The sequence below is a fragment of the Plecotus auritus genome (genome assembly GCF_963455305.1).
Source record: "Plecotus auritus genome assembly, chromosome: 3".
NCBI classification, from domain to species: Eukaryota; Metazoa; Chordata; class Mammalia; order Chiroptera; family Vespertilionidae; genus Plecotus; species Plecotus auritus.
Genome location: NC_137772.1, coordinates 194934921 through 195079099, shown reverse-complemented (window position 1 = coordinate 195079099; position 144179 = coordinate 194934921). Strand labels below are relative to the sequence as shown.

At 40.3% G+C, this 144179-nt stretch overlaps 1 protein-coding gene across 1 annotated transcript; it reads left to right on the top strand.

The window, feature by feature from the left end:
- The first annotated feature begins 40563 nt into the window (after nucleotides 1–40563).
- On the top strand, nucleotides 40564–91184 carry ETNK1 (ethanolamine kinase 1). Its single transcript, XM_080661442.1, has 8 exons — nucleotides 40564–40993; nucleotides 49211–49470; nucleotides 64247–64387; nucleotides 66322–66464; nucleotides 76005–76088; nucleotides 78320–78480; nucleotides 87609–87682; nucleotides 88010–91184. The coding sequence occupies exons 1-8, from the start codon at nucleotides 40838–40840 to the stop codon at nucleotides 88080–88082; spliced, it is 1092 nt and encodes a 363-aa protein (XP_080517568.1). The 5' UTR covers nucleotides 40564–40837; the 3' UTR covers nucleotides 88083–91184.
- Nucleotides 91185–144179: the final 52995 nt, after the last annotated feature.

The window sequence follows — 144179 nt, the reverse complement described above, 5'->3', positions numbered from 1 at the left end:
ATCTTAAACATTCTCATCACCAGAAAAAGAATTGTAATTATGTATCTTGATGGATATTAACTAGACTTATAGTGGTGATCATTTCACAATATATCAAATGTCAAATCATTATGTTGTACACCTACCATAAGCAGAGAACCTAGCTACCCCTTGCCAGACTTGTGATATTCAGGTAAAAACAATAACAACGGAAATTTGTTATCTTGCAGTTCCTGCCACTAGAGGTCCAAGATCAAGGTGTCAGCAGGGCTTACTCCTTCTGATGCTCTAGGGAGAATCTGTTCCTTGCCCTTTGCTACTTCTGTAGGCAATCTGCATTCCTTGGCTTATGGCCCCCTTCCAGCAATGGCATCACTTTGACCTCTACTTCCATGTCACATCTCTCTCACTCTGATCCTCCTGCCTCCTGCTTGTGATTACTTTGGACCCACCCAGATAACTCAGGATAAATTTATCCATTTCATTCACTCAGGACAAATTCACCCAGGATAATTCACCTCAAAAATCTAAACCAAACCACATCTGCAAAATCTCTAGGTAAGGTAACAGGTTCCAGAGATTATAATGTGGATGTCTTTGGGAAACTATTATTCAGCCTACCACAGGAAGTAACCCCAGAAGGAGACTGGCGATTTCCAGGTAGTGTAAACATGTGGAAAAGCCTAAAAGAGACCTAAAGGAGTGGAGTTATCGAACTTCATAGCTCTGTGTCATGGCTATGAAATAATATATAAATAACAATGTAATAGTGTTTACTCCATCTCATTAGATAGGACAATGTAATACATGTAAAGTTCTAAGAACAATGTGTTCATTCTGTGCTCACACATAATGTTAGCCAGGGTGATGATGAGTAAAGGAGGGAGACATTCAGAAGAGAGACTAAAATAATAAGCCCCTTTGAGGTCTTGTTGAATTAACCTGAGAGGAATCCATGGAAGAATTAAGCAGAAATGTGGCATGATTATATGTGTATTTTAGTTGACTGTCCTTGCTGATTGAAAAAAAAAATTGTGAGAAAACTAGAGGTAATAAATAGGGCTGGGACAAGGTTGAAGTGAATGAAGCACATGGTTTGTATGCACAATTTGAGAAGGCACCAAAAGACTCAATAAAATAAGTGATATGTTAATGTGATATTTTTAAAAATAAAAATTAATGCAAAAATTCATGATGAATAACTTATGAAACTTTTTTTAAAAATATATATTTTATTGATTTTTTTACAGAGAGGAAGGGAGAAGGATAGACAGTTAGAAACATCGATGAGAGAGAAACATCGATCAGCTGCCTCTTGTACACCCCCTACTGGGGATGTGCCCGCAACCAAGGCACATGCCCTTGACCAGAATCGAACCTGGGACCCTTCAGTCCGCAGGCCGACGCTCCATCCACTGAGCCAAACCGGTCAGGGCAACTTATGAAACTTTTAAATAAAGGCAGGGTTATTAGGGAGATCATTGAAAGGGTGTTACAATAATCTAGGTGAGAGAGGATGACAGCCTGAAGCAGAGGAGTAGCACTGGATATAAAGGCAGTTGGATGGATTAAGGCAAACTATGAATGGAGCTATGTTGAAGGGTTGGTGACATCTTTTTCTAAGAGAGTATACTCAAGGGGAGGCAAAAGTTTAGGTAGGGGAGATGGTAGGGTGTGTCAAGGAGAATATTAAGTTCTGTTTTGGACATATTGTACTAAGAAGCCTGTGATATATCCAGTTTGAGATTTCAGTAGGCAATTGAAATATCTATAATAATAAAAGCGTAATATGCTAATTAGACCGACAGCCAAATGACCTTCTGGACATCCTTCCGGATGAAGCTGCTGCGGCAGGGGCCAAGGCAGAGGCGGTTAGGGGCAATCAGGCAGCAGGTGAGCAGCTAGGGGCGATCAGGCAGGCAGGCAGAGTGGTTAGGGGTGATCAGGTAGGCAGGCGAGTGGTTAGGAGCCAGTGGTCCTGGATTGGGAGAGGGATGTCTGACTGCTAGTTTAGGTGAGATCCCTCAGGGATCCCCACAGGATCGGGCCTAAACCAGCAGTCGGACATCTCCCAAGGGGTCCCGGATTACGAGAGGGCACAGGCTAGGCTGAGGAATTCCCCCCCCATGCACGAATTTTATGCACCAGGCCTCTAGTATGACTATAATGAAGCAAAAATTGTTACCCCCGTTTTTCTGCTCCCTCACCTTTAAGTTTTTTCACTATTGTTTCCCTGCGAGACAAGTTCTTTAGGAGCAAACAAAAGGATTTTGAAGGACTTAATTTCTTGGGATATAGGAGTGAAAAGCTGGGAGCTCATTTTTGAAAGAGAGATAACCAGGGAGTATCAGGCATGTGTTAGAGCAACTGATGGATCTTTGCCTGGACCATTTTCAGATTATTACATTTTTACTCTCTCTGTTCCTTTATGGTTCATGTCATCAGTTGTATCAGGTTGTAACCTTTGTTGGTGTTGTCACTTATTGACAACATGGTCATTTCCTCTTTCTCATCAAAGACTTTAACCCCTGGATTAGCCACACACATCCTGTTATTACCTGGAACTCTTTTACTCTAAAATCTAAAATGCAAACATACCATTCTAGGACTTTAACCTTCCTTCCAGCTCTTCCCTCTGTCACTCCTATTATCAGTTCGTTGAGATCATCAAGATTCAATAACCCTTGACCTCCTGGCCTAGGTGTCTTTCAGCCCCTTCCCACCTTCACTTCTATTTCTCTCCAGGTTATACTGCAGGAGTGCAATAATTCAGTCACTTTTGCACCAATATCCTAAATTCCCCTACTTTCTTCTTATATCATCTGATAGACTCTAACTCTCCATGCTTTTTGTCCATTTTCTGGTGGTTTGCTGGCAATCTTTGGCATTCCATGGCTTGTAGAAGGATCACCTCAATCTTCATGTTCACCTTCACATGGTGTTCTCTGAGTGTACATGTCAGTATCCAAATGTACCTTTTTTATAAGGACACCAGTCACATTGGATTAGAGGCCCACCCTACTCCAGTATGACCAGGTAAATCTTCAACAACCCTATTCCCAAATAATGTCACATTCTGAGGTACTGGGGGCCAGCACTTAAACATATATGAATTTTGGAGGGAAACACAGTTCCACTCATAAATTACATGTTTAGTGAAAATTACTGTTTCCATTTCTTAATAACATTGATGATAGAAGTATAACTTGTGTGACATGTTTGCCACTATGTAATCCACCATGGGACCACAGGGACAGCACTGACTATGGAAAATCTGAAAGACACAGGAAGTTGAAGAAGCATTGGTGTCTACTTCAAAAGTGAACACATTTTTAAAAAATATATTTCTTTATTGACTTCAGAGAGGAACGGAGAGGGAGCAAGAGATAGAAACATCAATGATAAGAGAGAATCACTGATCAGCTGCCTCCTGCATGCCCCTTACTGGGGATCATGCTCGTAACCCGGGCATGTGCCCTTGGCCGGAATCGAACTTGGGACCCTTCAGTCTACAGGCTGATGCTTTATCCACTGAGCCAAACCAGCTAGGGTGTGAATACATTTTAAAAAGACTATGCCCGCCGAAACCGGTTTGGCTCAATGGATAGAGCGTCAGCCTGCGCACTGAAAGGTCCCAGGTTTGATTCCGGTCAAGGGCATGTACCTTGGTTGCGGGCACGTCCCCAGTAGGGGGTGTGCAGGAGGCAGCTGATCGATGTTTCTCTCTCATCGATGTTTCTAACTCTCTATCCCTCTCACTTCCTCTCTGTAAATAATCAATAAAATATATTTTAAAAAAAAAAAGACTATGCCCAAAGATAAAAATTCACCATATGCAGGTGAAGAAAGCCCATGCATATCTCTTTGTGATTCATTAGATCAAATGACTGTTTCAATTAATTTTTTATTTTTTATTTAACGTTTTCTTGTATACTTATGAAAAGTGGAGCAACAGCTGTTGGTGTGTTGGGATGAAGACCAAATATATGTTCCTTATTATAAATCAGAGAGATTATTTCTCACACTCCTCACAACTTACTTGCTTTTGTTGATTGTACTATGCAAGAAGTCACATAGGCCTGTGTATAGAAAATCTTGGATTTATCCCTCTTTTTTAAACCTAATCCAGTTATTTATTATCTTCTAAAAATAGCTTTTAAATAGTCTTTTATTACTATTCTCTTAGCTTCCACCTCTATAATGTTTTATTTCTTAGGAAAAATGGCTGAATGTTAATATTTATTAAATCTGCCTTATATGTACATGGTTGGTTGCAATATTGTCCTTGGTATTCCTCTATATGTCCTCATTACTTCGTTTTTAAAAAGTTAGAGATGTTTGCTTAATGTGACTAAAATAAAATGTTTGATTATAGAGAGTGTGATAATAGCTCCTCCTGAGACATAAAGCCACAGTTAATTATACAGTAGTTCTAATATTGACATATGGTTTTAGTTTATATGGAAACGTACTGTTTAGGGCTATCTCCATAGTTTCATTCATTACCATATCAAAAGGGTATATCTTCAGAGTGTGTGTCCTTGAGAACCCTCCTTGTTGCTTGGTAGACCAATAACAGTCCTAAGATTCCTATTCCGTTGTCCCTGACAGTTACTAAGCTAAAAAGAACCAAAGAGTTGTAGGGGAAGAATTCATGTGTGCTGATCAAATGACAGTTTTAGTCTCATGTTCGCTAACCACACTCTCATGTTCGATATAAAACACCACACTAAGCCTCTGAAGAGTGCAGAGAGAGCTTGAAGGCAGTCACTGCTCGCAAATAAGTTCCATTTTAGTTTATATACTTAAAATGTAACAAGAGTGTGAAAATGAATGGTCAATATGATAGGAATTCAGAAGCAGAAAAATATCTCTGTGAAATAGGAATCTTTGGTAAGAATTCAAGGTGAAAATGGGACCTGAGGTGGAAAAATCAAGGGTGATAACTATTCAGATAAGGAAACAAGGTGGGAAATAAGGGTTACAATGAGGAGGTCTACAGTCATAGAGCTGATAAGATGAATTTGAACACCTCTTGCTTTGTTCACTACAACTGGCTCTATTTTATTTCCCTTTAATTTTTAAAAAGTGTATTTTATTAATTTCAGAGAGGAAGGGAGAGGGAGAGAGAATAGAAACATTAATGATGAGAGAGAATCATCGATCGGCTGCCTCCTGCTTGCCCCCTACTGGGGATCGAGCTGCAACCCAGGCATGTGCCCTGACCAGGACTCGAACCCTGACCTCCTGGTTCTTAGGTTGATGCTCAACCACTGAGCCATGCTGGCCAAACCAAGCAACAGTATTTTATTAGTATACATAGGTAATTTTCCTAAGAAAGAAGAGGTATGGGGTAAAAAACTGACTTAGAGCTAAATTCCCAGATCATTTCTATGCAGTGGAAGGTAAAGGAGGGGAAGACACAACATGAAGTAAAAATTCAGTATTGTTCAGAGGAAAAATATAAAACCAGTTAACACTTCGTTGAAAAGTATATATATATATTACCCCATGCTGGTGTGGCTCAGTGGTTGAGCATCGACCCATGGACCAGGAGGTCAGGGTTCGAGTCCTGGTCAGGGCACATGCCCAGGTTGCAGCTCGATCCCCAGTGGGGGGCAAGCAGGAGGCAGCCGATCGATGATTCTCTCTCATCATTAATGTTTCTGTCTCTCTCTCCCTCTCCCTTCCTCTCTGACCAATAAAAAAACATATTAAAATATATATATATATATATATATATATATATATATATATATATATATATATATATGTAACTCTTATTTCTGCACTACTTGTTCATCATGAGTTAGAGCTACCAGTGCAGATAATTAACATGGCAGGTGAATCCTTGCTAAGCAACTCAGAAACAGTGGGACACGGGTATATATCGGGCCCTTGTCTGAAACCCTCTTGTTTACCATACTTAATTCAAATTAGGCTAAGGCCATATCCTAAGATCTCCTTCCTGAAGTGGGTTTCCCTGTCTTAATCACTAGGGCAGGAGTTGGGGTAGGGTAAAAGGTTCTTTCTGAGTCTTTTGTTTCTTAATAAATAGCTTAAAATCAATATCCCAAAAAGCAGCTCTAGGGTGGCTGAATTTTGGTCTGTTCAGTCCCGCTTTTGAAGCTAAGTTGATAGATTGCTTCATGTTTCACTGATTCAATCATTCAGTCCTGAGTATAAGTCAGTTCAGTTTAATTGCTGAGTTTTATGTCAGGCGGCAGTGGTGCGGATGGGCTCCCAAAGTGGGACCTCTGTTGTGTAAGTAAGCAATCGGGAATTTAATACAAAGTATGTCTATGAAGACAGAAAAAAAAATTTAATGAGAGCAAATTACAAACCAGTTTCTGAGTCTATAAGGCTGTCAGGAAAGAAGATATCTAGATGTAAGGCTCAAAGTTCACTTTGCTGGAATGAAGGCAGGCAGTGACTATCTGATAGGTCCTCCTGGTCTGCAGTTTGAATGTCTCTGGTGATGTCATCAGGTGCTCAGATAAATTCTTCATAGTTTATATAGCATCAATCACTGAAATTGTTTAAGCTGTTGTAACAGTTTCTCAAGGTTATGTCATGTCTTTTTGCTGCAGTTTGCAATCATAAGGCTCAAAAAAGTTTTAGTATTCAATAGTTCCAAGTCAAAGGATGGGAGAAAAATGAGACATTAGTTCAAAGGCTTGCTTATAGCCAAATATTTTAAAAAACTAGAAAAATTCAGGATCCAGTCCAGTTTATAGGAGAAAAATAACTTTAAAGACAATTAACTGAATTAGAATCTAATATTCACAACTATGTATTATAGATTCTATGGAAATACAATTTCTCCCTCTAAAATCACCTCCATTTTTCTCAAAGATAGTCAAACTTAGACTATTTACTACATAAGTCTGATTTCAATAAATTTTGCTAAATTATTTCCATAAATACAACAAGAATAGTAATTAATCATATAGGATCTTTTAAATTTGCTTTGCTGGAATTTCATAAGGAATCCCCAAATTGAACTTTAATTAGACTCTCAGGCTAAGAAACCATCAGACTCTTCCTGCAATACCCATAGATTTGGGTGAATTCCTCAAGGTTGAGGTCCATTAAATTGTCTTGAGCTTCTTTTTTGCCACCCCCCAGGAAAGCAACTTTTGTTCCATACCTGGAAAGACTACCGTGAACCATGTAAGTAAGGTGATGCCACAGGGCATCCAAGGGAGGCCTCAACCCAATAATGGGGTCCAGGTCTTGTCACTGCACAAGAAAGAATTCATGGTTGAGCCAGAAAGATTCAGTGAAGCACAGTGAATTTATTAAAGTGAAGGTAAGCACTCAAGAAGGGAGTGCTGGGTAGAAGGGAGGGGATAGGGTAGACCTTGGATTCTGTTGCTGGTGGGATGACTGCTGATGCAGCTAACCCTTGTCCATCCTCTCTGGATATGTTCTTGGTTAATTTCTTCCTTTTCCCTGTCCCCAGACCTCCCACCCCAATGAGGTCTGTTTTTCTGTTCCATGCATTCATACCTCTGGACCTATTTTGTTCATCAGTTTATTTTGTTCTTTAGATTCCACTTATAAGTGAGATCATGTGATATTCATATTTGTCTTTTTCTAACTGGCTCATTTCGCTTAGCATAATAATTCCAGGTCCATCCATGCTGTCTCAAAGGGAAAGAGATCCTTCTTTTTTTTTTTTTTTTTTTTTTTTTAGCTGCATAGTATTCCATTGTGTAAATGTACCACAGCTTTTTATCCCTTCATCCACTGATGGGCACTAGGGCTGTTTCCAGATCTTAGCTATTGTAAATAATGCTGCTGTGAACATAGGGGTGCATATATTCTTCCTCATTGGTGTTTCAGGATTGTTAGGATATATTCCCAGGAGTGGGATTGCTGGGTCAAACAGCAAATCCATTTTTAATATTTTTGAGGAACTTCTATACTGTTTTCCACAGTGTCTGCAACAGCCTGCATTGCCACCAACAGTGTCCTAGGGTTTCCTTTTTTTCACAACCTTGCCAGCACTTATTATTTGTTGATTTATTGATGGTAGCCATTCTGGCAGGTGTGAGGTGATACCTCATTGTCGTTTTAATTTACATCTCTCTGATGATTAGTGACTTTGAGCATTTTTTCATGTGTCTCTTGGCCATCTGTATGTCCACTTTAGAGAAGTGTCTATTCAGGTCCTTTGCCCATTTTTTAATTGGATTGCTTGTCTTCCTGGTGTTGAGGTATATTTTTGTGTGGGGTAAAGCTGTGTACAATTGTGTTGGGGGAAATGAATCACTGCCATCACCTATCCTCTCACTCCATGGACCCAAGATTTCTATTTCCCATGTAATTGAAGCATATCAAATAGACCTAATTAGTTTTAAATTTCTCTTTTATAAAGAGAGAGAGAACAAATTGAAGCATTCTAAAGGTTCATTAGAATAACCCAAAGCCATTTCTAGATTAAGAGAAAGTATTTTTTTAAATTTAAACCCTGGGAAGGTTGTCAAACATACTTGACCAAAAAATAATGTCGTTATGAAACAATATTAAATTATTAATTTACCCAAAGTGACAATAAAAGGTGGCAAACATAAATATAGGCTATCAAAACTTTAGTTCTTAAGGTTGAGAAGATGGTTTTCTTAAGTAATCAAGAACTGATTAACACAATAAAACTATTTTAATAAAACATAGAATTTTTGTTTTCTAGGTAGAACATTTTTCCTAATATCAGAAATAGAACAATAAAAACAATAAATACAGGAAAACCCTTGTTCATTTAACAGAGTGAAAAAGAACCAAATTTTGCCCCGCTGGCATAGCTCAGTGGTTGAGCATCAACTTATGAACCAGGAGGTCATGGTTCAATTCCTGGTCAGGGCACATGCCCGAGTGTGTGGGAGGCATGCAGGGGGCAGCTGATCAATGATTCTCTCTCATCATTGATGTTTCTATCTCTCTTTCCCTCTCCCTTCCTCTCTGAAATCAATAAAAATATTTTTAAAAGAAATTTTAAAAAACTAAATTTTAATTATTAGCTTTTGATATTTAAATTTATTTTATTCCAGTATTATTCAGCTTAACCATATAAACTTTACTTAAGATTTCTCTTCACAAGCATTTTACAACTTTCTTAGTCCCTTTTACTTTACCTCTTCTTATTTAGAAATAACCAAGTTAAGACAAAACTATTTTCCTTTAATTTCCTTTAAATATATCTCCCATATCTTATACCTTCTATTACCAAAAACATACAGTTTCTTTCCAACTTAATTAGAATTCTTAACCCTTAGAAACCTCAATTTTTAATGACAACTAAAAAGTAAGTAATTAGCATTATTTAGGTTGGCAAATTTATGAAAACATTTCATAAATTGCATAATAAATAGGCTCTTTTATTGGTAGATCTATTTATAACTGTTTAATAAAGTACAAGACATTTTCATTAACAGATCCAAATTCATCTTCCTCTATACTAAGCCAAAAGTAGATGAACTTAAGACTTATCTAGCAATCAATGTTTCAGTATTTCATGTTATTTCAAAATATCTAGATACCCCATTTTTATCATTTAACTTAACTAAGTAAAACTCTAAAATTTTAAGTTACCAACGGACTTTAGAAAACTATTTAGGTATATATGACATAGAGTATAATTATATAAGCCATTTTCTTGACAAATTATATAACAGAGATAACAGGAACTTATTTTTTAAAGCCAGGTAAAACAAAATACCATATTCAATATTAGTAACTCTAAAAGACATGTTTAATCAAACCAAACCTAAATCAGGTTTAATGTCAAATATTTCCCCAGATCATATGGTTCTGAAAAACATTTGGGATAGTTTCTTTTCTTTTTTAATATATTTTTATTGATTTTTTACAGAGAGGAAGGGAGCGCGATAGAGAGTTAGAAACATCAATTAGAGAGAAACATTGATCAGCTGCCTCCTGCACACTCCCCACTGCGGATGTGCCTGCAACCAAGGTACATGCCCCCAACTGGAACCAGTCCACAGGTTGACAGTCTATTCACTGAGCCAAACCGGTTAGGGCTCTTTTCTTAATTTATATAAGTATTTAATTCCTTTATGCTAACAAAATATTACAACCTAGTTATACCATCCTGAGGCAGAAAACACACCACGTATAAACACAAACACAGATATCACAAACAGATCATACACATAAACAGAATTACTAATAACTGTTAAGAAGACACATTTGCCTTTTACAATTTTTAAGGAGGCTTAAGAAGTGGGAAGGGAGGAATCAAGCATGGGCGACTTGAGCTGCTTATGTTTGTGAAGTGCGTTTTTTTCCTTCAATTACCTCAGTCTCATTTACATTTCTCATTACTCAGCAGGAAGACCCATGGAGACTTTCAAAATATTCCTTTCAGACTTAGAACAATCAGCTTCCTGATCAGTTGTTAAATCCTTTAAAAACTGTTCAAGTATACCAGTTATTATAAAATATTTTATCTCAATAACCTTTAAAAATTTTCTACCTTTTTTTGGGAAATCTCATGATTTTCCCTTTTTAAAAAGTTCTCTTGTTAATTGACCCAATTAGCATCTGTAAAACCCAGAAAGCTAAAGGCAAACTCAAAAGTCTTAAGACTAGCTATATTCTGTGTATTTGTTTTTTCCTAGGATTGGGCCTAAACGGGCAGTCGGACATCCCTCTCACAATCCAGGACTGCTGGCTCCCAACTGCTCGCCTGCCTGCCTTTCTGATTGCCCCTAACCGTTTCTGCCTGCCAGCCTGATCACCCCGTAACCACTCCCTGCCAGCCTGATTGATGCCTAACTGCTCTCCTGCCAGCCTGTTTGCCCCTAACTGCCCTCCCCTGCAGGCTTGATCGCCCCAACTGCCCTCCCTTGCAGGCCTGGTCCCTCCCAACTGCCCTCCTCCACTGGCCATCTTGTGGTGGCCATCTTGTGTCCACATGGGGGCAGCCATCTTGTGTGTTGGAGTGATGGTCAATCTGCATATTACTCTTTTATTAGATAGAATAGAGGCCTGATGCACAGGTGGGGGCCAGCTGGTTTGCCCTGAAGGGTGTCCCGGATCAGGGTGGGGTTCCCTTGGGGCATGGGGTGGCCTGGGCAAGGGGCCTGTTGTGGTTTGCAGGCCGGCCACGCCCCCTGGCGAACCAAGCGGAGGCCCTAGTATTTTGAGATTTATTTATCTTCTATAATTGAAACTTTGTAGCCTTGAGCGGAGGCCTGGGCCTGCAAGGGCAGGCAGAAAGCTTGGCTTCCTCCATTGCCAGGGAAACCCAAGCCTCCTGCTCACTCCATGGCCACAGCCATCTTGGCTGGGGTTAATTTGCATACTTGCTCCTGATTGGCTGGTGGGCATGGCTTGTGTGTAGTGGAGTGATGGTTAATTTGCATATTGCTCTTTTATTAGATGGGATATGATTTCAGAGAGGAAGGGAAAGAGAGATAGAAACATCAATGATGATAGAGAATCATTTTTTGACTGCCTCCTGCATGCCCCAGACTGGGGACTGAGCCTGCAACGCAGGCATGTGCCTTGACCAAGAATGGAACGGTGACCTCCTGGTTGACGCTCAAACACTGAGACATGCCGGGCTCCTTTTTCTTCTTCATTGCCAGGCGATTGTTCTTCCAGTGCTCTAATTTTTTTTACAATATCTGCAAATATCTGAAGGTAAGTAGAAAGGGGTCTGAGTGGATTTTGGTTTTTGTTTTAATTTCTGTCTTCCATCTTATTAAAGGTGACTTAATGGCTAGTTATTATTCCAATGTAAGTTCTCTAAAAATTTTAAATTTAGAAGTTTTTTTCCATTGTAAACATCCCCCCATCTGGCCAGTGACAGTAGGACTGATAGAGGAAGGGCATGGAATAGGAATAAGACATTTGTTTAATGAGTATATAGTTTAATGAATATTCACCTTACTAACTATAGATAAGAGATTTTGTTACAGAACCTGGGAAACTGGAGGATGCGCTGCAAGAAGAAAAACAGGGCTGCAAAAAGATAAGATGCCTTGGAGCACGACTGGGTCCATTACTCAGAAAAGAAAATACATGTTGAGAGCAGACCAAGGACAGGACACACTTTGACTTCTCTACTGTACCTGACCCCCTCTGGGGGTTTGCCTCAGGAACGCTGACCATTCTCCCATCCCAGGAACAGGCTGAGCTGTTTTTAACCTCATAGAAAATTAACTATCCTGTTATCAGACTTCAAGATCCTGGAAAGAGTCACATGAACCACGAACCCTGAAGTCCTTATCCTGCCCCCTTCACCCTTGCATGTAGACTGTCTTCCTTATCCCTGTATAATCAGCTGGCTAGTAGGGGATGGTAGAGTAGAATTTACAGGATGACCTGCTGCTCTCTCCATACTGCTGGCATTATTGGAGTAAAGGCTCACATATGATTCAACCTTGTCTCTGCTTAATTTGGCTCAAATAGGGGCAGGTGGTCTTGGACCCATTTATTGTCCAGTTTCAGGATTTCAACCAGTAAGCCTTTTATAGCTTAACCAAGGAAGCAAAAAGGCTTCCACGAAGGGTGCAAAAGATTAGTTGTTGTTTTTTTGTTTGTTTTTAAATATGTTTTTATTGATTTCAGAGAGGAAAGGAGAGGGAGAGAGAGAAATATCAATGATGAGAGAGAATCATCGATAGGCTGCCTCCTGCACGCCCCACACTGGGAATCGAGTTCACAACCCAGGCATGTGCCCTGACTGAGAATCGAACCATGACCTCCTGGTTCATAGGTCGATGCTCAGCCACTGAGCCACACTGGCCAGACAAAAGATTAGTTGTTAATGTTTTATTTTTAAATATATTTTCATTATTGATTTCAGAGAGGAAGGGAGAGGGAGAGGGAGATAGAAACATCAATGAGGAGAGATAATCATTGATAGGCTGTCTCCTGCACACCCCACACTGGGGATCCAGCCTGCAACCCAGGCATGTGCCCTGACTGGGAATTGAATTGTGACCTCCTGGTTCATAGGTCAATAATCAACCACTTAGCCATGCCAGCCAGGCTAGTTGTAAATATTTTAGCAGCCTTCATTGATCCAAAACAGAGAATTCACAGTCCTTCATTACACAGGCAGTCAGAATAGTGGCGTGCATATGGTGTCTCTGGCCTCCCACAAAATGTGAGATGCCTCCATCCACAAGCCTGCTAGTTTGTGGCACCAGGCAGGTGCTACTGGAATGGGATGTTTCCAGCACTAACAACAAAAGTTTAGATGACAAGCTCCCCTGAGAGCTAGCCCAGCTGGACAGAGACACTTGGAACCCCACTATATTAGACTGGCCACCAGGTATACCTGGTAAATGCACCTTCCAGATGGTGGAGACAGAGAAAATATTTCCATTGGTCACAAGCCAAGCTTTTAGGACATAGAACAAGACAGAAGGAAAAACCTCATTCAGTTTATATATAAAGACTCATGGCAACATTTGTCTGGACAGACTTTGGTCTAAAGAGAACCATTTAACTCCCCAACCTGTGAGGCTGGCTCTAACAACAGGCTTAGTGTGTATGGTATTTTCTTTTTAATTCAAAACCACATAAAAGACATAGACATAAAAGAATAAAATAATCATCTCTGGGGGAGAAGGGTCAATAAAAATAAAATAAAAACCCAAGAGTTGCTAGGCCCACGAAACTAGCTTCACAGATATTTTTTCCTGCTAATCTAAATTTGGAAGAAAGTAAGAGCCCCACCACTTCCAATTTCCACCAGACCTTGCAGACCAGAGATCATAGAGGCTGACAGGGTAAAATACTTACCACTTATCCTGGCTGTCCATAATCTCTACTGCAGCAGTCCAGGGAGGTAGCAGTGTCCCAGCCAGTAATTCTCCTGGCTGGCTCGCCAAACTGTGGGGGCTAAAAAAAAGATTAATACTTTCCTCCCATCCCAACCTGCCTGGCTCAGTGGTTGAGCATCTACCTATGAACCAGGAGGTCACAATTTGATTCCCATTCAGGGCACATAACCAGGTTTTGGGCTCCATTCCCAGTGAGGGGCATGCAGGAGGCAGCCAACCAATGATTCTCTCTCATCATTGATGTTTCTATCTCCTTCTCCCTCCCTCTCTGAAATCAATAAAAAAATTTTTAAAATTATATGTACACTGAGTGGCCAGATTATTATGACTCGGGATGCATAATAATCTGGCCACTCAGTATAGATCCTATATCAGTGGTCGGCAAACTCATTAGTCAACAGAGCCAAATATCAACAGTACAACGATTGAAATTTCTTTTGAGAAGCAAATTTTTTAAACTTAAACTTCTTCTAACGCCACTTCTTCAAAATAGACTTGCCCAGGCCGTGGTATTTTGTGGAAGAGCCACATTCAAGGGGCCAAAGAGCCGCATGTGGCTTGCAAGCCGCAGTTTGCTGACCACAGTCCTATATAAAAGGCTAATATGCAAATTGTCCCCTCCACCAGGAGTTCGACCAGCAGGCAGGCCAGGCAACTGCCCATGTCCCCTCCCCCTGGCCAGGCTGGCCGGACCCCACCCATGCATGAATTCATGCACCGGGCCTCTAATATATATATATATATATATACATACACACACACACACACACACACACATACACACACACACACTGAGTGGCCATATTATTATGATCTCTGAACGCATAATAATCTGGCCACTCAGTGTATAAATATCTATATATATAAACGCCTAAGCAACTGGCCAACCAGCTGACCAGCTGGTAAGTATGATTCACACTGACCACCAGGGGGTGTCCTCCCATGTCCGGTGGAGCAGGCAGGCCCGGGCTGGCTCCAAAAGACTAGCTTTAGGAGGAAAACCATAACAGAAAAACGCTGCTTAACTGGAAACATCAGCGATATTTTCACTCTCTCCCCTCTCCCCCATCTCCCCAGGGTGAGGGGAGCTGCTGTCCCAGAACCAACCAGCACCAGGGGGCCGTGAACACAATGTCCTCACCATCAGCCAGGAGGCAGATGCTCAAAGCAGGAGCTGCCAAGCGACAGCAACTTTGCAGAGTGCCCTCTCGCACTCTGGGATCCCTTGGGGGATGTCGGATTACCAGTTTTGGCCCGATCCCCACATGCCAGGCCAAGGGACACCACCTGCCTTAGGGACCCCGCTCACTCCGCAGATGCCCTTCGGGCCGGCACTGCCCTCAGATTATGTGATACTTGTTTTTCTCTGACATTTCACTTAGCATGATACTCTCCAGGCCCCTCCATGCTGTCTCAAAGGGTAAGAGATTCTTCTTTTTTACTGCTGCATAGTATTCCATGGTATAAATGTACCATGCAATTTTTTATCCTCTTATCTACTGATGAGCACTTGGGCTATTTCCAGATCTTAGCTATTTTAAATTGTGCTGCTACAAACATAGGGGTGCATACATTCTTTCTGATTGGTGTTTTGGGTTTCTTGGATATACTCCTAGAAGTGGGATCACTGAGTCAAATGGCAGTTCCATATTTAATTTTTTGAGGAAACTCCATATAGTTTTTTATAATGGTTGCACCAGTCTGCATTCCCACCAGCAGTGTACTAGGGTTCCCAATTCTCCACATCCTCACTAGCACTTGTCATTTTTTGATTTGTTGATGGTAGCCATTCTGACAGGTGTGAGGTGATACCTCATTGTCGTTTTAATTTGCATCTCTCTGATGATCAGTGACTTTGAGCATTTTTTCATGTCTCTTGGCCATCTGTATGTCCATTTTGGAGAAGTGTCTATTTAGGTCCTTTGTCCATTTTTTGATTGGATTGTTTGTCTTCCTTCTAAGCTGTATGAGTTCCTTATATATTTTGGATATTAACCCTTTATCAGATATATCATTGCCAAATATGTTCTCTGGTTATAGGAAATATTAATCATGCTCTGTTAACCATAATTGCCTTGTGCTGGTTAAAAAAGGACATTCTAACCTGGCTGGGAGTTGTGCACCCCCAGGACCTGGGAGTCAACCTTGGAATGTGGGCCATTCTCATTCAAGAGCTACCTATTATCATGGAAAGATTGTTGTCCAAACAATGGAGTCCTACTCCAGGCCCCATTGCCTACTTCCATGCCTGTAATCCCTACTTCCCCATGTAATCTTTTCCAATCTTATATAAGCAGCTGGTTTATGGGGGACTGCAGAGCAGATTTTTATGGATGACCTGCTGCTTTCCCATACTGCCAGGATTATTAGAATAAACACTCATGATTCAACCCAGTCTCTGCTGAATTGGCTCAAGTAGTGGCAGGCAGCTTGAACCAATTGGTTGTCCAGTTTCAAAATCTCATGGGACTTCTTCCACCTAGTTATAATTCTACTGACTTTTAATTGAATTATTAAGTAGTTAACAGAAAACAGGATATTATAGGAAGTATCTAGTGAGGTGCAAAGAGAAGCAATTAATCTTTTCTCATTTAATCAAAGAGAGCAGCAGGGCTCTAGTCATATCAATTATGTTTAGAAATGGGAATTTAAAAAAAAAAATCAAAAACAAGGAAGCAATTTAAAGTTTGTTTAGGCCCTTATTTCTGTTTTCTTTCCTCTTGACATATTTCCTATTAACAACTACATCAGTGTTCTGGCCCCTTCAGGATAACTAAGACATATGTAAATCAAACTTCTGTAACTCAGGAAGGGTTTGGCAGGATCCTAGGACATAGTTCTAGGGGAAAAAAGAATTTTTCTCCTATTTTTCTAAGTTCTTTTGGCTGCTTTAATAGTCAATAGTTTAAATTGACATGAAATGGATTATCAGGAGAAAATGATCAAATTTAATACATATATATGGGCTTTCCACAAGAATACTAGAGGCCCCATGCACGAATTTGTGCATAGAAGGGGTCCGGCCGGCCTACCCTGATCAGGCCGATCAGGCCAGGCCAGCCGGGGGGAGAGGCCGTGGGTGGTTGGACAGCTGGCCCTGCCCCCTGGTTGAACTCCTGGTCAAGGGGACAATTTGCATATTAACCTTTTATTCTATAGGATGAGACCCAAGACTTATATGTCACCTTGAACTAAGGAAAAGTGGGTTCTATAATTAGGGGTTTCAAGAGGCAGTAAGGCAATTCACATGGATATGACAAGGCATATGTCTGGTAACCAAATGTTTTCAGGGCCACTTTTAACCATGGGACACAGAGAGAACTTTGATCAAACTGGCCTTGCTGGGTTCCTCCCTATCACACAGTAGTGTGGATGAAAAAGGGCCACATGCTAACCTGACAAGGTCAGGGAAGGGCCTGCAAGGCGGCCTTGCAAACTCAGAGACCTAAAGTAACCACAAAGAATGGTCTGAAATTAAACTTAAAATATATGTATATTTGATTTCAGAGAGGGAGGGAGAGGGAGAGGGAGAGAGATAGAAACATCAATGATGAGAAAGAATCATTGATCGGCTGTCTCCTGCACGCCCCACACTGGAGACAGAGCCCACAATCCAGACATGTGCCTGACTGGAAGTGAACCAGGTTCATAGGTCAACGCTCAACCACTGAGCCATGTCAGCCAGGCTGAAATTAGACATCCTATCTAATAAAAGAGTAATATGCAAATTAACCATCACTCCACTACATCAACAAGCCACGCCCACAAGCCACACCACCAGCCAATCAGGAGCGAATATGCAAATAAACCCAACCAAGATGGCTATGGCCACAGAGAGCAGGAGGGAGGCTTGGGTTTCCCCAGCAATGGAGGAAGCCAAGCTTTCCGCCTGCCCTTGCCGGCCTAGGCCTCCACTCAAGGCTACAAAGTTTCAATGATAGAAGATACATAAACCCAAACAGAAATGGCGGCAGCCACGGAGCTGGAAAGAGCAGGAGGCTAGGGTTGCCCCCAGCAATGGAGGAAGCCAAGCTTTCCGCACACCCTGGCCGGCCCAGGCCTCGCTTAAGGCTACAAAGTTTCAATTATAGAAGATACATAAATCCCCCCAAAAATGGCTGCCACCACGGAGCAAGCAGAAGGCTTGGCTCCGCTCCAGGCTACAAAGTTTCAATTGTAGAAGATAAATAAACCCCAGATACCAGGGCCTCCGCTTGGGTCGCCAGGGCTTGGGTCACCAGGGTGCGTGGCCGGCCTGCAAACCACCACAGGCCCCTCGCCCAGGCAGCCCCATGCCCCAAGGGAACCCCCACCCTGATCCAGGACACCCTTCAGGGCAAACCAGCTGGCCTCCACCCGTGCACCAGGCCTCTATCCCAGCCGTGGGCAAACTACAACCCGCGGGCCAGATCCGGCTGTTCTATCCGGTTCTCTTGCTCTCCCCTCCGCTCCTTTTTACTTTGAATTTATATTAGTTCACACAAACACTCCATCCATGCTTTTGTTCCGGCCCTCCGGTCCAGTTTAAGAACCCATTGTGGCCCTCGAGTCAAAAAGTTTGCCCACCCCTGCTCTATCCTATCTAATAAAAGAGTAATATGCAGATTGACCATCACTCCAACACACAAGATGGCTGCCCCCATGTGGTCAAAGATCCTGCCCCCATGTGGACACAAGATGGCCACCACAAGATGGCCAGCAAGGGAGGGCAGTGGGGGGGGGACCAGGCCTGCAAGGGAGGGCAGTTGGGGGCGATCAAGCCTGCAGGGGAGGGCAGGTAGGGGTGACCAAGCCGGCAGAGGAGGGAAGTTGGGGGCAACCAGGCCTGCAGGGAAAGGCAGTTGGGAGGGACCCAGGCCTGCAGGGGAGAGCAGTTGGGGGGGACCAGGCCTGCAGGGGAGGGCAGTTAGGGGTGACCAGGCCTGCAGAGGAGGACAGTTGGGGGGGACCCAGGCCTGCAGGGGAGGGCAATTAGGGGAAAACAGGCTGGCAGGGGATCAGTTAGGCATCAATCAGGCTGGCAGGGAGTGGTTAGGGCAGGGAGTGGTTAGGGTTACATAAAAGGGTACGGTCTTTTTTTTTTTAATTTCAATAGTTTTATTCATTTCAAACATTTTAACAAGAAGAATGTAAACACTAATTATTATAATTTGAAACTTCAAAAAATGGAGGAATCATAGCACAATAACATACCTTATATTGAAGATGGCAAAGGCAAAATAAAATTGCCTAACAAAGGAAAGGTACAAAAGCCTTTCAAATTAAACTTAAATATAATAAAATAATTTAAAACTGAAACAAATAGAAAAGAACAAAATGTGTAAACAGTAAATTAAACATTTTCTTTAGTGCAACTTCCAAATTATGCCCGGGACGTAGATGTAGATGGCAATGTAGACTGGGTTGAAAGGTTTTTGGTCTTTAAAACATCAACTTCAGTGGGAACAGTGTTGTTGGTCTCCTTTTTAGCTAATGCTCTGATACTGTGCTCTCCAGGGGCGTGTCTCCCTACATCACCACGATAACGTGTCTACGCATTCCCAGGGTGATGTCGGGGGACGCGTCCACGGGCATTACAAGGAGCCTCTGGAAGATTGAGTGGTTGTTCCTTGTACTGAATGGGCGGATATAAATCCGCCCACTCAGAAGAAGGAGCTGCGGTCATGTTTCCCGATGTTGCCATGTTAACACTGCTGCTGGTGAAGGAGCGGAGGGGAGAGCAAGAGAACCCTCCGCTCTTTCGGCTCTGCAGGCCGGATAGACCAGGCAAACGGGCTGGATCCGGCCCTCGGGCCTTAGTTTGCCCATGGCTGGGTTAGGGAGTGATTAGGCTGGCAGGCAGAAGCGGTTAGGGCAATCAGGAAGGCAGGCAGGGGAGCAGTTGGGAGCCAGCAGTCCTGGATTGTGAGAGGGATGTCCCTCGAGGGGTCCCAGATTGTAGAGGGTGCAGGCTGGGCTGAGGGACACACACCCCCGTGCACGAATTTCGTGCACCAGGCCTCTAGTTTTAAATAAAAAGCAGTCTATGGTGGGTAGTCACGTCCTAGGCTGGTATCTTCCCTGACAAGGTCAATCTTTACCTTAACTAAGCCTATTGTCTTTTTGCATTTACTATAACATACCTTTGGAATGTCAGGATAACTTGTAACTTCCCTTTTTCTGGATCCCTCAGGGCACAACTACTGCACCAGGGTGCCAGGGAGGAGACCCCAAATTCCTTCATTGTTACTCTTGTTAATTGTAGACTGTTAACTATCCTGTACCCACATAAGTAAAAGAAGCATGTATCTATCATTTACTTTTTATCCAATCCCAGAGGTTCCCCCCCTCCTCCTCACCTTTGCTTTCTCCCACCCCCTAATCTATCAGCGATGGATTTCATGTAATCCACTTAAGTCTCCTGTGATTGTAATTTATAAAGGTGAAAAACTGCTGTTTTCTGAAGCATTATCTCAATACATTGAGAATCTGCTTCCCAGCAATTGTTGACAGTTCATTCAAATAAACTCACAAAAATTCTTTACAGGTTTAAACGTTTCTTATGTTAACACTAGTTCATAATAAACTACTAGAGTCCCAGCACACAATTAAATCATGCATGTATAGGGTCCCCTAGGCCTAAACTGTCATCAGGGCCATGTTTGCCGCCCTGTGAAGCGTTGCATGCTCCATGGACGCTGCTGGTGGCCTGTGACACTCCTCAGATGCTCCTGGCGCCCTGCGACACTCCAGAAGTCCCGCCCACTGCAGCCTCCGCAGGACCCAGAAGTCCCGCCCGCTGCGGCCACCGTGGGACCCATCAATGCACCTCTTGGTGAGTCTGGTAGTTGGTCGTGATGCCGTCACAGGATCACAACCACAGGCCTTTCTTTTATGATATAGACTAGACGCCCGATGCACAAAATTCGTGCAAGAGTAGGCCTTCCTTCCCCCGGCTGCCAGCACTGGCTTCCCTCTGGCACTCAGGGCCCAGGCTTCCCTCTGGAATGATGTCCAGTCCAATTAGCATGGTATGCTTTTATTATTATAGATAATTTGCTATGACGATAGCTTGCTTTCTGGAGAAGTTTCTTTATCTAAATTCTTTTAGGCTGTTAGAGAGAAGATCAAAGATTTTTTCCTGGGTCTTTCATTTCTTTGAAATAACCAGCTTAAAATAATATCCCAAAAAGCATATTTTTGGGTGGCAAACTCTGCTCCCACCCTCAGTTCCAATAGAAGTTTTCATTTTTATAGTGTGGGGCAGAAAAAATAATTTTCCTCCCACCTTTGTAAATTCCTTGGCTGGAGTAATAATCAAATTAACATGAGAGAGATTAATAGGAGGAAACAACCAAATTTATTACATATATATGTGGGGGGTTATAAGAATGAGCACTGGGGATACAGTGGATCTTTGAGGCTTATATCCTATTCTGGACTAAGGAGAAGGAGTCAGGGGTTTAGGATTTCAAAGGGAAAGAGACAAATCACAGGTAGGTGAGAAACAGCAAACATGGTAAACAAATTCTTGCTGAGTCACACATTAACAATGGGACACAGAGGAGTCCAACAAACAGGCCTGTTTGGATTTGCACTTAACTCACATATGCTAAGTTGAATAGCTAAGGAGAATAGCTTCCTTACTTTCAGCAGGTTTCTCTATTCCATTAAGCAGGCAAAGAAGGATAAGCAAAGATTCTTTCGGAGTCTTTTGTTTCTTAAATATAACCTGCTTTAAAAAAGCTATATCCCATTAAGCTTCTTTTGAGGTGGCAAACTGTGGTCTCCCTCAGTAGGAAAATCCTAGCCCTTCTGTTTGGGAGACCTTTCTACTAACACTTCTGTTTATATTACAACTGACAAAATGGGGTAGGGAGAAAAGGAAAGCAGTTGAGAAAAGTGGAAGAGGAAATTGATTGTGGTGTGCAAATAAGAGAATCCCAAAAATGTGGGCTTATAGAAAATTGAAAATGACAGAAAAGAGATGTGCGAAATATTACAGGGTATATGAATGGGAATTTATTAACAATTTTAGAGGAAAGCCAAGTAAATTATTATAATTTAAAAAATATTTGGTTATGTTTATTAATATTTTCTTTTTTTAAGAGAGAGAAGAAATGAGAGAGAGAGAGAGAGAGAGAGAGATATCTACTTGTTACTCCGCTTATTTATGCATTCATTGGTTGCTTCTTGTATGTGACATGACTGGAAATTGAATCATCAACCTTGGCATATGGGGACACAAGCTCTAACAAACTGAGCTACCCAGCCAGGGCCTATTTTGGTTATTTGAACTGTACTTCTTTGAGGGTCTACCCATATGTCAACAAATATTTTTCTATATTGGTAAACATTATTTAAAAACATCTTTTTGATGACACATAATATTCTAGCAAGTGAATATATTATAGCTAACATATTATTCTTCTATAATTGAATTTCTGTTATTTCCATTTTTCTACTATTTAAAAACCACTGTGATAAATATATCTGTCTCATAACTTTTTAGTTAAAAATATTTCATGGAAGGAAATGGGGCCAGCAGGATGGCCGTGAATGAGAGAGTGTGAGTAAGTGAGGAAGCGAAAGGGGAGTACATGGATGTGTCAGGGGTGTGTGTGTGTGAGTGAGTGACAGTTAGATTCCACAGGACTTTTAGGGGCAGCCTCTGCTATTGCTGCAATCTCTCCCAGGGTGGCCACAGAGGCTGCACCATCTTGAAGGGGAGAGCTGCTGTGACTGGGAACCCAGCCTCACCTCCACCCAGGGTGCCCTTGGACGCTACCCTAGACTCTACAGCCACTCTGGCCAGGGACCTGCTGCCCCGGCTGTGGACCCACGAACACCAAGACTCCAGCCTCCCCGACCACAGGTTCCTGTGGGTTCTGGAGCACTCTCCCCTCCCTCTGACCAGACACTTTAGCCCCAGGCACTGTGACAGTGTGAACAGCCAAATCTTATGCAGCAACCCTGAGAGCCAAGCCTTACACAGCAATCGGGATGCCACGACTGTGCTAGCCACCACCAAGCCCAACGCAGCAACCCCAGGCACAACTGCTCGTGAGCAGCCAAGCCCTATGCAGCAACACTGGGTGCCTCACGCAGGAACCCCAAGCGCCGTGACTGCTGAATCACTGCCAAGTCCAACACATCAACCCCCGGGACTTGTGAGCATGCAACCCGCCGCCATGCCCACCACTGCAGTCACAGTGAGACTCATTGCCTAGACCAGCTATGGGCAAACTACGGCCCGTGGGCCGGATCCGGCCCATTCGGCTGTTCTATCCGGCCCGCGGAGCCGAAAGAGCGGAGGGTTCTCTTGCTCTCCCCTCCGCTCCTTCACCAGCAGCAGTGTTAACATGGCAACGTCGGGAAACACGACCGCAGCTCCTTCTTCTGAGTGGGCGGATTTATATCCGCCCATTCAGTACAAGGAACAACCTCTCAATCTTCCAGAGGCTCCTTGTAATGCCCGCGGACGAATCCCCCGGCATCACCCTGGGAATGCGTAGACACGTTATCGTGGTGATGAAGGGAGACATGCCCCTGGAGAGCACAGTATCAGAGCCTTTCTGAGGTAAGATTAAGAGCTCTACTCAAACACAATTTTTTCCTGTTCCCACATTCTGTACATCACAATGACTTGTTAATAAAACAACAAAGACTTTCAGCTTTTAGGGCTTGTATCCACTGCAGTTTTTTTTCCCACTGCAGACGTGCGCAGCAGGGAAGAAGACACACAGAGGACATGTCACACTAGCCATGCTGTGGCTGCATTTTTTTGCTGATACGGATGCGGTATCAGTAACGCTACCGTGGCCACTAACCGCATTTACTGTTTACACATTTTGTTCTTTTCTATTTGTTTTAGTTTTAAATTATTTTATTATATTTAAGTTTAATTTGAAAGGCTTTTGTATCTTTGCTTTGTTAGGCAATTTTATTTTGCCTTTGCCATCTTCAATATAAGGTATGTTATTGTGCTATGATTCCTCCATTTTTTGAAGTTTCAAATTATAATAATTAGTGTTTACATTCTTCTTGTTAAAATGTTTGAAATGAATAAAACTATTGAAATAAAAAAAAAAGACCGTACCCTTTTATGTAATGATGTTTACTTTGAATTTATATTAGTTCACACAAACACTCCATCCATGCTTTTGTTCTGGCCCTCCGGTCCAGTTTAAGAACCCATTGTGGCCCTCGAGTCAAAAAGTTTGCCCACCCCTGGCCTAGATCCTTCAGTAAGAGCAAAAATGGGGAGACAAAGAAACAACCCCCAAAGGAAAGAAAAGGAGGAATTCCCAGAAAAGGAACTAAATGAAATGAAGGCATGCAATTTGTCAGAAAAAGAATTGAGACTAAGGGTCATACAATTCATAAACCAAATGGATGAGAAAATCAACTTATGTAAGAATCAAGAGGAAATAGTGATATAGCTACAATAAAAAACACTATGGAAGTTTTCAACAGTAGACTAGAAGAAGTGGAGGATTGAATTAGTGAATTAGAAGACCGGGCAGCAAAACACATCCAATTTGAATTGCTATTGGAGAAAAAAATTAAAAGGCAGGAGGAGAGCCTAAGGGAGCTTAGGGACAACATGAAATGAAGCAACATACATATAATAAGGGTGTCAGAATGACAAGAAGAAGAGCAAGGGTTAGAAAACCCACTTGAAGAAATGTCAGAAAACTTGCCTGATTTGGGGAAGAAGAAAGTCACACAAGCACAGAGAGTCCCAAACAAGATGAACCAAAAAAGACCCACACCAAGACACATGGTAATTATGATGGCAAGTATTAATGACAAAAGAGAGAATCTTAAAGGCTGCGAAAGAGAGACAGAGAGTTACCTACAAGGGATCTCCCATTAGATTATCAAATGATTTCTCAATAGAAACACATCCGGCTAGAAAGAAATGGAAGGAAGTTTACAAAGTGATCTAGGGCAGGGGATCGAGTCCAAGAATACTCTATCCAGCAAGGCTATCATTCAAAATTGAAGGAGAAATCAGGAGCTTCACAGACCAAAAAAGCCTAAGGGAATTTATTACTACCAAGACAGCAATGCAAGAAATGCTAAAGGTACAAATATCACATGATCTCACTTATTTGTGGAATATAATGAACAACATAAACTGATGAACAAAAATAGAACCAGAGTCACAGAAGCATCGAACAGACTGTCCAATATATGAGGGAAGGTGGAGGATGAGGGGGTAAGTGATCAACCAAAGGACTTGTATGCATGCATATGAGCATAACCAATGGACACAGACAATAGGGGAGTGAGGGCATGTGCTGGGGGATGGGGGCGGCTGGGGAGAGGTCAATGAGGGAAAAAGGAGACTTATATAATCCTTTAAACAATAAAAAATTTTAAAAATAGAATATTTCATTAGGATATTGTACAGAAGTAGAATTATAGGATGAAAGTTTAAATGTTTTATACTGTCAAATTGGTTTTTGTTTGAATGTATCAACATATACATAGTCTCATCAGAAATATATAAGAACTATAGAAGCCCAGTGTGCAAAAACCACTGGGTTTTTATTATATAGACTAGTGACCCAGTGCACGAAATTCATGCACATTAAAAGGGGATTAATTAGAGGAAATAATTTAATATTGCTATTTGCCCTTTCTCTATAATAGAAGTGTCAGAGATGAAAGAAAATTAGTAAAATGTATATGAAAACATTCCTCCTGTCAGAGTCTGGGGTGCACCACAGGACCCAGAGTCAAGTCCCTGCCCACCCACATGCACCTCAAAATCGCATGAGACCCAGACCCGGCCAGCTCCCCACCCCCACTGGGCTAGATCCAGACCCCGCCAGTCCCATCCTTGTCAAGCCCTGCCAGGCAGGGGATGTAGCCTCAGGTCCCCTGGCCCGGCACCAGGACAGGGGGTGTGGCCTGAGGTCCCCCAGCCCAGAATGGGGCAGGGGACGTGCCTTGAGGTCCCCCATCAAGCCTCTCTGTTGGGGGCCATGGCCTGAGGTCCCCCGTCAAGCCCTGCCAGGTGGGAGGGCGCAGCCTCAGGTCCCCTGGCCCGGCCCTGGAGGGTGACACAGCCTCAGGTCCCCCATCAAACCCCACCGGCAGGGGGGTGCAGCCTCAGGTCCCCCATCAAGCCCCGCTGGGCAGGGGGCTTGGCCTGAGTTCCCCCAACCCAGCACTGGGGGTGTACCTTGAGGTGCCCCGTCAAGCCCCACTGGGTGGGGAGCTCGGCCTGAGGTCCCCTGTCAAGCCCCATCAGGCAGGGGGACGCAGCCTCAGGTCCCCTGGCCAGTTGCTGGGGCGGACGGTGCGGCCTGAGGTCCCCCAGACTGGTGCCGGGGTGGGTAGCATGGTCTGAAGTCCCTTGTCAAGCCCCACCTGGTGGGGGGTGCGGCCTGAGGTCCTCCGGCCTGGCACTGGGATGGGGGAGCAGCCTGAGGTCCCCTAGCCCAGCACCAGGATGGGAAGCGCACCTTGAGGTCTGCCAGCTCCCGGGCGGCCAGGGAGTGGGGACTTGCTGGCTCCCAGATGGCTGGGGAGTGGGGACTTGCCGGCTCCCGGCAGGAGCGGGGATGTGCCGGCTTTGGGTGGCCCAGGAGCTGGGACGTGCCGGCTCCCGGGCAGCCAGGGAGCGGGAACTTGCTGGCTCCCCGGTGGCTGGGAGTGAAGCTAGGGGCCTATTCTTGCACGAATATCGTGCAACATGCCTCTCGGTATTCTCATAAGAAAATAGTGACTATCACCTTAAATTACTTTGCATTTACCTCTTAAAGAAATCTTTGATAATTACCCTTTATGATTTTTCCATTCTCTACCTCTTCCTCCTTTCTTTTTTTCCTTCCTGTGGGAACCCCTTTCACGTCCCGCGTGGTTCAGGGTTCCTGTTCAGGGTTCGGGTTCTGGAGAAGGCCGCACACAAATGAAAAGAGACTCGGAAAAGTATTAATTTGGAATATTGGGGGCCAGGCGGGAGCCCAACTCTAGTGGAAGGACTACCCTTTGCTCTGGCCTTGCAATCCCTTTTATTGAGACTATGGGATACGCCCATAACCTTTAGGCAGGAAATTCCAATAACAGAAATTTACATAGGAGAAACAGAGGTGGAGGCTGCTTCAGCTAACAATGTTTCAACTAAATAGTGAGTGATTAAAACAATTAAGGTTGTTGACCAGCCTTCCCAGTTTCCTGTCCACATCCTTCCATCAGTGGTAGAATGATTGGTTTCCGGCATCTCCCCCGTTTCTTTCCTTAAAAAAAATCTTACATCTGTAGACCAGAAATAAACACATAAGAACAAAAATGTTTGAGTCCCAATTTCAATGTCCAACAGTTCTGAGTTCCAGTTTCAATGTCCAACAGTTCTTTATATGTACATGTCAGCAATGACATCTGGATGGTGAACAAATGGTGGTAAGGCAGGTCTGACCCTCTCTGGTTTGGTCCTGGGCAACCTGCTGCGTCGCACAGCTGCTGACTGCTAGCATGGCAAGGTGTCGTCAGCGTCTTCCATCTCTAGACTGTTTCTCCTCTTTGTCTTCATGGCTGGAGGATTACTGTCAATTCCTCTCTGTTGCAGGAATCCACATGGTCTTGGAGTTGTTTTCTGAAAATATACAAACATACTCTCGACCAAAAGTTAATAAAGGAATCTTTTCTATAAATTTTACTTGGGATCCTTTTTATTTTTTGCCCAGATGATTTTCCTTTGGCCTATTTTGATACCATGTATGTTTTTCATTGGTGTCTTGCTGTTAGCATTACAAATGAAAATTAAAATTTTTTTAAGTAAAAATTTTCTAGATGTAATTTACTTAAAGAATATTTTTCCTTACATGCTATTTTTCCACTACACTATCCCCCCTTTTTTTGATTAATGGAGGCTTTTGGAAATTTTTTTTTTATATAAATTTTGGTTAATACTTTAGGAACAGCCTCTTGTACAATTAAATTTTCTGTCAAATTTAATACTTTAACAACAATTTTAGTTTACTCTGTAAAAATTAATGGAAAGAATTATTTGCATCCTTGAGAAAGCCCTGAGCACTCCTAGATTTAGGTTAGATTTAGATATAGGGCAGTCACCATTAGCCACTTCTCTGTTGCTTGGGTCTCAATATGAGCTGGGCCAAGTCTCTTGTTTGTAGCTGGATCTCAGTCTGAGCTGGGCTCTGTTACCTGGGTCCCGATCTGAGCTGGGCATGGGAAGCGCGAAGCAGCCATGGGGGCAGGAGACATCCCTCAGAAGGGGCGAGGATTCAAGCCCCTGCAAGGCTGGGGGGGTGAGGGACTGTGCCCCACCTCTGTTGATCCCCAAGTTCTCTCCTGATGGCCCCCTGCGACTGTGCCTGTCTTAGGTTGCCCCTCCCTTGAGGAGTCTTACCCGTCATTGACTAACCAGCCATCCTCCGGGGCCAAGCAGGGTGATGTGAGGTTCAGTTCTGTCTCCTTGGTAGCCTATGCCCCCATGGCCTCCATGCCCAGCGCTTGCCTTGGGATCCTCTCGCCTACTGGCGGGGTCCCAGCACTGATCACATATCTTGGGGAACCCAGGTTTCTTCTCCAGAGAGGGCCCAGCTCATGCCATTGTGCGAGAGACAGATCCATGGTGCCAGCCACCATGAGGCTTCAACTTTAGCATGAACTGAAAACTCAAGCAACAGCTGTGGGAGGGTCCCTCTTGGCAAAAAGGGCAAGAGAGGCCAATATAGAATGCTCAAGTGCCTTCCCAGGGAGGCCTTAATTCCTTTCTGGAAGGGATTAAATCCTTTCATGTCCTTTTTTAAATTGCTGCCTAACATGCAAAGAATTAGTTTGTAAGTTTGTTTGGGATAATTGTTCAATATGCTGTTGTAAAATATCAAAAATTATAATGACATTGTAGAATAATATCATGTAAGGATATTCTTTGCTCTAGGCCATGGCAATTCAATTTCAAACTGGCTGTCAATTTTTCTTTGTATAGACAAGGTCTTAGTTACAATTTTTGCACCTCTCCCAGGAGCAAGTAGTGATAGTCCCCTACTTTAAAGGCCAAAACCTTTATAACATCTAAAAGTAAAATATATTTATTAATTTTTATTTGATAAAGCTTTCCATGTGATTTCAAGTATCAATCGGTTAAATTTCAAAAATATTTCCTTTGAGAAGAGAGAACAAATTTCCTGTATTACTCCGGGCCCTTGGAGCTTTCCAAGAATCATCTCTGTTAAGGCCTTGAAATTTTAACATGGAAAAAATGATCAAATATATATATGCCCATATATGATTTAAATTACCACAACTATATAATTTCTCCCAATTTAATTTGCACTTTGTACTTTTAAAGCTGGCAAGTCAAACATTTAGCAGTTCCTAGATTAATAACAACATCCTGCTTACTTCGGGGGAAGTTTCAGCAACAGATCTGGCCGAATTTCTTTTCATGCTTAAAAGATAGACAGATCTTAAATTTTTTCTTTCTTTTTCGCTTTCCAAAATTATAACTAGCACCCAATTTGGCCAAGATTTGCATTTCCCTGCGAATTCTTTTGTAATTTTTAAACGAAACCTTGAGTAATCTCATTGCGGGAAAGCGGATAGCCCTGCCCTCTCCTGCCACCTTTGAATTTCTCCGCACCAGAGGCGGTTTCAGCAGTGGAGTTTCATTTCTTATTACAGATTTTAAATTCCAGATACCAATTAAGATTTTAATTTGAATAAGAAACCACATTATTTTATAACCTAATTCTTCCCCATTAGCCTGGCTGAAAAAGACGTTCCCACCCTACTTACAGATCGCGACTCTGCAGTTAGTCCGTGGGCTTTGCGTGCGGTGAACCTCCCTCACCTTTTTCTAGGTGAATTTTTTCCTTTCCTTCGCTCTTAGGCGAAAAATATCATCTCCTCCAGAAGTCCTGAGTTCAGGCGCCAGATGTGGGAACCCCTTTCACGTCTCGCGTGGTTTAGGGTTCCTGTTCAGGGTTCGGGTTCTGGAGAAGGCCGCACACAAATGAAAAGAGACTCGGAAAAGTATTAATTTGGAATATTGGGGGCCAGGCGGGAGCCCAACTCTAGTGGAAGGACTACCCTTTGCTCTGGCCTTGCAATCCCTTTTATTGAGACTATGGGATACGCCCATAACCTTTAGGCAGGAAATTCCAATAACAGAAATTTACATAGGAGAAACAGAGGTGGAGGCTGCTTCAGCTAACAATGTTTCAACTAAATAGTGAGTGATTAAAACAATTAAGGTTGTTGACCAGCCTTCCCAGTTTCCTGTCCACATCCTTCCATCAGTGGTAGAATGATTGGTTTCCGGCACTTCCCTCTCATTTTTTGGCAAGTCTGTTTTATATTTATTTGAGAATATATTTTAAAAGAACGAAAACAGCCTGGCTGGTGCAGATCAGTGGTTGAGCATTGACCTATGAATCAGGAGGTCACAATTCCATTCCCGGTCAGGGCATATTCCCAGGTTGTGGTATTTATCCTCAATGTGGGGCGTGCAGGAGGCAGCCAATCAATGATTCTCTCTCATCGTTGTTTCTCTCTCTCCCTCTCCCTTCCTCTTTGAAATCAATAAAAAAATGTATATAAAAATAAAATAAATGAAAAACTCTCTACCTGATGTTAACCTTGAGCACTTATTGCAATGGGAAGGGAAATAATTCACTCATAAAATCTCCCTCTCCCCTTTCATTAATATTATTTGTGTCTTGAAGCAAAATCCTATATAATAAAAGGGTAATATGCAAATTGACCCTAATGGCGGAATGACCAGAACAACCGCTCAACCAGTCACTATGAGGCACACTGTCCACCTCTTGGTCCTTCCCCCCTGGCCAGCTGGCTCCAATCGCCTCATGGTGAATGGGGAGCCAGGGGTGGGTGGCGGGGGACACAGGTGGCGCCAGGCCAAGGCCCCCACCCCACAGTCACCCCACACACAGTCAATGATCAGAAGATACCTGCAACCAGACTTGTAAAAATGAAAAATAACCATATTAATACCAATGTCTTTAGTTAAAATCTAAAAGATATATCTTCACGTACAAGAATCTGAACAAAAAATATTAAAAATTTGAGCCCAACTGGCATGGCTCAGTGGTTGAGCTTCAACCAAGGTTCAATTCCTGGTCAGGGCACATGCCCAGGTTGTGGATTCCATCCTCAGTGTGGGGTGTGCGGGAGGCAGCCCATCAAAGATTCTTTCTCATCATTGATGTTTCTAACTCTCTCTCCCTCTTCCTTCCTCTCTGAAATCAACAAAAAATATATTTTTAAAAATATTAAATTTGCTTTTTAATTTATCACTGCGTCACTATGTTTATTTCTTTGAATATTTCCATGCACATTTTCATTTGTATCAAGTTGAAAGTTCCCTTGTTATGAGTCACAAAACAAAGTTCAAGGTTTTACAAACCTAACTGTGGAACGTTTGAAACTGGAATCATTAAACACAAAGGAAAAACTTGAGAGAATATCTCAGTGAACAGAAAGACAACTCACAAGCAGTCTAGTACCCTAGCAGTATAAAAAGCATGAGGGGTTTTCCATTTCCCAAAACTATTATCAGTAATTTGGTTATTTCAGAATCATCATGCACTTTATATTTGCAATACAGGTAGTTAATGAGTTACTTGAAGAAGTTAAACACTCAGTGTAGAATTACAAGCCTTAGGTCATATTCCACCATGTAGCTCACTATCACGTTACTGGGAAATTAAGCTCTTTTAGAACTGTTCATTGGCTTCAGAGTAATAAATTCATCACAGACTGAAGTAAACAGTGATTTTTAAAGAGCCAACGCAATTTAGATGTTTTTCATAATTTTAACAGCTATGTTAGTGTCAGTAATTTTGTGAACAATAAATTCAATTATCAGCTCTGTTAGGTAAATCTCTGGTAACCTTATGAAAAAGGGTCTCAGTAACCTAACTCATTCAGTACTTCATGTTCAGGAACATAATGACTTCTCCAAAATGTGCTAGTTATCAAAAATGTCAACTTTTCAATGATGAGAAATATATAGGACTTAGTTAATTCATTAAGTCAACCACTTTTTAAATAACTACAATGTGTCAGGCATTGTGCTATGTAGGGGATACAAAAAATCTAGTTCTTATCCTTAAAGAACATCCAGTTAGGGAAAAAGAAACATAAACAGAGAATTATAACATAAAATGATACTCGTAACTCTACTAAAGGTGATACTATTCATACTGGTCTTTTTCCTTCCTTTTTATTTACATGAAATTGAAATTATATAAAATTAATCATATAAAACAGTGTCATTTAGTACACACAATGTCATGCAACCACCACCTCTATCTAGTTCTAAAATATTTTTATTCCCCCCGCCCCCAGCTTTATTGAGATACTAGAGGCCTGATACACAAAATTCATGCAAGAGTAGGCCTTCCTTCTCCCAGCTGCTGGCACCGGCTTCCCTCTGGCACCTGAGACCTGGGCTTCCCTCGCAGCCCCGGCTTCGTCTGGAAGGACATCCAGTCTAATTAGCACATTACACTTTTATTATTATAGATAATTGACATATAGCATTGTGTAGCTTAAGTAATACAATATAATGATTTGAGGTACGGATAGGTTATGCAAGGAGGTTAGTTAACACATATAAGGTTGGTTAACACATTATCACCTAACATAGTTTCTTGTGTGTGTGTGTGTGTGTGTGTGTGTGCTTGTGAACTTCTAAGATTTACTCTCAGCAACTCTCACATTTACAGTACAGTATAGTTGACTATAGTCACCATTTTGTACATTAGATCTGCATAACTTACTCGGACCTGGAAAGTTGTACAACCTTTAACCACCTTCACTTAGTCTACACCCGCTCCCTGCAATGACCAAGCTGTTGTTTCTATGAATTTGTTTTTTTGAGATTCCACATCTAAATAAGATCATACAGTATTAGCCTTTCTCTGACTTATTTCACATAGCATAATGCCCTCCAGGTACATCTGTGCTGTCACAAAAGGCATGATTTTTTTCTTTGCTTTGTTATGACTGAATAATGTATATACCAAATTTTCTTTACCCATGCAACTTCAATGGACACTTAGGTTGTTTCTGTTTTGGTTATTGTAAATAATGCTGCAGTGAACATGGGGGTGAAGTTATCTCTCCTATTTCTTCGAGACAGTGATTTCATTTTTTTCTCAGATATATACACAGAAGTGAGATTACTGGATCATTTGGTAGCTTTATTTTGAATTTTTAGAAAACTTCATACTGTTTTCCATAATGGTTGTATTACTTTATACTCCCACCAACAGTGTACAGTGTTCCCTTTTCTCCACATTCTTATCGGCACTTGTTATCTCATCTTTTTAATTACAACCATACTAACAGGTGAGAGGTAATATGTCATTGTGGTTTTATTTTGAATTTCTCTGATGATTAGTGATGCTGAATACCTTTTCTTGCACCTGTTGGCATTACTGTGTCTTCTTTGGGAAATATTTTTTTCCAGGCTCTTTGCCCATTTTAAACCAAATTATTTGACTTTTTTTTCCCCACAGTTGAATTGTGTAAGTTCCTTGCATATTTTGGATATTAATCCCTACTCAGATATACGATTCACAAATATTTTCTTCCATTCTGTAACTTGCCTTTTATTTTGTTGATCTGGACTGGTCTTGAAATCTGAGTAGGAGTTTTATTCAGGCACAAACTGAAGAAGGGACATACGTCAGGTGTTCTACTGTTTTGATTATAAATTATTAATCACAGGTCACAAGTACTATTTCTAGCATGATAAAATTGAGACAAATACTGTGTTAGATTTGGTACACTATTTGTTACTAATGTTAGTAGTGAAAGGGTTAGCTAGCTAGCTTAATCAGGCAGGTTTAGGTTAGGAATAAAAAGGGGTCTATAGGAGAGGAATACATAATGGAGACTTGAAGACACCAGGGTGTTTATCTTACTTGTACAGAGAATAAATAAATGCCACAGGAAAATAGGAATATATCTGGCCTGTGCAGTTAAGACAGCCATAAACCAAGGACAGGGTTATCTCTGGCCTGAGCAATTAAAGTGACCATAAGCTAGGCCAAACGTAGCCCTGACCTGAGTAGCTGGGAGGCCATAAGATAAGGCCTTCTCTGCCAACACAACTGGGAGAGCTATAAGATAAATCAACAGTGACTCCAACCATCAAGTGGGAGAGAAAATGGGGAACACCACATGGGCTTTGAGCTTTGAAAATTAATTCTATGTAGCAAAATGACCAATAAGAGGAGGTCAGGTTCACACAAAGAAATGCAGCCTATTTAATGCTTCAAGACAAAAAAGCAGATGTCACCCTTCTCAGGGGCCCCTCTGTCCATCCGGGAGGGAGTCTTAGGCTTAGAACTTAGAATTAGGTTTTAGAGGTAGTCTGTTTGCAATAAAGTTTCTGTACTTTTCACTTATCACCTTTTGTCCGTGGCTTCATTCTTTGAAACAATCGAGACAACCTGGGAATTCAGGACATTCCAGTTCAATTTTTGAGTTTCAGTATCAGATGAGTCACGTATACTGCATATTATTTTCTTCTGAAGTACCTTATGGGTTCTTAAAATCTTTAAGGGCTTTAAAAATGTTTCAAAGCCCTTTTGCCGGAAAATATACATAAACTAGAGGCCTGGTGCATGACATTCGTGCACTGGGGGGGTCCCTCAGCCCGGCCTGCACCCTCTCACAGTCCGGGACCCCTCAGGGGACTTAGGCCCACTCCCTGCCTAACCTGGCAGTCTTTAACGCTGCCCAGTGGTGAAAGAGACTCCCACCACTGCTGCTGTGCTCGCCAGCCATGAGCCCAGCTTCTGGCTGAGTGGCGCTCCCCGTGTGGGACCACCATACTCCTTTGTTGAGCGTCTGCCCCCTGCTGGTCAGTGCACATCATAGTGACTGGTTGTTCTGCCATTCGGTCAATTTGCATATTAGGGTTTTATTATATAGGATAGTTTAATAAGTAGTCTCCCTCCCATACAGTATAAACATAACACTTATATTTTTCTAAATTACTTCAACACTTCCATCAAATCCCCCTGACTCATTTCTTAATGACATTCCAGTCAGACTCGAGAGTTTTCCAGTCATATTCAGTTATTGAAAATTCAGCCTAGTTGGACTCACGTCGACTCAATAGAGTGCCCTCTTCCTCAGTGGCCTAAGGGATTTGAAATGGGGAGGAAAGCTCTGAACTTTTACTCTTTTTTAGACATCTTGCCAGATAAGTATGGTAAGGTCTTTTTAAGTACAACTCTAATGCTATATGGACTATGGACTCTATTGTTTGTTTACAGGAAGCCAGTGAACATATTAACATTTTTCTTATCTATCATTATCAGCTAAGGCTCTCAGGGATGTACATTTCATGTGGACTCAGAATCAACATTTTACAACTTGAAGCATGTGGTTGACTTTTTATAACTTTACAACACTGTTTATCAAGTGTTGTGATAAGAAATATTTATTGATAACCTACTCGGTGTCAGACACTGTGTTATATGGGTCAAGCCATAGCACACACACAAAAAAATAGATTTCATTTGGATATATTTTTAAAATGTATAAACATGGTCCTAGATAATCCAAATATACATTTTCTTTTTATTGATGCAAAATCTAAATTGCTTATATTTTGTAAGTACAGTGTATTTTAAGGTCACCATTATGATTGATAGTTTAGGTTGATTTAAACTGACCAGAACTATTGATAGAAAATGTATATTGAGTAGGAACTATGTGCCACTGTGTTGTGATTTACATGATTTATTTAATCTAGGTAATAATCTGATGAGTTAGTTTGTAACATTATTTGCATTTTACAATGAAAAATCTGAGTGTGAGTAGTCATTAAACTTGCCTGATTTTACCTACCTGCTAAGTAAGTAAGGCTTGAGTTCTGATTCAAAAGCCAGTTTATCTAGTCCAGCTGTCTGATTGGAGCCATGATATTATCTAGAAACCACCCCTTATTATATCTGCAAGTTATTTCTCCTTTCTGCATGTCAGTTTCCTCATCTGTAAAATGGAAATAACCACTGTATCTTTCTTATAAGTTTTGTGAGAAGAATTAATTTAAAAGAAATAAAGCACTTAGAATAGTCTGGCACAGAGTACACATTATTAAAAATCTTAACTATTGCAAGTCTATAACCCCTTATCAGAAACTGATAAAGTTTTATGTATTTTGGAATTCAAAATTTTTCAGATGCTAGAAAGATAAATGAGAGCCTATACCAAATTTTATCTTACATTTTCATCAGAGTCTGGAACCCTCTCTATAAGCAAAGAAATGAATGTATCTGATTTAAACATGAATTGAAAACGAAGTGGGATGTGAGGACCATAAGTAGTTTGATTTCAGTTCAGGTCTGAATTTTTTTTCTTTATTTTTATTATTGACACTATTATAGATGTTCCCATTCTGCCCTCCCTCCCTGCAGCCCCACTATGCGCTCCTCCACCTTGTGCCCTCTTCCCTCTGCCATCACCGCTCTGTTGTCTGCATCCATGGGTTATGCATATATGCTCTTTGGCTAATCCCTTCACCTTCTTTCATCCAGTCTCCCCCTCCCAACTGCTCTCTGACAGCTGTCTGACCGTTTCATGTATTTATTCCTCTGCTTCTGTTTTGTTTGTTCAGGCCTGAAATTGTTACCCAGTTCGCTTGTGGCAAATGTCAAAAAGAACTTTTGGTTGTTAAAGTCGTTGACTACAGAATTTTGGTAAAGGGTCTATTATTAATGACTAAGTTATAATACCTATTCCATATTGGACAGAATCATCTTTACTTAGGCTCTAGAATTTCAAATGAGATTCAAAGGAACATTTCCCAAGTAAATTACCCTTGCTATTTACTTGGCAGCATATAACACTCAGTGATATTATTTGATATAACCAATTTCATTTTATCTGCTACACAAAAAGTCTCTTAATTGAGTTCCCATTTCAGAGGTTCCAAAAGACATTTTAAATAATTATATTAGTGGACAACTGGAACACACTAAAAACCTACTGAAAATAGACCGATTCAATAAATTAAGGCAATTGCTAAAAGAAATTAGACACAAATAAATCAAAAGACATCTGTTCCCTGGCTGATTTTGCTTAGTGGATAGAGCATCTCCCTGCAGACTGGGGGTCCCAGGTTCGATTCTGATCAGGGGCACATGCCCACGCTGTGGGCTCGATCCCTGGTGTTGGGGTGGGGGGGCGTGTAGGAGGCAGCCAATTGATGACCCTCTCTCATCATTGATGTTTCTCTCTCTCTCCTTTCCTCTCTGAAGTCAACAATAATAATAAAAAAAGACATCTGTGTTCATGAATTGGAAGAATGAATACTGCTAAAATGTCCATACTACCCAAAGCGAGTTATATATTTGATGCAGTACCTATCAGGATATCAATGACTGTATCAAATCATCATGTACACTTAAATACAATTTTATTCAACTACTACACTGTAATAAAAATAATTTGAGAAATTCTTGCCACAGGTTTATAGAAGAATATGTTACAGCATAGGCTTTAATTTAATATTTTGTTTGTGTCATTTATTCCTCACCAGAGGATATTTTTCCACTGATTTTTAGAGAGAGTGGAGGAGAGAGGGAAAGTCAGAGAGAAACATCAATGTGAGAGAAACACATCGATTGGTTGCCTCCTGTACCCGTCCTGACCAGGGCCTGGGCCAGGGAAGAGCCTGAAACCATGGTACATGCCCTTGACCAGAATCCAACCTGGGACCATTTGGTCCACAGGCCGACACTCTATCCACTGAGCCAAACCGGCTGGGGCTGGACAGTTTTAATGATGTCCTGTAGCTAAGGATTTGTTTCAGGCCAAAGATAATTAATGCGCTGGCCTATGGCTTAGAAAGTGGTCAGGCAGGAGAGTTCAGTATAATTAGAGAATAGTAGGTCTCGAATAAGACCATTATTCAGCATTGTTTTGTTTATACCATTGATGAGGGGAAAATATATATATATATGAAGAGAACAATCCATGTGTGTCTCACCAGTCCATGTATATCTCACATCAATGTTTCTTCCTAGCGCGTCCTCTCTCTCTCTCTCTCTCTCTCTCTCTCTCTCTCTCCCCCTCTCCCTTCTTCCCTGCCTCTCTCCTTCCCTCTCTCCCACTCACACTGAAAAGCAATGGAAAAAATATCCTCAGGTGAGGATTAACAAAAAAAAGAAAAGAAATGAGGGTAGGGGTCAATCTATGAAAAAAAATGGAGGAAACTTAAATGCATATTGTAAAGTGAAAGCCCTTCAGCTGCCCCCCCGCCCCTTCCTCGCTCCTACCAAGAAGGGGATTGAACCTGAAACTCAGATACCTGCCCTTGACCAGGATCGAACCCTTGACCCTTTGGTGTTCAGTCCGACACTCTAACCATTGAGTGAACCAGCCAGGGCAAAAAAAACAAACAAGAAACAGACATTTCTAACTACTATGTAGTACATCTGAAAATAATACAAAATAATACTGAATGAAAACTATAATTGAAAAAATACAACCTTATATATTTTTTAAGTTTTGCTATCACATTTAGGTTTTTAATTTTCTAGAATTAATTTTTACACATAAAATAAAATTTTTTCCCATATGAAGAGCTATTGTTCCAGTACCATTTATTGACTAGTCTATCCTTTCCTAATATTTGTCAATGTGAGAAATGTCCAAACTTGTAGAGAATTTTTGAGTTTATTTGAGCCAAATCTGACAACAGTTGCCAGGAAACCAGACCTCAAATGCCCCAGAATATGAGTTTTGCAGTTTCTTTTAAATGCTTTTGACTACCCACCATGACCCACCCAGTCAGGAATTTATGATTTATTACAGCACCTCTTTTTCATCCATATTTTTATACATTTATTTAAAAAAATATATTTTTATTGGTTCTTGAGAGGGAAGGACAGGGAGAGAGATAGAAACATCAATGATGAGAGAATCATTGAATGGCCATCTCCTGCATGCCCCACACTGGGCATCAAGCCCACAACCCGGCATGTGCCCCGAACCAGAATCAAACTGTGACTTCTTGGTTCACAAGTCGACCCTCAATCAGTGAGCCATTCTGGCTGGGCTCATATCCTATATAATAAAAGCCTAATATGCTAAGTGTCCAGTAGTCCAGTTGGCCGTTCAACCAATCAAAGCGTAATATGCTAAGGCCACTCAACTGCTTGCTATGATGTGCATTGACCACCAGGGGGCAGACAGTTGTCCAGTCACTATGATGTGCACTGACCACCAGGGGGTAGACACTCTGACTGGTAGGTTAGCTTGCTACTGGGGTCTGGCTGATCAGGCCTGAGCGATACGGGCCGGACACGCCCTGCTGCCCTCCCGCTGTCCCTCCCCAGCCCTGATAGTGCACCGGTGGGGTCCCTTGGCCTGGCCTGCGCCCTCTTGCATTCTGGACCCCTCAGGGGATGTCAGAGAGCCAGTTTCGGCCCAATCCCACAGGCCAGGCTGAGGGACCCCACTGGTGCACGAATTCGTGTACCGGGCCCTCTAGTCTATACTTATAATAGGGTAATATGCAAATTGGTCTGGGATGCTCTCACGTAAGGATCGAACAGCAGGAGGGCAGGGCAGCGAGCCACGTGCAGCAGAGAGCTACAAGCAGCAGTGGGCGGGGCTGCTATATTACAAAACTAGAGGCCAGGTGCACGAAACTTGTGAACAGGTAGGGTCTCTAGGCCTGGCCGGTGATCAGGGCTGATTCGGGCCTTCCTTTGTTCTGCACCGCCCCCTAGTGGTCAGCACACATCATAGCAAGCAATTGAACTCCCGGTCAAACTCCCAAGGGACACTTTGCATATTAGCCTTTTATATATATAGACTATATTTACTCTTTCCTCTTTTTAGTTTATGCTATTTACCATTATGGACAGTGAGCTGTTTGTGATTTACAAAGTAAGTTTTTCTGATCAGAACAACTCATGCTTATGAGGTAATTAAACATTCTGAATGTTAATTAAGCTGAATCCAGTTAGTGATTTAATTTACCTCTGACAAACCTATTCACCAAGTCCTAAATGCTACATGTAAGATATAGATTAAGAAGTCAAATCTCAGTCCATTTTCATCAATCATGAGAAAAATTAGGTCCCAATAAATTACTTGTAGATTGTTCAGTTTCCAGTATTCCCCTAACAGGAATCCGATAGCCAGTCTAGCGCTGAGCCTCAAAACTATTTTCCTTTCCTTCTCTTTCATCTTCATTCCGGACTATAACCTGTTTTTCCTGGCTCTGAATAATTCTATGGTAAAACATCTGACCTTAAAAATAAAAATAAATCTCTAAGTGCTGTCTTTGTCTTACCCAAATATCTTGCTTGCATAGACCATGATCTTAGTATACATGGGAGTTTAGTCACCAACCCAGCTATGGGGTCCCCAGTACACAGGAGCTCCCAGGTCAACGCGACCCAGTTAATCCAGTTTGCCTAGATTCAGGCCAAATTCAGAGGCTGATCCAGGGATTATTTCAGGACCTGTCCCTGCTTCCCAGACAAACTCATCCCTACCTCAAACCCAGACCCCAAACCAGATTCTCCTAATCGGTGAGCTAAAGCTTCAATGCCTTTGGGGTCTTGGCAGGGCTCAGGCTCATTCCGGAGGAGGAGCCCCGTTTTTTTCAGATCAGCAGCACGCAGAGCAGCGTGTCTGACCACGAAGAGCCGGTGGGCCCATTGTGTCGGCGGCTAGAGCGTCGGTCTCAGCTCTGACGCAGCCGAGGCCCCGCCCTGCGCGTGACGCCAGGGTCAGGCCAGTCCCGGCATGCTCCGCGGCCCCCGGCGGTCGGACGCAGGCGAAAGGAATTTTTCCCGAGAACAGCGTCGGCTCACTTCAGTTGTTGTCCAGACTCTCGGCCGGACTCGTCGCTTTCAGCCATTCTTCTACTGCCCCCCCCGTCGGTCCGAGCGCCCCCAGCCCTCCCGCGAGGGCGCCCCGGGACGGAAGGATCCAGCAGTCTGTCGGCGCCCGCCGTTCTCGTGGTCGCCGTCGCGGTCGTCGTTGTGGTCGTCTCCGCCGTCGCCTGGGCCATGGCCAATTACATCCACGTCCCGTCCGGCTCCCCGGAGGTCCCCAAGCTGGACGTCACGGTTCAGGATCAGGAGGAGCAGCGCTGCCGGGAAGGGGCCTTGAGCCTCCTGCAACACCTGCGGCCCCACTGGGACCCTCAGGAGGTGACCCTGCAGGTAACGCCCACACCTCAGCCCTCGCTCGAGCCCAGCCCCGCGCGAACCTGGGTTTTCACAATACGTTCTATTCCCAGATAACGTGGTGGTGGGGGGAACCCGGGGTGTCCGTGGGAACGTCGTCTCCCTCAGCCCTTTGAGAAGTGACCCCGTATTTCCTCGCCCCGCCGAGGAAGGTCACTCCCCCTTCTTCATAATGGCTTGTGGAAGCAGTCCTGAGGGCATATTTTCTCTGTCTAGAAGCGGCCACGTTAAGTGACCGTCCCTTTCCACACCCGGGGGATCCTTGTGGATAGCCGCCCCTCCCCCCACTCCCGTGTCCATTCTCAATGCAAAATGCACGACGTTTCCCACCCCCTTGGAAAGAAGGGATCCTCGCCAGTCGGCCCAGCAACCTTCTCTTCTCCTTCCGCAAGTAATGCTGTAAATTAATCCTCTCTGATCTTTTCCTTTTCCTCCCCTCCCCCAGCGGTTTACTCCCATTGATCCCTCACCCTGCGTTTTACCTTCTCAAATCCTCCGATTGGCGAGAGGACTGGATTCCAAAGTTAATAACCAGGGCATGCATTACTCGGTTGGGTTCTTAGGTAACACTACACACGTTGTTTTATTTGGATCGATATTTATTTAAGTCGCCTTAGTGACATTAACAATGAATGATCAGTAGCTTGTGAACATTTCTTTTTTTTGAGACACTGTATTCAGAGATGGACAAAAACTGGGAGAATAAATTATTAATCTAGGGGTTTCCTAGTAATTTCTAATACGTTATGATTTAGAATACCCGGAATTTATTTTGAATACTAATTTGTTTTTAACTTTTGGAGTTTCAGGAACTGTATATGAAAATGAACCTCCTTTTTCCTTGCAAACACGAAGTAATTTTAAAGGCTAGGATATTCGGAGTTTGTTTCAAATTTGAGCAATATGGTTAAGACCATTGAAGTAGCCAAATCACCTGCCTTGTTTTGTTGACTAATTTATTCAACAATGTTATTGACTTAACAGTCTCTCAGATTCTTTGCTAAAGTAGCCACCTATACAAAGATGAATAAAACATGAATAGTGCCCAAGGGCCCAGAACGCTTCCTGACACTCAAGCTTTCTTGAGTGTTAGTTTCAGTTCTTATTGCCTAGAAGAGTTTTTGAGCAGATTAAAAAGACCCATATGTTTTGGGAAAAAAATTGTTAGACAAAAATTTTGAAATTATAAGGGAGTGTTTATTAGCTAACTATATAGGACAGTGTGAATCCAAATGGTTTTCATGTGTGATTTAAAAAAATTAATGATGTATTTCCTTTAATTAAGGAATACCTAAATTAATTGAAACCCCAGACTTTTTTAGTTAATTGTTCATTAACTTATTTGTAGTTTATTGTAGGTTTTTATATTTATTGAAATGATTTGTATTCTGTCAGTCAGTTATAAATGAAACAGATATTAATTGAAGCCATGATACTTCCTGGTAAACTCTGGTGCTGGCAAACTAGTTATTTTTGAAGCAGAGATTTTGAAGTTTGAAGCATTGAAGACTGGAATTTCTGTTTGTTGAACAGTAATAATAGCCACCCTGAGGTACTATGTGCTGGTTTGGGTTAGATGATCTATATTTTTTACCGTTTAATTCTCCAAATAATCATTTAGGTAGGCTTTTTATTTTTCTCTTTTAATAATAATAAAAAAAAGATTAGAGAAAGAGAGAGGGGAGGGAGGGAGGTAAGGAGACAGAGACACACACACAGAGAGAGAAAGAAACATTGATGTGAGAGAAACATCTATTGGTTGCCTCTGGTAGGATTCCTGAATAGGCATTAGTATCTGTAACCTGGGTAGGTGCCCTGACCGGGATTTGAACCCTTGACCTTTTGGTGTACAGGAGGATACTCCAATCTGCTGAACCACAGGGGCCAGGGTCTCCCTCTCTTCCCCTCTCTCTTTACTTCCCCCTCCCTCTCTTAAAACCAGCAAATAGGTTAAAAAGGGACAAAAATGTTGTGACGACAAACTTTTTTGTTGTAGGCAAGTACTTGTGATTGAACCTTCTATATATGTAGTAAGACCTTTGGAGTTATAATCCAAACCTCTAATATACTTATTTGTAAGTGAAGGTAAATACCACCACTTGTTTTGTTGTAGAGATGATGATTAGAAATACATTTCCTCCATGTTCAAGCAGAGCTATAGAAGCTGGAATCATCAAGCTGAATTGATGGTTATCCATCTCTCAATTTCGGTTTGACTTCCACAATCTTTTGTGATGCTTCAGGATTTCCCTAGTAACTCTCATTGGGAATATATATTGTTTAATTTGCTTTTATTTTCTTTGAAGTACAAAATAAAAATCATACCTCACATTTCAGAAGTGGAAGTATGTATCATGTACTTAACAGATTAAAACAATATCAGTAATATATATAGTTCAATTCTTGTCAAAGATTTTTTTCTAAGATTCTTACATGATTTAAAATATGCTTTAAACACACCTTAGAAACTTACTCTAGTAATATTTGTTTTACTCCTGCCAGCTGAACAATTCAGTACATACTCAAAAATCCAGAAGCAAGCAAAAAAGACTTTGATGCACTCATAATGATAGAGGGCTCATTCTTTGCTCAAAACTTACGGACACATGGAGAAATACATCTCATTTAGATAGGGTTTTACCAAATTATATGGTTTTTCTACTTGTATAAGATTAAATAATAAAGTGCAAAAAGGGTAGTGAGCTTTTTGGAGTATAACTAAACAGTTTAAGTTGCAGTGCTTTCTATTTAATAATATTTTACTGTTTATAAAGCACTTTGAAATACATTCTCCCAACAATCCTGTGAGTTAGATATAGACTATTAACATGAATTTTATAGTTAATTAAATTGAACTTGCAGTTTGTAAGTAGCAGATCTGGGATGAGAAACCATCTTATGAATTACTGCTCTTTGATTAAGAAAAGTTTATGTTTGTATGTTATGATTAAGACAGGGAAGCCATTTCTGTGTAAGATTAATTTCTTAATAATAAAAGCTTTGGCCCAAAAACAGATTCTGCTTAAAGTTCTTCTGAACATAAATTTGCATTACTTTTTAAACCTGTGACATTTTAGAAAAGGGATTCACTTCAGCTTTCCTTTTGTTATGTAACAACTCCCTATCTTATATGAAGATGTGGAGTTTTGATTTATCTTCATTTCTTTGGATGGTCCTTGAAAAAAGAATCTAGAATCAAGTGAGATCTTTTAGGCCTAATGGAATAATTCTTGGGTGACTCTTAAAATTGTTTTTCTTCTAAAAAAATTGATGAAACAGTGTTTGGAATATTCTGGTCTCTGGGTCTTTCTCTGCAATGTTGGACAATGTTGTTTCACTAACTTGTGATTTTTTTTAAATAACTTGGTACCTATAGTAGATGATGGGAAAGATTGGTTAGGATAGAAAGGCCTTAATTATTATGTGGCATTGTAAACTAAGATATTTTTTCTTATTATAGAGTCTCAATGAGATCAATTGCTATACAGTACTTGTATTAACTTAATTTTCAATAAACAGTATATTATAGGGGTCAAGAACAGGGGTTTGAACATAGTGCTTGTTTTGAGTCCAGGCTTTTTGCTTACTTAACTAGATGTGTTATCTTGGTCAAATTACTTACCTTTCCTAAGCCTCAGTATCCTTAGTTATAAAATAGATCCAAATGTTCTACTTCAGGGTTGTGAGAATGAAATAAATGTTACCTTTCATGACAATTATTAACCACTACTAAGTACTACTATATAGTGGATGCCCGAATCAAAAAAACAAACACTATATCTGTTATTTGAAATTCCCACTCTGATGTACAGTACAAATGGAAGAAAATATGTAGTATAGTGTTTTTGGAATGAACATTCAAATTTTCACGTGTAAAGATTACATAAAAGCACTTAAAAATATACAGTTCTGCTGCATTTTTAAATTATTTATTTTAAAAATATGTTTTATTGATTTTTTTTTACTGAGAGGAAGGGAGAAGGAGAAAGAGTTAGAAACATTGATGAAAGAGAAACATCAATCAGCTGCCTCCTGCACACCCCCTACTGGGGATGTACCCACAACCAAGGTACATGCCCTTGACCGGAATCGAACCTGCGACCCTTGAGTCTGCAGGCCGAAGCTCTATCCACTGAGCCAAACCAGTTAGGGCTGCATTTCTTTTTAAATTCTTACCTAAGAATATTTTTCCATTAACTTTCTTTTTTTTAAGAAGGGAGAGGGAGAGACTGAGAGAAACATCAATGAGAAACATCAACATTGATCGGCTGCCTCCTGTGCCTCCTGCACGCTCCCTGCCAGGGATCGAGCCCGAAACCTTGGCATGTGCCCTGACCAGGAATTGGTTAGGGCACATTTAATTTTATTTATTTATTTTATTATTATTATTTTAGAGAGGAAGAGAGAGACAGAAACAGAAACATCAGTGATGAGAGAGAATCATTGATTAGTTGCCTCCTGCACGCCCCCTACTGGGGATCGAGCCCACAACCCAGGCATGTGCCCTTGACTGGAATCGAACATGGGACCCTTCAGTCCACAGGCCAATCAATGTTCTATCCACTGAGCCAAACTGGTTAGGGCTATTTTATTATTTTTAAAATACATTTTTATTGGTTTCTGAGAAGAAGAGAGAGAGAGAGATGAGAGAGAGAGAGATGGAAACATCAGTGATGAGAGATAATCATTGATCGGCTACCTTCTGTAAGCCCCACACTGGGGATCGAGCCCACAACCCAGGCATGTGCTCTGATCGAGAATCGAACCGTGACCTCTTGGTGCATAGGTTGATGCTCAACCACTGAGCCATGCTGGCTGGGCCACATTTAATTTTAAATGAGGCTTTACAAAATTTTTGAAGCGTATAATGAAGAAAAATTAGAAAGGCTGATATTCTGTCTAAAACTGTTGATACTGTTTAAAAAATATAAATGATATATGCCCTTAATGAAACACTTAAAACACATACAAGGATATAATGAAAAATGAAAAGTCTAACTTCCTCAACTCCAAGTCATTCTCTCCACAGGTAATTTTGTGAAAGGTTTTCTTTGAACTTCTTAAAAAATAGCAAATTATGTATTCACCAGAGCACATATCCAAGTATGTTGATAAATATCAGTAAATACCACTATATTCCTTTTGTATATATAACTAAGTTACTCTGTATCTTGCTTTTTAAAATAATATATCTTAGATATCCTCCCATATTAGTACAGACATCTTCCCATGTAATCTGCCCCATATATATATACACACACGTATATACATTACATATACATATATGTATATTGTGTATATATATACATTATACATATATATACACATATACACATTATATACAAATACATATATACATACATCCTATATAATAGAAGCTTAGGTGGCGTCACGCCCTTGCTCAACGTCATCACAAGATGGCCACCACAAGATGGCCACGCTCACAGTGAAGGAGGGGCCTGGTGGCCGCTCCGCACCATGAGGCCTGGGGTCCCGTGGATCCACGCGGCACGGAGGAGGCCGGTCCCGGCATCTCCGCTGCCTCGTGTAGAGGAGGCGGGTTGCGGTAGGGGAGGGCAGTTGAGGGCGATCGGGCTGGCAGGGGAAGGCAGTTGGGGGCAATTGGGCCAGCAGGGGAGCAGTTTAGGGGACGATCAGGCTGGCAGGCAGAAGCAGTTAGGGGGCGATCAGGCAGGCGAGTGGTTAGGAGCCAGCGGTCCCAGATTGTGAGAGGGATGTCTGACTGCCTGTTTGGACATCCCCCCGAGGGGTCTCAGATTGGAGAGGGTACAGGCCGGGCTGAGGGACACCCCCCTGTGCACAAATATTTAAACTCTTGAACATTATTAAAGACCTTTTCTATGTCACACTAGAGGCCCAATGCACGAAATTTGTGCAAGGGGCTCAGCCCTCACAGCCCTGGCTTCGTCCGTAAGGTTGTTCGGCCGTCGGGTCTAATTAGCATTTTAGCTCTTTTTTATATAGGACTAGAGGCCCGATGCATGAAATTCGTGCATGGGGTGTGTGTGTGTCCCTCAGCCCAGCCTGCACTCTCTCCAATCCGGGACCCCTCAAGGGATGTCCGACTGCCTGTCCTACAGGGATCGGGCCTAAATGGGCAGTCAGACATCTCTCTCACAATCCAGGACTGCTGGCTCCCAACTGCTCGCCTGCCTGCCTTCCTGATTGCCCCTAACCACTTCTGCCTGCCAGCCTGATCACCCCCTAACCACTCCCCTGCCAGCCTGATTGATACCTAACTGCTTCCCTGCCAGCCTGGTCCCCCTCAACTGCTCTCCCCTGCAGGCCTGGCGGTCCCCCCCAACTGTCCTTCCCTGCAGGCCCAGTCACTCCCAACTTCCCTCCTCTGCCGGCCTGGTCACCCCTAACTGCCCTCCCTGCTGGCCTGATCACCCACAACTGTCCTCCCTTGCAGGCCTGGTTCCTCCCAACTGTCCTCCCCTGCTGGCAATCTTGTGGCAGCCATCTTGTTTCCACATGGGGGCAGTCATCTTGTGTGTTGGAGTGACGGCCAATTTGCAAATCACTCTTTTATTAGATAGGACTAGAGGCCCGGTGCACGAACAGCACACGAAATCCATGTGTGGGTACAGTCCCTAGGCCTGGCCTGTGATCAGGGTCAGCTGCCTGCAGCCAGCCCTGCCCCCTGCCACTACCCACCACCAGGTCCCTGTTTGCCATTGGGTGATCGGTGCCTGATGGCCAGGAAAAGGGACCGAGGGCTCGGCTGTTCCCCCCCACTTGCCAGCTCCGCCCCTGCAGCAGGTGGCCATCAGGTGATCGGAGCCTGCAGGCCAGGGAAAGGGACCAAGAGGTGGTCAGTGCGCCTCATAGTGACTGGTCCAACGGTGGTTCTGGTGGTTCTGCCATTTAGGGTCAATTTGCATATTACCTTTTTATTATATAGGGTTATTATATAGAATAGGATCGAGGCCTGGTGCACCGGTGGGGGCTGGGTGGCCTGCCCTGAAGGGGGCCCCGGATTGGGATGGGGGTCCCTGCTGGGGGGGGGCGCGGGAATGGCCTGGGCGAGGGGCCATGGGCAGTTTGCAGGTTGGCCACGTCCCTGGCTTTGTCAGGAAGAACGTCCGATCTAATTTGCATATTACCCTTCTGTTAGTATAGATACCATGCTAGGGAGGAGGACGTGTCTCTATCTTCAGAGACTTTCCACTCTGTTAGAGGAGAGATTGTGTATGGGTGTGTGTGTGTGTGTGTGGAGAGATTGTGTATGCGTGTGTCTGTGTGTGTGTATGTGTGTGTATGTATGTAGAATATAGAATATAGACACATTCATTTGCAGTGTACAAGGCAGACTGAGATATAATAGCTATCAAAAGTTGTGTAGAAATACTAGTTGTTGCATAATGAACAAATTAAAGACAATGCTATAAAAACTTACGTTCAAGATTAAATAGTATAATTGGTATTATCCTTTATAATAAATGGAATATGCTAATTGACCCTCACACCGTCGCAAAGGATGGCGGTGCCCACAGCCAATAAGGAGGGAATATGCTAATTGACTGCCACACCCTCAAAGATGGCGGCACCCACAGCCAATAAAGGAGGGAATATGCTAATTGACTGCCATGCCCTCAAAGATGGCGGCGCCCACAGCCAATAAGGAGGAAATATGCTAATTGACTGCGACGCCCTCAAAGATGGCGGCGCCCACAGCCAATAAGGGAACATGCTAATTGACTGTCATGCCCTCAAAGATAGCAGTGCCCACAGTCCCCCAGTCTCCTCAGCCTGCCAGCCACCCAGGGCCGCCCAAGGCTCAGGTAACCAGGGCTGGCCGAGGCTTGCGCTACTGGCAGTGGCAGCAGCAGAGGTGTGATGGGGTGTCACCTTCCCCTGATCACGGGTTGTTTCTTGTCCCTGAGGGCTCCTGGACTGTGAGAAAGGGCAGGCTGGGCTGAGGGACCCCCCAACTCCCTCCAGTGCATGAATTTTCATGCACCGGGCCTCTAGTACATATAATTGCTATTTTTTAAAATCTAGAATTAAAATTATAGACATGTTAGGCAAAATTATATTCAAGAGTTCTTTTATATTAAAAAGTACATAATTTCTTTTAATTGTTATTTATTTTCATGTTATCTCTTATTTAGTTCTTTGAGTGTATATAATGCTTTTCTTCCCCTTTTTTCTTTTTTTTTTGTGCAGGTCTTCACAGATGGAATCACAAATAAACTTATTGGCTGTTATGTGGGTAATGCAATGGAGGATGTAGTTTTGGTGCGAATTTATGGCAATAAGACTGAGTTGTTAGTTGATCGAGATGAGGAAGTGAAGAGTTTCCGAGTGTTACAGGCTCATGGCTGTGCACCACAACTCTACTGTACCTTCAATAATGGACTATGCTATGAATTTATACAGGGAGAAGCATTGGATCCAAAGCATGTCTGCAACCCTGCCATTTTCAGGTACATTTCTTTTTTTAAAAGTTTTCCTTTTGAAAAACAAGAGTATTAAGTGCACTAAGAAAATATATGTTAAAACTGCCTTTTCTTTGAGCAACTATTTGTTTGACTTAGAAACTTTCTTTAATTGGGGTTTTCTTTTGGTAAAGAAACATTATCTGTCTGCCCTGCTAATTATTGACTCTGCAAAAGAAAGAACTACAAGAGGTTTTGGATTAGACTGCAACTGAGGTATGTGCCCCCCACTGGAATTGGACCCACGACCCTTTAGTCCAGGGGTCACCGTTCCATCCAACAAACCAAACCGGCTATGGCCCCCTTAATTTTTTAAAGCAGTGCTTAACTCGAAGCATTTCTTACTACCAATTTGGGATTAGTTAGATGTCATATTTTATTATTTATTTTTTAAAATAAAAAATAATTATTGATTTTAGAGAGAGAGAGAGAGAGGGGAAGAGAAAAGGAGAAAGAGAAACATCAATTTTATTGTTTTATTTATTTATGCATTCAATGGCTGATTCTTGTATGTGCCCTGACCAGGGATCTAACCCACAATATTCAGATATGGCGATAATGCTCTAAACCAGCAGTCGCCAACCGGTAGTCCATGGACCACTGGTGGTCTGTGAGGTCCAAAAGGTTGGTGACCGCTGCTCTAAACAACTGAGCTACCTGTCTGGGCCTACATGTCACATTTTAAGCCATCATTTTTAGGTCAGCTTAATATGCAGCCAACAATCTGGACTGATTAATCACAGCTTCAGTAAATGTTGATTTAATCTTAGATCAAAGTCCACAGTGCTCTGTTTACTTTGACTCATTCAGACATATCTACTTGCCTATATTATGGTTATAACAAAGAATATCTACTTTGAATATAAAAGGTGTTGGAATATATGTTTATATTTGATCTAGTTTAGGGGAGCGAAATGAATTTAAACAGTCCCTGCTCTCCTAATAATTTAGAGTCTGTGACAGACAATAATCTTGGGGAAAAAAGTGAAATGGTATAACCGGAAGAAAGGAAAGGTTTTCAAAAGAGTACAGATAGTTTACTGTGGTATACTTGGGAAATTAGGCCGTGTTTCACTGAAATTACATTTAAACTGGGCTCTAAAAGATGAAGCAGAGCATGGAGGAGGCTGAGGGAATGGGATGATAGGTAAAGATGACTTGTACCAACTTAATGCTTAACTAGTAATTCAACTGTGGAAAGTTATCACAATCTGTTTTATTTGAACCCTTCTGTAACAATCATACATTGCAAAGACGTTTAGAAAATTTTAAAAATGTAAACATGTTTAGGAATGTTCTCTTATCAGGTGTTTCTCTGAAACTTGCCTCTTGCTGCCTGAAGTTTAATTAAAAACTACCCAGCAACAGACATAATGGAGAAATGTACTTTAAAATGAATTTGTACATTTTCAAGAAGTGTAACTAAAAAACACTGATTTACAGTGCTGAGGGTATTGTAGTGAGACTAGTTCATTGTGGGTTGCAAGTAAAATTGGTAAAGTTCTCTTGGAAATCAACAAGGTAATAAAAGTAACTTACAAAAGAAAATTATATGTTATGTTTCTGTCATGATAATTCATATTTAGATATAACTAAGATACACCAGCACTAATAAGCATTATGCTACAATTGAAATGATAATTTTGAACATTGTCTAAAGCATGGGTGGGCAAACTTTTTGATTCGAGGGCCACAATGGGTTCTTAAACTGGACCGGAGGGCCAGAACAAAAGCATGGATGGAGTATTTGTGTGAACTAATATAAATTCAAAGTGAAGGAGCGGAGGGGAGAGCAAGCGAACCGGATAGAACAGCCGGATCCGGCCCGCGGGCCATAGTTTGCCCACGGCTGGTCTAAAGCATGCAAAATGGCTTATACAAGGCTAAGAAAAAAATCAGCTTGATTGCTGAACTGTAGTTATAACCAGGCAATAATTTACTTAGGTGAAAACTCAAAGGGGAGTATGTAGAAATGAAATCTATATATATAAAAGGCTTAGCATCCGTCTGACCGTCCGATGCAGTAGCTATGATGCACACTGAACACTAGGGGGCAGACGCTTTTACCAGTAGCTATGACGCACACTGGCCACTAGGGGGCAGATGCGCAACACAGGAGCTGCTGAACTGCAGTGACTTGGCAGCGGCAGTTCTTGGGTGCCGCACCCTAGAACCAGAGAGGAGGGAGCCTGATTCCGGGGTGTGTCACCTGAGAACCGCCCTCTTGCAATCCGGGACCCCATGGGGGATGTCGGAGAGCTGGTTTCGGCCTGATCCCCACAGGCCAGGCGGAGGGACCCCACCTGCCGGAGGGACCCTGCTCACTCTGCAGATGACCTGCTAGCCACTGTACCACCCCAGGTGCAGCCGGCTGGGGAGCGACAGTGGGAGGTTGGCTCCAGGGCATGTCTGGCCCTTTTTGTCCAGTCTGCCCTGCTGACCAGCTTCTAATTAATTTCCTTTCAATGTGCACGAATCCGTAAACTATATTGGGATGGTAGGATTAGGGATTATTTTTCAATTTCAGAAAATTTCTATTACAATGCTCTTAATTATTTAAGAAGTTTCAAGAGGGGAAGCAATTAGTGAGTATTAGTGAGCATTTGAGGAATTCTCTGAAGCCTTAAGATTTTTAAATATTTGGCTTTATTGAGTACTAGAGGCCTGGTGCATGAAATTCGGGCATGGGTGCGGTCCCTATGTCCTGCTGGTGATTGAAGCATGAGTGTATGGCGTAGAAGGGCAGGTCCCAACTGACCTCTGGGTCCTGGGCAGCACCTGGGACCCTGCGCACCCCCCTCCGCCTGAGTCACAGCGCCCAAGTCCCCATGTGGAGATGTGGTGAGTGTGGCCAGATGCTGTGGGCCGGGGTGCAGCTTGGGCCTCTGGGCCGCCGAGCTGCGCTGCATGAAAGCCTGGCAGGCAGTGCGTTCTCTCCGGCCGGCCTCACAGACCAGCTCCTGCACGAACCCATGGGGAGCCTGACTGGTCCCTGCGGTCCCAGCGGCTGTGGCCTGGCTCACCTGGAAGAGGCCACGTGGGTGCGGGGTGGGCTCCTCGTGGGTGCCCGGCACTTGAGCACGGGAGCTGGACACCCGCATTCTCACTGCACTTCCATCCCGGTCACCTCCGCCCCCAGGTAGCCGGTGAGAGGTCGCAGCCCCCAGCTTGGGCGCTGCGGGAGGTTGGTCACCGCCACCCACCCCCAGTTCCCTGTCCCAGCACGGGGCCCAGCCCTGATCAGGCAATGAGGGTCTGTCGGCCCCTGGTTGCCATCTGTGGGGCAGTTGGCAGGGTGATTGGGCCCTTGCTCACACTCACCTTGGCCTGGCGCTGCCTGCTCACATCCACCATCCCACCGCAGTCCTGCTCTCGTCAGGGCCGGCAGCGCCTCCACTGCCGCCCACTGCCGCAGCGCCGTTTTGCCGACGCCCGCCATGTTCTGTGCCACCCCCTGGTGGTCAGCGCACATTATAGCGAGTGGTCAAACTCCCGGTTGAACAATATGCATATTAGGCTTTTGTTATATAGAATGGGATTTTAAAGTAGCATTTGCCTTGTTGTTAGTTCAGTAAAACCTTATTTATTTTTTTCAAATAAAAATAGGATGGTAATTTTTTATTATAATAAAACAGAAAATTCCCCTTCCATGGTTATCTAAATCTTTCCATAGTGAACTATGAGAATCCCCAAAACAGAAAACAAATCTGATTTGTTCTGTTATTTCATCAGCGACTAACAATGCTCAAAACATAGTTGATGTTCTGTTTCTGGTGAATTATTTAATACTAGAGGCCTAATACTGGGGATGGTGCAAGGGCTTTGGCCCCGCCCCTGCCTGCCGCTACTGCAGCCGGGGGGCTCTGCTGCCTCTGCTGCCTCTACCGTGGCCCCCTCTGGCTTTGTCTGAAAGGAAGGACGTCTGGTCTAATTAGCATATTGCGCTTTTATTATATAGATATTGATTAACCAATATTTTTATAAGGTGATAGCCTTAACCTTTTATACAGATACGATAACAGAATGAATGGAACAATAGGTAATAATAGACAAAAAATAAACTAAAATATAATTTAAAATTTTTGTTCTTAAAGATAATAATGAAGATAATAGTTAATTCTCTTTGATCATTTATTGTGGGCAAGAGACAATAATAAGAACTTTATGTGGATTGTATATTTAGTCCTCAAACAAGCTCAAAGGTAGAGAATCTCTATTTAATAGATAAGAAATATGAATCACAGAGACTGCGTAAATTGCCCCAAATCTTGTACCTCATAACCAAAACCTTAATGGTTGAGACTAGGTAGAAGGACCAGTATATGATAGAAATCTTTAAATAATTTTTATTACCTTTTTATATATAACACAAAAATTAATGGCTTATTACATAATGCTGTTGCCTTAAGATATTTTTAATAGTTTTTTTCCTGTTGTATATAAAATCTACTAATAGAAAACAACAGAGTGCTCTTAAATCAAGTCTTTTTAAGAACTATATTCTTGCCCTGGCTGGTTTGGCTCAGTGGATAGAGTGTCGGCCTGCGGACTAAGGGGTCCCAGGTTCGATTCCGGTCAAGGGCATGTACCTTGGTTGTGGGCACATCCCTGGTAGGGGGTGTGCAGGAGGCAGCTGATGTATGTTTCTCTCTGATCGATGTTTCTAACTCTCTATCCCTCTCCCTTCCTCTCTGTAAAAAATCAATAAAATATATTTAAAAAGAAAGAACTATATTTTCTTAATACCATTATTTAATTAAAAAGTTTTCTTTTCAATTGAGTTAAAAACATGTAACAGTTTACTATCTTGATTATTATTTTTTCTTGATTACTTTTTAAGTGTATAGTATATTGTGTGTATACTTCATTCTATTTTCTGTCTATAAATTTGACTGCTCTAGGTACCTCATATAAGTAGATTTATACTTTTGTCAGTTTTGTGACTGACTTACTTCACTTAGCATGATGTCTTCAGGGCCCATCTCTATTGTAGGATATGTCAGAATTTCCTTCCTTTTTAAGGTTAATACTCCATTTTGTGTATATACCATATTTTGCTTATTCATTCATGGATAGATACTTGGGTTGATTCCACCTTTTTTTTTTTTTTAATACATTTTATTGATTTTTTACAGAGAGGAAGGGAGAAGGATAGAGAGTTAGAAACATCGATGAGAGAGAAACATCGATCAGCTGCCTCCTGCACACCTCCTACTGCGGATGTGCCCGCAACAGAGGTATGCCCTTGACCGGAATTGAACCTGGGACCTTTCAGTCCGCAGGCCGACGCTCTATCCACTGAGCCAAACCGGTCAGGGCTGGTGCAAATATTTTTTTGAGACCTTGCTTTCAATTCTTTCAGGAATATAACCATAAGTGGAATTACTGTATCATATGATAATTCCATTTTTAAATTTCTGAGGAATTGTCATAGTGTTTTCCATAGCAGTGGCAACATTTTACATTCCTACCAACAGTGCACAAGGGTTCCAATTTCTCCATATCTTTGCCAACACTTGATTTTTTTTTTTTTTATAGTAGCCATCTTGATGGCTATGAGGTGATATCTCATTGTGGGAAATTGCTGTTATGTTATCAGTAAGTCTTCCAGTCAGTAGTAGGCTATTAGCAGTTATTTTTTGGGAGAGTCAAAAGTTATATGCAGATTTTCAATTCCATGGGAGGCCAATATCCCTAATCCCTGTGTTGTTCAAGGGTCAACTGTAGAATGTATTTAAGTTTCTGGGGAGTCAAAAGATACATGATTTTCTTTCTTTTCTCTCTTTTTTTTTTTTTAGATATAATAGCCATCCTTTTTTTAAAAAAATATTTTTTTATTGATTTCAGAGAGGAAGGAAGAGGGAGAGAGAGAGAGAAACATCGATGATGAGAGAGAATCATTGACTGCTGCCTCCAGCACGTCTCCGACTGGGGATCGAGCCCGAAACCCAGGCATGTGCCCTTGATCGGAATCGAACCCGGGACCCTTCAGTCAGCAGACCAAGGCTCTATTCACCAAGCCAAACAAGCTAGGGCTTTTTTTTTTTTTTTTTTTTTTTTTTTTTTTTTTTTTTTTTTTTTTTTTTTTTTTTTTTTTTTTTTTTTAATTTCAGAGAGGAAGGGAAAGGGAGAAAGAGAAACATCAATGATGAGAGAGAATCATTGATTGGCTGCCTCCTGCATGCCCCCTACTGGGGATCGAGCCAGCAAGCCAGGCAGGTGACCTTGACTGGAATCGAACCCGGGACCTTTTAGTCCACAGGCCAGTGCTCTATTCACTGAGCCAAACCGGCTAGAGCTATATGTGGATTTTCTATTGTTCAGAGAAGACCATCTTGGTGCCCCTAAATTGCTGTGTCGTTGAAGGGTCAGCTGTAAACAAGAGTTAAGTTCTTATGGCATATTTCTAGTCACAGAAACATCACCAGTCTTCTAAATAATGACCCAAAACACTTCTAATATTAAGCACTGAAATAATACATAGGGTTGTGGGTGTCCAGAGCCCAGTTTATCAAAAATTTTAGGTGAATATGGAACTTGTATCTAGGACTTACTTAATTTTTAAAATCTGTTAGCAAAGCCTAGTTTTTTAGTATGTAAGTGCTATGATTACAATTGAACTATTTTTGTTATTTCCAAGAAGATAATTGTATTATAAATAGATTTTCTTCCTTTCCTTATTTTTTTTATTCTCATCTGAGGTTATGTTCATTGATTTTACATTGATTTTAGAGGACGTGGGGCGGGGGGAGGGAGGGGGGGGAGAGAGAGAGAGAGAGAGAGAGAGAGAGAGAGAGAGAGAGAGAGAAGAAAAAACTAGAGAAATAGAAAGAAAGAGATAGATGTGAGAGAGAAACATTGGTCAGTTGCCTCCTATATGCTGCCTACCAGGGATAGAATCCACAACCTATGTATGCACTCTAACCGGTAATCAAACATGCAACTTTTTGGTGTATGGGACGACACTCCAACGAACTAAGTCACCCGGTAATTTTAGGGCCTGGAGAAGCTGACTTCTGTACTTTGAGAAGAGGCTTGCAGAAGATGTCTTTCTTTTAAAAAACAGGCAGTATTTCAAATGGTCACTTTGTTTTTGTATAGCAAGGCATTAATTTTGTTACAATTCTTACTATATGTGATTTTAAAAAATCCAAGATAGATTTTAATCTATCTGACAATAAGGCTACTAGTGGGAAAATCCCTTGCTCTTATGGTAAATTTCTAAATGTACTCTGATTCTGGTGCTAATATAATGATTCTAATTTATCAGTCCTTATTAAGTACCTCTTCTAAATGCTGAGTTCTACACTAGATGGAAGAATCAGGCATGATCTTCGTTACTTGTAGGATAACTTATGGAAGTATTTATCAACTGTATTGACAGAGCAATCTCAACTTTACTATTATTATTTGCCGTTATTCTATTTTGAAATTTATGGGAAAATGCCACAAAACATTTTAAATAACACTCTGAATGTATTTTTAACTATTAAACACAATACAATTACTTAATTTTAATTTTTCCCTTATATAATCTAATTTTATTTTAATAATGCACCTATACAAAGGGCAAATATATCTATAATTTACTTTAGAAGAATATAATTAACTCTTAAGTTTTGATATATTGTTTACAAATATTAACTTTGCTCTAGTATGTTCATTAATATTTTAGTTTATTGTCCATTTGAGTAGGTATATATTTATGCAGAAATGTTTATTTTTTAAATTTCATAAAAATAACTCATTTTCATCTGTAATATCAAATTTGTTGAAAGGAGAAAATGATATTTGGTAAGATTTTTATAAAATCATCATTTGGAAAATTTTGCTTGTTAACCTAGAGTTTATATTTATTTACTATTTCTCTTATAACTAGTAGGAAATTGGTGTGAAATGGGAAGTAGTCTACAGGATCTTTGTATATGAATATGAATGTGAAGTTCATGTAATTAATTAAATTTTTATGCACTTTTTTCTGGTATTCCGTGGCTTATAATTTTAGATTTGAAGGGAAACTGAAAGAATCCTATATAATAAAAGGCCAGAGGTATCACAACTGGAACGACCAGAGACCAGACCACTACAGCCCCTTGCAGGGCTGGCCTTATCCCCAAGCAAGCAGTTAGGGGCAATCAGACAGGCAAGCAGAGTGGTTAGGGGTGATCAGGTAGGCAGACCAGTGGTTAGGGGTGATCAGGTAGGCAGGCCAGCAATTAGGGGATATCAGGTAGGCAGATGGCCCCTCACCGGGCTGGCCTCGGCCCCAAGCAAGTGGTTAGGGGCGATCAGGCAGGCAGACCAGTGGTTAGGGGTGATCAGGTAGGCAGGCAGAGTGGTTAGGGGCCAGTGGTTAGGGGTGATCAGGTAGGCAGGCCAGTGGTTAGGGGCAATCAGGCAGGCAGACTGGTTAGGGGCAATCAGGTAAGCAGGCCAGCACTTAGGGGCGATTGGGTAGGCCAGTGATGGGCAAACTCATGAGTCAACAGAGCGGCAAACTGCGGCTCGTGAGCCGCAGTTTGCCAACCACTGAGGTAGGCAGCTGGCCCCTTGCAGGGCTGGCCCCGCCCCCCAGCAAAGAAAGAGGGTGGCCCAGGCCAGCCAAGCCATCACACTCCAGCCTGTCACCTGCAGAGGGAGGCCACCGGTGGCCGGGGGATGGGGGTGGTGGGGTGGTGGTGCAGTGCTGCACAGATGACAAGCAGTGGTGGGGGTGGGGCTGCTGCCTGCAGCTGGGGGAAGGACAGCCCCAATAGGCCCTGATTTCAGGCCAGGCCTAGGAACCTTACCCAAGGGGTCCTGGATTGTGAGAGGGTGCAGGCTGGGCTAAGGACCCCCCCACCTCGAGTGCATGAATTTTCGTGCACCAGGCCTCTAGTATGAAATAAAACAGCAATTTTGTTTTTTTGTAAGGAAATTGGCACAGCTCCAATTATCCACCTTTCTGCAAGAAAAGTTCAAGACATTCAAAATTTGTACATGCTTTCTCTTCTAGCAGCTAGTCATACTCAACAGATCCCATTAATCTAAAGAGCCCCTTGAAATCGTGGCCATATATATTATTCATTTTTGAAGTACTTACCAGAGAATTGGCATTCTAGTCACTCCCAGCTCGATAAGTTATAATCAGACAACTTCTGAGACTACATTTTATATTTTGCAAATCAGGGTTTCATACAAACCCTGGGGTAAAACTATAAAAATTGACATTATTATTTATTTTTAAAAATCACAGTAAATAAAGTTTGTTAGTGTTAAATACCTGTTCTAATATGTGATTTTTCTCCTGAATCAACAGTCTCATTTGTTCAGTAAACATTTCTAGGACATAATGTTCTGCTGACATAGATTGCCCATGAGTTTTATCTAACACAGATCATATCTTTCCTCAGGCCTCTTGTCCCAACTCTATCCTTAAAGTGTTTTTTTTTTTTTTTTTTTGAATATATTTTATTGATTTTCTACAGAGAGGAAGGGAGAGGGACAGAGAGTCAGAAACATCAATGTAAGAGAAACATCGATCAGCTGCCTCCCGCACACCCCCTCCTAGGGATGTGCCTGCAACCAAGGTACATGCCCTTGACCAGAATCGAACCTGGGACCCTTCAGTCCGCAGGCCGATGCTCTATCTACTGAGCCAAACCAGTTAGGGCATTAAAGTTTTAAACCTGTTCTTACTGGCTTAAAATACATATGTGTCTCTCACACATGTATACATATGTGTATATATACATATATATGTGTGTGTGTATGTATTTGCTCCCTCCTTTGTTTTGTCTTTATCATCACCTGGTTTTCCCTGAAGTTTCCATCTGCTTAAAGTATCATACATTCATTTGGTCCTACGTGTATATGGAAGTGGTATAAAAACATATTTCTTTTTTACTGTATTCTTGTTAGACAAGTATGTGGTTTTCAGGAAGGTCAATCAAGTAGCAGTTATTTAATTTATATACAGAGTTGTTTATTTCCTAATTTGTTTGATATGAACCAGAGCACACATACCTAAAAAGGTTACAGATTTTAATATTTTGGTAACGCATTGGTACTCTTGATTGAGGATAAGTTGAGAATTCAAACTGACTTATGAAGGAATTTATTTATTTATTTTAATTTAATAAATCTTTATTGTTCAGATTATTACAATTGTTCCTCTTTTTTCCCCCCATAGCTCCGCTCCACCCGGTTCCCACCCCACCCTCTGCCCTTACCTCCCCACACTGTCCTCATCCATAGGTGTACGCTTTTTGTCCAGTCTCTTCCTGCACCTCCCGAGAATTGTCAGTCCACTCCCTTTCTATGCCCCTGATTCTATTATATTCACCAGTTTATTCTGTTCATCAGATTTTTTATTCACTTGATTTTTATTTATTTATTTAAAAAAATTTTTTAAAAATATATTTTACTGAGAGGAAGGGAGAGGGATAGAGAGTTAGAAACATCAATGAGAGAGAAACATTGATCAGCTGCCTCCTGCACACCTCCTACTGGGGATGTGCCCACAACCAAGATACATGCCCTTGACTGGAATTGAACCTGGGAGCTTTCAGTCCACAGGCCGATGGTCTATCCACTGAGCCAAACCGGTTAGGGCTCACTTGATTTTTATTTTATTTTATTTTATTTTAAACATATTTTATTGATATTTTACAGAGAGGAAGGGAGAGGGATAGAGAGCTAGAAACATTGATGAGAGAGAAACATCGATCAGCTGCCTCCTGCACACCCCCCACTGTGGATGTGCCCGCAACCAAGGTACATGCCCTTGACCGGAATCGAACCCGGGACCCTTCAGTCCACAGGCCGACGCTCTATCCACTGAGCCAAACCGGTTTCGGCTGATTTTTAGATTCACTTGTTGATAGACATGTATTTGTTGTTCATAATTTTTATCTTTACCTTTTTCTTCTTCTCCCTCTTCTTAAAGAATACATTTCAGCATTTCATATAATACTGTTTGGTGGTGATGAACTCCTTTAGCTTTTTCTTATCTGTGAAGCTCTTTATCTGCCCTTCAATTCTGAATGATAGCTTTGCTGGGTACAGTAATCTTGGTTGTAGGTTCTTGCTAGTCATCATTTTCAATATTTCTTGCCACTCCTGTCTAGCCTGCATAGTTTCTGTTGAGAAATCAGCTGACAATCGTGTGGGTGCTCCCTTGTAGGTAACTAACTGTTTTTCTCTTGCTGCTTTTAATATTCTCTCTTTGTCTTTTGCTCTTGGCATTTTAATTGTGATGTGTCTTGGTGTGGTCCTCTTTGGATTCCTTTTGTTTGGGGTTCTGTGCGCTTCCTGGACTTGTAAGTCTATTTCTTTCACCAGGTGGGGGAAGTTTTCGGTCATTATTTCTTCAAATAGGTTTTCAGTATCTTGCTCTCTCTCTTCTTCTGGCACCCCCATAATTCGGATGTTGGTACACTTGAGGTTGTCCCAGAGGCTCCTTACACTATCTTCAAATTTTTGGATTCTTTTTTCTTTTTGCTTTTCCGGTTGAGTGTTTTTTGCTTCTTTGTATTTCAAATCTTTGACTTGATTCTTGCGATCCTCTAGTCTTCTGTTAGGTCTCTGTATATTATTATTTATTTCAGTCAGTGTATGTTTAATTTCTAGTTGGTCCTTTTTCATATCCTCGAGTGTCTCGCTAAATTTATCGGCCTTTTCTAGGAAATTCTTAGAAAAACCTTATAACTGTGGTTTTGAACTCTATATCCAGTCATTTGTTTTCCTCCATTTCTTTCATTTGTGATCTGTTTCTTTGTCTCCGCATTTTGGTTGCTTCCCTTAGTTGATAGAGTGGCTTTGTGTGCTAGGTGTCCTCTAGGGCCCAGTGGCTCAGCCTCCCCAGTTACCTGAGGTGGACACTCTTGGTGCACCCCTTTGTGGACTGTGTGCTCAGCCTTGTTGTAGTTAAGTCTTGATTGTTGTTGGTATCACTGGGAGGAACTGACCTCTAGGCCAATTGGCTGTGAGGATCAGCTGTGTCTGCACTGGGAAAACTTCTGTGCTGGAGACAGTCTTATGAGACAAGACTTGCAAAATTGCAAAAGCTTCTGTGCTCAGCTTGGATGGGGCGGAGTTTCAGGGCTGAGCAGACAGCCTTGGTTTCCCGTCAGCCCTGCCCTATGAGGCCCCTGGGTCTCAGTGTCCCTCGGTAATCGCTGCAAGCACCTCTGAGAGAAAGCCACCCTTGAGTTTCGCCCGTTGCCAGACAGTCCAGTTTCTCACCGAATGAGTCTGGGTTCCCAGAAACTTGCCTGGAACTGGAGTTCAGCACAGTCGGGAGCTTCTGTCTCCCTCCCGCTTTAGAAAGCCAGCCGCGCACTCAGCCTCCCGTGCATTCAGCAGTCAGTCCTCACTGCACGCGCGTGCGCGCTTCCAGACCTCTGCCTTCCACAGCTCCCGAGTCTCAGTGTGCTTTCTCTTTTCCTAACAGTCCAGATTCCCCCAAATGAGTCTGGTTTCCCAGTGTCTCGCCCGGGACTGGAGTTCAGTGCAGTCGGGATCTTCCTTCTCCCTCCCGCTTTAGAAAGCCAGCCACGCACTCAGCTGCCCATGCACACAGCCACCTGTCCTCTCAGTGTGCGAGTCTCCGTACCTCTGCCTTTTGAAGCCCCTCTTAGTCTCAATGTGCTTTCCTCTTTTCTTCTAGTTGCAGAATTTGCACTCAGCCAGCTTTCCTGTGGTTTTGGATGGTGTCCGTTTTGTCTTTTAGTTGTAGTTTTGATATTGTTCTGTGAGGCAGCAGTTTAGGGGTTTACCTATGCCACCATCTTGGTTTCTCTTCCGACTTATGAAGGAATTTATTGGTACATATAACTGAGAATGAGTTCAAGCATGGATGGATCCATGGGCTCTAGAACGGTATCATTAGAAATATCACTATCTTTGAAAAAATGTTGTGTTTTTTGTTTGTTTGTTTGTTTTGTTTTTTTTAATCCTTAACCGAGGATTTTTTTTCCATTGATTTTTAGAAAGAGTAGAAGGGGATTGGGGGAAGAGAGAGAGACAGGGGCACAGAGAGCTATGAATCTGTTGCCTCCCGTATTCGCCTGGACCTTCTGGGCTGGGAATCAAACCTTCAACCCAGCTACATGTCCTGGGTCCCGCAACTCTTCCGTGTGCCGGTTGATGCTCCATCCACTGAGCCACATGCTTTTTTTTCTGGCAAACTTTATGAAGAAGTTTTATTTTCTAGGAAATTTTCTTAAGAGTGACAATTACAGTGATCAGCAGTTGCAGGCTTACCTAATTAGTATTGCCACCCCAGGTTGTGGGGTAAGGAATTCCTTTTTTTATAAAGGCTTCAACCAAAGTCAAAGCTTCAACAAAAGTTCTGGGATCAAGTCCTTTTGGCCTAGCTTGGGTAATATGCCCTGAACCAATTATTGTGCCCTGAAGGATGGAATGCCGTGGGCAAGTATGTGTCATATCTTCACTCAAGTTCATGTTGCAGATAGGACAGGGAGTCAGGATTGAGATAAACTCTGTATGAATCACATTAGCTAAAAATGAAGAGGATGGAAGTTTTTCCAAAGGAAAAATCAGAACTGGGTAGATAAAAATATTCACTATAGTAATAAAACTGTCATAAAATTATGTAATCACAGATTGGTGAAGGATTACTACAATGTTAGATTCCTGTGTGCCTTAGTTTGAGTGGTTCTCAACCATTTTTGCATATTGAAGTCATTTGGGAAGCTTTTAAATGTCCCGATGCCCAGACCAATTAAATCACAATTTCTGGGGGTTAGTAACCAGGGCTCTGTATTTTTTTCTTTGAAGTTCTAAAGTTTGATTTCAGTACACAGCCAAGCTATAGAGCATTATATTAGTGCCCTTCAGACTTTACAGTGGTTTAGGATTACTTGGAGATCTTGTTTAAAATGAAGAGTTTTGGGGGCTCCCACTTTCAGAGATTGTGATTGAGTAGATCTCAGGTGGGACCCCAGATATTTGTACATGGTGCTATGTTGTAGGTCGTAGAACTAATTTGAGGAGCATTACATTAGATGGTTAGCATTTTGACAACTAGTTAGTTGTAAGTTCTTTAATTTGTGGATTATTAAGTAATTTTTTCGCTTGCTAGTCTGTAGGCTGTTTGGTAACTAATTTCTGTTTGGTATGCTTATTCCTCCATCAGATTTGCTGTACTGGTTTCTACAGAGACAAACATAGCATGGGCACAACATTATGCAATTTTAAATTATTTTGAGGTTGCATCAAGACAATTGATTCTGACATCATAAAATCCAAATATTTGTTTAGAGAATTTTTCTTTAACAATAATTAATGAAACTAACTCATAGAACCCATTTATCTCCCTGGTTACCTTTTTACTTTAGTCCCTTTTTGCTCCTTAACCTTAAGGCTCAAAATTAAAGTGACTCAGTATAATTTAAATGTATGTATCTCTGATTAATTTCTAATATGTGTCTTGATATAATTTATAATTGTGTATTGTTCTGCTGGTTCCAAACATTGTGTAATCATAATAGGACACCTATTTTCAGATACTCAACCCCTTTTGGACACAATATTTAATTGCCATACTAATTGTAATTTTCTTCCTTCTGATGCTTTAAGCATTTGTTTTCCTTTCCTTGTGGGAGTTGACTTGCCAAATTATTTTTTGAATCTTACACATTTATGGTAAAAAATAAATTATGTTTTAAAAAATGTACACTAATTGTTTTAGTTTACCTGTGTCTAGACATGAAGTATGATGCTTAACATTTTCTTTCCATGTTCTTTTGTTTTTAAATAGGCTAATTGCACGTCAGCTTGCTAAAATTCATGCTATTCATGCACACAATGGCTGGATTCCCAAATCTAATCTATGGCTGAAAATGAGGAAATACTTCTCTCTCATTCCCACAGGATTTGCAGATGAAGATCTTAATAAAAGGTAAAATTATTAAAATTACTTTTACATTTGAAATGATGTTTTACATTGCTTTGCTCTATATACTAGTTCTCAAAGATAACTATAAGGTTTCTGTATATAAAATCTGGTTTGGTTTATCTCTGCATTGAAATAAAATAGGCATTGATTCATTTGACTTTCAGATAGCACTATAGAAATAAAGCCTCTCTCTTCCCCCAGATGACTAAAAAAACAAAAACAAAACAAAACCCTACAAAAGCAAGGGGGTAGGGAAGTGGGCAGAGATGAGGGGACAAAAAATAAATATAGATCTTTTATTTGCAAGTAACTGAAATATAAAGATCACTATGAATAGGTATGTTTTTGCATAGTATGAGTTGGTCATTGAGACTTAAAAAAAAACTTTTTGTTCAAAGCTGTTTTGAATAGGCCTAGAGATTACATTGGGGCAGTGTAGTAATATTGGAATGTGAAAAAGCTTGAGTTATCTTAGTTTACTATGGCTATTGAAGTCCTATATAATGAAGTTGAAAATTCATTTACTAGAGTCTTACTTAGAATTTGTAGGGTCAAACTAACTATAGTATTTCATTATCCTAATAATAAAGCCCAGGGTTGTAATGACCGATCATGACCGAAGGCTGACTAACCGGAAGTCAGTCCTACAGTCAGTGCTGGTTTGCCCTGGCGTCCTTCACAGCTGCTGCCACATGCTGTGGTATAAAACACAGTGTGCAAGTGATCAGAAGCGCAGGCACCACCTCCATGCCACCCCCGCACTTCCATCAATCCCACTGGGCCTGAGGCGCCCTCCCCATTTCTCTCCAGGCCTCCACCAGGGCTGCTGATCAGCCCTGCCTTTCTGATCAGGCCCCGTTGATAGGCCCAGAGTCGCTGACTGGCATAGAAACTGACCAATCAGAACCAAATTGGCCGGTAGAGGAGGGCAGTTAGGGGTGATCAGGCAGGCAGAGGTAGTTAGAGGTGATCAGGCTGGCAGGGGAGAGGTGTTGGGGGCGAGATCAGGCCGGCAGGGGAGGGCAGTTGGGGCAACCAGGCTGTCAGGGGAGCAGTTGAGGGCGAGATCAGGCCAACAAGGGAGGGCCGTTAGGGGTGATCAGGCAGGCAGTTGGGAGTGAGATCAGGCCAGCAGTAGGGAGCAGTTGGGTGCTCAATTAGGCTGGCAGGGGAGGGCAGTTAGGGGCGATCAGGCAGGCAGGCAGGCAGAGAGGTTAGGGGCAATCAGGCAGGCAGAGGGGTTAGGGGCAATCAGGCAGGCAGGCAGGTGAGTGGTTAGGAGCCAGCAGTCCCAGATTGTTAGAGGGTCTAAACTGGCCATTTTGTCACACTACCTCTCACCCTTCCTGGTCTGACTGCTATGAGCCAGTTTCTATAACGAATAATATGAAAATTCCATGGTGTGATTGCCACATGGTATTATAATGATTATATGATTATCATGTAATAATATGAGTCCATTTATCTATGGTGGATAATATATATTGAGTTTGAAATGTGAATTTAACGGATTTATACTGTATTTTTACCCTTCCAAACTTTGAAGTAAATGTTCAGATCTTTAATGGACTGTCTTTGTAACTTTAATACACTTAAACCTGTTTTTATTAAACTCTTTGTGTCTTGATTTTCCCTCTATAAAATGGAAGTAAGTGTAAAACATATATATTAGCATATGTATTTTTCCCTTCAATTTTGTAGTGATATATTTTTTACTTTTCTGCCCTACAATTTAACTCTTGCTCAGTTTCTTTTCATGTTTAAGTTCATTGTAAAGGTTTTTCTCTATTCCAGCTTTTGGAATAATTGGCTTGTTTTAATTTAGGAGTCTGTGCTATTGAATGGAAAGAATTTATTAAATTAATTATTAATCCTTAATCCAACTTGAAAAAAATGTCATTAACCTAAGCAAGATATAACTCTTTTAAAATTAAAAGGTTCCTAAGTGATATTCCAAGCTCTCAGATTCTTCAGGAAGAGATGAACTGGATGAAGAGGATTCTTTCCAACCTGGGCTCACCTGTTGTGCTTTGCCATAATGACCTACTGTGTAAGAATATAATCTACAATGAGAAACAAGGTAGGTATTTGACCTTAGCAGTAAGTAGAGATTATTTCTTTGATGTTCTTGTGGTCTTTTGATTTTTGTCTCAAATTTAATTCAAATGCCAGGATTGAAAACATGCATGAAGTCTTTAAATATTTTCTTATAGGTTATAAAGTCATGGTAACTGTGCTAAGTAGGAATATATATTTTCTATATATTTGTATAAACTGTTTCCTAGAATTTATTTAATAGAAACAGATTGGTTCCTGTTAAGCGAGTTTTAAATGAAAGATGATAAAAATAACTTGTTTATGAAATTTAACTATAAAACATATTTGATAACTCATTGTTTGAAAATACACCTGCTTGTAATGGGGTTTATTGAAAAACCAACTGACACTATACTGATTTATAAATATAGAAATTTTCTCAGTGTTAGGAAGGACAACAGTATTAGAAACAAATGTTTCCAGGTTTTCTGTTACCTATTTATTATGCTGATTTGTTAGGTGGTTTGATGCTAAGGAGAGGGCCACAGATGGAGGAAATATTTGTACCTACTAAAGTAATAATCAAGAAGATCTGGCAAATAGTTTTAATATATTTTTGAGGTAGACAGTGATACTTTCTGGTGAAATGTTTTCTTTGATCATATCTTTCTATATTCAAATTCTCTGTTTTATATTTAAGAAACACTTGGTTGTATTATTATTGGATAGGGTGGTTTGAGGTTTGGTTGCTAAACAGATGAAATTTAAAAATACAATTTTGATTGAAAGATTAGTATGGAAAAAGTCTGTTTGAAACTATGAAGCTATTGCATTTTATAGGAAATCAGTTTTGAAGATAATCATTATAGTTGGAAGATTGTTTTGAATCAAAAGTGTGTTGTTGTGAAGATACTAAAGCCAAAGAATTCTGATTAAATGGTCATAGTTATATTACATTAATATTTGTGACCATTATTAATAGATTGTAAGTTGAGACTATTCTAATAAGAGGTGGTGGATATTTGTAACTTGCTTTACTTGAAGAAAACCAAGTAAAGAACACTGTCAAGGACGGTAGCCTGAAGCATCTATTTCCAAAAACATTTGAGTAACTTTTCTATTTGCTATTTTAATGTAGTTTAGAGATTTTCTTATTTAAAAATATACTAAGCTGACATATTTATTTTGAATGTCTGGAAGTTTTTGTGTAGAATTATATTTTTAAGACTTAGGAGTACTCTAAAACATTAAGTACTTGACAGTGTCCTTTAGTTTATTATTGTCCATTTATTATATATCATTGCCATAGAATATATGTACTACATTATATACTAGTAACCAAATCTCAATGCCATTTGTGAGACAAGTGTTAGTTGTGCATTAAAGGAATGTATTAGCTTTTAAGTTCAGTGTAAGACTGAATAACACATTATTTTATGTAATGAAATTTCAAGTGAGGGACTTCATCTTGCGCTTGAAGTGGACACTCAGCTTTATTTTTAACTGCAAGTTAATCAAAGAGAGTCTATTTCCTTTGGAATATAATTTTAACTTTCATACTTTTATGTTTCTTTTGCATATTCATTTCATAGAACCAATTTATTTATAAAATTAAAACAGAAGGGACCAAAAAAATCAGATTACTTTGTCTTAGTATTAAAAGTACATTTTTATGTTTTAATTTTACCAGTTGCCTATCTAAACTATTGATCAGTGATATGAAAAGTTCTCATATTTTGAAATAAATTTTTATGCTTCATTTTGGCTTTAGGAATTCAAAATTGTCATTTCTTTATATTTATCAAGAATTACCTAAATCATACTTTTATGTCTAATTTTTTTTCGTACACAGAATAAAGTTCAACAAATATTATTTTGATATATATTTTATAGTTTGTCCTTCAGAAGTCTATTATATACCATTTGTTTCTTGTCTTTGAGTTTGTTTGTGTGTTAGTTATGGAGAAGTTTTGTTGTTTTTCTTTACCAATGGTTTTATAGTGTTAGTTAGAAAGGCTAGTGTGAACTCCATGACATCCACTTAAAAAAATAAATTCTTATGTGATTAGTTGATAAGCATTAAGAAAATGTGGTTGGAATCTTGTTCAGGTAAAATCTAAAACTCATGAAAGTGTGTCTAGCCTTTTCTGTTTATTATCTCATTTTGTTTCAAATTAGGAGCTAATTTTTTTTAAAGTAACATTACTGTATGACATATTTGTCTTTATAAGGGTAAGATACCATGCCTCTGACTTTAAAAGAATGTAAATTCTATAAATTTAGTAAATTTAATAGCAAAAAATAGACTTTAGCTTAGCATTAGTATTTACTTATGGCTGCAATCAGAAGGAGGATAATTAAAGTGAGAAATATGTATCTCAAAGTTCTTTACCTTAACTGGTCACCTTGTACAGCATCTAAAAGCCAAGTGTTGATTCTTTTGGGGTTAAAATAATTTTTACATAGAATAAATTATTAAGCTGCATATTATATTCAAAATGAGTTTGATTTATCATTATTTATAATTTGAGCTCAGGACTGCACCATTTTATACTCATCTACGAGATATAAATATATAAAAGTAATAAGATGAAAGCCAAGGGACTGGCCTTGACATCATCAAGCTTACTATCTCTGTTGTATGTTTTAGATCCTTAATATCTCAGAAGTGCAAATTTTAGTTAAACTTCATGAATTTAAACTGGATCATCGATGCTTCCACATGTATTTTTCAACCATAATAACTTAGATTTTGTATATTGTAACTCATTTTTAAAAATCTTTATGTTAACTCTTAAAAGCAGATATATTAAAGCTTAGTTATAACCAGGAGAATTTAGAAAGAACATAGACTTTTGGAACGGAGCACACCTTGGTTCACATTTCTTCTCAATCACATATGGAAGCAAGTGGTATTAGATATGTCAGGGGTGGATAACTTTTTTTCTGCAAAGGGCCATATGGATATTTAGAGCAAATGCGGGCCATACAAAATTATCAACTTAAAAATTAGCCAGCTATATTTGGTCAGACATTTAATTAACTCACCCCTAATGCGTTGACAGGGCCAGACCAAATGATTTTGCCGGCTTTATATGGCCCTTGGGCGGGACGATCCCCACCCCTGAGATAAGTCATTTTATCTCTATATTCAGTGTTTATATTCAATTCTGTGCCAGAATCATCTAGGTTACTGGGAAAAAAAAAATCCAAGACCAAATGAACAAAAATTCCTATACATGAGCTTAGGAATCTGCATGTTTAACAGAGTTCCAGGCAGTACTTATATTGTTGATAGTTTAGAACAGTGGTCGGCAAACTGCGGCTCGAGAGCCACATGTGGCTCGCAAGCTGCGGTTTGCCACTCTGTTGACTAATGAGTTTGCTGACCACTGGTCTAGAACTTTAGTTTGCTTCATTTTCAACTTAGATGATATATACTTCAGATGGTTTCTGATCATGCTTATCAAGTATATAGCACTGGACTAGGTACTTGGCAGCTCTCAGTAACAGCTATTTATACCACGAGAAGGGTTGGCAAACTTTTTCTCTTAAGGGGCTAGATCCAGCATGTCAAACTCGTGGCCTGTGGGCTGCATGTGGCCCACAATGAATATTTTTGTGGCCCAGCCAACATAACGGTATGTAAGAAGTGTTTTAATAAAAATTTCATAACTTAAATTTTTACAATATCCTGTTATACATAATTATTAATAATGAACTATAACGTCTGCTCATGACCGATTACTATAATCGTGTTGCATTCATTTTCCTTACATGTCTTAGACGTAGGTGCACCATTTCTCTCCACTAATACTAGCAGCGAATATTTTAGCAGTTGATTGCCACGTCATTAGTCTTGTACTGATTTGTTTGGTGTGTGCAATAAGAAATATTTTGCTTTCGGAGAACAAGAAAAATAGGTTTATTTGTGTTATGCTTATTTTGTGCAGTTATTCAGTGTCTGGTAAGTTAATGTTTAAGAAAACATTAATTTTTATTAAAATGTTGTATTATTTTATGCTAATGATTACTTATTTATTTCAGCCCTTTGTATTCAGCATGTGTCTTATCTAAATAAACCTACGTTTCTATGAAAATTGAAGCTTTTGTTTTTATGTGGCCCACTTAAACTTTGTTTATTTGGCCCTTGTTAGCTTTTGAGTTTGACATGCTTGGGCTAGATAGTTCTTATTTTAGGCTTTGCATTCGATATTATAGTCTCTGTTGCAACTGTGCAACTCTATTGTAGTGCAAACATAGCGTTAGATAATACATAAATATGTCTGGCTGTATTCCAGTAAAATTTTGTTTACAAAAGCAGGCAGTGGGCTGGCTGGATTTGGCCTCAGCATAGTTTGCCAACCCCTATATTTTGTGTCTAGGATCCATTTTACAAAATGTTATCTGACTGTGAAAAAGTTAAAATGGTTACTGTAAGTAGGAAGGTTAATTATGTACTATAACTAGGAGAATTTTAGCTCTTAGGTATGCGATGACAATGCAGTTTGTCTTTCAGTGCAACTTACAGGTTCTATGGTAACTGTACCTTGAGTGATTCAATTAAAGTTTAAGATTGTATATATGTATGTGTGTATGTATGTATATACTATATAAGTACATATTCACATAGAGACATACACAAAGACTATGAGCTCCCTGCAGTTTATAGGCATTTTCACCTGTGAATGTTATAGGAATGGTAGGCATTACAGGAAGAAATACTGCCACTGCCTCTTCTCACCATGTCAGTTGACAGGACTCAGGAATATGAGAGAAGAGTGAGCTTCCTTTCTGAAGTTGATGGTAGCTGTCAAGATTTTTGAAAAGTTAGTCCCAGAATTTAGGTGGTTTTTAAAAACAGCAGCCCATTTCTCGCCTTCAGTGACATGACTTCTTAAAAAGGTAAGAAAAGACTACTTAATGATATGATGATAGGATTGTTACATAATAAGAAAATCAAAAGCAGTGGTTCTTGCTCCTGAACTGTGAGATAGGACTTACCAGTCACTAGTCATCTTTTAAATTCATCAATAATTAATTTAAAAATAATTTATACTAAGTAGAACAAACAGTAATAATGCTTATTACCTATTTTAAATCTAATATTTTAATTTCAAATAAACCTTTAGTTGCTGACACGTTAGAAATAATTGCTAAAGTTTTTGTTTGTTGTCTCATGTCTTAATGCTTTGTCATAGTGTTAACTGGAGGTGGTTTCATTTTCTCCCTCTGCCCATTTCTTCATAAAAGCTCATATAAAGATCTAATATATAACTTTAAGTTTCAGGAATGGCAATCATTGTTTATTTGCTATGTTTGCAAAATATAAGAAGCTGAGTTACAGCTATTTAAGGAAATACAAATGAATGGAAATAAAAGATTTTTCTGGGAATTACAGTGTAAACCAGGTTTTTCTTTAGTTTTACACAATGTAAATAGAAAATGGGTGAGTCACTATTCTTTCATCACTTGATTGGCTTTAAATCCTGTCTATTCCGTTATTCATGAAAAGGCATTATTGTGGTTGTTTTATTGATATTTTAATAACTTAGGAGAAGGGTAGTTTTTTGTTTGGTTTTATTTTAAAATTTAAATACAAATTTATTTTTGTATTTGGTAACATATTTTACAGGGTGGAATTTTCATGAAGAACAGTTAAACTTTGTTTTAACTTGTATTTCAGATCATAATTGGCGTAAAATAAAATATCCCTAAATCAGGTAATAAAAACCTTAAATGGATTGTAAAAATAGCTACCTAAAATAGTAGTTTAATGTTTTCTGTACATACATTCAGTCCCATTGTATATTCAATCATATACTTGAATATGAATGTCAAAAATGCCACCCTTTGTTCTTTCATGCTTATTTTCCCCACACTTCATTTAAATGTGTGTTATCATTGTGTCTCCAGCATTCTCTGGAAAACCTTCATTTATTCCACTAGCATTTTAATACTTCCTGTGTGCTAGGTATTGCTCTGTGGATTGCATGATGAAAGATGAGAGGGATTTACTGCCCTTTCAGGAAGCCATATGCTCTGTGGCGGAGGAGTCAGATTATGAAACAAATATTTACATTCAGAATGATGAGTGCTATGGTAAAACTACTACTGGATACCAGAGGGATAGTTTCCCAGAGCAGAGTATTCATTTTTTCTGTGTAAGAGAGAAAGTATGTTGCTGACATTACTATAATCATACTACATATATACTGTATGTATAAAACTACAGACAAAGTAGAGTAAGTTCAAAAGATTTTCAGGGTCTTATATTGGTTATTTCACTTTTTATCTTTCCTCCTTTCTTCTTAATAACAGTAAAATAAAGGAGTCCAAATGAATGTCATGTGAATTATAGTCTTAGTTAATATATATATATTTTTGGTTTTAAAGTACTTTAAAAATGGGCTATTTTCAGCTATACTGAGATTTGAACAATTTGTTTAGGTAGTGTGTGGATTTTATTACTGTGAAGATATATAAGAAATACAGTAATGAAAAATGTAGCTTTTAAAAATTCAGAGTATATTTTATTTAATAATCTTATGCTTTACCTATTATGTGCTAGTCAGTGTGGTAATTAATAAAGATAAATAATATATAGTCTTAGCCTTTAAAGCATACTCCTTTGCTTTTCAGAGGTCAAGGATCCCTTGAGAATTTGGAGACTTGAGAATCTCCTCAGAAAATGCATACACATATAAAATGTTGTATAAAAATTTAAGGAGTATTCTCATTTTTTCCCATTCTTAAAATCCTATTAAAATTTGTTTTAAAAAATTAACAAGATAATCATTCCATATAAACTATTGATTGTTAATAGTGATGTCGACGTTCCTCTAAATAACTGGAAATTTTAGAAGACAGAAGTTAAATTTGTAGAAGAAAAAAGGTTTAGTATACTTTCTGTTAGTAGAAAGCATTTTGTAGTAATTTGATTTTTCTGGCACCCAAAGTAAGGGAAGTAGGCGTCTTTAATTTTACTTTGTTGCAGAAGATTAAATTTAAGGTTGAGTTCCACTTTGTTTGCAATAGTTTGAAAAAGAATAGTTAATGCGGATTTAAATTTTTTTTCCTTTTAAGCTTTGTGTCTTGTAAAATGTGAGTTTGCCAAATTTTCTTCATCTGCTACAGATTAGGTATGCCATTGTTGCTGCCATGTGGCGGCGCACCCCGTGCTTCTTAAACGCACTGACTGGAGGTTTATCGCATCACTTGTTCACATGCACGGAGCCTGGTAACAGCCTCATCTGTATCTTCTTAGCTTCATTTTCTTATTTTAAAAATTTCATTATTTATAAACTCGACATAGCATATAAAAATAAAGGATAGTTTTAATGAATTAATGCTACTACAAAAAGTCATTGCTAAAACATTCATACTGAAACAGATTTTAACTGTTGTTAAAATGATCTATGCTTTATTTAAATTGTATTTATAAGCGGGCATGTTTTACCTGCCATTTTAACTTATTTGCCAAATTCTAAATATAATTTTGAAAATTGAAATAGAAACTTGTTTATGTGGCAAGTAAGCTTCAGGATTGGCTGTGTATTTTTATTGGCATGTAACAGTTAATATGAGCTTTACAAGAATTTTATGTTTAAAGAGCTAAAACAATCAACAGCTGCAGTGAAAACATTTTTATATTAAAACTGTTTCGTTAGTTCAGTTGTGCCACTTGGTAAATCTTGAATCCTGATTACTTGTAGACCAAGTGGATAGGCATCTCCCAAATCATTGTGTTTTATTTTCTTACCTATCTACAGGTTTGTAGAGAATTCATCTTAATTTTTTAAACTATCTTTTTTTTCCCCTCTTAAAAGTATGTTTATTGTAAAGGATTTAAAGTATAAAGGAAAAAGGGTCATTTGTCACTGGTAATGAAACCAGTTGAAATATTTTATTTTGGTTTTATTTCCATTCATTCCCCCCATGTATTATTTGTTCTTTTTTTCCTCTTTAGGCATAATATTTTAACAAATTGGATTACTGCATTTACTATTTTGTATCTTCTTCATATAACATTTCTAATTCTCCTGGTCATTAAGTCATCTTTGAAAATGAAAAAAACTTTTTCATGGCTGCAAAGTGTTTTATCATGATAGTGATCTTCACTCTCATCCCCAATGGTAACCAGAAAAAAATTTAAAGTGGTTGGTTGAAACACACTCTGTCTTCTCATTCTACACTTTAGTAGAGTGATTTGGTTAACTTTAAGACTTTCCGTGGGATTATTTTTTGTGAATTCAATATAATATTTTATGATGTTTGAATTGCAGTGATTTATTGTAGTTACCAACATTTTAAAATCTTATTTTGTCAATATGCATATAGATTTTGATAACTGAGCTTTGATACTTAGATTCTCACTTTACTTTAGACTTGACTATTATTTATACAAGTTTAGAATGATGTATTAAATACAATTACATTAAAATTTTACTTTTATGTAAAATACTTCATTTGCTGTGACATTTTTTTGTCATAAATTCTGTTTTTCTGAGTTTGAATATCATCAACATATATCCCAAATTAAACATACATATCTATATCAAGACATTATAGTTCAAAAGATCTTTTTTTGGGAGGGAGGAAATGCCAGAGTGTATAAGACCAGGAGTTTGTTACCTTAGTATGATCTACCTTTAAAAGACAGGGTAACCAGGCATATGCTATTTATTTTCACAATTGCAACTTATAAACTCTTCTTACAGTGTCTCTGTTTATGTATCCATTTTAACTGTTGGCCCTTGTAAGCCTTTGAGTTTGTGATATCTGGTATAGACAGTGTGACCCATTTAGATTCATATTCTTTCTCTTGCTCTTGCTCTGCTCTCGCTCTCTCTCTCTCGCACAACATTTTCTCTTGTCTCTTAAAAAAAACAAAACATGTATCTCTGTTGAGCCCCAGATCTATAGTAGCCATTGTACCTTTGTTTTTTTAGAAAAGATAAAACAACCACTTTAATGCTGCTCAGGTATGTATTAGAAACTTAAGTTTATGGCATTCTAAGACAATCTAAGAGGTTGATTGCAACTAAATTCTTTAATTAGGGATATTGTTAAGTTGATCAGCAAGTGTTAATAGCATAACTGCAGGATTCACAGAATTCAAGTCTTTGAAAGTTTATATTTGATTCCTATATGTAAGTTAGCTTGTTAGTTCACTGTTGAAGTATCAGATTTTTTTAAAATTGCTTAGATAATAATAACAATTTCCAAAGTTAGTTTTCATTTCTAATTAAATTTGAATTTTTAAGTAACTGATGCCCCCATGTGGTGAAAGACATTTTGCTTTTGTTTGAATTTGGAAAATGACTATATACAGTATTTTGACTTATCTTGATTATAGTGGACATTAATGTTCATAAATAAGCTGTTGACAAAGATACATAATTGAATTTTGTAAAGCTCATTGCCATAAATTCACAGCCTTAACCTGTATTGTCTCAGAAGTGCATGTAACCAAGCACGTACAATGAGACAAAATATTAAAAGCTATTTAATTACAAATAGCTTAGGGATTTTCTGATCTTATATGTGATTTCTTATGTCTTTGTTTTTGTGTCTCACATAGGTGATGTACAGTTCATTGATTATGAATATTCTGGATACAACTACCTGGCATATGATATTGGAAACCATTTCAATGAATTTGCAGGTAAAATCCAGGGCTTAACTAGTGGAATAGCATAATGTAACTTTAATATGACACTTTTAGAATTTTGTTTTTTTCTTTAAAATAGATAAACTGGGAAGAGGAGCAAAATTCTTTTAACTTTTTTTCTGTCCTTTGTTCTTTATTTGTTTTTGTTTATTACTGGAGGATAGAGAAGACTTCTTTATTAATGTCTTAAGGGAAATCTATAATAATAAAAGCGCAATATACTAATTAGACTGGACATCCTTCCGGACGTCCTTCTGGACGACCTTCCGGATGAAGCCAGGGCTGCGAGGGAAGCCTGGGTCCTGGGTGCCTGAAGGAAGCGGTGCCGGCAGCCGGGGGAAGGAAGGCCTACTCTTGCACAAATTTCGTCATCGGGCCTCTAGTAAGAAGTAATTATTGTGGCTCCTCTTAGGGCCTGACACAGTGCAAGGTGCTTACAAGTCTTATTTTACCTTATTTTTTTTCCTCTACAACAATTTTTTAAGTTAGGTAATATTTCCAGTATACAGATGAAGGAAATAACTCATCAAGGGCACAGTAAAATACAGAGACTATGATTTGAAATCAATTTTAAAAATCATTTAAAAGCCTTTGCTATTTCCATTGTATAATTGGGCTTTTGAAATGTTGATTAATTAAAAAGCTTGAGGTGTGTGTGTGTGTGTGTGTGTGTGTGTGTTCGTGTGTTTTTGTGTCTTTGACTGAATAATTGAAAATATGGTCATTTTTGCCCCTGGAAATTATTCCATTAGTACTGTCAAGTATAAAAGGTTTAGTTTTTCTAATGTAAATGGAATTAATTTAAAATACATTTTATGACTATATTTAGAAACATGAAAAGCTCTAGAACTAAGGAATAGGAAATTCCCCTAGATGGTTTACACCTAGTAGGAATATTTCATTGCTGAATTTATGTTTGTATACTTCCATGCATTCATATATTTTAATACACTGTAGGTTACTGGCTGGAGAAAAAGTTTTAGTTTACATGTATTCAATAATTTCCCTACACTATGCTTATCATATGCATGTCATATCTCTACATATATACTGTACATGTTTTCACATCTCTGTAGGAAGGTAAAGCAGCTGTTTATATAATGAATAATCATTGTGTTAGTATTAAGGATAGTCACTGCTATGGGTATGAAAGAGGAAACTCCACTGATCTTAGTATGATTTTGTGTAGAAAATAAATTAAGCTAACAGTTGAAAGGTAGCATAGCAAAACGGTAACACTTGAGAGTTAGGTAGCATTTGCATGTGCAGATAGAATAGAAAGGAGGGTACTATAGGAAGAAGGGAGAAAACTTCCAAGATGAGTGTACTTATTATTATTTTTTAAACATGTTTTAATGATTTTTTACAGAGAGGGAGAGGGATAGAGAGTTAGAAACATCGATGAGAGAGAAACATCAGCTGCTTCCTGCACACCTCCTACTGGGGATGTGCCCGCAACCAAAGTACATGTCCTTGACTAGAATTGAACCTGGGACCTTTCAGTCCGCAGGCCGATGCTCTATCCACTGAGCCAAACTGGTTGGGGCAGTGTACTTATTTTTGTAGGATATAAAATTCATGCAGGAGAATAGGTTATAAGATCAGACAAGTATATTTGGACCAAATTATGAAGAACCTTGAATGCTAGACAAAATAGTATGAACTTTTATCTTCTGGGTTAGTTTTTGCAAAATGCAGATGATAAGATCAAATTTGTGGGGTAATTACTTTAAAGCAAGGACCAGAAAATAAGTAATAGAAAAGTTGGAGTTGGAACGTATAGTTAGGGTAAATGTGGTTTGTAAAACTTAATATCAGGTGTGTGTATGAGGTTTCAATATAAAATGTCTTTCTTACCCTGTGAGTAATAGTCAGGAAAGATTCAGAGCCACAGTTATAGGAAATAGTGTAGATATTAATGTGCACAAGAATCTTCTGGGCTGCTTAGTGAAAAGATTTGGTGCTTCTGATGCAGGTAGTTCAAGCTTCACACTGAGGAAAAATTGAAGCAATGTGAATTGATTATGGTGGTCAACTGTATTGTGCATTCAAACTTAAGAATACATTATGATTGGTGTATTTTAATACATGCTGATTAAATCTAGTATTTCAGCCAGATGTTTTATTTTTTCTCTGAAAATTATGTAAATAGTAAGAATTAAAGGTATACTAGTACATAAGAGAATGTGTTTTTAAATTTTCATTGCACTTTTTTTTCACTTTAGGTGTGAGTGATGTAGATTATAGTCTCTACCCAGGTAGAGAACTACAGGACCAGTGGCTGCGTTCTTACCTTGAAGCCTACAAAGAATATAAGGGCTTTGGGACTGAAGTTACTGAAAAGGAGGTAGAAATACTCTTCATTCAAGTCAATCAGTTTGCTTTGGTAAGTTTAAATTTTAACAGAAGATTCTTCATATGATTTAACAACTGTTTAAATTTTCACCTTATAAAACAGTTTTCAGTTTTGAATTTTGTGAATTTTTGTTCAAAATAATGACAAAATGCAATTCTTTACAATTTTTCCATTATAGTATTTTTGAGAACAAAGATTTTGTTTTATTCACAACCATATTTCCAGTCCCTAGAACAATAGTGCCTGGCTACTTGATAAGTGCCCAGTAATTATTTGTTTAATGAATGGATTCCAGTTAGAGTTAGGATTATTTGTGAATTAGTGTTTGTATATTATACTAGAGGCCCAGTGCATGAAATTCGTGTGGGGGAGGGGGTCCCTCAGCCCATCCTGCACCCTCTTGCAATCCAGGACCCCTTGGGGGTTGTCCGACTGCCGGTTTAGGTCCGATCATGTGGGATTGAGCCTAAACTGGCAGTTGGATATCCCTCTTGCAATCTGGGATCTCTGGCTTCTAACCGCTTGCCTGCCTGCCTGCCTGATTGCCCCTAACCACTCGCGTGCCTGCCTGATCACCCCTAACCGCCTCTGCCTCGGCCCCCTCTGCTGTGGCTTCGTCAGGGAGGTTGTTCAGCTGTCTGGTCAAATTAGCATTATCACGCTTTTATTATTATAGACGTCTTCTTTTTTCTTTGTTATGAAAGCATATTCAAGGACAGATTTATGGGAAACGAGGTTTTCCACAATGCATTCATCATTACATCTTAATGTTAACATGATAAAAGTTTATTGGTTTTATAACTTTAGTTTATTAAAGTAAAACATGTTTTTTCATTATACATGTGCAAGTTGAGCTCACAACTCCAACTCATTTATTTTTTTAAATAAATCTTTATTGTTCAGATTATTACAGGTGTTCCTCTTTTTTATCCCCCCATAGCTCCCCTCCACCTGATTCCCAACCCCACCACATGCCCTCACCCCCCACCACTGTCTTCATCCATAGGTGTAAGATTTTTGTCCAATCTCTTCCCGTACCCCTCACACTCCCTTCCCCCTGAGAATTGTCAGTCCACTCCCTTTCTATGTCCCTGATTCTATTATAGTCATCAGTCCATTCTGTTCATCAGATTTTTTATTTACTTGATTTTTAGAGTCACTTGTTGGTAGGTATGTATTTGTTGTCATTTTGTTGTTCATAATTTTTATCTTTACCTTTTTCTTCTTAAAGAATACCCTTCAGCATTTCATATAATACTGGTTTGGTGGTGATGAACTCCTTTAGCTTTTTCTTGTCTGTGAAGCTCTTTATCTGCCCTTCAATTCTGAATGATAGCTTTGCTGGGTAGAGTAATCTTGGTTGTAGGTTCTTACTCTTCATCACTTTGAATATTTCTTGCCACTCCCTTCTGGCCTGCATAGTTTCTGTTGAGAAATCAGCTGACAGTCGTATGGGTACTTCCTTGTAGGTAACTGTTTTTATCTTGCTGCTTTTAAGATTCTCTCTTTGTCTTTTGCTCTTGGCATTTTAATTATGATGTGTCTTGGTGTGGTCCTCTTTGGATTCCTCTTGTTTGGGGTTCTCTGTGCTTCCTGGACTTGTAAGTCTATTTCTTTCACCAGGTAGGGAAAGTTTTCTGTCATTATTTCTTCTAATAGGTTTTCAATATTTTGCTCTCTCTCTTCTTCTGGCACCCCAATAATTTGGATGTTGGTACGCTTGAAGTTGTCCCAGAGGCTCCTTACACTATCTTCATATTTTTGGATTCTTCTTTTTGTTTTCCTGGTTGGGTGTTTTTTGTTTCCTCATGTTTCAGATCTTTGGTTTGATTCTTGGGGTCCTTTGACCTACAGTTGAATTTCTGTATATTCTTTATTTCAGACAGTGTATGCTTAATTTCTGACTGGTCCTTTTTTATTTTTTTGGCATTCTCATTAAGGTCCTTGAAGGTCTCTCTAAGCTCCTTGGAGGTCTCATCAAGTTTCTCGGCAGTTTTTAGAAGATTCTTGAGTAACCTTATAAATGTGGTTTTGAACTCTATGTCCAGTAGTTTGCTTTCCTCCATTTCTTTCATTTGTGACATTTTTCTTTGTCTTTGCTTCCCTCTGTTGATGGAGTGGTTTTCTGTGGTAGGTGACCAATGGTTCAGCATATCACCTGAGGTGGACACTCTTGGTACACCCCTTTGTGGGCTGAGTGCAAAGTCCTGGTGTAGTTAAGCCTTGATTGCTGTTGGTACACTGGGAGGAATTGACCTCCAGGCCAATTGGCTGTGAGGACCCGCTGTGTCTATAATGGAAGGACTGCTGTGCTGGAGACATGCTTATGGGGCAGGACTTGCTTCAGTGGGGCTTTGGTGCTCACTGAGTCTGCCTCTTGAGTGTGTCACTTACGGATGTGAGTAGATGTGAGTAGTGGAAATCTGGTGTCATCTCACACTGACCACTAGATACACTAGCTTCTGGATCTCCAATGGGGTGCAGGTCAGCTACTGTCTGAGGCCACCCAGCAGGAGCTACAGCGAGAACTACAGTTTTCTCCTCTTTGCTTGGGGTTTGGAGGTTTTGGAGCTGTCTGACCAGAGCTGCAGTTTGTTAGGTTAAGCTGCGATAGGGCAGACCATTTACATGCAAAAGCTGCTGGTGGAGCTTGGGTGGGTTTGTAGATTGTGTGGGGCTGGGTCTTAGGGAGTCACTAGGCTAGGGCGTGGCAAACAGCGATGGCTGCCAGTCAGCCGTCTCTGCGTCTCCGCGTTTCCAAGTCCCCCCGTCCTGCGCAGAAATCAGTGATTGCTGTGCACACCTCTGCTAGCAAGCCACCCTCACTTTCCGACCCGATTGCAGACAGTCCAGCGTCTCCCCAGAAACTGGAGTTCAGAGTAACTGGGAGCTTGTCTCTTTTTGGGTTGAAAAAAGCAGCGCACCCAGTCGCCCACTGCCAGCCCGATTCACGCGCCCCTGTATCTCAGCTTTTCAGCGCTTGTGCACATCTCAGTGCTCTTTTCTCTTTCCTTCTAGTTGTAGAACTTCCACTCAGCCAGCTTTCCCGTGGTTCTAGGTGATAGACGTTTTGTCTTTTAGTTATAGTTTTGAAATTGTTGTGTGAGGCAGCAGTTTAGGTGTTTACCTATGCCGCCATCTTGGTTCGGATCTCCAACTCATTTAAATGCTTTTCTTGAGACAATCTCCATTTTTTTGGTATGTAGTAGATGTGGTTTATGTGTGCTTTCTATGTAATTTCATAGAATCTTAGAGTAGCATGCACTCAGGGGTAGAGATTTAATAAAATTAATAATTTTAAAGATTTCATTAAGAACATTCTTTAGTGAGACTGACTTTTTACTCGTTAGTGCGTGGTGATGAAGAATATAGGATACTACACTAATACAGTTTGGTATCACTGCCTTGACTTATGCTAAGGTACCAGTAGCTTCATATACCATTGTTTTTGAACCGTCAGTGCAAATGTTAACATAGTCAAAAAGGCAGGTGTAACATATTATGAAAGTAGTTTTGGATCTTAAGAACCTCTCATGGATTTGATGGACAGCTTTGAGAACCCCTTGTTTGTTTAGACTTTCCAAAAAAAAAAAAAAAGGCATCCTATATAATAAAAGGGTAAAATGCAAATTGACCCTAACGGTGGAACGACTGTTTGCTATGATGTTCACTGACCACCAGGGGGCAGACGCTCAATGCAGTAGCTGCCCCAGGTGGTCAGTGAACTCTCACAGGGGAGTTCCAGTCAGCCACAAGCTGGGCTAACAACTGCAAGCACAGCGGTGGTGGTGGGAGCCTCGCCTCCTTGGCAGTGCTAAGAATATCCGACTGCGGGCCTAAGCCATCAGTCGGACATCCCCCTAGGGCTCCCGGGCTGCCAGATGGATGGGATGTCTGACTGCCAGCTTAGGCCCGATTCCCCGGGGAGGGGGCCTAAGCCAGCAGGTGGACATCCCTTGAGGGATCCCGGATTGCGAGAGGGCACAGCCTGGGCTGAGGGACACCCCCCCCTCAGTGCACAAATTTTTGTGCACTGGGCCTCTAGTTTCATCTCATAATTTACTTCTCATTATATGTGTAAGATACTTACTTAGGTAAAAAGGCCATTTAAAAAATCTTTATCTATTTTATCATTCTAATTTAATATAATATTTTATTGAATGTTTGTTATATACCAGGTATAGATACTACTCTGATGTGTGTTATTTTACACCATCAGTAATTTTCCAGTTCTCAGCAGAAATGACTGCTAAGTGTCCTAGAAATTTAACTCAGTTCTGGAGATAATGTCAGATCCCACAGGTTAAGGATTCAGTCCCACAAGATTGTCTGTTTGTTGTTGTCCTTCCTGCCCCTCTTAGATGCCTATTGTGAGTCTAGGTCAGTGGTCGGCAAACTGAGGCTCGCGAGCCACATGCGGCTCTTTGGCCCCTTGAGTGTGGCTCTTCCACAAAATACCACGGCCTGGGCGAGGCTATTTTGAAGAAGTGGCGTTAGAAGAAGTTTAAGTTTAAAAAATTTGGCTCTCAAAAGAAATTTCAATCGTTGTACTGTTGATATTTGGCTCTGTTGACTAATGAGTTTGCTGGCCACTGGTCTAGGTTGTTACTTGTGCTTCTTACCTACTGTCTATAAATTCCACAACTCCCTCCTTGGGTTTGATTTATTTGTTAGAGTGGCTCACAGAACTCAGCAACATTTACAGATACTTGCTACCGTATTATGAAGGATAATATAAAGGCTATATAAGAATAGTTAGATTAAGAGGTACATTGGACAAGGTCCAGACAGTCCTGAATGCAGGAACTCTGTTCCCCTAGAGTTTAAGGTGCGCCCATGTCCCAGCATGTTTACACCAACCTGAACTCTCCTTTGGGGTTCTATAAAGGCTCCATTACATAGGCAATATAGATTAAGTCATTGACCATTGCTGATTGAACTCAATCTCCAGTCCCTTTCCTCTCCTCAAAGATTAGGAGGTGGTGGGGCTGAAAGTTTTCTCTCTAATCACTTGGCAGGTTCCCCTGGCAACCAACTGTCTTCCTTAGGGGCTTTCCAGAAGTCACCTCATACTGTAAACTCAAGTGTGGTTGAAAAGGGTTTCTTATGAATTATAAGATATTTCTTAAAGTTCTGTGACTCCGGAATTTATTCAGGAACCTGTGATGAAAGACCAAATATTATAACAAAAGATGCTCCTATTTGCTTATGCTTAGGAAATTCTAAAGATTTGGGGGAGCTATGAGCCAGGAACAATGGATGAGGAATGAGTATATATTTATTATAAAGCATAATATCACACTTGCCTTTTGCACATGAGTAAACAAAGGCACAGAGGAGTTAATTAAACTGTTCAAAGCCATAAAGCTAATAATTTTTGCAGTTTGACTCCAGAGCCCAACCCTTTTATTTTAAACCAATATGTTTTCCATGCATGTGACTTTAGCTGTTTACTTTTTACTGTATTATTTATTCTTTTTTAAAAAAAATATTTTATTAATTTTTTTATAGAGAGGAAGGGAGAGGGATAGAGAGTTAGAAACATCGATGAGAGAGAAACATCGATCAGCTGCCTCCTGCACACCCCCTACTGGGGATGTGCCTGCAACCAAGGTACATGTCCTTGACCGGAATCAAACCTGGGACCCTTGAGTCCGCAGGCCGATGCTCTATCCATTGAGCCAAACCGGTTAGGGCTATTCTTTTTTTTTTTTTTTTTTTTTAATATCTGTATTTGTTGGGAACTTTTATATCCTACTATAGGCCCGATGCACAGATTTGGACACTGGTAGTGTCCCTTGGCCTGGCCTGCAGGGATCAGTGGACCTCCACGTCGCTGCAGCCTGGCCTTACCTGCTAGCTCGATGGGCTCCAGCCCACTGTCTGCATCGATCTCGCATAGCACGAAGTAGTGTGCGAAGCGGCAGGTGGCCAGGGAGCAGCCTGAGCCCGAGCTGGGTGCTATGCCGCTCCCACTCATCCTGGCTCGCTGTGCCTGCCACCACCACTGCTGTGGCACACAAGGGGAGTGTTCGTGGGAGAGGCTCGTGCCACCACAGCTGCTCTTGCCAGCCGTGAGCCCAGCTTCTGGCGCCCGTCTGTCAGCTAAGCAGCACTCCCGCTGTGGGAGTGCACTGACCACCAGGGGGCAGCTCCTGCATTGAGCGTCTTCCCCCTGGTGGTTAGTGCGTATCATAGCTACCATCCGGTCATCCAGTCGCTTAGGCTTTTATATATGTAGATTAATGATACAGTATAATGAATTGCAACAGTGTATTTTAAATAGAGATTTTTATCAGCAACACACTTTTAAAAATTACATTTATTGGAGTGACGCTTGTTAATAACATAATACAGGTTTTGAGTGCACATTTTTATGATACAGAATCTGTATATTGCGCCACCCAAAGTCAGATCATCTTCCATCACCATATATTTGACTCCCTTACCTCCAACCCCCTTCCCTTTAGTAAACACCATACTATTGTCTGTGTCTATGAGTTTCTTGTTTGTTTGTTTGTTTGTTATTTTTGGTTTTATGCCCTATATATGAGTGAAATCATGTGGTTCTAAATCTTTTCTCTGATTTACTTTGCTTAGCATGGTTTTCTCAGGGTTAATCCATGTTGTTGCAAATGGCAGTATTTCATATTTTTTTATGGCTGAGTAGTATCCCATAGGGTATATGTACCACTCTATTATTTTCATTTGATTTTTAGAGAGAGGGAAGGGGAGAGAGAAATATCCATGTGATATCTTAGCATTGATTGGCTGCCTCCTGGCAGGGATTGAGCCCGCAATCCCAGCATGTCCCCTGACTGGGAGTTGAACCTGCATCCTTTTGATGCATGTGACAACGCCCATTCAACTGAGCCACACTGGCCAAGGCTTTATCACTCTTCTTTATCCAGTCATCTTTCGAAGGACACTTTGGTTGTTTCCATGTCTTGGCCACCGTGTGTAATGCTGCAGTGAACATAGGGGTGCATATATCTTTGCCAATAAATGTTTTCAATATTTGCAGGTAGGTATTCAGAAGAAGGGTTGCTGGGTCATATGGTAACTATATTCTTAATTTTTTGAGGAACCTTCTTACTGTTTTCCATGGTGGTTTTACCAGTTTACATTCCCACCAGCAGTGAATGAGGTTTCCTTTTTCTCCACACCTCTCCAACACTTGGTATTACTTGTCTTGTTGATAATAGCCATTCTAACAGTGTGAGGTGTTACCTCATTGTAGTTTTGATTTTCATTTCCCTAACAGCTAATGAAGTTGAGCATGTTTTCATAAATCTTTCGGCCACTTGTATGTCTTCTTTGGAGAAGTGTCTGTTCTGGTCCTCTGCCCATTTTTTAAATGGATTGTTTGTGTGGTGTTGAGCTGTATGAATTCTTTATATATTTTGGATATTAGCATCTTGATGGAGCTGTTGTTTCCAGATATCATCTTCCATTTGGTTGGTTGCCTTTTTGTTTTGTTGGCTATTTCTCTTGCTGTGCAGAAGCTTTTTAGTTTTATATAGTCCCATTCATTTATTTTTGCCTTTACCTCTCTTGCCTTTTGGGTCTAATTTATAAAATCTCCTCTAAGACTAAGATTATAAGTGTAATACCTGTGTTTTCTTTTATGCAGTTTTGGGTCTTATATTCAGGTTTTTGATCCATTTTGAGTTAATGTTTATATATGGGACAAACTGTAGTTTCATTCTTTCCTGTGTGTGGCTTTCCAATTTTCTTAGCACAATTTGTTGAAGAGGTTGAAAAACACACGCAATGAATGGAAAGATATTTTGTTTATGGATTGGAAGAATCAACAATATGTTCTAAAGCAATACACAGATTTAATGTAAGCCCTATCAAAATCCCAATGAAATTTTTTAAAGAAATAGAATAAAAAAACATCAGATTTGTATGGAATTACAAAAGACCTCGAATAGCCAAAGCCATCCCGAGAAAAAAGAATGAAGCCTGAGGTATCACATTCCCTAACTTTCAAATTTTACTACAAAGCGATAATAATCAAAACAACTGGGTATTGGCTGAAAAACAAACACAAGAACTTATGGAACAGAACTAAGAGTCCAGAAATAAACTTACATGTATTTGGGTAAATAATTTACAACAACTGATTTTTTAAAGGAGATCTTTTTAGGGTAAAAGTTTGTGAAATAATATTTCTAGTTAAAGTATTTCTTGGAAGTTTTATTGGTGTTATCAGAATCTTCAAATACCATGTTTAACTGACAATGATCATAAAGCGTGCACACAATGATTTTACAGCTCCTAATTACACAGCTATTGGTTTTCTCCTAAGACCCATTTTTCTCTGACATAAATAACGTCATATTTTATGTTGTGATTGGTATGCAGAATTGTTGGATCAATACAAACTGTTTCCAGATATTTGTTACCCCTAGAACATTCTTCACATTAATTTTTTTTTTGGTTTGAGATTTAGATTTTTTATTTTGTTTATATTTTTATGTCAAGTAACCAGGTCCTTTGATAATGTATTTTATATGAGAGGTTGTTATCAATTAATATCATTAAAAACACTTTGCCAAAAAAAAAAAAAAAAAAAAAGAGAAAAGAAACTTGAATAAAAACACCACTTAACCAACACCTATCAGTTCTGATGCTGAACTCTGCCTACATAAAACATTATAGAAGTTGGGTTACAGTTTTTAAATGACAGTAGTTTATTATAGCCTCTTTTGGTGTAGACATAAGTGATTTATAGCCACCTAGATAACTGTACACTTAATTATTACCTTATTTTAGATATTTTATATAAAAAAGCATCAATAAAGTATTTTTTATGGAATTGATGAAAAAGAGAAAAATTAAAAATACGATATTTGCTTTACAAAGAAATGAATTGTCGCCTGGCCTGTGTAATTCAATGGTTGAGTGTCAACTCATGCACCAAGAGTTCAATGGTTTGATTCCAGGTCAGGGCACATGCCCAGGTTGCGGGCTTGAACCCTGGTAGTGGGTGTGCAGGAGGCATCTGGTTGATGTTGATGTTTCTCTTTCATCAGTATTTCTATCTTTCCTCCCTCTCCCATCTCTCCCTTCCACTCTCTCTAAAAATACAAAAAAAATCAAAAAGAGAAATGAATTATTGTAATTCTTGTTTTTTCTGCCTTACTTTTTAGGCTTCTCATTTCTTTTGGGGATTGTGGGCTTTGATTCAAGCCAAATACTCCACTATTGAGTTTGATTTCCTTGGGTAAGTTTAATTTTACTATATGCATTATATTTATCTCTAGTTTCTTTTGAATTAACATTGAGAATTCACAGGGGACATTGTAGTTATTATTTTCAATCAAATATTATAAAGGTTACATACATTTAATACATGGTTTGAGAGGAAATCTGGTTTAATCTGTTAAATGCACTTAATATTAGAAAGGTGTCCAGTAGGTGGTGCAATAAACTAAAAATATGTTCTTTGAAAAAATTGTAAAACTTAAAAATAAAATTTAGTTGAGAAAGAAATAAAGAGAGGATTAAGTTTTCAGCTTTGACTAATTTTGTTATTCTCTTTTCTCACTAGGTATGCAATTGTTCGTTTTAACCAGTACTTTAAAATGAAGCCTGAAGTGACTGCATTAAAAATGCCTGAGTAAAGATGTAATTATTCCCAAGTAGCTGAACAATGCTTGTGAATCTTTTCTTGAGAAATTCCGAAAAGCCAATTATTTGTTAAGATTCTGTTATTTAATTTGGTTATCTTGCTTTACAAATTATGCCTCTATCAACCAATTTGTTTTTTAAATAGACTGAATGATGTAAAAAAATATACCTACTGCTGTCAGTATGCAGTAGATTAGAAATTTGTTCAATCTGCAGATAGGTATAAAGATATCAATTTAATCTTTTTGATAATTTAATTTGCTATATGTGAATTATTTATTATAAATGTAACATGATTCTGTGACTTCTTTAATCTATCTCATCTGTTAAGTGTAAGCAATGAAAATGTTCCAGAGGAAAACTTTTTTTTTTTTTACTTTAATAAGATTAATTTTAGTTAAAAGTTCTAGATGTTCATTGTAACTTTTTTATCTTGATGCACTGTAAGTAAAATGGATCATTTACTCTTGAAATGCCAGACACTGATATAGATACCTTAGGATGTTCTTTGAAAAATACCTTCTAGGAGTGTGAGATACATTCACTATCTATGGTAGTGGTACATCTTTTTGAACTGAATATTGGAAACTGTTTCTTTGGGGGGAATTTTCCTTAGAATTTAATTCTCCTCTTCTTACAGAGTCTGGCAGTATAAATATTTACTGTATAATCTTAGAATAGATATGATGATTTTGTGTCACCAAAATCTGCATTCAGTAATGTTCTCATATACTAAATGTGGTCATTTAAGTTACTAGTTTGCTTTTAAGATTTTAGTGTGTCAAGTTTTTTCTAACCAAATGTTTTGTTTTACATATTGAGATGTTCTATGTCTTTGTTATTAAATAATAGCTAGTAGAACAATTGCTAATTTTGGAAACAAAGATAGAATACTTGGGAACAAGAAGATGTCATTTAGATTAATTCTGTTTTACCCCTGTAGATTCATTTTTTACATTTTGGTTTCATGTTTTAATTTGGCTTCATATCTTTGGAATGATAGCAAATGATTGCTTGATACATGTAGGTTCAGAGAAGTTGAGGTGTTAAAAGAATTAAATAAGGAACATTTAAGGCATTGATCTTGTACACTTAAAATCTGATATATCAAAATGTGAATTAAGCAGAAATACTCCTTGTAGGAAGATTCTGTTTTTATTTCTCTTGATTTTGTGTATTTTTTTTTTTATTTTGTTTTGGAGTGAGGATGGTAACAATTATATGGAAGGGAGTTAGATCTTTGGGATAAGTAAGCTTCATGTTTTGAAGACTGCCATGTGGAGTTGAGTAGTCATGGTTGTCTTTACTTAGAAAATTAGTCTGACAAGCTTTTCACTTTGGTCACATAAGTGCCCATGTACAAAGTTGGCTTAATGGATCTGCATATTCAGAATATGCAACTACAAATTATCCTCTGAGAAATCTTCTGAGGAGTCTGATATATTATTCCAAATGACTTATATTCTCAGATAAGTGCTTTAAAATACTTGGGTTATCTCAAAATGTTTAAAGGTAATCAAGTAGAAACACTTAAAGGCCATTTTAAATGGTAAATTCTAGTTACATAAGTAGAATATGAAAATCTGTTTATATCTATAACAGTGTTAGACCAAGATTTGTTTTCTACCTCCCCAATGTTAAAAATGTTCACTTCTGTTTTTATAAACCACATTGTTTTAGAATCAATAGAATTTTACTTAATTGACTGAATGGAACCAATTAAACAATGAATACCTTTTTATATAATGTTAGAGTGTACTTGAAAAATTGTTTTTGGTGGGATTTTCATCTGTGGTTGGAATATTATTTTCAATGATGAAGAATATGTAATACTTTTGATTTTTTTTGCTTTCTGACTTAAAGTGCAACGTTATATATCTACAACGGAGGGGAGAAGGTCATTTTTCTACCTTATTCCATATTCTTCAAACTATTTTGAATAGAGATTCACTGAGTCATTGCTGATAGACTCTGCATACTAGCTGTGACACTATAATAAACATTTCAGAAAGATTCATATAGAAGTAAATGTAAAGGTTAATAAAGGTTCTCACTCCTAGGAGTATCTAGTGGATCTTGGGAACATAATCAGATAGTTAAAATACTTCCCTCACTCTTTGGTTAGGTTTTGGATGTTGTGATGCTCCCAGTTCTGTACAGATTTTTTTTTGGATCATGCTGCAGGCTATTGATAGAGTTCAAAATTGCTTTCCTTTTTGTTGACCATTTAAGAGATTCTAAAGGAGAGACATCTCTCTAAAATGTGTCCTATGGGGCTTCTTGAGATGTCTGTTGCCTTTTTATGTTAAGCTAAGGAACTTGAATGCCTTACCTAATAACTCAACTTGTAAGCTCATTTTGTAAATATGAAAATGGTTGTTAGAGAAGTGGCATTCATGTATACTCATTGTTAGTCAATAGACCATAGTGGCCTGGATGCTTTAACAAGCAGAATTCCACATTTTTTTCCCCTCTCTGTTCTTTACATACTTGTTAGAGCTTACCTGACCAGTAATATTTGATTCCCCCACCTCCCAACACCCAGCCCCATGCTACCACCATTTTCTGGAAATCAAAGAGATGTGGTAGCAAATCACACTGTTCACATGATCATTTGAGATCAAAATGAGCACAAAACTCATCAACTAGGTCTGCCTGGAATGTATATATAACAGTGTAAATAAAAATTTGTAAATTAGTGTGAATTGTATCTTGCATATGAGATTGTGTATTGTTTTTCATTCTCTTCCCTTTTAAAGAAAATTTTCTGTAAGGAACTGATCCAGTTCTTTGGTTTTATACTGGAAACAGCCAGCAGTTCTGGCTGCACAGCAGGATAACAAGAGGAACTGGAGATAGGGTTTATCAGTTTTTGTTAATGTCAGTACTTATTTATGTAGCCTCTCAGTGCCTAATATGACTTCTTCATTCTTTAGTTCATTAGTTTTTGTGAGGTTAGATTCCTGCAAGTGGTCAATTAATATACACAGAATTCCATTCCATGATTTCAAGCTAAAGCAAATTAAAAATATAATTTAATGATTGCAAACTGAAGTATTATCTCTTCCTATTTCCAAGGTTAACTTTTTTTCTACAATAAAAATATGAAATTTTTGATATATCAATGTGACTCTAAATCCCATGTATACAAGAGATATGGTAAATAATAGCTGTTAGTTCAACCAAATCATATCTCATGTGGCTTCTCTAGATATAAAGTTGTTTATTATGGGATTGTAAACAACAAAAAGATGTAATATTTTAATGACTATTTACTTTTTTGCTGGACTAAAAATATTTGAACTTCATAAATATGTTACTAAAACTTCCAGAGTTAAAGAAAAAAGTCTCCCCACACACTTGGTTACAAGTTAAAAATCTCCACTTTACTAATTATACAGGTATTTAATTACACAAAGCTTTCTGTATAATTTTTAATTGCTTTATAATATAAATACGAATACTACCAGTTTGATTTTCTGCTTTAAATTACCTTTAATAAGCATTTATACTGCATTCCAAAGTGATACAGCCTTCAGTTGAAGGATAAAGTTAATAGTGCTTTGTGCTAGGAGAGTTTTGTTATTGGCAGCAACTTGCACAACTTACACAAAAGGCAAACGCTAGTAACTGTTATGCACAGATGAAAATGGAATTGTAAGTATGTGATTAGAGCAGCTTTATCTTTATTTGAAAGTTAATTTGCTCTGATTTTTCTTTAGTTCAGTAGATTTTAGAATGTCCTTTGACTGGAAACTTAGTTACATAAGGCAGTCTGTTTTTTTTGTTTTGTTTCTTTTTAAAAAAGAAATCAGTTATATTGAACTTCCTTTTTATTTCTTCTTATGTAACACCTTATAGTGTTACGTTTTGGGTTTGATATCTTTAGACAGAAAAGCATATCAATTATTTTAAATGAACTTCCCCCTGTCTTTGAAGCTTAGTCTCTAAAATGTGTTACTATGAAAGAAAATGCTTGGGATTGCATTACTTGAAATCTTGAAAACGGAAATTAATAAGATACATTACATAATGAATTAGATTTTTCTGAACACAATTTTTATGCTAAAAATTCTAGTTCATGATCACAATTTGAAATAGAAAATTTCACTATTTCAATGAAAAACTAATGGTAGTGCTTATACAGAAGACCCATTTGTGTTGGGCATCCAAAATTAAAGTTTTTAGTAGATTTCTGTGCTGAAATCTGCTTTCTCTTCTTTCCTATGCACTTACTGTGCTACTGATGTTATCAAACCAGTTAAAATAAAATGTGTTAATTATGAATCCTATTGCTTTTCTAGTTACAAAAAAATTGTGTAAAATACTCAATGTTTTTGTTTACATCTTAATCCATTAAAGGTATAAATACCCATTAATCATTTTAACAAACTCAAGATACTTATAAAAATTGAAAAGGCTACATAGTGTATTTCAACTAGTTAGTGATGAATAAGAAAAAGCTGGCTAATTTAAATTGTTACATTAGTTAAATATTAAAACTCTAACAGGAACTTTCAAAGCTAGGTTGAGACCTGATGGTATCCATGTAAACTAGTTCATGTGACCTGGAAAAGACCCCCAAAAAGCTGTGGAAAAAATGTGAATATTTGCTTGCCATGGTTGTGGTGTGCTGCTACTTCAGTTTTGGTAGTGACACACTGACATTTTTATTGTCCAATAATCTGAAGAAGTTTCCTTTTGTTTGTACTAAAGTAACTATAAATTGGTGGAATTTGCGAAGGGAAAACTTTTAAACTGTATCTAGGAGCCGTTGTACAGCTGGATGAAGAAGTTTCCATGATGTGAAATATTTGAATTTTAAATATCATTAAAAAAAGAAGACATGGCATCATTCCATGTTCTTAAATGATAATTTTCTTAAATGATAATTTCAGATGCAGGAGGAAAAAAACCCCAGTGAATCATTGTCATTACCGTAGTTGTATGTTAAATTGGGAAATTGGCAGAAAGCTAAAATTTGTGTTTATCAAATGTGAACCATAGTAGTATAATGCTGCTTTGTATATACTGTAAGTGCTACAAATAGTCTCAGCACTGAAAATGTATTGATACCTCTCAAATGAATGCAACTTTTGAAGGAGGTGTTTTGATATGCCTCAGAAAGTATCTGAGAACTTGTTAATTTGTTTGGTAATGAAGATACTTCCTGTTTGTTGTTGCATATTTTCATGTTTAAAATTTAATTTTTACATTTTTACTACTGTTAATTTAAGTAAAACTTGTTCTGTGGACAAAATGGGGTTGCCAGTGAAGAAAATAAAAAACAGCCTCATTCATGTAACTGCTTACGTAAAAATATGTTTTTGCTCTATGTTCGTAAACGTTTAATGAAGCTGTTTGTATTTCTGTTTAAAATATAAGTGATGTTTAGGCTTTATTTCTGTTTAATAAGGCCTTTTACCATTGATTAAATGAAGGAATGTATCTTTTTGAAGAGATTTATATTCTGTAAATAAAAAATTGGTTGTAACAATAAAGTTGGGTTCTAGTTGCAGCGTCTCCATAAATCTTGTCACTTCGACTAATTTTCGTGGTTTGCTTTTGTGGAAAAACAAAAGACTTTAATGTTAGTGTATAACTATTTGAAGTCTTTTTTTAAGTTTCTAATTCTCTGGTTTTGTAATAAAGTGTTTAAAGGTTTTGAAAAAAGTTTACTTTTGAAAATTTGGCTGAGACAAGAGTATAGAATATTATATAACTTATAAACAAATTCTGTTTACCTAGTGTAAAAATTCATTATTCTTTTAACCACTATACTTTGTCTTCACTGTGCGTGGTGCTGGAAACATGACACTGTCTGGGACTTAGCATCTACAGTCTAGGAAGGGAGTATCCATTCAGCTAGCATTTATTAATGTCAGGTAATGTGCTAGATGGAGATACAGAGACACAATCTCTACCTTCTGATAATGTTTATCATGAGATCAATTCTCCATAATAAAGTCAGCAGTGCGTGACTGTGTGTGTGTGTTTTACAGAATGCTTTCCAATTTGGGTTTATGTGGTTTCTAATGATTAGATTGAGGTTATTTTTTTCCAGCCAAAATACTAGAAAAGTGATGTGTCTTTCTTAGGGTATCACATCTGAGGAACTCATTGTTGATACTAATTTTGATCACCTGATGAAAGTACTGTTCTGTGTTTTCACTGAATATTTTCCTCCTTGTAAATAATAAGCAACCTTTGAGGAGATACTTTTAAGATTATGTAGTTATTTTGATGTGTTTTGTCTGTTGTTCAACATTCCCTCTTTCCTGATTTAGCAACACTTGATAATTGTCTAAACCAATTTTTATTGTGATGGCCGCAAAATATTTATTTTTCAATTCTACTCCATACACTCTGTATCTATCTACTTACCATATACTGTCCATGTGGCTGTTTTTTAAGTATAGACTCTTAGGTTTCTATTTTCAGTGGATTATGTTACTGGACATATTTGTATTGATATTAAAATTGTATGAGATTTGGCTTTGGGGAACCTTATCAAATCTGGTTCCAGTGACATTTTGATAATGCACCAATATTTTTTGAGCACTTAACCTCACTTTCTAATTTTGTACCTTTCCTTCCTGAGCCCTGGAATCAACCATTTCTCCAAGGAGCCTAGTTCTTTTTTGAGGGAATAGTACTCAGAAACTTAGGTCTAGAAACTGTATGCTTATTGTTCCTGGGATATCACTGATCCTACCTGGCAAAGCAAGAAAACACACCTACCTCTTATATTTTATGTAAATTTATCTTTTAGAAATTGAGATCATACTGACACTTTCAATTTCTAATTCAACTTCACAGTTTTTCCTTTCCTCCCATTTCATACTTGTTTTTTACTTTTTTCTTACTCTGATGAAAGGTAAGTATTTTTGTTAAGAATACCATACAATTGGTGTGCCCTTAGCTCTGGATTAAAGTGGTGTCTCCCCATTTTGTCATTTTAATTATATGGTGGGAGGGGATACTTTGAATCTGATTTTAAAAAATTAATTTTAGCATCTATTGGCAGTTTTGCCTGCAACAATTATTGTGATGTTTACTGGATGTTGATTTCCTATTCCCTCTTTACTCTTATACTCATAAACTGGACTTTCACTGTAAGGAAGAGCTGTACCTTCCTTATTCAACTCTATCAATAAGGACACAAAGATATTTAATTCTATGAGCCAAACTGTAACAATCATTTTGTTGCTCAGTTTGTCCCAGTTGGTGATTGAGAGCTCCTTCAAATTGGCTGCTATATCCTTTCATCATGCCCACATTATTTTTTGAGCATTTTCCTTTCCTGCAACATAAAGACATTCCTGGCTAGGCTTGTACCTTCCTTGCCCTAACAACCCTCAGCTCAACTATTTCTTCAAGGAGCCCTGACACTTCATTTTTAGAGAATATTTAGAAACAGATCTGGTGCCAGGTGTATTCATTGTTCCTGGGGTGTTAACTGCTTCTAAATTCTGTCAGTTGACAAAATTAGGAAATTACATGTAACATAATTTTTAGCATACATAACACTTGCATCTATATATCCTGATCCATCTGTTTTTGTAACTTTATTTTGATCATTTTAGACTTCTAAAAAAGTCACTAGTTAAGAACACTTACATATATTCTTTTCCACAGTTCCCTAATTAATACTTTACTTCCTTTGCTTTATTATTTTCTCATTTCTTACTGTGAATTATTTGAGAGCAATTTGCACACAAATACTCTTTGCCCCTCAAAACTTGTATTTCCTAAGTACACTGTCTTCTTACCTCCACTGTTTCTGATGAGTTGGTGATTATATATTTTTATTGATTTCAGAGAGGAAGGGAGAGGGAGGGAGAGAGAAACATCAATGATGAGAGAGAATCATTGATTGGTTGCCTCCTGCACACCCCCTACTGAGGATCAAGCCCACAACCTGAGCTTGTGCCCTGATGGAATTGAACCTGGTTTATGTGTCAACACTCAACCACTAAACCACACCAGCCGAGCGTTTTGGCAATTATTTCAGGTGTAGAATTTTTATTTGATTATTTTTAGAGATTCTGTTTTGCTTTTCGGATTTCTTATTCATGATGAGCATAGTCTTTATATCTTTGAGCATGTTGTGGTTTAAAATCCTTGTCTATTATTTTCAACAACTGGGTCAATCTCAGGGACCTTCTATTGATTTGATTTCTTTTGCGTATACTTTACATTTTCCTCTTTGTATATGTAGTATTGATTTGTGTCCTAGACATGATTGATATATTGTAGATACACTTGATTTTGGTATGATCCTCTGGAAATTTGATTTTGTTTATTTTAACAGGCATGTAACTTGGCTATACTCAAACCTCAAATGCTCTGGTTGCTGTTAGTTGGAGAGTAGCTAAATTTTTTGACAATGTATATGCAGATTTTAGTGCCATTTCTCTCTAGATCCTTCTTGGAATTTCTTTTCATACTTTCCAGCTATTGAGGTTGCTTTGAACTCTGTTCTTTAGTTCTTCAAGTAAGGCTGCAAGTTTTCTGAGTTTTAGCTGTTCCATAAACCTCTGACTTGTGGCTTAATGTTAACAAAATGGGCAACTTAATGCTATTCTCTTTTTCTAAGTGTAAAATCTGCTCTAGTTATATTTTGCTGTTGGTTGCTCTCTAGTGCTTTTAGGTAGTTCTGTATATTACTAGAGGCCTGTTGCACGGATTCGTGCACTGGTAGGGTCCCTCCGCCTGGCCTGCGAGGATTGGGTCCCAGATTGCAAGAGGGCAGTTCTCGGGTGACGCACCCGGAATCAGGCTCACTCCTCTTTTCTCCTAATGTTATGTCACTTTCTCTCTTTATCTGTCTCGCTTCTTTCATCTCACTTTACCCTAAGTTTGGCGGTAACTGACGACTTGTGGGCATTTAGCTGCAAAATGCAATTATTTAGCAAATAGGATTTACTTAGCCTGGAATCTAGTCGGCCTGGGGCAGGACCCTGCTCAATGTCAGGCTCCCGCCCAGGCCCTTCCACCCAGGTGGAGTCCTGTGGCGGCAGGAACCTCCTTCTTCCCACCTGATCTGCTCGTTTGCCTCCTTCCCTTCCTGGAGGTTGCCCATTGGTGCTACTGTCTGCCTGGAAGGAGGGAAGCTGCAGCCGATTTCCCAGCCGATAGTGATAGTGGGAAAATTTGCTGCCTCCACTGGAAATCTATATTAAGTGCATGGGCTGGCGTGGGCGCCAGACATTGGGGCCCAGCCAGTAGGTCCTGCACGTCTCATCATTTAGCTAATCAAGTCGAAAAGTTTCTGTAAGGGCCAGACTCATGACCTCTGCAATGGGCTAGAGGCCCGGTGGGGAGCTAGACCTGAAGTGGGGAACCAATGGGCTAGAGGCCCGGTGCATGGATTTGTGCACCAGTGGGGTCCCTAGGCCTGGCCTGCAGGGATCAGGCTGAAACCAGCTCTTCAACATCCCCCGAGGGGTCCCAGATTGCGAGAGGGCCGTTCTCTGGTCACGCACCTTGGAATCAGGCTCCCTCCTCTCTGGTTCCAGGTGCGTTACCCAAGAACCACAGCTGCCAAGTTACCGCAACTCGGCAGCTCCTGCTTTGAGCATCTGCCCCATGGTGATCAGTGCACGTCATAGCTACTGGTTGGCCGGTCGGCCAGTTGGCCGGTTGCTTAGGCTTTTATATATATAGATATCACAAGTTTATCTATGGGAGCACTGGTACAATAGGAGCTATTACACCATCACTCAAGGTACAACCTTTTTATTGTAGGTTTTTTAGTTGGCAATATCATTGACTAGAGGCCCAGTGCATGAAATTCATGCACTGGTAGGGTCCCTAGCGGCTGCCAGCTGGGTACTCCCCTCGGCTGGCCCTGGCCCCTGGTTGAACTCCCAAACTCCCGGTCGAGGGGACAATTTGCATACTATATGCTTTTATTATATAGGATAGTTTGAATTGTTATAGATGTTAAAGATTCTGAAAATTGTACCTTCTTTAACAAATACCACATATTTTAACTTGTAGAGTTTTAATTATATTTCAGAATTTGTATTTTTCTTTTTACCTGAGTTGCTTGTTTAATAAAGAGTTAATTTCTAGGTGGAAGGATCTTTTTTATTTTTTATTTTAAATATATTTTATTGATTTTTACAGAGAGGAAGGGAGAGGGATAGAGAGTTAGAAACATCGATGAGAGAGTAACATCGATCAGCTGCCTCCTGCACACCCCCTAATGGGGATGTGCCCACAACCAAGGTACATGCCCTTGACCGGAATCGAACCTGGGACCCTTCAGTCCACAGGCCGACACTCTATCCACTGAGCCAAACCGGTTAGGGCTCTTTTTTATTTTTGGGTTCTTAATATTTTGATTTATTTCATTGTTATCAGAAAGTGTTGTTTACAGTATTTCTACCCTATGGAAATTGATGTTTTGACCTAATATGTGATCCACTTTTGGGAATGCTCCATGCTTACTTCAAAAGGAGATATATGCTCTACATCAGGGTGTGGTGTTTTATATACACACAACCACAACCACACAGTCTATCCTTATTATTCACAGATTTCATATTTTTTAACTTGCCTACTTACTAAAACTTATTTGTAACCTCAAAGTCAATTCTTGGGGGCATTTTTGTGGTCATCTGTGGACATGCACATGTGCAGAGTGATACAACGTTTGAGTTGCTGGACGTGCATTCTCACCTGGGGCTGAACAAGCAGACTCTGCCTTTTTGTTTTAGCTTTCATTCCTTAAACAAATACCCTTTTCACCATACATTTATTTAGTGTCACTTTTTTTTTTCTTTTTCATTTTTGTTGGTGGTTTCACTATTTAAAATGGCACCCAAACATAGAGCTGAAGACTTCCTTGGTTTGGTCTCACCTCTTCAGCGTCAAGGCTCACTCCCTGCCCTATACTTTGAGATAGAGCAACACCCATCTGCTTATAGTTCTGAAACATATCAATCTTGTATGTACCTCTGCTTTTTTTTTTTTTTTTTCATGCTGCTTATCTTTTAGACCCAGTCAATTCTTACTTTGTTAAAACTTTAAAAAGCTTTGCTCAAAATACTTTGAAAACATCTTTTCCAGAAAGCCATTTTTCTCTGCTTGGCCAATTATCTCTTTTGGCCCTCTTCCCCTGCTTCACTGCAGTGCCCAGGAACACCTCTTATCAGTGAATTTATATCATCTTATTTGTCTTTATGAGTTTGCCTTCCCGAGTAGATTTTATGCTCATTAAGAACATAAGTTTGATAGTATCACAGGTATGTAATGGGACTTTATGTTTATCAAGTAGAAGTATTAAATTAGTTAAGAATTATTGCCAATCAAGCTAAAAATAAAATAAAGCAGTATTTGATTTTGAAGAGACAAAAACCTTGGAAATGACAATCCAGAATAACTTTTGAGTTGATAGGACTTCATTGGGGAAGCTATATTCACCACTTTGAAAGTTAGAAATCATTTTATTTTTTACCACATACTTCTGCATATTTGGTTTTTATTTAGTTGAGTCTCAATTTAGAGAAGTATGCAGATGCTTTGTTAACTGCCATTGATTTCCTGGAGGTGACCAGAATTTAGTGTTCTTAGAATCTAGCATCCCAGTAACTTGTCAAACCCTACCCAGTGCATATTTTTAAAATGTATGTCCATAACATTGAAACAGCAGTGAAAAAATGTTTCCTCTCTAGATGAGTTTCAGTCAAAATCTGTAATTGGTTTTCTCATAATATTGCATAAATGTCAATAAAGCACAAGCCAATCATCATTGATTTATACCAGAAATTAATATTTAAAGTGTCCATCATTGCCTGGCTGGTGTTGCTCAGTGGTTGAGTGTTGATCTATGAACCAGGAGGTCACAGTTGGATTCCCAGTCAGTGCACATGCCTGGTTTGTGGGCTCAATTCCAAGTAGAGGGCGTGTAGGAGGCAGGTGATCAATGATTCATCATTAATGTTTCAATCTCCCTCTCCTTTCCTCTCTGAGATCAATACAAATATATTTAAAAAAAAAAAAAAAGCAAAGTGGCCATTCTATATAATAAAAGCCTAATATGCTAAGTGTCTGGTTGTCTGGTAACATATAGTATTAGGTAACATAGGACAAAGAACTCTGCTTGCCTAACCAAGAAAGAAAACTCACTGCCAAACGTCTGTTCAACCAATCAAAGTGTAATATGCTAATGATATGCTAAGGCCACTCAACTGCTTGCTATGATGTGTACCTACCACCAGGGGCAGATGCTCCGACCGTAGGTTAGCTTGCTGCTGGGGTCTGGCAGATAGGGACTGAGCCAGACAGGCCCTGGAGTCCTCCCATGGTCTCTCCCCCAGGTCGGCCCCACCCCCGATTGGCTCCCAAGACCCCGGTTGGGGCAGGGCCGACCGGCAACTGCCCGTGGCCCCTCACCACAGCCGGTCCTACCCCCAATGGTCCCCCATTGGGGTGGGCCAGCTGGACCCCACCCATGCACGAATTTGTGTACTGGGCCTCTAGTCATTAATAATTCATTATGCAGGAAATAACTTTTCTAAAGATTTGTCAGTTACAGGTATTTCTACTGTATTATTTTAATTCAACACAATCATGAGTCAAACATGCTAGTTTCTACTGCAATTTCTATAGTCTGTTTTCTCAACTATATTGTGAATCTTAATAGTTGAAACTTATTTCATATCATAAAAACCGTATATATAGTAATTAGTTGATAAAGGATTGACATTTTAATCTCACAACATTTTAACAATCTAACTCAAACTGTTCTCTTTTTTCCCCAGTTTTGTAACACTTGGGAAAAATTTAAAAGTTTATTGTGTGCTTGCAGTTTTTTTTCACATGTAAGCAGAAGGCTGTGTAGGTGCCTTGTAAAAGCCTGTCTTGATGACATCCCTAACAAGAACCTAAAGCAATCCTGATAAAAATTATTTCTGAGCTCCAGCTTTGAAATATTCTGAAAAGAAAAATCAACAAGAAGTGTAACCACTTGACCACATTTGGCACTGAGTTTTCTTTCTTGGTTGGGCAAGCAGAGTTCTTTGTCCTATGTTACCTGATACTATCCTATCTAATAAAGAGGGAATATGCTAATTGACTGCCATGCCCTCACAAGATGGCAGCGCCTACAGCCAAAAGAAGGTGGCGTCCAGTCCCCTCAGCCCCACCTCATCCAGCCAGAGTCCCCCAGTCCTCTCAGCCTTGCCTCATCCAGCCTCAGTCCCCCAGTCCCCTCAGCCCCGCCTCATCCAGCCTCAGTCCCCCAGTCCCCTCAGCACCGCCTCATCCAGCTAGAGTCCCCCAGTCCCCTTAGTCCTGCCTCACCCAGTCCTAGCAGCATCCAGCCTCATCCAGCCTCAGTCCCCCAGTCCCCTCAGCCCCACAGGGGAGGACAGTTGGGGACGATCATGCCAGCAGGGGAGCAGTTAGGGGTCAATCAGGATGGCAGGGGAGTGGTTAGGGGGCTATCAGGCTGGCAGGCAGAGTGGTTAGGAGCCAGCAGTCCTGGATTGTGAGAAGGATGTCTGACTGCCGGTTTAGGCCTGATCAGATCGGGCCTAAACTGGCAGTCAGACATCCCTCAAGGGGTCCCAGATTGGAGAGCGTGCAGGCTGGGCTGAGGGACACCCCCCCCCCCCACACACCGGCATGAATTTCGTGCACTGGGCCTCTAGTATGTTTATATAACAACATTAACTCATTTATCTTTTGTAATTAAGTGAAAACTAAGCCGTGTTTGTGTGTGTGTGTGTGTGTGTGTGTGTGTGTGTGTGTGTGTGTGTGTGTGTAGGGGAGATGGGGGGGTTGGGAGGGGGAAGGTGTTGCTAAAAGCACCAGTCTTTGTAAAGAGGTTGAATGGAGTTTACTTTCTGCTCTTCTTTGTCTTTTCAACTCAGAATATCTCTTTGGAGACACCCATAAACTAGAGGGAGTGTTGTGTAAGGCAGGAAGTTCCAGTGATGACCATGGGTTTTGTGGGCTTCGTTTTTTTCATTTGTACAGATTAAGTAAGATTAGCTCTAGGGTTTTCTCTAGTTTTAAAATGCTAGAATACAGTAACAAAAAATATAGTAATCTTTGAAAAGATTTCATATAAAAATTGGGACCCTTTGATATTCTATCACTTGGCACATCACCTTTTCTTTGTTGTTCTCCTTACTTAAAATTCCAACTCACTCAGAAGGCACATGAGCTGACAGTCCCTTATCTGAACACTAGCTACTTTGTCTTTGGCTTTGATTTTTACTTCTTCCTGTCTTTTATCTCTGAAATGTCATGTGGCTTCTCCTTTTATAGGGGCCATTTTCACCTAACTTTTGGATGGTGTTTGGACTATGTTCCAAATTCATTGTGTTGTAGACCTAACCTCCAGTATGGCTATATTTGGAGATGGGCCTTCTAAGGAAACAGTTAAAGTTAAATGAATTCAACCTTACCAGGTGTTTCCATAGTATTAGTTTTCTTATAGAAAGATGTCAGAAAGTTCTTTCTTTTGAACACTCACTGAGTAAAGGTCATTTGAGTACACAGCCTTTACAATCCAGGCATAGAGCTCTCATCGGAAACCATTTAACTGACACCTTGATCACGGACTTCTAGCCTCTAGAACTGTGCAAAAATAAATTTCTATTTAAGCAAACAAGTCTGGTATTTTGATATGGCATCCTGAGCTGACTAATGCAGCTGGTAGGACTGTGGACTGTTAGGCCTTTTCTAATGTAAGTACATCAGGGAAGAGGTTTGGGGTTTAAGGAATAAGAGTATATAACTACTAACCTTGACAAGGTATTTTTTTTTCTCCTTACCTTAATTGAGATGAGAATAGCCTTCCTCCTAAGGATACCACCTTAGTGACAATGATGTGTTATTGATATCATTCTTGTTCTCACTTTTTTCTCCAAGTATTTAAGATGAGTTTGTGTAGCTATGTGAATATGTACCTCTAAAGTACTGTTTCTATCAGTTGCATACTATTTTATAATGCGCATACAACACTTTTCATCTATCTTTTCTCCCAAGGATGGACACCCAGGTTGCCTCCAACTTTGCTACCACCAACAATAATACAATAAATGAACTTCCTCATTATATATCTACTAATGGACATGAGAATATTTTCACTGGGACATATTCAAGAAGAAAAATTTTGGGGTCATTTATTCATTTTGACTAATTTGTGCCAGAATGCTCTATGGATTGTTCTAATGTCCCTTTTATCAGTAAGTAGGGCTTCTTTTATATTTAGATCTATCATCTATCTCAGATATTAAATCTGCTACTTTAGGTTTCCTGACTTTATTTTGGTTCATATTTGCCTGGTATATGTATTTTTTCCTTGTTTATGTTCAACTTTGTGAGGTTTTGTTTGTGTTTTTTTTTTCTCTGAGTGGCTATTGAAGACAACATTTTATATTTTCTAGATTCAATCTGAGAGTCCTTTAATTGGTGAGTTAAAACATTTAGTGCAATTATATTGAAACCAGTTTGATCTCAGTATTTCATTGTATTGTACTCTATTCCTTTTCCTCCCTATTTTCTATTGTAGATATAAAATTTACCATTGCTGGATTAAAAGTTATACATATATCTATTATTTTCGTGGTTGACCTTACTTTACAAGATATGCACATACTTATTTATCTTAACTTATTGAACTTAATAATATTGTAAACTATCAATATCTATGACAAATTTGGAAAAGTTCTGCTAAAATTGCCAAGAAAGAACTTGTTTTGTGTGGCATGTGATTAGCTGACACAGCTGTTAGCTTCTTTAGGCTCTGCCTCATCATTCAAACTGACATCACACTCTTTTCAGGGTAGCTCCCCATGCAATCTTACAAAGACCTAGCCATTTCTGCCCCATTTGGGACTCCACTAGTGGCGAGTCCTTGCCTTGAACTCCCCATTGATCTGACAGCCTCTGCCAGGTCTGCCCCATGGTCTGGAATTTCCCCTTGACAAATAATGCCTCTTCCCCTTTTCTTTCATAGCCTTTTACATTTCAAACTTTTTTCTTGGCATCTGTTTCCTGAGAAACCCAATGTGCATCAATTAATGACAGGAGTGTTCCAAGAAAGCAGCAGTAAGGTGGTGCACAGACAGATCCTGGCACTACGTGGCTGACTAATTGATAATACTTTCACCGCTGATGACCTGGGATAGTGCGCTCATAGATGGAATGCGTTGGTCAATGTGTCTATTCAGGAGTTTAAAATAACAAGAGGAACGACAAATATGGAGATAACAAAAACGGATTGTTGTTTTATTGACATCTTGCAATTGAATAATGAAAAACAGGTCAATTCACAGATGACCTGAAAGCTAAGTAATAGAGCTAGTCTCTGGTAACTTAAGGGTTTATTGACTTGGGGGCATTCTCTTGGGATGTGCAATTTAACATCTTATTAAGGGCTCCAGGGAATGATGCAAACTTGCTTCAAGGATGGCTCCTGGAAGTTGCAAAAGTAGTGGCCCACATGGTGAAGCTGATATGCCTGTATTGCCATGACTGGCCGTCAGAAAAGGGTTCTTGAGGGTCAGGAGAATGGACATACTGAAATTGGATATTTGAGGCCAGAAGACTCACCAGAGGATTATGTTTCAAAGGTAGAACACATCATTTACCATGACTATCCAGAATGAGCAGCTGAAGGGGTCTCTGGCATCACCAAGAAGTTCAGAGAAGCTACCACAGAACGTCGCAGTGACAGCAAGGATGGTGACAGTGCTCCAAAGAGTAGAGGCCAAATGGTGGTGGTGAAGTGCCAAAAACCAGGGGTCATAATTATAAAGTAACCAACAAACATGGGGAAGCAGACAAGGGGGCCTGGCCAGTTCCGAATATGGAGATCCTCTTCACCATTAGGTGTGAGCAGGCAGAGGCCTTGCTGTGGAGCACCTTCCTGGTGACTTTCTAAAGTCTTCCTCTGGTGCTCTGACTAGCTGGACTGGGCCTGCCATCCAGGCAGGATACCCCAGGACTAGACAAGGGCCTCTGGGCTTCAGTTCCCATTTCTCCCTTTTGAGAGTTCTACGGCCCTCTGCCCTGCATAAGTCAACCAGATGCCTCAAGACATTTGCTCAGAGCCCTACACACCTAAGGACTAGCCCTGGCAGAGATGGCTAACCATCACAACCTTCAAAAATTTTGTTCATCTATTACAGGTTAGTGTTTTATTTTTTTGTTGTTGGAACAAAACAATTTTTAAAGTAAATATTTGATATCTAATGAGAGCAAAGATTTTTTTTACTGTTTTTTTTTTGTAAGTCAATCAGTGTGCTTTTTGATGAAACCTAAACTTAAATAAATTTCAAGCACTTGGAAGAGGATCTAACTGTCCACTGAGCTCTGGTTAGTGGAGGGAAGACCAAGTTTAATGAAGCAGATCCAGGTAGGCTGGGCAGGCATACAACCCTAGGCATTCTTTTTTTTGACCCTAGGTATTCTTTGTGTACTACTTCCACAGATATCCTCTTGTTCTGCATAAATGGAGGAAGTTGCTAGTATTCTCCAAGTTACTGTTAGTAAGGATGGAGGCATAGTGAAGGGGTGGAGGTGGGACAACCAAGAAAAGGGTTATGTGAATACTCTGACCCATAATATTGGCAGATATCACCTCTTTCTCCTAGCTTCCTCCTCTCCAGATCATTTCCTTTCACTGGCCCTGATCTCAAGTACATATTGATCAGAGTACTTGACACTAAGGCAAACATGACCAATTGGCTTAACCTGTAAACTTTCAAGGCCTTTTCATTTTTAAGATTCAGATGGTCTTTTAAATTCAGACCAGCTACCTATGTTCTCCTTTTAATGGCCTCAGGGACTCAGCCTCCTTTTCTTCTGTTTCTCTTCAAAAACAACCACAAAACCTTTATTATTTCCTCATTATTTTAAAGATAATATCTACTTACTGTAGAAAAATCAGAAAATATAAAGACACCAATAATTAATATACAAATCTATTTCATTGTGGTATATATATTTGCAAGCTTTTATTATGCATAAATATAAAAGAATGTATGTATATAAGTCTGTCTATTGCATTAGTCCATGACAGAAATACGAGCACACACATACGCACACATAAAATTGACCACAATTGTTTCATAACCAGCATTTGTTCTTTGCTTTTCAAAAGAATAATTTTTAATTTCACATTATATCATTTTTAATGACTGCCTAGAATTCCATTATATGATTATGCAGTAGTTTCCTCTTACCCACAGGGCTTATGTTCCAAGATCCCCAGTAGATGCCTGAAGCCATGGATTATATCAATCCCTATATACTATGTTTTTTCCTATCCATCTCTACATACCTATGATAAAGTTTAATTTATAAACTAGGTACAATAAGAGATTAGTAACAATAGAAACACTATTACAATATACTGTAATAAAAGTTACATGAATATGGTTTATCTCAGCAAACTAGCACAATTTCATGCACAATTTCAAGGACAGAAGATTCATTCTTACCGTCAATTTTAGCAACCTCAGCATATGATTTTTTTCTTATTAAATCAAGAACTTTCACCTTTTCACTAAAGGAAGCACTCTACAGCTTCTCTTTGGCATATCTAAATTGCCAACTCCACTACTTCTGCACTCTGGGGCCATTGTTAAACAAAATAAACATAAGCACTGCAATACTGAGACAGTTGGCCTGGTCAACGAGATGGCCACTGTGTCTGACAGGTGGGGAACATTTATAGTGTGGATATGGGGAGTGATGGCATGAGATTTCATCACACTACTCAGAATGGCATGTGGTTTAAAACATTAATTGTTTACTTCTGGAATTTTCCATTTAATATTTTTAGACTGTGGTTGAGCATGGGTAACTGAAACCGTGAAAGCAAAACCATGGATGAGGGGAAACTACAGTACCACAATTTGTTATGCTTCTATTGTGAACATTTTGGGTTCCCAGATTTTTTTTGGAGGGGAGCGTTCCTAGGTCTTTTTGAACTATATTGTTACTGCTGTGACAAACATTCTTATGTCAAAATCTTTGTGCATATTATCAATTTCAATTCCTACAAGTAAAATTCTGGGTCTGATATGTATATTTTTGATACATATTGTATTTACTTCCAGAATTCTTGAACACTGTTTTACTCCTGTCTGAAGTTTAAGAGAGAATCCTTGCTACTACTACTACCTAATTATCATTAAAAGATACCCAATCTGATAAGCCTGAAACATTATCTCCTTTTCTTTATTAGAGCTCTGGCATCCACTCTATTGGAGATCATATTCCCACAAATAGATGCAGAATAGAAGGCAGCCAATCTTTATTGCATATCCACGCCATACTGGGCGTCGTGCTAAGTTCTGGGGCAGCTTAAACAAATATAGCATAGTCCCAGTTACCTTACATTTGTTTGTAAGGGGCCTGGAGGTGGGGGTTTAGAGACACCAGTAAACACCTTGGGATCACAATAGAGTGCATGAAGGGTTATAGTGTGAAAGTGCAATGGGAACACTCAGTTGGGAAATGAAGCCAGATGTGTTAGGTCTGAGTGTTAACTCAGTATCTGAGTTAAGACAAACCAAGAAGGGTTAGGAGTTAACCAGGTATAAAATGAGTTTTCAGATAATGAAAACAATCTGTGCCCAAGGCAAGAAAGTCTGAAGCATTGGAAATTGCCTTGTTGGAGGCAGTAAGAAGCCTGGTATTGCTAGGGCAGAGTATATAAGGTGGGACAACTGCAGGGAATATGAGTAGAAAGCTACCAGAATTGTGTTATGAAGAGGTTGGCTGTCAGCATTTAGGATCCTTTCCTTGTGGGTGGTGAGAAATCCTGGAAGATATTAAGCAGGGAGACACATGATTAGGTCTGTGTTTTGGAGAAATAACTGGATGCTGTGTGGAGGGTCAATTGGAGGGACTACCAGCTCAATGATGGGAGGCCAGGTAGGAGTCTAGTGCCTTAGTTTCCCGGAGAGCTCACACAGCAAAAACTCACACAGGAGGAATGTGGATGGAGAATTTCAATGGTAATGTCGGTGATGGTAACAGCATTTGGGCTATTAGGGTTGTCCACTATGAGAGAGATGGAACGTTCTGACGTGGGCCATTTGGCTGAATAGTGGGGTCATTTTAGCGATAGGATTCATTTGGTTCTGCATTCCCAATCCTCTCCTTTGTCTTAAGGTGACACTCCTGTTCTGTATGAATACATTATGCTGCTTTGCCACATCTGCGAGGAAAATAACCTATATGGAGTTGGATAAGATAAGGTAAATAAATTGCTCAAGGAGATGAAAGAGTTAGAAATTACAATTAGGCTGAAGATATAATGGTGAAAAAAGGATACAATAAATGGAGGTGAAGAATATGTTTATTAGTACAGCTACACAATGGAATTCTACGCTGCTGTAAAAAAGAAAGAACTCTTGAGGAAGGATCCAAGTTGGCGGCTTAGGTAAACACCTAAACTGCTGCCTCGCACAACAATTTCAAATCTACAACTAAAAGACAAAACGTCTATCACCCAGAACCACGGGAAAGCTGGCTGAGTGGAAGTTCTACAACTAGAAGGAAAGAGAAAAGAGCACTGAGACGTGCACAAGCGCTGAAAAGCTGAGGTACGGAGGCGTGCGGCCGGGCTGGTGGCAGGCGTTGCTTTTTTCAACCCGAAGGGAGACAAGCCCCCGATTACTCCGAACTCCAGTTTCTGGGGAGACGCGGGGGACCCAAACTCCTACGGGGAGAAGCTGGACTGTCTGCCATCGGGTCAGAAAGTGAGGGTGGCTTGCTTGCAGAGCTGTGCGCAGGAATAATTGTTTACTGCGCTGGGGCATGGGATGTGGGGATGCGGTCAGAGACACAGAGCCAGCTTACTGGCAGCCATCGCTGTTTGCCACGCCCTAGCCTAGTGACGCCCTGAGACCCCGCCCCACACAACCTACAAACCCACCCAAGCTCCAAGCAGCGGCTTTAGCATATGAATGGCCTGCCCTATCGCAGCTTAACCTAGCAAACTTGCAGCCCGGGTCAGACAGCTCCAAAACCTCCAAACCCCAAGCAAAGAGGAGAAAACTGTAGTTCTTGCTGTAGCGCCTGCTGGGTGGCCTCAGACAGTAGCTGACCTGTACCCCATTGGAGATCCAGAAGCCAGTGTACCTAGTGGTCAGTGTGAGACGACACCAGATTTCCAATCTCACATCCATAAGTGACACACTCAAGAGGCAGACTCAGTGAGCACCAAAGCCCCACTGAAGCAAGTCCTGCCCCATAAGCGTGTCTCCAGCACAGTAGTTCTTCCATTATAGACACAGCAGGTCCTCACAGCCAATTGGCCTGGAGGTCAGTTCCTCCCAGTGTACCAACAGCAATCAAAGCTTAACTACACCAAGACTTTGCACTCAGCCCACAAAGAGGTATACCAAGAGCATCCACCTCAGGTGATTGGGGAGGCTGAGCTACTGGCCCCTATAGGCCACCTACCACACAAAGCCACTCCATCAACACAAGGAAGCAGCCAAAATGCGGAGACAAAGAAACATGTCACAAATGAAAGAAATGGAGGAAAGCAAACTACTGGATGACATAGAGTTCAGAACCACATTTATAAGGTTACTCAAGAATCTTCTAAAAACCTCTGAGGAACTTAGTGAGACCTTTAAGGATCTTAATGAGAATGCCAAAAAAATGGAAAAGGACCAGTCAGAAATTAAGCATACACTGTCTAAAATAAAGAATATACAGAAACTCAACTGTAGACCAACGTACCCCAAGAATCAAACCCAAGATCTGAAACATGAGGAAACAAAAACACCCAACCAGAAAAACAAAAAGAAAAAAGAATCCAAAAATATGAAGATAGTGTAAGGAGCCTCTGGGACAACTTTAAGCGTACCAAAATCCGAATTTTTGGGGTGCCAGAAGAAGAGAGAAAATATTGAAGACCTATTAGAAGAAATAATGACAGAAAACTTTCCCTACCTGGTGAAAGAAATAGACTTACAAGTTCAGGAAGCGCACAGAACCCCATACAAGAGGAATCCAAAGAGGACCACACCAAGACACATCATAATTAAAATGCCAAGGGCAAAAGACAAAGAGAGAATCTTGAAAGCAGCAAGAGAAAAACGGTTAGTTACCTACAAGGGAGTACCCATACGACTGTCAGCTGATTTCTCGGCAGAAACTATGCAGGCCAGAAGGGAGTGGCAAGAAATATTCAAAGTGATGAACAGCAAGAACCTACAACCAAGATTACTCTACCCAGCAAAGCTATCATTCAGAGTTGAAGGTCAGATAAAGAGATTCACAGACAAGAAAAAGCTAAAGGAGTTCATCACCACCAAACCAGTATTTATGAAATGCTGAAAGGTATTCTTTAAGAAGAGGAAGAAGAAGAAAAAGGTAAAGATAAAAATTATGAACAACAAAATGACATCAAATACATACCTACCAACAAGTGAATCTAAAAATCAAGTGAATAAAAAATCTGAAGGACAGAATGGACTGGTGAATATAATAGAATCAGGGACATAGAAAGGGAGTGGCCTGACAATTCTCAGGGGGAAGGGGGTGTGAGGGGTGCGGGAAGAGATTGGGCAAAAATCTTACACCTATGGATGAAGACAGTGGCGGGGGTTGAGGGCATGGGGTGGGGTGGGGAATCAGGTGGAGGGGAGCTATGGGGGAAAAAAAAAGAGGAACACCTGTAATAATATGAACAATAAAGATTTATTTAAAAAAAAAAAGAACTCTTACCATTTGCAATAGCATGGATGGAACTGGAGAGCATTATGCTAAGCGAAATAAACCAGTCAGAGAAAGATAAATATCACATGATCTCACTCATTTGTAGAATATAATGAACAACATAAACTGATGAACAAAAATAGAGTCAGAGACATAGACGCATTGAACAGACTGTCAAACTTCAGAGGGAAGGCAGGGGAGGGTGTGTGTGTAGGGTAAGAGATCAACCAAAGGACTCGTATGTATACATATAAACCTAACCAATGGACATGGACACTAGGGAGGTGAGGGCATATGCTGGGGGTGGGGGTGGCTGGGGAGAGGTCAATGGGGGAAAAAGGAGACATATATAATACTATATGTAATACTTCAAAAAATAAAGAATTAAAAAATATGTTTATTACCTTGATTGCTGTGATGTTTCCTGGGTGTATGTATATCTCCATGCTCAGCAAATTATATACATTCAATATGTTCAGAGTTTAGTGTATCAGTTATATGTCAATAAAGTTGTTTTACAAAAACAAACCATTAAGTGTTTGGTTGGATGAGGTGAACAAGAATTTGTTCATCAAGTACTGAAATACCAAATTAGGAGCTAACCATGAATATATACAACGGGAAATTTAGGACAATAAAGCTTAGTAAGTATACCTTGTGACAACAAGTGAGGTACTCTCTGAAAATATTAAGAGAGTCAAAGTTTAAGTTACAAATAAGAAACTTTCAGATGGAAGTTTAGGTATGGCCTTTATCTCAGTTACACCAGGTGCAAGTGCAGGCACAATATCCCCACAAATGCCTATAGGTGTGAAAAAACATCATGGTTTGAGTATTCAGGGGCAATATCCTAAAAGACCACAAGGTGGTAATGTCATTTCACAAGTCTATCTTTCACTTGGGTTGCTTCCTTTTTTTCTGTTTGTATTTATGCCTTTATTTCTCTACTTTTCAGTCCTTTTAATTTTTCTGTTGTTTCTTTTGATCTTTCACTTCTCATCTTATCTCCTTAACTGGACATTTATTATAACTAATGCAATTTTTTTCTCATCATTCACAGAATGGAATTTTGTTTTGATGCTCACCAAAATTTATTACAGGAAAATTTAAATCTACGTGAAAGTACCCAGGATACTACAATAAAACCCTATGTACCTACCATCCCACTGCAAAGCTATCCATTCGTGGCCATTCTTGTTTTAACTATATCTCCACTTGCTTTCTTGCTTCCCATTTTAATTCTTTTAAAAATTATTGATTGATTGATTGATTGATTTTAGAGAGAGAGAGGAGGAGGAAGAGAGATAGAGAGGAATATCGATTTATTGCTTCATTTATTTATGCATTCATTGTTTGATTCTTGTATGTGCCCTGACCAGGGATCAAACCTGCAACCTTGGCATATCAGGACAATGCTCTAATCAACTGAGCTACCCGGCCAGGTTCCTATTTTATTTTTATTTAATTAATTAATTTATTTTTAAAATTGTTATTGTTAAAAGTATTGTAGATGTCCCCCTTTTCCCCCATTTACCTCCTCCACCCTGCTCCCGCCCCCCCACCGAAGTACGTTAGTCTGTTTCCCCATTTTATTTTAAAGCGAGTTCCAGTTCTGTATCAAATTTGTGTGTAAATGTGTCTGTGTCTGTCTCTCATATGAGGACTCTTGAGCATAACCACATGTCAATATTACTCTTAACTTCCTTAATTCCTTCATACTACAAAATCCACTTGTTCAAATTTCCAGTTACTTCTTACTAACAATTAACATTATTTTATAACTAGAGGCCCAGTGCACGAATTCGGGTGGGGTCCCTCAGGGTGGCCTGTGGAAATTGGGCCCCAGCTCACGCCCCCAGCCTGGCAGCCCCAGATGGCGCCCCCAGCCTCACAGCCCCGCAGCCCTGCCTGGCTTCCTGTCTTGGCCTGATGCCGCCCCCTCACCTGCTCCACCGTCCCCCTTGCTGGGCAATTGATCAGGGCTGGGCCCCCCACTCAGCTCCCTCAGCGCCTGGGAGCTGGGCGGCGGCCCCGGCCCCTGCTGCCACTGCTGGTCGTCATCTGCGGGATGGTTGGTGGGGCCATCAGGCCCCCGCTTGCACCCGCCTTGGCTTGGCGCCACAAGCTCACCTGCTCCACCATCCCGCCATGGTCCCACTGCTGTCGGGGCCCATTGGGGCTGGCAGTGCCTCAACTGCCGCCGGCTACCAGTGCTGCATTGTCCACACCTGCCATGTTCCGCACCACCCCCTGGTGGTCAGCACACATCATAGCGAGTGGTCTAACTCCCGGTCTTCTGGTTGAACCACTGCCCGAGGAGACAATTTGCATATTAGGCTTTTTATTATATTAGGATTTATCTGTTGGATTCAGAACTCAAATAAAACCCACACATCATGATTACTTGAATTTTCTCTTCACCTTTTTTACTATATAGATTCCTGGTTTCTTTCTGTCTTTCAACTTGCAATTTATGTGCTGAGGGAACTAAGTTATTTTTCCTGTAGTTTCCTAGAGTCTAGATTTTTGTGATTGCTGTCAATTTTTAAAATGGATAGTGAAGCACTTTGTAATTTTCCAAAAAAATATGTAAGAAGGTAACTACTTACTTTGTTTTTGTTGTTGAGCTTCTGAACACCACTGGAAAAAATTACCCACCTGTACATTTTGTGGCACAGGTATCCAAGCTCTGGTGGACTATCAGCACAGATCAGATCAACACTTTTCTTGCCTCGAATACGTTTTATTTTCCTCCGTTTCAAACCTTTACCCTGCTTTTTAAACTCTAAGGTATATTTCTTCTATCTCTGGCACCATGTTCATTTGCTCCCCTTTTCCTTTTTCCTAGACTGACTTTGTATTCTGATCGCTCTATCCTAAAATAATTCCTCATGGTTTCGGGCAGGTTGGCCCTGCACAAAGATACCCAGCTCAGGGGGAGAGGGCGCTCTGCCTGCCAGCCCATGAGCTCGGCTGCAAGGTTGCTTCTGCCCGAAGAAGTGCCTTTCTTTAACTTGCAAAATAGGCTGTTGGTTTCAATCCCCCAGGATGAGAGCTCTGCGGCCTATTCCTACCTCTTTAGTTAGCAGTTTGCATTCAGTCTTCACCTCCATGTCCCAAGGTGTTCTCTCTAAAGATTCTAATGATTATCTAGCTTCCAAATACGAACGGCCCATCTTCTGTGTCTTATTTCACCTGGGTATAGCTAATAGCACAACTGATCACCCCCAGCTGTGCCAGGCTCTGCTTCTCCACTCTCCCCTCTGGTGTTTCCAAGAACACCTTTTCTCTCCCCCCATTTTCCTCTTTCTCAGAGTTACTTTTTTATTTTTTTGCTGGCTTCTCTGATCTCTTAAATTTTGAGGTGGCTTATGCTCCTGTCCTCTCTCCCTCTCCTCGGCTCTTCCTGGTTTTTCCATGGCCTCAGCACCATTTCCAACTCTTCACTGATTCCAGATCTCTAAAACCTGTCTCAACCTTTCTCTTGCACTCCACTCCCGAAGTGGAAACAGCCTTCAACACATAGCAGTCCGGGATTCTGTAGACATGGAAAACGGTTCTGTCGTGTGAATTCTCGGTCTCTGTCACCATCCATTCAGTTTCCCCCAAGCTAGAAATGTTAGTTAACACTCTCATCTATTCAGTCCATCCCTAAATTCCTTTGAGTTTTATTTCTTTCATTCTAAATATTCTTGTGGAGGTTCTTATGGGCAGTGTGCTAGGCAACAGGGACTCAGCAAAAAAACCCTGCTCTCATGGAACGTGCAATCTAGTGGGAGAGAGAGACGATAAGCAAGTCATGAAGGAATATATGGTGTACAAGGTGGTGGTGAGTCGTGTGGAGAAATTTCAAAATGTGTCTTGTTCTGGCCTTCCCTTTCCACCTGTGCGGCCACTGGTCTGGCTCAGGCCTCTGTGTCCTGCGATCACTGTTGTCCTGGCCGCCGCCTGGTCCTTCTCTGTACTGCACTCTATTGTCCAAATTTCCACTTGGCTAATATTCCATGAACGAGCAAGCAAGCAAGCAAACAGAAACCAAATGTCCATATTAACACTGCAACCCTTTGGCTTAAAAGCAACTGTCTCCCTTCCCTGAAAGATCATATTCAGACTTCGTAGCATTGCAGTGAAGGCCCAGCTTAACCTTCCTAGTCTCCTGCCTCTCCCCTCTCCCCGTTGGTATTACCGCCATGTCGAGCTTCTTGCCTTTCCTGGTAGGTGCCCTTTTCTAACACTGTACTTTAGTATACTGCCTGCTCTTCTCTCCAGAATATTCTCCATCACATTTATGGCCTGAGTCGCATTCCTCTGGGGAAGCTTTCTCCAGTCCTCTAGAGGCTGTTAGCATTTTCATCCACCATTCTGTACCACTGCTCTGTTCTTAGCTCTGGAGTAGCTGTAACATGTTTTTCGTGGAATGTAAGCTCTAGGTGGAGGTAGGGCAGAAATATTGTTTCCTGCCTCCAGGTGACTCGTCCCTCCACCTGACTCCAGGACCTCCTGCAGAGCCTCACCCAGGGGTGAAGAGGAAGGCAGTTATCTGTGAGCAGGGCCCAGGCTCGGGGCCAGGCAGACCGGGCCCTGACTCTTGGTCTGGCTACTCAGAAGCTGTGTGATTTTGAGCAAGTTGCAGGTGCTCTCTGTATTTCAGCCTCCTCGTGTTAAATGGATATTGGTTATTTAACATATTTCACAGAGTCGTGTCGAGATCAGTGGAAATAATGCGTATAAGTTGCTGCACACAGTGCATGGTGAGCCATATATGCTGAGGAATGCTAGCTTCACCAGAAGCTTATAAAATGAATGGACCTGTGTGATCCCCAGTTACATGATTATATTGTAAGCTGATAGCCCCAGGGGAAAAGGGCCAGTAACCATCCCTTTAGAGGAGTCCAAGGGAACACTTCGATAAAGTGTACTGTAATGCAGGGGACCTGAGGATCCTCTGATGGGGCACATGCCATTTTAGGCATCCATCTGGGTCTAACCTGTACCCTTTAGTGGGAAGCACAGTATTGGGGGGCACTTTACTTAGGGCGCCATCAGGCCTGTTATCAATTGAGGCAAAGAATTTGTTCTGAGAAATGAAGAAGGTAGGTGATCTGAGGGAACCTTCACCAACCCAGCTGCCATTTCCAGGCAGGAAGGAGCAGGCTCACAGCACGTGTCCCTTGGAGGGAAGAGAAAACACCAAGGATGGTACTGGGAGGGCGCTGGGACATTTTGTGTGAATGTGGATGTTTGGATGAAATGCCTCGAAGGCCCCAAGATAGCAGCACAGGCTGTAAATAGACAAGGGAGAAAGAAGGCAAGAGGAGCGAGCGTCTCAATGGTGAGGATATAGGCTGCATGTGGCTCGAACGACGCAGGGGTCAGCACGATAAAAATGTTAACTCAAAACAGCATTACAGGAAAGTCATGACTAATCATCCTGGACTTGATGTTCCTTTCTGCTGCTGTGACTGATGCTTCTAGAATGATCTAAAAAGTCCGAATGACTGAAGTCTGTTTTACAACATGAAGGAGGTCTGTTACACTTGTAAAAACCTCTGGTACTAGTGCAGAAAGAGAATTCCTATGCATTTTTTGGCATATTAATAGGAAATGGGGCTAGTGTGGGAGTATCAGGGTGTGTTTTCTTAGCTTGATCAGATGACTGGTGCTGTGACTCGGGGGACGTGCCTGTCGGCACTTCCCGCAGACCTCAGATAGCGCCTATTAATCACTTGCATTGATGTCACCCACTGGCGGCCAGCCTGGAAGGCTCCGTGAAAGGTTAATCTTTCAGGGTGTCTTGGGATTTGGAGGGCAGCATTCGGAAAGCCTAGTTTTAATTTTGATAAATGAATTTAGCAATAGTTAATCCAACTATATTATGAAAGGGCATGGGTGTATGTTTGTGGTAGGCTAGAGGAAGAGGGAATATGGATCTTTTTCTGGTGATAAGCTTTGTTCCTGGGCAGACAATATATGCTCAGTAATTATTTTTCTAGTTGGAGAATTTCAGGAGTCTGTCATAGCGTGTTGGGGGGAGCGTCTAGGATTATTTTTGCTACTTTTATCTCTCACATACTGGCTCCAAAGAATTGCCCTCTTTATCTTTCTTACTGCCCCCTAGAGCTATCCTTCTAAAATGCAGATCTGACCATTTCATATTAACATTTTTTGTTCTTATAATCTTTCAGTCCTTCAAGGTTTTCTGTTAGGACAAGGGCTACATTTCATATATGGTTTACAAAGTCCTGTGTGACTTAGCCTTTATTTATTTATCTTTCTCCCACTCAGTGCCACTTGTCACTTTATGTTTCAGACATCTTTAAATCACGGTTTCCAGCTGAAATTAAGGTCCCTAGTCAGTTGAATTTGTGTTCATCAAAAGAGAGATTATTTTAGGAAAGTCTGACTTAATTAGTAAATGCTTAGAAGAGGTTAGAGAGCCCTAGGTGGTTTGGCTTATTGGATAGAGCAGTGGTCGGCAAACCGCGGCTCGTGAGCCACATGTGGCTCACGAGCCGCGGTTTGCCGCTCTGTTGACTAATGAGTTTGCCCACCACTGGACTAGACTAAATGTTACCGTGTAGTTGGAAGCTGTGAGGATTAGGCAATTGTGGCATATTGTGTGCAAAGAGGTAAAGGGTAGTATATGACAGTGGTCGGCAAACTCATTAGTCAACAGAGCGGCAAACCGCGGCTTGCGGGCCACATGTGGCTCGCGAGCCGTGGTTTGCCGACCACTGGGATAGAGCATTGGCCCATCGACTGAAGGGCCATAGGTTTTATTCTGGTCAAGGGCACAGGCCTCAGCTGCACAGGCCTTGGTTGCAGGCTTAATCCTTGGAATTGGGAAGCAACCAGTCCATGTGTCTCTCTCCCCCTCCCTTCCACTCTCTAAAAATCAATGGAAAAATATTCGTGGGTGAGGATTAACAACAACAACAACAAAAAGAGGTTAGAGAGATTTGAAGCATGCGATTCTCCTGGTGGCTCTGAAGTACACTGCATGTTGTAAGAGTGACATGTGGTTAGGACCTGAGGGCAACCTGGAGGAGCTGAAAGTGACCCCACCAATAGCCAGCAAGAACATAACAACAAGAATCTGAATTTGGCCAACAACCTGCATTAGCTTGGATGAGGACCTTGAGTCACAGATGAGATCACAGCCCTGGCCACACCTTGCTTTCAGCCTGGAGAGACCCTTAGCCAGTGGTTCTCAACCTTCCTAATGCCACGGCCCTTTAATACAGTTCCTCATGTTGTGGTGCCCCCCACCATAAAATTATTTTCGTTGCTACTTCATAACTGTAATTTTGCTACTGTTATGAATCGTAATGTAAATATCTGATGTGCAGGATGTATTTTCATTGTTACAAATTGAACATAATTAAAGCATAGTGATTAATCACAAAACAATATGTAATTATATATTGTGAAATATTTATTTCTAATTACAAATAAATGAAATTTTGTCTTGAAGCATGGTGTAGCATGGGTAACAGTCTTAATATAACAACAGTAAACTACATTGCTACATTTTGCGACAGTATGTGTAAAAAGCCAACATCAGTGCGGAGATTGAGATTGCTTCTTTCTCACCAGATCAGAAATTCTCGGGGCACTCTTTGCAAGAGCACAACAAAGATCATCTTCCACAAGTCTACTTCTGTATTTAGACTTGATAACCAACAAGCTGGAAAACCCTGTTTCACAAAGATATGTTGTTGGAAATGGAAGAAGAAGGCGCAACACAGTCTCAGACTGAACAGGATATGACTGCAAACACTTGATCCAGAATTTTGTAACTGGCATTGTAGAGAAATCAGTTCTCGCTGCATTGCTGTTAATAAGTTCACTGAATTCCTCTTGTGCTGTCTCAGGAACATCTTCAACTTTGACTGTGAATGGGCTTCTGGCAAGTGCAAATGGGGTGTCAGGTAGATTTGGAAAGTACAATGAAATTTCGTCTGCAAGCATGTGCAAGTGTTCTTTCACAGAAATTATCATCGTAATCCTTTTGTCTGGTTCAATGTCATGTTCCTCAAAGAAAGCAGATAAGGTAGGCAACATGTAAATTTTATTTTCATCCAATTTTTTTTTTTTTTTTTGCCAAAACTGAAGTTTCATTTGCAATGATCGGATCTTTTCAGACAAGTCGAGGCATGTTGCATTTGGTCCTTGCAGTGATAAATTTAACTCTTTCAAGATGGCAAAGATGTCAGCCAAGTAAGCTATTTTCTGCAGTTCACTTTTATCGCTGAAAAGTGCTTTGAACTGCGGTCTTGCTTTATGATTAAAAAACGTTTTGAGTTCATCATGAAGCTCAAAAACACGTTTTAAAACTTTTCCTCTCGCCGAAACCGGTTTGGCTCAGTGGATAGAGCGTCGGCCTGCGGACTGAGGGGTCCCGGGTTCGATTCCGGTCAAGGGCATGTACCTTGGTTGCGGGCACATCCCCAGTAGGAGGTGTGCAGGAGGCAGCTGATCGATGTTTCTCTCTCATCGATGTTTCTAGCTCTCTATCCCTCTCCCTTCCTCTCTGTAAAATATCAATAAAATATATTTAAAAAAAAAACAAAACAAAAAAACGTTTCCTCTCAACAACCATCTCACTTCAGTGTGAAATAGCAGAGCATTGTTCAGCGCATCCAACTCATTGCACAGTTGCGAAAAGTCGACTGTTTAAAGTGCTCGCCTTTACAAAATTGACAGAACTTAGGACGCTTTTCATTACTTCTTGTAACTCTTGTGGCAGCATCTTCATTGCTAATATTTGCCGATGAATCATACAGTGAGTTCCAATGACTTTTGGTGACTCAATTCAGTACCAAACGTTGAAATCCAGATCGACATCCTAGCATAGCTGGAGCACCATCTGTGCAAACACCATAAACCTTTTCCCAAGAGATTTTATGCTCTTTCAGAAATGAACCAACTGTGTCAAATACATCACATGCAGTGGTTGTCGTTTCAAGAGGTTTGCAAAAAAGAAACTCATCTTTAAAGTTGCCATCATTGCCGAAACCGGTTTGGCTCAATGGATAGAGCGTCAGCCTGCGGACTGAAAGGTCCCAGGTTCGATTTCAGTCAAGGGCATGTACCTTGGTTGCGGGCACGTCCCCAGTAGGGGGTGTGCAGGAGGCAGCTGATCGATGTTTCTCTCTGATCGATGTTTCTAACTCTCTATCCCTCTCCCTTCCTCTCTGTAAAAAATCAATAAAATATATTAAAAAAAATAAAGTTGCCATCATTTATATAACTCACATAAACCAGTAACTGAACAGTTTGCAACGTCTGTAGATTCATCAAGCTGGATACTAAATATTGGAAATGGGGCAGATTTAATTTTCTGGATTACCTGATCAAGAATATCAGCAGACATGTCATCTATTCTTCTGCGGACAGTGTCGTTAGATAAGGAAATTGCACTCAATTTCGTAACAAATTCGTCTCTGATCATAACTTGAACAATGTCTTTGGCTGCTGGCAACAGTAAATCCTCAGCAATGGTGTGAGGTTTCATAGCTCTGGCGATTCTGAGTGCCATCAAATATGAAGCTTCAATGGCTGCTATGCTTTGTTTGTGGTACTTGCCACCAGTGTCAAGTCTGGCTTTCTTTCTTTTCTTTTCTTTTATTTTTTTGATTTAATAAATCTTTATTGTTCAGATTATTACAATTGTTTCTCCTTTTCCCCCCCATAGCTCCCCTCCACCCGGTTCCCACCCTACCCTTTGCCCCTACCTCCCCTCAAACTGTCCTCATCCATAGGTGTACGACTTTTGTCTAGTCTCTTCCCGCACCCCCCACCCCCCTTTCCCCCTGAGAATTATCAGTCCACTCCCTTTCTATGCTCCTGATTCTATTATATTCACCAGTTTATTCTGTTCCTCAGATTTTTAATTCACTTGATTTTTAGGTTCACTTGTTGATAGATATGTATTTGTTGTTCATAATGCTTCTCTTTACTTTTTTCTTCTTCCTCTTCTTAAAGAATACCTTTCAGCATTTCATATAATACTGGTTTGGTGGTGATGAACTCCTTTAGCTTTTTCTTATCTGTGAAGCTCTTTATCTGACCTTCCATTCTGAATAATAGCTTTGCTGGGTAGAGTAGTCTTGGTTGTAGGTTCTTGCTGTTCATCACTTTGAATATTTCTTGCCACTCCCTTCTGGCCTGCATAGTTTCTGTTGAGAAATCAGCTGACAATCGTATGGGTGATCCCTTGTAGGTAATTAACTGTTTTTCTCTTGCTGCTTTTAATATTCTCTCTTTGTCTTTTACTCTTGGCATTTTAATTATGATGTGTCTTGGTGTGGTCCTCTTTGGATTCCTTTTGTTTGGGGTTCTGTGCGCTTCCTGGACTTGGAAGTCTATTTCTTTCACCAGGTTGGGGAAGTTTTCTGTCATTATTTCTTCCAATAGGTTTTCAGTATCTTGCTCTCTCCTTTCTTCTGGCACCCCCATAATTCTGATGTTGGTACGCTTGAAGTTGTCCCAGAGGCTTCTTACACTATCTTCAACTTTTTGGATTCTTTTTTCTTTTTTTGCTTTTCCGGTTGAGTGTTTTTTGCTTCTTTGTATTTCAAATCTTTGACTTGATTCTTGCGTTCCTCTAGTCTGCTGTTGGGTCTCTGTATAATATTTTTTATTTCAGTCAGTGTCTGTTTAATTTCTAGTTGGTCCTTTTTCATATCTTCGACGGTCTCGTTATATTTATCGGCCTTTTCTAGGATATTCTTGAAGAGCCTTATAACCGTGGTTTTGAATTCTATATCCAGTCGTTTGTTTTCCTCCATTTCTTTCGTTTGTGATCTGTTTCTTTGACGCCGCATTTTCACTGCTTCCCTGAGTTGGTAAGGTAGATTTGTGTGCTAGGTTTCCTATATGGCCCAGTGGGTCGGCCTCCCCAGTTAACCTGAGATGGACACTCTTGGTGCACCCCTTTGTGGACTGTGTGTACAGCCTTGTTGTAGTTAAGTCTTGATTGTTGTTGGTATCACTGGGAGGTATTGACCTGCAGGCCAGTTGGCTGTGAGGATCAGCTGTGTCTACAATGGGAGAAGTTCGGTGCTGGAGACAGCCTTATAGGATTAGCCTTGTAAAATTGCAAAAGCCTCTGTGATCAGCTTGGAAGGGGTGGAGTCTCAGGGCGGGGCAGACAGTCTTGGCTTCCCATCAGCCCTGCCCTTGCACGAGTCTCCAGACCTCTGCCTTCCGCGGTTCCCGAGTTTCTGCCTTACAGTCCAGATTTCCCCGGTAAGAGCGTGGGTCCCCAGGGGCTCGCCCGGAACTGCGGTTCAGTGCAGTCAGAACTGGGGTTCAGTGCAGTCAGGAGCTTCCAACTCCCTTCCTCTAGGGATAGCCTGTGGTAACCTCCGCAGTCAGTCTTTGTGCACACTCGCGCCTCCAGATCCCTGCCGCCGCAGTTCCCCTGAGTCTCTGGGTCTCCGTGTGCCTTTCTCTCTACCTGACAGTCCAAACTCCCCCTGTATGAGCCTGGGTCCACAGGGTTTCGCCTGGAACTGAGGTTCACTGCAGTCGGAACTGGGGTTCAGTGCAGTCAGGGGCTTCTTTCCCCCTCCCGCCAGAGAAAGCCAGCCAGGCACTCCGCCGCCCTTCCTCTCTGCACGCGCATATCTCCGTACCTCAGCTCTTTGCCGCTCCTTCTCCGTGAGCTTTCCTCTTTCCTTCTAGTTGTAGACTTTCCACTCAGCCAGCTTTCCTGTGGTTCTGGATGGTGTCCGTTCTGTCTTTTAGTTGTAGTTTTGAAATCGTTGTGCGAGGCAGCAGTTTAGGTGCTTACCTATGCCGCCATCTTGGTTTTTCCCCAAGTCTGGCTTTCTTGAGTCCATCAGCTTTGCTTCTAAAATAGTTGGTATCCTTGCCGGCAAAGCTCGGATGCTTGCTATCAAAATGGCGTTTAGGTTGTTCGGCTTCATAGATTCGGCTGATAGAACTTCACAACAAATAACACATTGCAGTTTCTCAATTCCTGCTGTAATTATTGAGGTAAAACCATACTGTAAAAAATCCTCACTAAATTTTCTTTTCTTAACATTCTTCTCTACATGATCCATTGTCATGGGATGGTTTGCTAATGAAAATAATATATAACAATAGCTTTAATAATACAAAAGATGATACATGGCATAATTCAGTCAATACAGTTCATTAAAGTTTCCTATGATTTACCATTCTGTGTGTTGTTGTTTTTTTTACATACCTGTAACTATCACAAGGGGGCAGTATTCACATCAACCACAGCTGAATACAAAAAGACCGATCAGCATCCAGATTAAGTTCCTATGGTACAGATTTTTTTTTTGCAATAGTTGATGATTTTATAGTACATGATTTTACATTTACCCAGTAATTATAATTCATGAAGTGTCATTTTACCTCCAATACTGCTGCTTTCAACACAGTAGCTGCTTTCTACACAGTAGCTGCTCTCTATACATGTGTGACTGGTCCGCATAAGAACATTATGGCGCCAACCCTGTCACATACACCTGTATTTGTACGGGGTGTATGTGTGGGGCGATGATGTCATCACGCCGATGATGTCATCACGCCAGGTACTTGTATGTGGGTGTATCTGCATGTGGGCGGACCCGCTTTGAGACGGATAGAGGAGCGGTGTCTTGGTTCCTAAGACCATCGGAAATATGTGTTTTCCCATGGTCTTAGGCGACGCCTGTGAAAGGGTCATTCGACCCCCAAAGGGGTTGCGACCCACAGGTTGAGAACCACTGCCCTGAGCAGAGGACGCAGTTCATCTGTGAGCCATAAACCCAATGAAATAGTACATTTGTTTTGTTTTAAGCTAATTATTTTGTAATTGTTGAGTAATAGAAAACTGATACAGAAGGAGGGGGAAAAGATAGAAGGAAGAGGAGAGGGTAAAAAAAATGAAGGAAGAAAAGAAGGGAGAAAGAGACGGGGGAAGGAAGGGAAGGGAAGAAGGAAAAAAGAAAGGAAAGAAAAAGGAATATTTGGTCATAATTTCCAGTCCCTTGCTCTCTTTCTTTAAAATATATACCTATATCTATATATCTATATAGATATATCTTATCTATATCTATATCTATGTATCTATTGATTTCAGAGAGGAAGGGCGAGGGAGAGAGAGATAGAAACATCAATAATAAGAGAATCATTGATCGCCTGCCTCCTGCACACCCCACAGTGGGGATTGAGCCCACAACCCAGGCATATGTCTTGACAGGGAATTGAACCATGACCTCCTGGTTCATAGGTTGACCCTCAAACATTGAGCCATCCCAGCTGGGTTCTTGCTCTCTTTCCTAGGACAGAAAGATAGACTTAGTCACAATTCATTAATTTTGAGAAGATGTTTAATAAGTTTTTATGAAGTCCTGGTTTTTTTTTAATCTTCTAGATTAAATTATGGAAGGTTTATCAAGTTTACTGAAGTATATTATAAGCCAACTAGAGGCCCAGAGCATGAAAATTCATGTACTGGTGGGGGGGAGGGCGTTCTTCAGCCCAGCCTGCCCCCTCTCACAGTCTGGGAGCCCTCAGGGGCAGGAGGCAACCCAGCAATTATGGGAAGGTGATGCCCCCATCACACCTCTGCTGCTGCCACTGCCGGCAGCACAAGCCTTAGCCAGCCCTGGTTACCTGAACCTTGGGCGGCCCTGGGAAGCTGTTCAGCCGCCATCCAAGGCTTGCCTGCACCTCAGGCCAGCCCTGGGTGGCTGGGCAGCTGCCATCTGAGGCTTGCCTGCACTTCAGGCCAGCCCTGGGTGGCTGGGCAGCCAACATCCGAGGCTTGCGTGTGCCTTGGGCTGGCCCTGGGAGGCTGGGGGGCTGAGGGCATTGGGGGACTCTGGAGGCAGGTGCGTGGTGTGGCTGGACCTGGCTGTGCCACACGCCTGCCGCCCTGGCGGGGCTGAGGGGACTGGGTGCTGCCATCTTGTGGCTGTGGACACCACCATATTTGAGGGTGTGACAGTCAATTAGCATATTTCCTCTTTATTAGATAGGATGCTATTCTTTGTTTTGCCTTATGTTTTTAAAGTTGAGGGCCACTAAAATGTTAAGATATCTAAGGGACTTATCTCTTTCCACCTTGATGAACTTTTTAGATTTTTACTTCCTTATTGGGCTTTTCAGAATCCTTCTGTACTTGACTTAAATATTTTGTTTAATTATGACATATATCTTTAATATATGTTAAAACATATATCATAGATTATATCATATATAAAATAGTATATATGTATCCAGTTAAAACTATTAATAAAATGAACATTTACATATATATCACCCAATTACAAAAATTTCATTGTGGTTTTAATTTATATTTCCTCTGTAACTAATTATTTGAACATGTTTTAATATATGTGTGGCCTATTTGTGCTTCATCTTCCATGAGATGTCTATGCCTTTTGTCCATTTTGTGTCTTTCTGTCCATTGAGGTTATCTTTTTCTCAAATATTCATAAAAGTTCTTTATAAAATATGGATATTAATCTTTTCTCAGTTATATGAGTTGAATATAACTGCTTCCAGATTATAGAATGATCTTTTACTTTCTTAATGTCTTCTTTTGTTGACCAGAAGTTTTTAATTTTAATGTAATGAAATTTATTAGTCTTTCCCTTTATTGGTTATGCTTTTTTTATCATTAATAAACTTCTCATTTGTAAAAATATTTAGAAGATATTCTTTGACTTAAATTTTTTTTAAAAGTTCTGTCCTAAATATATATATATTTTAAATATATATTTTATTGATATTTTACAGAGAGGAAGGGAGAGGGATAGAGAGTTAGAAACATCGATCAGAGAGAAACATCGATCAGCTGCCTCCTGCACACCTCCTATTGGGGATGTGCCCGCAACCAAGGTACGTGCCCTTGACCGGAATCGAACCTGGGACCTTTCAGTCCGCAGGCTGACGCTCTATCCACTGAGCCAAACCAGTTTCGGCTGTCCTTAATATTTTTATTTTCCATATGCATAACCAATTTTTCTAGCACCATTTATTTAATGGCCCATCCTTCACCCAGGATCTCTGATGTCAGAAATGACATAAATCAGGCTTTCATAAATAACTGCTATTTTATTCCATTGACTCATTTTCCTGGTCTCACACTAATACCATACTCTCTTAATTATTATGACTTTTATTTGAACTTTTCCCATGTGGTAAAGTACCTGACTCTTCCTATTCTTGGCCTTTGATCTTTCCATATGATTCCCCTCAAAATTTTATTATGAAAAGTTTCAAAATGAAGAGAAGTTGAAAGAATTTCATGGCAAACACCCATGAGCCCACTACCTAGATTATACAAGTAATATTTTATTATGTGGCTTTGTCACATAATTACCCATAGCTTTATCCATCCATTAATCTACACGTGATTTAAAAAAGTAACTTTTCATATCTCATAAAACCTTACTGGATTGTGATCGGAATGAAATTGAATATATAGAACACATTAGTGATAACTAACATGGTTACAACACACACATGTACATATACCCCATACACATATTATAGCTGTCATTTATTTGTCATCAGCACCATTCTTAGAATGTGAGATGACAAGTCAAATGACACAAACACACTTAGTTCATCTACCTGTGTTATATATGCTAACGACTCATTAGTCAAATCAAGTCACCTGGCCAAATCCAACATCAGTGGGGCAGAGAAATACACCCTGCCCCCTAGAGTGCACTGTGAGGTTACACAGCGGAGAGAAGGCTTTCATATGTGATGATTATATGACATAAACTATATAAAGTCCTTAAAACATAGTAAATGGCCCTAACCGGTTTGGCTCAGTGGATAGAGTGTCGGCCTGCAGACTGAAGGGTCCCAGGTTCAAATCTGGTCAAGGGCATGTACCTTGGTTGCGGGCACATCCCTAGTAGGGGGTGTGCAGGAGGCAGCTGATCGATGTTTCTAACTCTCTATCCCTCTCCCTTCCTCTCTGTAAAAAATCAATAAAATATATTAAAACACACACACACACACACACACATAAAACCATAGTAAATGGTCAATAGGGTTTCCTATTCCTATTGTTATCATTTTATGTAAAACAGAGATTAAACTAGTTGATCTTTAGAATCCTTGGTATATCTAATTTTTATGATTTTTACTTTCCAGTTTATCATTTAAGAGTCTCCTCTCCTCCCGCTTTGTCTCTCTGTTCCTTTTTTATTATAATATAAATAATAGCTTCAGTTTATGTTTCCAGATTTTGGCTCTCAGTAATAAATCTCTTTGGTATCCTTATGATTATAGTCTTGTAATGTTTAATAATCTCAGAATCGTCATTTGTTATGAAATTCAGTGCTGTGCCTGGTTGAAGAAACATAGGCTGTTTATTTACTCTTCTGTGTCTGCACTGGCTGAATGTTATCTTGTGCAGATAACTGCTTTTGATTCAAAGAGGCAACATGATTTCAGACATAATTACTACAGAAGTAATTGCTCCTTGGCAAATGGGACCTGCCAATCTGCCCAGACTTCAAATGTCAAAGAGCCAGCTGAATGCAGGGCATGTTCAGATCCTCTAATGGAAATCCATTGCCCTTCTCACTTTGGCAGTTGAAGGGACTAGGATTTTAGCCACCCGATTGCAAAATGGGACTCTTTAAATCCCTGTTTCATTTAAGGCCTAAAGACAATAGAAGCAAACCAAGGAAGGTGCAAGATCACTGAAAACCCATTTGAGAAGATGGTAGCTATGAACTGGTTTTGCAGACCATCTACCTCCAATCTATGAAATAAGTTGGAGAGATCATGGGGTGGGTGGGAGATCTGAGAGGGTTTTTTAGAAAGAGTTTTTAGTATGCTGCTCATTCCTTTCCTCGTAGGGATGGAATAGAGGAGAGGCTTCTTCTTGACCTCAAGTCAAGCAAATGGGCTTCAAAGGGATGAAATGGAGACTCTGTTATGGTTCTCTGCTTCTTGGAGGACACAGTTGACTGGTGTCTGAGACAGGTTTGATGCACCAAAAAGCAAGACGCTCTGCCTAGAGCTTCCTGTTTTGACCGTGGGACAGGGAATGACACATGACTCTTTTCTGTGGATCAAATGTGGGCCACATGTGAGAAAGAAACTGGCCTTGAACTGCCTTAGATTCTGCATGAGTACCTAGGGTAGGGAGGACAAGGAGAGCTCATCAGGAAAGGCTGCAAGTGTATGATAGAAGTTAGGAGTGACAGGGCTTGTGAGCCATGAGTCAAAGCAAATGAATTCTCCTGGTTCTGCAGGTGAGAAGTTTCAATGAGGGCAGGAGCTCTTCAAAGGATTCTTAGTGCACTTCATGAGTGCGAGTCAGCTTTATACAGCAGCCAGCCTGAGGGAATCAGTGTCAGATTGCATCAATTTTGGCTCAAGCAAGACCTTCCTCTGTATTCTTACTCCTCTCTTTTCCTCTTCTGACCCCATCCCACCTTCAGTCTTACATGTAGGAGAGGAAACTGACTGGTTGGAAGTGGAGGAGGGGGAGAAGCAAGAGAGGAAATTGTGGAAAGGTTGAATGTGCAGGCCCAAACTACGAGTGCAGGTCCAAATGAGGGAGGAGAGAAATTGTAACTTTAAACTTTGTAGTTTTGACTTGACTTTTAATTATAAAGTGAAACACTGTTTTAGAAAAAATTGACTCTATTATCTGAGAATGCCTGGAAAAACCATTTCCATCTTCCCAAAATTTCTTTCAGGAGCAGAGGAAGAACTAGCTCCACAGAACGAATCAAAATTAAGGGCATTGGTGAAGACAGTGGTTTTATGATTGCATCCTCTCTACAGGTTCACACTTTCAGAGAGGAAGTTTTAATATTTTTATTTTCTCTAAGCACTTTCTTGATTTTTCATTCTAAAGACTGTTGGTTGCCAACTTGGGGATCATACTCATATACTGAGTACTATAATCTCTATCCACTAGGACAGTAGTTGGCAAACTCATTAGTCAATAGAGCCAAATATCAACAGTACAACGATTGAAATTTCTTTTGAGAGCCAAATTTTTTAAACTTAAACTTCTTCTAACACCACTTCTTCAAAATAGACTCGCCCAGGCCGTGGTATTTTGTGGAAGAGCCACACTCAAGGGGCCAAAGAGCCACATGTGGCTCGTGAGCCGCAGTTTGACTAGGAGACATGGAAGACAACTGGAGGTGGGATCAGAGGATGCATATAAACTGAAAAGTTACCCAATTGATGAGTTGTCTAGCACCCTTATTTAAAAATTCCTCTCACAGGTAGTCCTTCGACTCTTCTAAATGGTTTCCCAATGTAACTACCAGAATCATCTGGAAATTTAAAATAAATTACAGATTCTTATGCTTCATTGTGGACCCACTGAATCAGAATCTCTGAGAGGTTTAGGAAGACTTACAAATCTGTAGTCTATCAGGCTGTGTAATTTGGCATTTGTGAAGATGGGTGAGATATTTTGAGGGTGCTGGAATCTACAGTGAATTCATTGTTCTAAAAAGATCAGGTATGCTGGTGACAGGATTAAGGCTTTGAGAGTTTCTGCTATGTATTCTTTGTTTTTCTTCATCTGTAAACATTTAGATTGCTATTTTAAGCCACTAGATAGAAGTTAGCATGTTTACTGGATTGGTCTTTTTCCACTGTATTGGAACATTACTTTCATTCTAGTGGCTTCTTGGCCATCTGGTAATTCTGTTGATGGGAGCAAAAATGGAAAATAGAGGGCACTATTAGCCCACAAGTCCAAAACATAACAGTTGTCTGATTTTCCACCAATCCTGCCAAAACCAGGCCAATGACAATATTGTTTCTAACCCACATGCCTCCTTCAGGCCAATTTGGAAACATCTCTTGTGGCAGAACAAGTCTGTCACTAATGGAAAAGGATCAATAGGTTAAAAAATAAAGATTAGATCCAGGAGTTTTGCCAGCATCAAGAAATATGCTTCATCAGTGTGACTGGGTATAGGATTATGATAATTCTAATTTTCTTTGTCTTTTGCTTTGGAACTCTTTGCCAATGTTGAATAAGAACCAAATGCAACGCAATGGGCAACTTTATTAGTGTTCTCTTAGCCAGTATACTAATTATTTTTCCTGACAAATGTCTGGGAGGAGGGGTGTTATAGTAGCTGATTTATGGCTACTTCATTTTGCAAGTCATATACTCATGTTAGAATAGCACAAATAGAAGACTATTTTAAGTGCCAGAAACATGTAATGTTAAACTTTATTTCTGAGTGATTTTATTTTTATTCTTATTTTAGAAGCATTAATATATTTTCTTGACAACTGAACAGTGAGAGAGATGTTTTGGCTGATCTAAATACGTACAGACTGAACAGAAATGCATTTATCTACTTAGTGAGATTTGAGTATACAGTTGAGCTGAAAATTTTTAGATAAGGCACCCTCTTTACCTAATTAAACACTGGTGGGCAGTAGGACTGGGAAATGGTATTTTATTATTCTTAAGTTGAAGAGATGAGGATTGGTTTGGTTGAGTGGTGAGTCAAAGAATGTGATAATTATTCTCAAATGATTAAAGAGTTACCCTAGGGAAGAATGTTTTGATGCACCAGGTGGTAGAATTAGAGCCCTCTCTTTCAATCCCCATATTGAATTGGTCATTAAATACTGATAATGATCATATCTCCTTATCTTTCAAATTTGTTGATTCACCTGTATCCTCACTTCTACTACCTTAGTTCCTCTTTCAGGAGGAATAGAGAGAGGGTAGGGGAAGAAAGGTGAAGGAACTTATAAACCATTTACAGGTCTCCTCTCTGTTCTTTCTCTGGTTCATTGTTTATACGTCAGAGTAATTGTTAAAATCAGAAAGCTATCATGTTCCTCCCTCACTTAACATTCTTTAATGATTCCCCGTTGCCTGGAGAATAAAGTCAATACTCCTTATCATGCTGTACCATTTGCCTCTTGCAGATTTCTGCCATCCTTATCCTCTTCTACCTCACAGCCTTTTATTCTGGACATAGTGGACTGCTCTAAGTTTCCTAAATATGTCATGCTCTTTTAAGCTTCCATACCTGTACTCATAGTGTTCTTTCTCTTCGGATTTCTATTCATTTTTTTCTAGTTATCCATTTTCTTTATTTCATTTCTTAATTTGCAAATGACCATATGAAACACCCATGGTCTTTTGTCCAAGTAGTTTTATGTAAGTCCCTGCATGTACAAAGGTTAAAAGTAAAGGAAACAAAGGTTGGTAAACTTTCTACCTAGTGTGTAGGGCCTGTAAAATAGTATTTTAAACATACTTTGTACCAAATATTTCCATGAATTATTCTGAAAAACATTTATGTTCAAGGAGCATGTTTATTTCAGAAGAAGTTTGTTTTCTAGGGAGCTTTCTGAGATAACACATTCCTTTTGTTAAGCATATTTCTTAGTGAAGGAAAGTTTTTTTTTAAGTTTAATAAATCTTCATTGTTCAGATTATTAAAATTGTTCCTCTTTTTTCCCCTATAGCTCCCCTCCACCCAGTTCCCACCCCACCCTCTGCCCTTATCCCCCCTCACTGTCCTCATCCATAGGTGTACGATTTTTGTCCAATCTCTTCCCGCACCCCCACACCCCTTTCGCCCTGAAAATTGTCAGTCCACTCCCTTTCTATGCCCCTGATTCTATTATATTCACCAGTTTATTCTGTTCATCAGATTTTTTTATTCACTTGATTTTTAGATTCACTTGTTGATAGATATGTATTTGTTGTTCATAATTTTTATCTTTACCTTTTTCTTCTTCTTCCTCTTCTTAAAGAATACCTTTCAGCATTTCATATAATACTGGTTTGGTGGTGATGAACTCCTTTAGCTTGTTCTTATCTGTGAAGCTCTTTATCTGCCCTTCAATTCTGAATGATAGCTTTGCTGGGTACAGTAATCTTGGTTGTAGGTTCTTGCTGTTCATCACTTTGAATATTTCTTGCCACTTCCTTCTGGCCTGCATAGTTTCTGTTGAGAAATCAGCTGACAGTCGTATGGGTGCTCCCTTGTAGGTAACTACCTATTTTTCTCTTGCTGCTTTCAAGATTCTCTCTTTGTCTTTTGCTCTTGGCATTTTAATTATGATGTGTCTTGGTGTGGTCCTCTTTGGATTCCTTTTGTTTGGGGTGCTCTGCGCTTCCTGGACTTGTAAGTCTATTTCTTTCACCAGGTGGGGAAGTTTTCAGTCATTATTTCTTCAAATAGGTTTTCAGTATCTTGCTCTCTCTCTCCTTCTGGTACCCCCACAATTCGGATGTTGGTACGCTTAAAGTTGTCCCAGAGGCTCCTTACACTATCTTCATATTTTTGGATTCTTTTTTCTTTTTGCTTTTCCAGTTGGGTGTTTTTTGCTTCTTTATATTTCAAATCTTTGACTTGATTCTTGCGATCCTCTAGTCTGCTGTTAGATCTCTGTATAATATTTTTTACTTCAGTCAGTGTATGCTTAATTTCTAGTTGGTCCTTTTTTTTTTCTTTTTTTCTTTTTTATGTAAATCTTTATTCAGATTATTACAATTATTTCTCCTTTTTCCCCCCATAGCTCCCCTCCACCCCTTTCCCACCCCACCTTCTGCCCTTACCTCCCCCCCACTGTCCTCATCCATAGGTGTATGATTTTTGTCCATTCTCTTCATGAACCCCCCATACCCCTTTCCCCCTGAGAATTATCAGTCCACTCCCTTTCTATGCCCCTGATTCTATTATATTCACCAGATTATTCTGCTCCTCAGGTTTTTAATTCACTTGATTTTTAGGTTCGCTTGTTGATAGATATGTATTTGTTGTTCATAATTTTTCTCTTTACTTTTTTCTTCTTCCTCTTCTTTAAGAATACCTTTCAGCATTTCATATAATACTGGTTTGGTGGTGATGAACTCCTTCAGCTTTTTCTTATCTGTGAAGCTCTTTATCTGCCCTTCAATTCTGAATGATAGCTTTGCTGGGTAGAGTAATCTTGGTTGTAGGTTCTTGCTATTCATCACATTGAAAATTTCTTGCCACTCCCGTCTGGCCTGCATAGTTTCTGTTGAGAAGTCAGCTGACAGTCGTATGGGTGTTCCCTTGTGGGTAATTAACTGTTTTTCTCTTGCTGCTTTTAATATTCTCTCTTTGTCTTTTGCTCTTGGCATTTTAATTATGATGTGTCTTGGTGTGGTCCTCTTTGGATTCCTTTTGTTTGGGGTTCTGTGGGCTTCCTGGACTTGTAAGTCTATTTCTTTCACCAGGTGGGGGAAGTTTTCGGTCATTATTTCTTCAAATAGGTTTTCAGTATCTTGCTCTCTCTCTTCTTCTGGCACCCCCATAATTCTGATGTTGGTACGCTTGAAGTTGTCCCAGAGTCGTCTTACATTATCTTCAACTTTTTGGATTTTTTTTTTTTGCTTTTTGCTTTTTTGGTTGAGTGTTTTTTGCTTCTTTGTATTTCAATTCTTTGACTTGATTCTTGTGTTCCTCTATTCTGTTTCTGGGTCTCTGTATAATATTTTTTATTTCAGTCAGTGTATGTTTAATTTCTAGTTGGTCCTTTTTCATATCTTCGAGGGTCTCGTTATATTTATCGGCCTTTTCTAGGATATTCTTAAAAAGTCTTATAACCGTGGTTTTGAATTCTATATCCAGTCGTTTGTTTTCCTCCATTTCTTTCGTTTGTGGTCTGATTCTTTGACCCCGCATTTTCACTGATTCCCTGAGTTGGTAAGGTAGATATTTGTGCTAGGTTTCCAATATGGCCCAGTGGGTCTGCTTCCCCAGTTAACCTGAGGTGGACACTCTTGGTGCACCCCTTTGTGGACTATGTGTACAGCCTTGTTGTAATTAAGTCTTTATTGTTGTTGGTATCACTGGGAAGAATTGACCTCCGGGCCAGTTGGCTGTAAGGATCAGCTGTGTCTATGCTGGGAGAAGCCCGGTGCTGGAGACAGCCCTTATAGGATTAGACTTGCAAAATTGCAATAGCCTCTGTGCTCAGCTTGGATGGGGTGGAGTCTCAGTCTTGGCTTCCTGTCAGCCCCGCCCCTGCGCGCATGTGCGCTTTCAGTCCTCCGCCTTCCCCAGCTCGAGTCTCCGCCTGAGAGTCCAGACTCCCCCCACAAGAGCGTGGGTCCCCAGGGGCTCGCCTGGAACCGGGGTTCACTGCAGTCAGAACTGGGGCACAGTGCCGTCAGGAGCCTCTGACTCCCCTCCACCAGGGAAAGCCCGCGGCAACCTCCGCAGCCCTTGTGCGTACCGGCGCGAGCACGCTTTCAGTCCTCCGCCTTCCCCGGCTCCCGAGTCTCCGCCCGAGAGTCCAGACTCCCCCCACAAGAGCGTGGGTCCCCAGGGGCTCGCCTGGAACTGGGGTTCACTGCAGTCAGAACTGGGGCTCAGTGCAGTCAGAATCCTCTGACTCCCCTCCACTAGGGAAAGCCCGTGGCAACCCCCACAGCCTTTGTGTGCACCGGCGCGCGCGCGCGTGTGCGCACTTTCAGTCCTCCGCCTTCCCCGGCTCCCGAGTCTCCGCCCGAGAGTCCAGACTCCCCCCACAAGAGCGTGGGTCCCCAGGGGTTCGCCCGGAACTGGGGTTCAGTGCAGTCAGAACTGGGGTTCAGTGCGGTCGGAGGCTTCCTTCCCCCTTCCGCCAGAGGAAGTCAGCCAGGCTCTCAGCCGCCCTTCCTCTCTGCGCGCACAAAGCCCCTTTGCCATACCTCCAATTCTCTGTGAGCTTTTCTCCTTCCTTCTAGTTGTAGAATTTTCACTCAGCCTGCTTTCCTGTGGTTCTGGATGGTGTCCGTTCTGTCTTTTAGTTGTAGTTTTGAAATTGTTGTGCGAGGCAGCAGTTTAGGTGTTTACCTATGCCGCCATCTTGGTTTCTCTCTAGTTGGTCCTTTTAAATAACCTCAAGTGTCTCGCTAAATTTATCGGCCTTTTCTAGAAAATTCTTGAAAAACCTTATAACAGTGGTTTTGAACTCTATATCCAGTCATTTGCTTTCATCCATTTCTTTCATTTGTGATCTGTTTCTTTGTCTCTGCATTTTGGCTGCTTCCCTGAGTTGATAGAGTGGCTTTGTGTGCTAGGTGTCCTATAGGGCCTAGTGGCTCAGCCTCCCCAGTTACCTGAGGTGGATACTCTTGGTGCACCCCTTTGTGGGCTGTGTGCACAGTCTTGTTGTAGTTAAGCCTTGATTGTTGTTGGTATCACTGGGAGGAATTGACCTCCAGGCCAATTGGCTGTGAGGATCAGCTGTGTCTACGCTGGGAGAACTGCTGTGCTGGAGACACCCTTAAGAGACAAGACTTGCAAAAGCCTCTGTGCTCAGCTTGGATGGGGCAGAGTCTCAGGGCAGAGCAGACAGCATTGGTTTCTTGTCAGCCCTGCCCTAATAGGCCCCTGTGTCTCAGTGTCCCGTGGTAATCGCTGCAAGCACCTTTGAGAGAAAGCTGCTCTCGAGTTTTGCCCACTGCCAGACAGTCCAGTTTCTCCCCGAATGAGTCTGGGTCCCCAGAGTCTCACCTGGAATTGGAGTTCAGCACAGTCAGGACCTTTTGTCTCCCTCCTGCTTGAGAAAGCCAGCTGCGCACTCAGTTGCCAGTCCTCTCCGTGCACGCATCTCAGTACCTCTGCCTCCTGCAGCTCCTCTGAGTCTCAGTGTGCTTTTCTCTTTCCTTCTAGTTGTAGAATTTCCACTCAGCCAGCCTTCGTGTGGTTCTGGATGATGTCCGTTTTGTCTTTTAGTTGTAGTTTTGAAATTGTTGTGCGAGGCAGCAGTTTAGGTGTTTACCTATGCCACCATCTTGGTTTCTCCAGATTTCTATTCATTTTTTAGAACTCTCTCTAATATGTTCTCTCCGAAGTCTTCTCTGATCGGTCCCTTAGCAGAGTTAGTGCTTCTACCCCCTGCTTCTCAAAGCACTTTGTACATTTGTGTATTGGCATTTATTAATTCCATTTTCCGGTCCCTTTTCCCTACCCTCATTACACTGTGAGCTCCCTGAAGGCAGTTGTGTCTACAATCCCAACCCCTAGCACAGTGTGTTTCTGCAATAGAACTGTGTTGAGGCTATTTACAAGAGGATTTCATCTCAATGTGAGTTAGAACTTTTAAACAATTATAGCTGTTCAAAAATTGAAGAGGCTGCCTGATAGGTACTTCACAAATAAGTAGAATATTGAATGAGCTGTGAACACTTAAATCTCCTGTTACTAGGAAGTATTCAAGTCACTTGACAGGCTCATTCAAGCATCATAAGAAGTGCTTCATGATGACCAATTGAAAAATTTCCACCAGGAGCTATTGGACTGTACCTTTGTTACTATATTTTGGGAAGCATTTTTATATATGCATATATATATATATATATATATATATATATATATATATATATATGTGTGTGTGTGTGTGTGTGTATACATATATATATTGGAGTCAAAGCTTTTATTTATCTATTTATCTGATTAAAGTAAGTTTTTTTCCAGGTCATAATTCTTTTTTTTCTTTGCAGAAAATATGGTTCATATTTTAGGAGTGATTTGTTTCCAACAATTTATGAATTATCTCTTTGAATACAGCATATTATGTAACTTTATTATTTATCCAAATTTTCAAAGTGTCAAAATTTTATATAGAAAAGCACTACCTATTATTGTGATGTACCCTCCCAGGGTATAATTCTTGCAAATACACTCCTTCAAATAAAGCAATGCTCTTGATACTATTTTTTAAAAAGATATTTTTATAGATTTCATAGATGAAGGGAGGGAGATAGAAGAAACATCAATGATGAGAGAGGATCATTGATCGGCTGCCTCCTGCACACCTCACACTGGGGATCGAGCCCACAACCAGGGCATGTGTCCTGACTGGGAATCAAACCCACGCCTTGATACAATTATAGAGTTGAATAATGCACTCTAAAAGAGAATCTCGCCTGACACAAGGGCATGATAATATCACATAGTAGCAGGGAGGAGGTATAATTTAGGGATACTTTAAGATGGCATAACAAAGAGACAAAAATTACAAAAGTGTCAAGCAAGAGAAGTTTATTTCTCTATTATATAAGAGGGTGGAGGTAGGCTGGTAGTCCAGAGGAGTTAGGATATCAGCCAATCAGTTCCTAATTGATGCTGTGCATTCCCAAGGGCAGTTGTTTCAAATGGAGTATGCATTGGAAACACCCGGAGGGCTTTTTAAAACACGAAGTGCTGGGCTCCAACTCTGGGCTTTCTGATTCTGGGGTGAGGACCGAGAATGAGTTTTCAGGTGATGCCGATGCTGTGGGCCAGGGGTCAGCACTGGAGGAGGTGCTGCCCTAGAGTGCTGTCCTCATCCTCGCCAGCCCAGGGCAGGGGAAAAACAGAAAGTGGAAGAGATATGGTCCAGAGGTTACACATATTTTTTCTGCCTAGATTATTTTTAGGCTGGACATAGTCAAAAGTCCATGAAATGATAAGGCACAGACTGGGAGAAAATATTTGCAAAGAAATAAATGCAAAGAAAATAAATGCAATGGCTTCTATTATTAAAGGAAGAGGAAACCATTCCAACATTGAGTCTTCTGACTTATGAACAAGGTAGATTTCTCCAGTTATTCTCCCAGCAATGTGTTGTAGTTTTCAGTGAACAGGTCTTTCACATCTGTTATCAAGCTTATTTTGAATTATTTCATGTTTTGATGCTATTGTAAGTGGCATTATTTTTAATTTTTGAGTGTTGCATGTATATAGAAATACAATGATCAGTTCTCTCCAAGTTGATTTATAGACTCAATACAAATGTGATTTAAATCCTAGCAAAATAAGCCGGTCAGAGAAAGACAAATATCACATGATCTCATTTATATGTGGAATCTAATGAACAAAATAAACTGACAAACAAAATAGAACCAGAAGCATGGATACGTGGAATAGATTGACAGCTGTCAGAGGAGAGGTGGTGGTGGGGGACTGGATGAAAGAAGGTGAAGAAATTAGCCAAAGAACATATATGCATAGCCCATGGACCCAGACAACAGTGTGGTGAAGGCCAGAAGGAAAAGGCGGGGGTTCAGTGGAGGTGGGCAAAGGGGAGGAAAATGGGGGACATCTCTAATAGTTTCAAAAAAGAGTCCTAGCAGATGTGAGGGTATGTGTGTTGTGTGTGTGTGATATTGATAAGCTGATTCTAAAATTTGCATGAAAACCCCAAGGACCTAGAATAGCCAAAATTATTTTAAAAATTAAGAACAAAATTAGAATATCACCCGATTTTAAGACTTATCAATATATAATAATCAATAAGCTATAGTCATGGTATAAGAATAAACAAATAGATCAATGAAATAATATAGAAATACACATATGTAGCACATATGGACAACTTAATTTTGATTAAGGTGCAGAGACAATGTAGTGGAGAAAAATAGTCTTTTCAACAAATGGTGTTGGAATAAATGGGTATCTATATGTAAAACAAAACAAACTTTAAACCTACCACCCTATGCAAAAATTAACTCAAAATCTCAAAAATAGATCTCAGATCTAAATGTGAAACCTTAAACTATAAAATGTCTAGAAGAAACAATAAATAAAATTCTTTGTGACCTTAGGTTAGACAAAGATTTCTTAGATATGACACTCAAAGTATGATCTATAAAATAAAAATTTGTAAATTAGACCTCATCAAAATTTAAAACTCTTCTTCTCCAATGAATACTGTCAAAAATATGAAATGATAAGGCACAGACTGGGAGAAAATATTTGCAAAGCATATATCTGCTGTCCTCAATATACAAAGAACTCTCAAAACTCAATAATATGAAAATAGCCCAATTAAAAATGGGCAACAGATTTAAAACAAATGTCACCAAAGAAGCTATATGGATGGCAAATAAACACATGAACAGATGCTTAATATCCTTATTCATTAGGGAAATGCCAAATAAAACCATAATGAGTTATCACTACACATCTACCAGAATCTTTAAAATTAAAAAGATTAACCAAGTATTGACCAGGATATGGAGGAACTGAAATTCTCAAACTATGTTGTTGGGAATATAAAATGGTAGAGCTACTTTGGAAAAGTTTGGCAGGTTTTTTTGTTTTGTTTGTTTGTTTGTTTGTTTTTTTACAAAGCTAAGCATGTACTTACATATTATCCAGTCATTCTATTCTAAAGTATTAGTCTAAGACCATGGTTGGCAAACTGCGGCTTGCGAGCCACATGCGGCTCTTTGGCCCCTTGAGTGTGGCTCTTCCACAAAATACCATAGCCTGGGCGAGTCTATTTTGAAGAAGTGGTGTTAGAAGAAGTTTAAGTTTAAAAAATTTGGCTCTCAAAAGAAATTTCAATCGTTGTACTGTTGATATTTGGCTCTGTTGACTAATGAGTTTGCCGACCACTGGACTAAGAGAAAAGAAATAATATGTCTATTACAAAGACTTTTACATGAATGTTTATAGCAGCTTTATTTGTAATAGCTCCAAACTGGAAAAGAGCCAACTATTCTTCAATAGGTGAATGAGTAAATTGTGGCATATGGAATGCTACTCAGTAATAAAATGGAAAAATATTGACATATACAACAGCATGGATATATCTCAAAATTACTATGCTAAGTGAAAGAGGTCAGACATAGAGTATATGTGGTATGAGTCCATTTTTATAAAACTAAAAATGAAAACTTACCTGTATGGACAGAGCAGATCAGGTGTTGCCTGGGGGTGAGGGTAGGTGGGTGGATAGATGACAGAGATTACAAAAGGCATGCCGAAGTTCTGGGAGTGATGGACTATTGACTATCTTGAATGTGGTAATGGCTTCATGGGTTTATACATATATCAAAATATCACATTATACACATTGTCTTTATTGTATGCTTATTACCTCTCAATAAAACAGCTTTAAAAAGGAAAAAAAAAAGAGAAAACATTTAAGGAGCAAATATATGGAGTTATTTGTAGCTTATATTGATTTTTTTAAAATACATGCTAGAATTCAACTAAATTAAGTAGATGTTTCACTATTTTCAACTACTTTAAAGGAGGTTCATGTGCATAAAAGCTTAAACATAGATATGGTTCAAAGGATATTATAGTTATGTTATCTTCATGTTACCAAATGGACAACATGTGCCTAGAGTCAGAATGATTGAGAGGAAGAGATCAGAAGACCAGGATTAATTTCTGTTTTCTCCAAATGTCCCAGAACTAGCTTGTTTATGTGGCCATTCTAATTTTGCCACTTGTAAAATGGCCAGAATAATACTTAACTCAGAGGACATAGTGAGAAAAGACAGAATAGCTAGCTAGTGCTGTCAGATTGTTTCAAATAGGAATCATTACTATCTATACTAATAAAAGGTTAATATGCTAATTAGCCTGGACACCTTCCAGATGACCTTCCAGATGTCCTTCTGGACAAAGCCATGGTGGCAGGGCCAAGGCAGAGGCAGTTAGGGGCGATCAGGCCAGCAGGGGAGAGCAATTAGGGGGATGAGGTCAGCAGGGGAGAGCAGTGAGGGGGATCAGGCCAGCAGGTAGGTGAGTGGTTAGGAGCCAGTGGTCCTGGATTGTGAGAGGGATGTCCAACTGCCGGATCAGGCCTAAACCGGCAGTTGGACATCCACCGAGGAATCCCAGATTGGAGAGAGTGCAGGCCGGGCAGAGGAACCCCCACCCCCGTGCACAAATTTCATGCACTGGGCCTCTAGACTATATATATAAAAGCCTAAGCGACCATTCGACTGGTAGCTATGACATGCACTGACCACCAGGGGGCAGACGCTCAACACACAGGCATGGAAACATGGAACAGACTGATGAATCTCAGAGGGAAGTGGGGAGGGGAGAGGGCGGGAAGAGATTAACCAAAGATCTTATATGCATACTAGATTCATGCACTGTTGGAGTCCCTCGGCCTGGCCTGTGGGGATTGGGCTGAAACCGGCAGTCTGACATCCCCTGAGGGGTCCCGGATTGCAAGAGGGCCTCTAGTTACTATATATTCCCTTCTTTTGTTTTCTCCGGAGTTTGACCACTTCCTGGGAATCTCTTTTCGTTCAACTTCAATTGGTATCTTTTTTAAAAAAATTCTTTATTGTTTAAAGTATTACATATAGTATTACATATGTCTCCTTTTTCCCCCATTGACCTCTCCCCCGCCACCCCAACCCCCAGCACATGCCCTCACCCCTCTAGTGTCTATGTCCATTGGTTATGCTTATATGAATGCATACAAGTCCTCTGGTTAAGCTCTTACCCCCACCCCCTTTTCCCCCCTGCCTTCCCTCTGGAAGTTTGACAGTTTGTTTGATGCTTCTCTGTCTCTGGATCTATTTTTGTTCACCAGTTTATGTTCTTCATTATATGAGTGAGATCATGTGATATTTATCTTTCTCTGACTGGCTTATTTCGCTTAGCATAATGCTCTCCAGGTCCATCCATGCTGTTGCAAATGGTAAGAATTCTTTCTTTTTTTGCAGCAGCATAGTATTCCATTGTGTAGATGTACCACAGTTTTCTAATCCACTCATCTGCTGATGGGCACTTAGGCTATTTCCAAATTTTAGCTATTGTAAATTGCACTACTATGAACATAGGGGTGCATATATCCTTTCTGATTGGTGTTTCTGATTTTTTGGGATATATTCCAAGAAATGGGATTATTGGGTCAAATGTGAGTTCCATTTTTTGAGGAAAAGCCATACTGTTTTCCACAGTGGCTGCACCAGTCTGCATTCCCACCAGCAGTGCACAAGGGTTCCTTTTTCTCTGCATCCTCACCAGCACTTGTCATTTGTTGATTTGTTGATGATAGCCATTCTGACAGGTGTGAGATGGTACCGCATTGTCGTTTTGATTTGCATCTCTCAGATGATTAGTGACTTTGAGCATGTTTTCATATGTCTCTTGGCCTTTTGTATGTCCTCTTTTGAAAAGCATCTCTTTAGCTCCTTTGCCCATTTTGATTGGATTATCTTCCTTTTATTAAGATGTATGAGTTCCCTATAAATTTTAGAGATTAGGCCCTTATCAGATATAACATTAGCAAATAGTTGGCATCTTTTCTTTTTAAAGCAAAATGCATTGAGCTAGCAGATCTGACTGACTTCTGAAGCCTCTGGCTCTGAAGCCGACGAAACTCTTAACTCCTTTTGGCCCAGAAATGGAAGTTCAGGGATTTGTCAGCTTTAAGTGCTTTGGGGTTGTGTGGCTCCTTCTCCAGCTTGGCTTTGCAGGAGCAGCGGGTGAGTGAAGAATGCTGTGAAAGAATTATGGGAGGACTGGAATGCACCCCTTGACATAGAAGTGCTAGGATTTCCCCAGGGTGCCTACTGAGGGTGAGGCATTTTAGCTCTCTATATCAGTGCCAGACACAGAGGCTGCACACCTGTGAGACACTTGAATAGGTCCTTCTAAGAAAAGCATTGAGGTGTCCACAAATAACATTAGCATGATCACCAAGCACATCCCTGTCTATATGAGCCGACTGGTGGGGAGGGGAGAAAGACACCATGATTGTTGGAGGGTACCATGGAGAGGATGCGACTGCTGGATGACTTGCAACCTAGATGTGGGGTTCCTTATCCCCACCCTCCTTCTTGGAATGTACATTCTGCTTACCTGTCCCACACCAGGAGCTACAGTCATGTGCCACTTAAGGGTGTGGGTACGTTCTAAGAAACGCATCGTTGGTGATTTCATCATTGTATGAACATCATAGAGTGCACTTTCACAAACCTACATGGTATGGCCTACTACACACCTGGGCTATATGGTATAGCCTATTGCTCCTAGGCCACAAGCCTGTATATATAGCATGTTACTGCACACACACACACACACACACACACACACACACACACCATGAGATTAAGTCAAGAACAAGAGAAAATGATTTAATCAAGAGATGCAGTAAACACGAGATGAATGCAGCTGCTGCCAGCATAACATGGCATACTGTCCTTTTTAAAAAAGAAATCCTGACCTAAGAATATGTTTATTGATCTTAGAGAAAGCAAGGGAAACAGAGAAACATTTATCAGTTACTTATCGCACATGCCCCAACTGGGATGGAACAGCAACCTGGGTACTGCCCTGACTGGGAATCGAACCTGTGACCTTTCAGTGTATGGGCTAGGCTCCAACCAGCTGAGCCACACTGGCCAGGGCTGGCGCACTGTCTTACAGCGAACGTTCATACCACTGGAAGCACAGCAGGTTTGTTTACATCAGCATCACCACAAACACGTGAGTAAAACATTTCCTTATGACTTCACCACAGCTGGACATCAGTACAGCTAGATGTCACGATTGCTACACGTCACCAGGTGACTGGAATTTTTCAGCTCCGTTGCAGTCTTCTGGGACCACCGTAGTGAATGCAGGTTGTTGTTGACTGAAATGTCGTTATGTGGCATTTACTTACTGTATTTCAAAGACAGTCCTGAGGGCGTAAGGTGCTGTTGGGACCTTCTGGCCCCGAAGATACGGGATGGAGCCCAGTTTAGGCTTCCGTATAAAGTGAAGATTCCCGTGGGCAGCTGCGGACATGTACTCATCTTGCAGCAGCCCCAGATCGAGCTTTCTACGCAGGGCCTCTTGCTCTGCCAACGCGCTGCCTGTCCATCTGGAGGGGTCTATCCCTTTCTTTGGCTGCTTCTTTGCCCGCCGAGTAAGGAGGCCGATTTCAAGTTTCACCCAGGTTACAAACCAGACTCCGGAGATTGCAAACCAACAGTGACCCTTAGACTTGCGGGGAGGACGTCCTCCCTAGCCCTTGTCGCCACGGGATGCCAGAGCGAGTGAGGAGTGCTCCAAGAGGACCGCCTGCAGGACGGGGAGCCCTGCTTCTCCATGCCTGGCCGGATTCTCGTGGAGCGGCAGGGTCAGTAAGTCCTTCCCACTGCGGTTACCGCGAAGTTGTGGTCAGAGGTTTATTGCCAGAACAATGAGTACTGTTTATCAAGAGCTTGTGGACCAGGCGCTGCATATAACACAAGTTATGACCCACCTAAGATAAGAACCTTACTTATGTGATAGGCATTATGTTCTTTTTTTTTGTAGAGACAGAGAAGCTGATACTTGGAGAGGCTGTTCCTTTTGGTGACTAATTCATGGATTGTGAAATAGATATTCTGTCCTAGGGTGTGAAGTCAATTCGCCTTTCGTTATTGGAGGCTCATAGTAGAAAGGGTAGGAGGAAAAAGACCTGGCCACGCTTCAAACTATGTCAATTACAGTGAAAGTGATAAGAACGGAAGTGAGGCTAAATGGGTAATCCAGAATTATTTTGTAAAAATAATTTTAATGCCATTTTATAGCAGGTGCAGCAGTATTTCTATTTCTATTTTTTGGAAGAGACACCAACCTTTATTTGTTTTAATATATTTTATTGATTTTTACAGAGAGGAAGGGCGAGGGATA

What these genes read in the sequence shown, in the direction of transcription:
- ETNK1 (XM_080661442.1), top strand. Translation starts at nt 40,838, where the DNA reads ATGGCCAATTACATCCACGTCCCGTCCGGCTCCCCGGAGGTCCCCAAG. An exon ending in TGCAACCCTGCCATTTTCAG is followed by an intron (nt 49,471 to 64,246) that starts GTACATTTCTTT and finishes GTTTTTAAATAG; the next exon opens with GCTAATTGCACGTCAGCTTG. An exon ending in ATTGAGTTTGATTTCCTTGG is followed by an intron (nt 87,683 to 88,009) that starts GTAAGTTTAATT and finishes TTTTCTCACTAG; the next exon opens with GTATGCAATTGTTCGTTTTA.